At 39.5% G+C, this 122,128-nt stretch overlaps 3 protein-coding genes across 32 annotated transcripts; 2 read left to right on the top strand and 1 right to left on the bottom strand.

Moving 5' to 3' along the window:
• Positions 1 to 19,695: 19,695 nt before the first annotated feature.
• Positions 19,696 to 32,828, top strand: egfl7 (EGF-like-domain, multiple 7). Of its 3 annotated transcripts, none has more exons than XM_008423560.2 (9): positions 19,696 to 19,943; positions 24,577 to 24,755; positions 25,233 to 25,355; positions 26,167 to 26,279; positions 27,361 to 27,456; positions 27,566 to 27,760; positions 31,176 to 31,252; positions 31,515 to 31,677; positions 32,360 to 32,828. In XM_008423560.2, exons 2-9 carry the CDS (start codon positions 24,676 to 24,678, stop codon positions 32,377 to 32,379), a joined length of 867 nt encoding a protein of 288 aa, XP_008421782.1. In that variant the 5' UTR covers positions 19,696 to 19,943; positions 24,577 to 24,675; the 3' UTR covers positions 32,380 to 32,828. The 3 variants fall into 3 exon arrangements, with proteins under 3 accessions (XP_008421782.1, XP_008421783.1, XP_008421781.1); XM_008423561.2 differs by lacking the exon at positions 19,696 to 19,943 and adding an exon at positions 21,481 to 21,683; XM_008423559.2 differs by lacking the exons at positions 19,696 to 19,943; positions 24,577 to 24,755; positions 32,360 to 32,828 and having other exon boundaries at positions 25,075 to 25,355; positions 31,515 to 32,049.
• A 1,208-nt stretch (positions 32,829 to 34,036) lies between these two features.
• Positions 34,037 to 51,056, bottom strand: agpat2 (1-acylglycerol-3-phosphate O-acyltransferase 2 (lysophosphatidic acid acyltransferase, beta)). Its single transcript, XM_008423562.2, has 6 exons — positions 50,618 to 51,056; positions 43,553 to 43,686; positions 39,300 to 39,475; positions 39,078 to 39,173; positions 37,751 to 37,823; positions 34,037 to 37,383 (listed from the first exon to the last, which is right to left on the bottom strand). The coding sequence occupies exons 1-6, from the start codon at positions 50,794 to 50,796 to the stop codon at positions 37,226 to 37,228; spliced, it is 816 nt and encodes a 271-aa protein (XP_008421784.1). The 5' UTR covers positions 50,797 to 51,056; the 3' UTR covers positions 34,037 to 37,225.
• A 3,644-nt stretch (positions 51,057 to 54,700) lies between these two features.
• On the top strand, positions 54,701 to 120,717 carry fnbp1b (formin binding protein 1b). 28 transcript variants are annotated; one of them, XM_008423566.2, is made up of 21 exons: positions 66,857 to 67,218; positions 76,870 to 76,985; positions 83,188 to 83,244; positions 83,980 to 84,127; positions 90,543 to 90,605; positions 91,952 to 92,056; positions 94,432 to 94,446; positions 96,356 to 96,484; positions 96,563 to 96,709; positions 99,413 to 99,604; positions 102,175 to 102,363; positions 106,079 to 106,171; positions 108,620 to 108,634; positions 108,925 to 108,960; positions 112,359 to 112,468; positions 112,566 to 112,698; positions 113,123 to 113,244; positions 113,362 to 113,549; positions 115,221 to 115,379; positions 116,208 to 116,259; positions 117,404 to 120,717. In XM_008423566.2, exons 1-20 carry the CDS (start codon positions 67,066 to 67,068, stop codon positions 116,216 to 116,218), a joined length of 2,181 nt encoding a protein of 726 aa, XP_008421788.1. In that variant the 5' UTR covers positions 66,857 to 67,065; the 3' UTR covers positions 116,219 to 116,259; positions 117,404 to 120,717. The 28 variants fall into 28 exon arrangements, 27 of the variants coding, with proteins under 27 accessions (XP_008421801.1, XP_008421788.1, XP_008421787.1 ...); XM_008423565.2 differs by having other exon boundaries at positions 116,208 to 120,717; XR_535014.2 differs by having other exon boundaries at positions 66,858 to 67,218; positions 115,221 to 116,259.
• Positions 120,718 to 122,128: the final 1,411 nt, after the last annotated feature.

The raw sequence follows: 122,128 nt of genomic DNA on the forward strand, positions 1-122,128 counted from the left end.
TTGAAGTCATGTGACCATGTTTACAGAGCAAACAGGAAGTCAGGGAGACAGTTGAGATGCTAAACCAGCTTTTAGGAGCAGCAACAGTTAAAGGACAGGTCAATCAAACCAATCTGTGCTGACCTTCACTTGTTTGTTTTTTTTCTTTTTATTGTTGTTGGAGTATTTGAGTGTCCTTCTGGTCTGGAAGCCAAATAAACACAAACCGAATTGGGGTCACAAGTTCTTCACACAGGTGTCTCGGAGGAATCCCAGGAAGGTCCTGACAGCTTTTCTTCACGACAAAAACCACAATAAAACAAAATTTCACAGTCCATCCAGGCATCAGAAACCTCAAAATCTGTGGTTACAGTGTCACAAGTAACAGCTCCGAGTCGGATTTTGCAAGGCTGCGGCGAGGTCAGAAACAGTAGTACATCATCCAGCCATCAACTATTGTACCATGTGTGACTCCCTGCTGTGAGAGGGGGCTTGGGAACAACCTGCCACAGACGGAGCAGAGAGACGGAAAGGAGGAAACCCCGAATAAATGAAAGAGGCTAAACGGGGCAGCGGGGGGGAGGATGGGCAGGTTGGGGCGAGGACAAACAAACATGGGGCTAGTTTTACATCCACCTGCTCTGGCAGCTGTTTTATATTATCTACTGAGGGTTAACTGTCTGAGCGCACAAGAAATCTTCAAGTCCTGCGAGTGAAAGTGTGTAAATCAAGACTTTAGGCCAATTAAAGCAGCACAGCTTTGTAGGCGGTGGAGTCGATGGTGAGATCTTGGACAGGAAAAAGCAAGACTGTAAATACTGAGAGGAAAATGGGTGAATCAGTGAGTAAAGGAATCTAAGTCCCTTTAAAGTCATTTTTTATTATGTTAAAACAAAATAAGGGCATAATAGCTTTGTTGTTTGATGCCATGTTCTCTTTTATTTACCATTTTTAAGAGTGACAAAGAAAAACGGCTGATATTTAGACCTTTATGTTCAGACCTTTATTATATTTAATCTGTGCAATTCAGCAAAAAAAACAAAAACAAAAAAAAACTATTCTGGTATAATCTGTAAAATATGAAAAAGTTACAATAACGTAGCATAATTATGTACATTCCTGAGCCAATGTATTCAATCGTCAGATAGGAAGCTGATGGGAGATTTTATTTTTCAGCATCTTCAATAAGACTTTATTCAAATCAGTAAAATAATATCCTGAAGAAAACGTAAGTTTTTGAGTGGCCTAGTCAAAGTCCAGAATTAAATTAAACCAAAAAGACAGAACTTTCCTCATAGTATTATCAAGTCAAAATTATTGTCAACACTCAGTGTACGCAGACTGAATGTTGACAACGACTCAAAAGAAGCTTTAAGTTGAATTACAAGAAGACAAATAACATATTAGGCCTGGCATCTTTTAATGATCATGACATGTATGTTTTATTTTTACAAGTGGATCACAGTGTATTTTTAAAGGTTTTGTTGTCTCTAGTAGCCTTTATTTGAAAGTAGTTCAACAGGAAAGAGAGCCGTCTTTCCTTGCTCACGTTTGACGACCAAATTCATGTTCCTGGATTGCTGTCACCTTGACGACGGGCTTCTCCTGCTATTTTCAGGTCTAGACATCGACCCATCATGCCCTGGTTCTCGGCCACGCCTAATCCTCCTGTCAACCATTGCCTGTTTATTGACCAGGTTTCTGGATTTTAACTCTGGAGTCTTTTAGTCTTTGTTTTTAAACATAAATCAAGCTGGAGTGCTTCTCCTACCTTCACCAATGACAGCTGTCATTGCCGCTGTGTGTAAACTACTGGAATAGCACTCAACACAGACTGAAGAGTGGTGAGAAACACCCTCCGTTTTAACGCCTCCTTCCCACATGATCAGCCTGTCAAACCACCGTTGTCTCCCTGACGCTCTGTCTCACATTCACGCTCAATCTGTGACATTACAGTCACTCACCTGATTCTTATTTACTTCTTTATTTGTTACTTGACCAGAGCAATAACCCTGACTTCGTTTCAATAAACCTATTCTCATTTAGCGGTATCAACAATCCTGCTACTTGCTTTTGACCACATGCGTCAAAAAGTCCACCTTAACTATTTATGTGGTCCTGAAGACTCTATAGGGCCACATGAGTAGAGCTTCAAGATAACGGTTGTGTGTTTGAATATTACTTCATCAGTCAAATCAAGTCAGTTTTACATCATTGTGAAAATATGGTAAATATTATTTCATTTTAATGGAGCACAGAGAAAGCTATGATATTTTAACAGTTCGTTAACAGGTAGTTTTGTCGATAAATCCTGCCACAACCAGGCATTCGAAGACATTCGTGATCTTGATGTGGCTCAAAAACTTTAAAACTTAAATGTATATATTCAAAATTGGAGCTCATAAATTTGGTAGCATGCACGTTGTCACCAAGGTTTAACTTTAAGACTTTATTTATGTGTGTGAGTCTTGCACTTTGAGCAGGGAGGTCTGAGATGCCTGTTTTTTAAATTTATTTTTATTGTCAAACCTCAACCATTGTCCTCGTGCTCTTTGTATTTCCTTCCCAAAACTTAATCTCTGGTAGCTGCTCTGCACATCCTCAGAGTAAGAACTGCAAACTGGAACTAATGATTGTTCCCAACATTTCAACTCTCTCAAAAAGTTTTCCCCAAACGACATATAATTTTTTTTAATAGTAATCTCAAAACTATTTTTTTTTACATGAACAAAACTGACATAAATTTTTTAAATTATTGTTTTGCTATCCAGATACGGCATTTATCACTGCCTGGCTTACTTGCTTTGATGTTTATAGTAAAAGTAACAACGTATTGATTGGTATTGTAATTTATGTCTTGACAAATTTGCCGTAAAGATGAAAAGGTCCCACCTATGTGTTGTTTATGTGTACAAATTTAAAGACAAAGCTTTGTCTTCAACTGCTGTTTTTAGCTAGTGAGAACAGGTTTCCAACTAAAGCATGATGTAATCCTAAACTCTTTCTTCTGGAAAAAATATCCAGAAAAAAATCAAATACAGAAATAAAAGATTGTGATATTGATATTTACGTTAGGATATCAGTCAAAGACAGTTTTTCCGCAGACATTCTGACTTCCTCCTGTAAACTTTCTTTTCCCGTCTTTGATCTTTTTCATCTCTGTCCTTTTTAAAGGTATTAGGTATTTTCTTTAAGATTTATGGTATGTGAATTATTTACAGCAAATAAAATCAATAATCAGTAATTTGGTAAGTCTTCTAAGTTTAGAATGTAGATGATTTTCGAATTACCTTTATCTTTGAACATGTTGTTGAACCTCTCAGAAAACGCTTTGACTGGAGAAATGTAAATTTGTACAGACAGATTCGTTGGAAGAGAGACTGAAAAGCTCTCAGCCTGTTGTCGTTAAAGTTAATGCTAAAATAAAAGCAAAAAAAAAAAGCAAAATTGCATAATAGAAGCAGAATGTAGCAGAGTTAGAAAAAGATGGGTTTATGTGCAACTCTTAAGTATGAGTTTTATCAAAAAGGAAGGGCTTTAGTCTAGTTTTGGGTGTTTGTCTCATGGACTAATACATTTAAATGTATTTTTATTTTTTTTAAATCATTGAGGAAAATCCCAAAGTTGCTCTAACATAAGGAATGGAGAATAAATGTACATTTTCAGACAAAATTTAAAAGATAATCTGAAATATGAAAAGATTAATTAAGATAACAACAGAAACAAATGCATACACAAAGATAACACTGACACAAAAACCGCATCAGCTGTTTGACTTCGGGGGAACGGTGTCAGACTCCTGACGAAGATGGAGAGCCAGAGGTTGCTGAAGCCATCTGTAGCCTTTTCTACTTCGCTACTCATTTACTCCGCCGCTGTTGCCCTTTGACCTCCTCCTCTCCTGCGCTCGCCCACTCACACTCCGAGTTTGTAAACACAAGTTTGAGATAAACACTGTGAGCTGATTAGACTGCAAAAGTGAATCAGTGCGGACAGCCGATGGAACGGGACGCTGATAAGAGCCGCCGGTGACTCTGGTGATCAATGGTCACGCACCATCTGTGCAAGGAGGTGTGTATCTGTGTGCGGATGTTTGTCCTCCTAGCTAACCTCCCCCTTCCACCTCCAACAATTCCCATCTATTCCAGCCAGTTGTCAAATTCAAACAAGAACTTCTGCAAAGACGGGGATCGTGATTAACACATGGTAAAGCACAAATTTAGACACTGATGAAATCTAAGTCAATGGGACTCCACTGAACTACAATAAGGGGCCATTATCCACAACTGAAGACAAGTTACTACACTGACCTTTCCAGAAATAGCTTCCCTACCAAAATTACTCCAAGAGAGCACTGATGGCTCATCCAGGAAGCAAGAACAAACCTTGCGTCTTGGATGCAAGATTTGCATCCAGGGAAAAATGGGAGTGTTCCAAGATAAAACACAGTGTTGACTAAAAAGAGCACTAAGCCTGTCCCACATTAGCTGGAAAATATCAAGATGACCCCCACAGCAAGGATGGAGTGAAGAAACTAAATTAGAATGTTCTTAATGTTCCTGTTACATCTCATACAGCATTGCAGAGAAAATATCATTATATCTACAGTCAATCATTGTGGTGTAGCGTGATAGAGTGGGACCACTTTGCTGCTTCAAGCAATGAACAACTTGGTATAGTTGATCTTGGCTAGCTGTGTTTTCATTACACTTGAAAATCTCCATTGGCGTTCAGGCATGAATCAGTCGTCAGGCTTGTTTCATGTCTTTAAATGCAACCAAGTCCAGACGTAGAACACAGTGGAAACCCGACTGGGTTTATTTTCCTCGATTTATTTGAAAGACAATCAATCAGTGTCCAGTCCACATATATTCTGATGAAATACAAAGTGTCATGCTCATCACTTCTCCCCTCTTCTTGAGGCCTCTGCGCCGCAGGCTGCACACACAATACGACGTACAACAGCTTTACCCTGCAGAGATGCAAACAGAAAGTTATCTATTGGACACTTCTTCACTGTAAGCTGACCGTCAGATGGCGTTTCTTCCCAAAAGGACCACCCTGCTCTACCATATGATAGATTTCTAGCTCTACTTTTCCTTCACAGCTTTGCTTTTGTTAGACACCCTCCCCCCTCACACACACACACACGCAGTCCACCCTTTCCTCCTGTTCATCTCATCATCTATCAGGCTGTGACTCATGTATTATTGTAGTGTTAACACAGGGAAGCAACGGTGGACCGGAAGATCTGCTCCTGCAGATTGAACTACTGACTAAATGACGCTTCCTGTCTCCCGCTCCCTTTTTTTTCCTGTTCTAATGTTGCCTGCAGGACTATTACATCAACAGTAAAAGTCTCATGCTACTGTCCAGACCTGGTTAGTGGTTCGTTTTGTGCATCTGTGCTGTAAATACCAGTAAATACAAAGTATTTTGCAAAACAACCACAAACATAAATGTATCTTAGAGGGATTTTATAAGATGGATTAGACATTTATTTTCTTCCAGGCGACGCCCCATGTTTAGTTTCATGTATTTTTACATCAGCTCTGACCAGCTTCACTGTCTCTGCTGAAGAAAAGCACCCCCACAGCATGACGGTACCGTGTTTCAACATGAGGAGTCTATACCGGAGGTTCTGCAACACCTAGCATAACACCGGATGATGGCTTTGTCTGCAGTAACCCAGGCATTTCTGTTGTGGTCAAGAAAGAGTTGATCCAAAAAATAAAAAAGCTAAGTTCTTGATTTACTAGTTCATCGACGCTGTAGATGTTTTCAGACTTCGACTGGGGAGAAGTTCCACGTTTAGACGACGACGCCATGACATGACGGCTGTAGTTGTCATGCCAGGCCACCATATGGCGCTGTGATTTTCGCAGGTCATTGAACGCATTTGCACTTTTGACCCTTACCTTCCACCTCATTGTAAACAGTAGCCTATCTCCATCTTCAATAAACGAAGTCCTATTGTAATACATATGTTCCATTTCATAAATTGTGTTAAGTTAAACCTGTAGTATGCAACTTTTGTAAAAAACAATTTTACAAAGATTTTTACATATTTGTTAAAACTGTTATGGCGGTATAATTCTGTATGAGACAGATAATCTGTAAAAAGATTGAGCTGCTCCACCTCCTCTCTGAGCTGCTATTGCCATCTGAAAATCAACCAATAAGAACCAGGAGGAGGGTCTTAGCGCTGCCAATCAAGCTCTTGTATGCACTCCCTAATGTGCTAACAGTGGAGAAACAACTTACCGTTACAGAAAAATGACTTATTTGCCTCTTCCATCAGGAAGAAGCCGTATCACAGCAGAGAGTGAGGGGGTTAGGGTGATTGGCAACGCTAAGGCCCTCCTCCTCGCTCTGATTGGTTGTTTCTAGTTAGCAATGGGGGAAGGCAGATAAGCTTGATTTTTTTCTCAAATTATCTCTCGTGCCATACTGTTACCACATAGTGACACTTTAAACAAATGTTAAAAGTAATAATAAAAAAAAAAGTTACATACTGCAGCTTTAAGCTGCACAACACAGCACAATGCCATCTTGTGTTTGTTATTTTATGTCCGTGTTTACCTAAAAAAGTGGCTCACATTTGTCATCACTGAATGAATTATGATATACACACAAGTAAAACACACTCTACCAGCCCTCATGGATGTTTGCTCTCCCTCCAGCAGAATGCCATATTAATCAGAAGTCAAAGGTCACAGAAGGTTTGCATCGGAAAAAAAAAAATCCACCCTGAAACACGGTACAAATGTAACCTGCACTCTTCACCGCCAATACATCTACATTTACATCAAGGGGGGTCACATAGAGAAATGTAAAGTCCGGGTTGAGAATCAGCAACCCAAACTGGTTCTGACTGACGGAAAGAGCGAAGGCTCAGATCAAGAACATCAAAGACAAGGCAACAATCGCAAGGTTTTCGCTTTGCTTCGTGTCAAAAACGGTGAGGTCAACCAAGCGGATGCATTCGTATAAAAGGTTGAAGGTGCAGATGAGCGCTTCTTTCTTTTTTTCCTTTTCTCTCGCGTGGGGCCAAGCGGGAGGCGTGGGGCGAACGGGCCTGCAGCTCCGAGATAAATTCAGAAGGGAGTCGATGGGAAGTGCTCTCACATCACTTCCCGTCTTTGTTTGAGCCGCTATTTTCAAGGCTCGGAATGTAGTTCCTGTTGAAGAGGTGAAGGAATTCAAAACAACACCATTAACCTCTGCGTAGAGGAGCGACGGGGAGGGAAACCAGTTGGAATACGTCTGCGCGAATTATTAAAACGCACAAGATTCACTGGCTAAATGTATTCATATTAAGTGTGTAGTTTTATTTTTTTTTAAACTAGCAGAAGTACCCACTTCCAGAGCACCATTGAGCATCTTGTGTGTGTATATCAAAGGGTTTGTGGGAGACGGAGAAAACAGGGGTACCACGCCCGCTTCACATCCTGTGGCAGGTTTGTCCTTGTGGATGTGTCTCATGGCCGCCATCCAGAGACGCGCCAAAACCCCTCTCGTTCCAACATAAATCCTCGTCCTTAAAAAGGAAGTGTGTACTTGTGGGTATAAATTTGCCTGCTTGTACACACTCTTTCGCACCAACGACAAACCGCCTTCGGTTCAGCTGATCAGCTCATTTCCACAGCTTCCAGCACCTCCATCTGACTGTGTCATGGTGACGCTTGGCCATCAGTCATGCTGTCCTCACCTACAGCGGGTCCACAGGCTATTATTAGCTGACGGGCATCTGTCTCCCGGGAACTGTCAGCGATGCCCAGCTCTGCAAACACAGACAAGCGGAAATCCACCTCTTTTCTCCAGAACTTCCCCCACATCTCCACTCCGAAGTCCCTCTAATGACTCTCCAGGAAACTGCAGTCAGCAGCAGAGGGATTTCAACTGAAATACAGCAAATCCATTTATTTTCTCCCCCCCCCCCCCCCTCCCAAATCCAGTTTGGCAGTAATGGGTGCATGAGTTCCCACTATTTTTGGACATTAAAACCCCTCAATACGCACCAGTGTGTGCTTACCATCTTCAACCCCACTGTGTATGCCAGCTTGAAACGAAAGAGTGGGAGTCGAGGAGTTTTTGTTTTCTCTCTCTGGCTCTTTGAGAGGCAATCACAGTAGTCTAAAAGAGGGGGAATAGTGCAGAGATTCCCCAGAGTAATGTATTGTAATATTTTTATTCCCTGGGAAAGAGGGTCTGCTTACACACCTCCATCATCACGGGAATAGTTTGACATATTGGACATTTGTTCTCCCCGTAAAAGTCAGGTGAGACGACAGCTAACTCTGCGCTAAATTGTGAGTTCACATTTGGCAGCTGAGTTGCTAAAATTTGTTTCCACATGTTCCAGGTAACATGCAGTGCTACAATATCCTGGTCCAGTGGAAACATGTGGCTAAAAGCTTTAGCAGCCTTTCATTTGGTAAATTAAGATGACACCACTAAAAAAAAAACATTGTTGAGGGAAGTAGCAGCTTTGCTAGGCGGAGACACTAATTTATCTGGAAATCAGGAAGAGGGTAGATTTTAGGTTCAGCAGGTGTGCCAAGATGGTTTCAAATGTGTATATTATGGTGTGTTTGGTGTTTGAACTAACTATTAAAAAATGCAGCAGTATGCATTTTCAGAGGGGGTTTCAAATATTTAGATACTTTAACTTGAATTGTCCCTCGAAGTGAACTTTGGCGATTGTTTATAGGCTCTCAATCCACTCTTGCTTGTACGGTAACATCCATGAAGATAAATAGTTTTGTAAAAGGTAGGAAACAGCATGACAAATAGCACTGTGCCTTGGTATTTCAACTGTATTTTTAAAAAATAATATTTGAGTTAATCTCTAAGGAAAAATCCTTGAATATTTGCGCTTTCCAGAAATCCGTTTTGAGCTGTTTCACAACATTTCCCTTTACGTTTTTGGAAAATTTAGTTAAAAAAAATGTGTTTCTCCTTAAGCTGTCTGTTATAAATCAACATGTTATACCAGAAATGAAAAACAAGGAAAGGGTACAGAAAATGAGTAAAAAAAAAAAAGCATATGGAAGTAAATTGGGGCCATAAAGTTTGTTTCAAAGAAAAGAATCTGATCGGCTCATTCTGATCGGAATTAGCCGATCCTGGCAAAAAAAGACAAACAAAAAAAAAGGTTGAAACTGAAAAAGAACATTTGAAACTGAAGAAACATTTTGAAACTGAAAAAAAAAATTCAAATATTCTTAAAAATTGTCATTTTTTAAAAGATTTTTTCATAAAATGATGATTTTTCATCTTATGGAAGATGATGGAAGGTGATGGAAGACAATCTAGAGTATTAGCACTCTAGAATTTCTTCATGTAGCTAAACTCTACACAGTGCTTCATCAGCATTGGAAAGCCGTCTGTCTGCACCCACCATCACCTACAGACTGGCTTGTTTGTCCCAAAATCAATCAGGAAAATCGTCAGATGGATGCAAACCGCGCCTATTTGATGACCGTTTGTCTGTGTATCTGCACAGCTACATAACTAATAGGTTTTATAGGGTCAGACATGTATTTCAGTTGAAGGTTGTAAGATTATTTGTGACACTTAGAAGTGGTGCATTCTCTTGACAGAGACGGTTTTCATCAGTAGAGCACAGATAATAGAGGGGAGGAACAGAACTATGCTCAAAATAGGCGGCCAATCGGCACAGCTAGGTCACACTCAACATGTGGCAAGGAAGACATTTTATCTCCAGAAGCCGTCGTTGCCATCAGGACTGCTCAACTGGAGATTTTCACTCACACTTTGTGGGGGCTCCCTCTGCTCCTTCTGCCACTGTCTAAGGCGGGTTATGAGAGTGCAACGTCTCATAAAGAAGCCATAAGGGAAGCCCATTTGTCTTGATTTTGAAGGAATTTCTCTGCTGTGCATGCTGGGCTCCAGTGTTCAAGAGGCGATTCTACTTCTATACATTTTAATACGAGAAGGTTTAATATGAGACGGTAATGGATGCTCTAAAGCTCAACAGGCACAATGTAAAGAAGTGCCGAACGAACTGGTCCGGATTTGTCTCCACTGGCTCTCTACCGCTAGAGTGAATGATTGCACTCATGCTGAACCGGCGTTATGTACAGCAGCGCTCTGGACGGTATGTAAAAACCATAGATGAGCAGGCCCGAGATCAAATGGCTGTAATGTTGAGACTGCTGCAGAGGGTTCCCGGGGTTCAGCCGTGGTTCCACATAAATACCCTCCAGAGTCTCTATCTGATATAACGCACTGCCTCTGCGCCATCTGTGCTTAGTTACAGAGCACGATACCTTTTTAATGAACCCATCATCGGGAGGTAACGACACCAGGCTGGTATTCTCCCTGTGGTTTTCTGCCGGCTCCTGTAAATTCAAACAGGTCTGCGCTCATTATAAAGCCGTTCCCTGCACAAGCCGTGCCACTAACATCAACATCAGCGACGCTATGAACAGATGGAAAGAGCGGCGCTGTGCTTCAGACGAGCCAAACACAAGAAATCATAATGTTAGGAGGCTAAATGTCGTCCCGTGCTTTCTAAGTTAAAATGTTTTATGGATGACAGATCCCTTTAATTCAAAAGTAATGCCTCAAAAGTAATGCCTGATAACACAAAATGCCTTTACTTGACTGGAAAGTTCTGTCTTTGCTATAGATCATGAATCGAAGGTTTCTAAAATTGTGTGGGTTGCTTTGGGACCTCGTTGGACGACTCGTCGATGTGCTCAAGGCCACTCCTTGGAATGTCCTCCGACCGTCTCCAATTTGGATGATGACTCTCACTGTGGTTCCCCTGCAACAGAAAGACTGAAAAACGATTTTGAAACCCTTTCCAGAGAGACGGATGTGTTACTAACGTTATATGCAGCTCTAGAAAAAATGAAGAGAGACCACAAGTTAGGTTTTGTTACCTAACCCTAACCCTAGCCTGATTTGATTTGATTATTCTCATGTTATGCAAATAAATACTAAATTTTGGCTTGGAATTTTGGAAAAATAGTTCATTGAATAACAGAACAATGTTCATTTGACTCAAACAAACACTATAAAAACACTATAAAAAGTTAAATCAGAGAAACTGATCATTTTAAGTGGTCTCTTAATTTTTTCTAGATCTGTATGTCTGTTGTTAAAATATGTTTAATGATCTGAAATATTTCATTGTGATAAAATAACACTAAAAGCAGGAGAATTTTCCAAAGGGATACAAAGTTTAACAGCGATATTGCACAATAAAAAACAAACAAACAAACAAACAAACAAACAAACAAAAACACTCACAACCAATCAGCGTAATTAATTTCCTCCTGATAAATTAACTAAATATGTCAGATTTTGTCAAGAAGTCATAAATTCAACTCAGTTAAACTCTCTCCAATCGTCGCTATTGTTGGCGCAGGTCATGGAGTCGGCCCACCCTCGGTTTTCATCAGGGAACACCGAAAGTCAGACTTTCCTTTCTTCTTTAAACAAATCATTCTTGTGTACGGCCCTTCAGCTGAGATATGGACTGTCATCACCATTCATCTTGCAGGCCTTTCGCTCAGCTGACCGGATCTGGAGGCAACGTCTCGTCTATCTGTGCGTTTCTGTAAGGAGCACGCCTGGATGTGTGAGGTTGTGCAGCAACAGGTTTCCCACATGGCAGAATTATGATTCTATGTCACTCCCAGTTGCCCATCTCTAAGAGAAAAGCAATACATTTTGTTCTGAGTGGATGTTTCTGTCACTCAGACTCAACATAATGCAAACCAAGTCTATAAATATGTGTTTCTCCAGATGTTTTAGGTAATAAAAAATGAAGAAATAATGTGGCTGTATCTGTTCTTTCGTTAAATAGCATTATACTGTACAAGAAAGTACCAAAATGTACAAAGTGTTGCTGATAATAATTCTTTTAATTTATCATCCGTTGGTTGTATATCTTAGATGAGAAACGCTAGCTTCACTTTAATCAAAGAGCATTTTGCATTTTAACGGCATACTCGGTTAAAATAAAAATGGAAAAAAAATTCATTCAACCAACTTTAAAAAATTACTTTTGCTTAATCTATTATTCTGATTTGAATAATTATGAAGTAAAGTTGGTTCAAAGGAAATTTTTTTCATTGTAGTTGAATGGATGTGGATGAAAAAATAGAACTTTAGTTCATCCAGTAGCAGAGTTTAGTTCCTCATGCATAACTGCGCATCCTTGGTACAGTTCCTAGGCATCTGAAGGTATCATGGTCATCTTAAACACAGCGGGAAAGTTCATCCATCACTCTTACCAGGAAGTGGATTGCTTCGCTGATCCAGGCATACATGTGGTCTGGTGGAGAACGTGGAGATTAAATTCAACTGTTTGTGGCTGAAAGCAAGTCGAATTTTACCTCAGATGTTTTTGATACTATGCAACAGAAAAAAATTCTTAAATCTAGGTGCAAACACGCTCACAATGTCTTGAAAGCAAGGGGTGTGCAGAGGGTGGCCAGCGGACAGTTTGTGACACTTGGAATGATTTTGTGCGCCGGCTGTTAGTTCAAGAATGCAACAAATTTTCCCCTCCATTGAATGTAGCACACACACCTTTTGCACATTTTAAAGGATGTGATTACTAATAAGCAATCTGTGAACTTTTAAATGGAAGATAAAAGCCACAACACTAAGTATTTTAATTTACTGACCATAGTTTTATCATTTTATTTCAGTGTCATAGTGAGTAAGTCTACAAAGATTCACCAGCTTTTTATGTAAAATATGGACTTGAACACACTCATTAATTAAACGTGGCTAAGCTCTCTTTTTGTTGGTGGAGACAGACTAAAAACTATTTGTAGACTAACAAAATATAAGACTCGAAAGGTAAGGAGACAGTAGAGCTTTCTTTTATGAAGGCAAACACCTAACATCCCTTTTCAGACATGCACTGATTTATTCTTTTCTAATTGTTCTATTTAAACATCAAAGTAAAAAAAAACTATTTACGATAAAATTATGTCTCATTTATCAATAAAACCTTATGTCAGAGTACTTTCAGCTTAGCATTTTTGTCCCAGAGTGCTTTGAAGTTGGAGCACTGCTGCTTTTTGACCATATTGGACACAATATATTTGCATTAGCGTTATTTTGTGCTTATTGCGTCCATCTGCCTCATGGATTTCTTCTATTTTAAACGTGTCTCATTGGTATCTCCAGATAATCACTGAGGCAATCCCACTTGTCTGTCGTTCTCATTCTACTCACACTTGTTCAGTCCAGTTGGGTGTTTCTGTTCTAGTAGCTCCATTTATTAATTTTACACAATATGGCCGATTGTGCAACGTAGGAGATGGATTTTTTTAAAGTGATCTGTTGAACAGAGTGGCCGTTTGTTGCTAACAAATGATGCTTGACCTTTTCAGTGAGATCACTGCATTTGTTCATACCACATTTAACATTTTTGACATCAGTTAAGTATTTCACTGCCCGTGTTTACATATATGTTTGCAGTTTATTGCTGTAAATGCAGTTAATTTTGACAACTGAGGGTTTTTAAGTGATTTAATTCAATGCCATATTTATTGTCAAAACAACTAAGTTATATTTGGATATCATCATATAGTGCATATAGTACAAGTGCAATCCTATAAAGTGCAATAATAATGATAGAAATAGAAAATAAAATGTCTAATATACTTTTACGGACCAAAAGGGAGAAGTGGGGGCAATTGATGATGTATATATTAAAGCATGGTTTAGTTTTAAACTCCAATAAATCCAACATTTGTTCATATAAAATTAACATTTTTAATTCAGTCTGCCCATCATTTAACTGTCTGAAGTCAAATTAAGAAAATAAACACAGGATGAATTTTGCTGATTCGTATTTTCCCAGGTTTTAGCACAGAATGTATTATTTCAGATCACATAAAGCTGAAACACTATAATAAAATACCATTTAAGAATATATATTTAGCTATTTTCACAACAAAAACTTTATTGTACATACAACGTTTCATTGAGATTGGCTTATTTATGCTTTTTCCAAACACATAATATTTTAATAAACACTATTTAAAGCCACCAAATTTCTCAGTTTATGTGGTGATCTATTTCAACGCGCTTTAATTGCTCGGGAAAGAAAAACAAAGCTGTAAAAGTGTTTTTCAAACTGACAATCTTTTTTCAGTTTTCATGCCAAACCCTTGCCAGAATTTTTGTCAATAAAAACTCAATCTGAACCAAATCCTAAACCTTCCCAACACTATCAACAGTGATACTATTGTCAAACTGAACAAGGTCAAACTGTCTCTCTAACTTGTTAGCAAGTTTGTGAAAAAATCTCTTAAATATTCTGAAATAACTTTCTTGAGGAAAGACATGAAGTACCTAGCATTTTCTCTTCTTTTTTATTTTACATCATCACGGCACAGAATGTCAAGTCAAGTGAACTGGTGAATTTTTGTTTGTGCGCCGAAGTGACCGGTCAAAGCCTAAATTGAAGAGCTGTGACCTCTTTTTGAGGCGTCAGACAAAAGGAGATCATCAAGACGTTTTTTTCTAGCAGCACTTCCAAAAGACAGGCTCTACGGGGTTGTCTTAGAAATACAATGAGGAGTCATGTCCTCCCCCAGCCCCCTGCCAGTGGTGGCTCTTGTTTGAGTGGCACCCTGGACAACTCAGCAACAGATTGAGGCGTTCTGCTAAAGCATTAAAAATCCATCTTTGTGTGTTTTCACATCTAAAAAACACACAAAGATTTGTGTGATTTTTTAAAATTCACAAACTGTGATATTGATGAATAATCTCAATAAATTGTAGAATAATTCAGTTCAAGTTTGACCAGTCAGTCAGGTATTGAGGTAAAGGTGACTCCCTAAGAAAAACTGTGAGATAATAATTGTATTGAAGCTCCAAATGAGACGATAGACATCAGACAGCAGCTTTAACTAACCATGGAAAATGTTTATGCTTATACAGTGCCTAACACTTGGAGACAGTATTGGAAATCTACAGAAGGACAGAAAACTTTATTGGAGCAAGCTATGCGCTATGCCATATATATATATATATATTTTATTTCATTAAGAAAATGCGACAAAATGACACTCGGAGCTCTCCACGAGTTCGTATCTTTAATGCCGGACGGACTTTTGAGTGCTCTGAAAAGCACCGGTGAATGTTCAGATCGGTTCCAAGTCGACAAGGTTAAGCCTGTGTCTCTTCAGCCACATCCTGACTGCCGGAGCGCAGGAAGCGCCAGGATCGCTCTGGTTATGTCCAGGATAGATCTGCAGGAGTGGACGGCTCCAGCTTGAGGAAGACATGGTGGTGGTGGCAGGGCCTGGAGGGCAGGATGTCCTGTTTGGCTGCTCAGCTTCACAATCGGAGCAGAGACACAGGCTGGATCTCTGGTTCTCTCAAGGAGAGGGGAAAAAAACCCCTGTAGCTTATAGCTGAACACATTTATCTTCTAATTCAACAAACTCAAGATGTTCGTATAGAAATTCATATCAAATTCAGATAAGTATGTTCAACTTATTTGAACACATGGTCCTATGATCATGAGTTCTTCAGCAAAAAAATCACTTTTTAATGATAACAGGAAAAGTGTGAAGCAGAATATTTGAACATAGCTGATAGTGAGCTGTGCTTCCCAAATGAAATGCAGCCAATTGTGAGCAGCATCGAAATGTACCCCCATTAATGTAGCTAGTGGGAAGATATTACAGATGATGTATTTCTGCATCAGCTGCCATGCTGATTTACAGAACAGGTAAAGGAAAGAACGAAGATATTGGAGTAGAAAACTCAAAGCAAGTCCTGTTTGTAGTCTGCCATTAGCATGGGTTTGGCCTTCGCAATTCCACGAGATTCTAATCTCTGTTCACAGCTCTGTCTGGGATTTCTCCCACAGACTTCGATTTCTGCAACAGAACTTCAACTCAGCCAATCAGAGAACAGAAAGAGAAGTTGTGAAAGATGGTTATTCACGGCGCAGGCAACCTCCAGTGAGCTTCATAGCGTCAAAATGACACATTGCATACCTCACGACAACATTGGGTAAAATTGTAAAGTTTTAAAAAGCTCTAAATGTAAAACTTTCAACTGAATCCACACCTCCTCCATCACGCAGTGGTTTCTCAAAGCTGAGGTTCCAGACTCTGTACTAAGTGAAGCACAGAACAAGAGTAAAAATAAGAGTAATTCTTGAAAGAAAACTAACATATGGCAGCGGCAGCTCTATGCTCTGGGATGTTTTTCTAAAGAAACCAAAGGATTTTGAGACATGGACGTTCACCTTCCAGCAATATGACAACATGCAATCCAATGTAAATCTAAAGTAGCAAATGATGCCCAGAATTGCATTCTTTCTCTTAAGTGAGGTGAACTGGATTACTATGTTGCTTTTGTGCAGCACAATCAGACTAAAAAATAAAGATATCGCCAGTCAGCAAACACATATTTTCACCTCAAAGTGCAGCAGAGCCACACTGCAATCTGTCCGTCCCGCACATTTTGCATATTTTACCTTTTCCAGATTTATTGCGGGGTTACACTTACCCTCCTGTTCATGCCCCATCCAGGGTCACAGCTACTGCCCTTTAGTAAAATCTGTCAGGTCCTCTTTGACGCAGATCCTTTTCCTGTCAGGGTGAGATTTTTATTGTTCCAAGGGTGCCGCCTGCCAAATCTCGCTCCTCCAGTCTTTTCCTGTTTCCCCCAAAAGAGGAAGCGCCGCTCGGCTTCGGCTCGTTTCCATCCTGCGTCTTCTCTGGGACAAATCTGGAATGCTTGGAGCTGCAGAACGTAGCTTGTTGCGTGGCCAAGTCTTGATTTCAAAGAATGAAGAGTTCTTTAAAGAAATACACCCTTCCCACTTTTGGTCTTTGTTACACAAGCTTTTGCTTAAAAAATGGACGTAAAGAGGAGCATACTCTGAAAAATCCCCATGATGGTTCACATCCTCCAGTCTAACATGTCCCATCTGAGCCGTAACCCTGGAAGGTGTATGCTCACCTGCATCCCTGAAGTAGAAAGTTCCCATGGTGCCTCAGCACGTAGGCTCTTTGTTATCGCTCAGAAAATAGCTCTTTGTGCGCAGCGAGTGCCAGATCGAGCATTCAGTCATGGTAGGCCCACCAATAAAAGACCAAACACTGGCCAACCGTCAGCAGTAAAACTAAGTTTAGAACAAAAAGAAAATACATGAGTCAGTATTTTAGTCGTTTATAAACAACAATCCAGGTAAAAAGGCAGTTCAAGTTATCGAATAAACAATTTTATTTATCCCAAAAAGGGAAACTCAGTGTGCAGAGCAACGTAACAAAATAAGACAGAAGAGAAGAAGAAAATATATAGTAAAAAAAAAACTGAAGATCTGAAGAAAATGTAAAGGAAAAAAAGAAAAGAATAGAGAAATATAACAGAAAAAATGAAAAAATTACAAGAAAAGAAATACAAGAAATATGAGGAAAAAATGCAGAAACATTAAAAGGTAGGAGAAAAAGAAGAAAGAGAAAATACAAGTAAAAACTGAAAATATAAAGAAAAACAATATAAGAATAGAGAAATATAACCAAAAGAACCCTGAAAAAAATTAAAGGCAAAAATATCTAAGGAAAACAAAAAAATACAGGAAAACTAAACCAAAAAAGGAAAATACAAAAAAAAGAAAAGGTTGCCAGATTGCAGACGCTGCGAAGCGTCCCAGACGATGCCATTGATGCCATACGTATAAAAGTAGTTTCAGCACGCATACCGAGATCAGTTTGCCACACAGTCAGAATGACAAACGTGTCCTTGTTGTCTGACATCTCTCAGTCTGGGTGAAGGCAGAGGAGGAGCTGCATTTGTCTCTATTCACACACTTTGACAGCTGCACCCCAAAACAGGGCCAGTCTGAATGCAGCTCTGGGACCGCAAGAAAGGCCTGCATAAAACAAGCAGAACATCTCCAAAAACTAACCAGAAATCCTGTACTAATTGTCTTTCAGATTCCATTAAATCCTTTAAAGTCCATTCGTGTACCTCACTCTTCCCTAAACAAACTCTATCCAGGATTTCCACAAAGCATCTGAAAATAAATTACACACATCTGGATTCCAAACATCTAAATGTGTTTGGTTGCAATGTTTTTTTAGTTAGGGGTATTAGAGTACAGGGGTCGCCGTCTGCACACAATATTTTTCAGATCAAAACATTTTAGGCAGGAACCGCCTTTAGTTTTCTTTCAAGTTGACAACGTTTGTGCTGCTTTGCGTTGATTTTCTTTCATATCTAAACCAGACTAATTAAATTACATGGATGTTTGGTGTCATAAGGTGAAAAAATGTGAAAACACCGACTCTGACAGACTCTTCCAATGGCACGCGAAGCTTAATTAATGTGTTTGATTGTCTTCAGTTCAAGGAAACAGTTCACCTGGTGTCACAGCTGAATTGTGCATACTTTTTTGCACTTTTTGTTTGGTCTTTTTATTTGCATATTAACATATTGACTTGGTTTCATTTTAAGCCATTTTGCAGAAACTGTTGCAGCTCTGCTTTCTGAATTTGTGGATATGTTTTCATGCTCCAACCACGGTCAGTCCACCCTCATGCTGGAAGAAAGAAAAATGCTAATCTCTAATAGCGCTACACTTTCTTTTTTTTGTCATAGTGATTTCAATTAAAATCATCCATCTACAGCGGCTTGTTCCCATTATTCTTTGAGCACCAGATAATCAAAACCTCTGACTGGACTATTTAATTTGACTTTTTTCCCCCCTTTTTCTTTCATGAAATCCTGAAACAACAACTCTTGGTCTTCCTGATTTCACCCCAACCTTTACCGTTACTCAAGCTTCCATTCCTTAATTGCAACACAAACAGAGGAAACGGGCTCCTGAAAGTCTTTCGAAGCCTCCATATGGCTTCATCCTGCTGTGTTGGGGGCACCGGTTATTTTAATCTTCATATAGGGAGAGGCTGCTTCTTAGAGAAACAGAGGGCCGTTTTTTTCCCTTCTTTTTGTTCTGACAAGTCGGAGAACCAAATTAGAATTTTTTTTTCTTTAATTTTATTTTCTGGACCGTAACCTATGAAACACCGATAAATCCAAGTCACGTCAAGGCTTCTGGAAAAGTTATCAGAGGCCTAAAATCTGCACGAAAACGCTTCTGGAACTCTAAATTGTTACTTCAAATATTCAGCTTTTCTGACATGTGGGAAATCTTAAACATCTACCATAACGTTTCGGCTTGCGTTGCACCGATCTTTTAATGTTTTTGCTTTTCTTCAAACTTTAGGTGACTTTAAGGATTAAAGAAGTTTGCACTGAAGCACAGAATGGAAGGGAAGGGAAAAGAAACTCCTTATCGGACCGCTGTTTGGCTTCAAGCTGCAATTTCCCAGATTTGATCTCAAATGGTTGTAAACATGAGCCTATGAGCTACCCGGCCTTCGATGGGGTCGCACGGAGCGACCTGGTTCAATAAATCGCTACGAGCAACGGCTGCTTTCTGCTGAGCTGCTAAGGCAGCACAAGGGCAAGAGGTGAGGAGGCTGAGGGCACGTTGCCCCCTTCAAGATTGCGACGCTCCACAATGGGAGTCCAAAAAGTGCTTCAAAATCAGATTCCAGCAGGATGGAGAGTGTTTGTGCAGTAGAAGGCTTTTATCAGCGGCAAACACTCACAGGAAGTCCGGTTTGGGGATTGTCCGTCCAATTCCTGCGTTCCACAGGAAGCTCAGCATAAAAAGCAACTGAAACACGCCCAAAGACATTTCATTTGTCGCCAGCCGGCTCACAAGGAGCACCTCAAATTGGTCGCAGGGGTGGGTTTAAGAAAAAAAAAAAAGAAAAAGTAAAACAAATCTGCGTCTTCAAGAGCCCAACGAAAGTCAAGCCTTAAAAAGAAACTGGGAGCATGGAGAGGTCCTCTGAGCCAAGGGTCCGGCGGCTCGTGCCCGGGGCCGCCAGTCAGCCTGCGCGCACACCTGGTGAACGCATACTGCCTGGGTAAGATCAGCACACAGCTCACACATCTGCATTTTAACAACATTCTTTCTGCATCAGTTTGTCGTGGGACTTCATTTTCAAAAGTGTTACATGGGTTTTGTTTTCACAATGTTAAAAGTAACTGATTTACACTAAAACAAAGTCAGATTTAGGATAATCTGGCCATCTTTTCTTTTCCACCTCCAAGTAAATGCATCAGGCTGCAGTGCAACTATGCAAAAAAAAAATATTGCGTATTAAAATAATAAATGGATATGTAGGGATTATAATGTGACGATGCAACAAATAATTGGTCATAATTCAAGTCAAATACTAAAGAATCATATTTTCCCGTTCATTGAATGCATCAAAGCTAAAATAAATAAAGCATCTTAAAGCCTATAAAGGCATCTGCAAACATAATGTGTTTTCATGCACTTTTTTGAGTTCAATAAAAAGCAAATAAAGGCATTAATGGAAATAATCTTGCAGTTCCTTCGATAGAAACTATAACTTCTATTGAAGAACCAACAGGATAATTGTTTTCTTGTCTTTACGGGTCATTGTCAGTAGAAATAAAATTGCTTCCATTGCAAAGTTACGCATTTGCGTAACGAGGTCATAAAGTTAATATTGCATAAACATATATGGTCTTAGATGTAAATATATAATCCAACACCAAAAGTGTCTTAAGGTGTTGGATGATAAGATGATGATAAAAACATTTATTTGTAAATGCATAGTTAATAATAACTATTCAGACGTGTAATATTTTGAACAATTTTTTTTAAATTTACTTAATAAATAAACAAGCCTTCAAGCCGCCAAAGGCTTTATGAAATACCTAAATTAAATTAAACTTGAATGCATCAAACATAAAAAAAATAATAATAACTCAAAGTTTATTATTTCTGCAACTAGATCCTAAAAATGTTGGCCATGTCCACTGACTCCTGGGTGAGGCTGAGTTAAAATAACACAGGACACTGGGATATTTGGATAAAATAAATAATGAAATAACATAAACTTCTCTAATATATAAGGGAAACATTTGGGAGATTAAAACAAAACAAATTATGAATTGAAAAACTATAAGGACATATTTTGTATTAGGTGTGGCATTCCAATTATTAAACTAGCTAAAGGAAAGGGACAGTAAAAAGTATTTTAAGATGCACATATCAAAATATTGTCTTACCATTGCCTGTTTTTATTAATTTATTTAGCTTAACTCTTTTATTATTTATTTTAGGAGGTTAAAAAGACCAAACAATGAATAAAAATAACTTTATTTCGCAATTAACACAAACAAATGAATAGATCTTTGATCATTTGGTCAATATTACATCACTCAGTCAATTAAGTCTTAGCCTAAAAGAAATGGACTCAATCTTCTCTACTAACTGTGTTCGACCAGCTGCCGTCAGTTTGTTTAGTTTATCGGTGGGTTCTGAACGAAAAGAGTGAAAGGGGGGAAAAGTTAGCATAGCCTGTAGAGTGACGTCACCGCGGGTCCCCTCCAAATCGCAGCGGGACACCCAGCTGGAGGAGTGGGAGGAGGTCCTTCCATCACCCCCCATGCGCTCTGTCTGACAGTCTGAGCTCCAGGAGAAACCTGACTGCTGGCGGAGTGTTATCCCTGGACTCTTACCTGAACAAGTAGAGCGGTTTTACAGAAGCTAGTTGGTTTTCAGTCGTCGTCACTGGAGGACTGTGTTCTTACTGGACAGACTGTGGGAAGGCTGATTGTTTTGCTGAACGGTTTGTAGTTGATTTGTTTCCCTATCCGTGCACGCGCTCCGACGGTACCGACTCCTTAGTCTGTGTGTGTTCGTCCGCAGCATCTGTGTTTTGCCTAAAGGGACATACTCCCTTTCTCTGTCCGTTCCGTTTTATTTCTAAGAATCTTTAGCGTCACTTCAAGGTGTGGGTTAATGTTACGGAGAAGCGTAGAAGTGATGGACGTGGGTCTTAGAGCTCATATCTTAACATGGATGTTGTAAAACAGCACCACCCGGTGGCAGATGTGAACAATACAACCTAATCGCTTGGAGTTTCTTTGGGTTTTAATGCATACATTATTATTATTATTTTTTTTTTTTAAATAATCCAACAGTTTAGAATTACTAAGTCTGTTTTTGACCTTGATTTGCACGCTTGTCTGCTTCTAAGATTATTTTGATACAAAAACGTAGGGGGGAAAGCAGTTTTCTTGAACAGAATTATCCAATTTAAATTTGACCAAAAGAGATGAAAGATTGCAGAAAAAAAATAAAAATTCCTTTCGCTTGCTGCCAAACACCTTTGTTACAGTGCTTACACTGTGCACACCACAAGGGTTGTATTGACCTGTCCTGCAGATAAGCAAATAAAAATGTGGTCACAATGACTTTTACTTCCTTTTTCTTCCTTTGTCCTCTTGGGTTCTTTCGCCGCCCACTAGTAGAAGGGCGTCCCGGGCAGAGAGCCATATTTCCCAGTAATCAAAACCCACCAGTGAGAAACAACTCTGTTGACAAATTTGCTAAAAATAAATTAGCACTGTGGCATCTGTGTCTAATGTTTCCCAAATTAAATCTTCAGATCAGAGGCATTCACTATTGAATTTGACATTTTTGGAAAAACAAACAGATACAGATTTCACAAATTTATATCAAACCCAAGGTCTGCTTTATACATAAGTAATATGAAATGACTATGCGGTTGTCAAACAAAACCAAGCTGATGTATGGCTCATGTAAGACGTTTATATGCTCACTAGTTTGCCCCACAACAGGTTGTCCAGCATGACTGATGTAAATGAGTTGTGTTGCTTGTGGACTCTTTAACTGGAAGTGGATCCCCTCATCAAATTCTCCTTAGAGCCCCGTAAAACTTTGAGCTGGCTCCGATTCAGTGTTTGTCTCAAACGTGATCAAAAATGTTTATCATGAATCGTTTTAAATGAAATGCACGTGTAAAATGGTTTGCTATTCCACTCTTTTTTGCATTCCCCCTCCTGCTGTAAATTTCTCCCTTCTTGTGTGCAGACACACTCAAAACTCACTGTAGCAGTCATTTCAAAGTAGGCCCCCCTGCTGGCTCACTGTGGTTTATGAATGAACACAGGCTTTCCGATGTACCTCTGGGCCCGTGGCCAGCGGGGAGGGATCACACAGACATGCATGCTGTCATCCGAGTATTACCATCGTCTTCAGGATAACTCCGCTTCCCCGACAGGCTGCACCGTGTTATAACCTGCGATTGCACTCAGAGGGCTTTAATATGCTGGGAGAGATTTCCCAGCGGTTTAGTATCCATGTTAAAACTCGACCCACAGGCTGGCAGGGAAGCAGAAGCTGCTCTCAGGTCAGCTGGGTTTCACAGGTGGTCTTGGGTTTTTTTTTCTAATCCTGTGCAGTATGTAGTAATCTGTGTGAGAGGTGTTTGTCTCTCCTGTCTGGTCATCTCAGAGTCAGAGAAGGTGTGGGCAGGGCCGGTCCAAGCTTTTGGGAGGTCCTAAACAGGGTTGCAGTAGAGGGGCCACTTTTAGTTGAGAGCACTTCCTTTGTATCCATGTTGGATGGGGTTTATTGTGTGTGCATTCTTTATTCTACATTATAAAAATAAAAAAAATAAAATTGGTTTTAATTTAATACTTTGCATGTATAACTGTGAAACTATACAAGTTTTCCTTGCTATCTGTAAAATGATTATGAGCTATTACTAAATTTTAAAAAAAGTTTATAAAACAAAAAAAGAAAAATGATAAAGAACACAAATAACTACAAAAACAGAACATAGTAGTGTTTGAACATTTGATTAAAGAAAATGACCTGTAAAATGAAGTTCAAAACTAGATTTTGTCACTTTTTTCCCAAAACAAACTGAATTAAAAACATGAAGTTGCTGACAATTTTCAATTGAATAGCATAAAAAAAAAACAGAAAAGCAGCACAGATGGAAATTCACACACAAAAATGCAAAACAGGCATCGCAAAACGCTTAAGAAGAAAAAACTAGGTGTATCGCCATTCATTTTGTAAAATGTTCTAATTAATGTATATTTGTTTTCTAGTAGTAATTTATTACTATTATTTGTATCATTTTTGCTATTGTTTTTTTTTTCTTTAAAACAATTCCATCCTGAAATTGTTTTTTTTTTGGCACACTAAGCCTTCCGTACTTCCTATTTAACCTACCCCGAACTGCGACAGAGAAGCATCCTCAACTAAAACACGCTTTTCTTCTCCCACTGGTTCTCAACTCTTCTGCAGTTCGCTCTTCACTTGATCTCACTTGACGACTTCCTGCTCTTGAGTTTTAGCGTCTTAAAGCTGCTCTTCCTCACCTTTTTTCCCCCTCCCGTCCTCCTTATCCAATGCTAAATGACAAGCCTCCACAGATTCCCACTGCTGTCTGAGCTGATTTAAAGGCTAATGTTCTGCTCCGAAGCCGGTTCGGCTCTCTGAGACACGACGCAGCTGACGCTCGCTGAGCTTAGTCCCGTCCCTCCTCGAGTCTGCGGACAAAGATGACCTGTGGCTTCTCAGGAATTAAATCCTTTTTCTCTCCGCTGAACTTTTTCCAAATTTTCCCATCCAGATTGTGCAGAAGGAAATGCCATGTTTAACATGTCGTGATCTAAATTTCTTTTTTTTGTCTTTTTACACAGGTAGCTCGGGCTGTCGCAGACATCCTCCGTCATCCTCCTCTTCCCTGCGAGAAAGAGTGTGAGAGCTCTGGCGAGGGAAACGTGGGAAAGAGGAAGACGATGTACCAAGAGCTGCTCCTCTCCTCCGCCCTGCTCTTCCTCCATGTGATGAGCACTCCCCAGTTCTTCGGGCATCATGGGTAAAGGCACTCGTAACACTCTGTCTGCGTTTATCGTGGCCTGTCACTTCGGATGTTCATAAATGACAAACATTCAGGAGGTCAGTCTCCCAGGGGCCAAAGCTCAGGCGATTAGGAAGGGAATAGTTTTGCTGTCATTTTTAGAGCTGATTTGGGTGGGGTGGGGTGGACAAAAATAAACTAAACGAAGGGTTGAGCGCAGACAGGCAGGTCAAAGGTCAGCTTTTAACCAGGGCACAATCAGGAGTGATTGTACAAGTCAGGGGTTTTATATAGGCATTGGTACTAATATCGAGGTAAGAATACATGTCAAAAGTATCGATTTTAAGCCCTTATGAGATGCCTGAAGAAGTGTTTTTCCTACTGTCGTACAGCGCTCGCCTGTTGCTGCACACTGCCACTAAGCTGGCTGAAGAGAAAGGTAAAGCAGGCAAGAAAATTTGCTTTAACGTGTCATTTCCTTTTTCTGTTTTCCAGAAGGAGGGCATGCAGCGGCGACCTCCGACACAATGTCATCCTGGCAACAGAGTCCTACGCCCAGCCGGTGCACAAGCCCTACATCACCCTGTGTCAAGGCCATCGCCTCTGCAGCACATACAAGTAAGACGCTCACACTTTTTTTTTTAGTACTCACACTAAGTTTGAAACTGGCAGTGGGTTGGCCAACATTTTTCAAGAGGGGGCCATGGCCCCTCCTGGTCCAACTTTAGGGGCACCTCTGTAAAAATGTAAAAAAAAAAAAAAACTCTACCCGGTCACAGCGCATGCAATCAAGGCATCTGCGCACATAAATAACATCTGACGTGGCTAAGTATTGAGACAGAGCGACACATCTTCACGTTCTTTCACAAAAGGACTCCCATGCTCACAAACCGTAACTGCACACAGCATGTAGGTCACGATGGCACATAGTTTTGAATGGAATCTAAATATCGAGCACTTTGTGTAACGACAGGAAATGAGCTGCCTGCCCTCAGAGACCAGTGCTTTGTTTATCTTGGACTCCACGCTAGCACCCTCCCAGTTGCTCTCCTAGCCCTTTACCTTCTCCACATTTTTTTAATCCCTGTTAGCTTTTCTCTCACCAAAGCTCACTTTCGCTTTTGGTCTGTTTTCTTGGATCCTCATGCAAACATGTCTCCAGTCTCTAGTTTTAGCCTCAATTTATTGCTCTTAATTCCCCCCTTGCTCTGGCAAGCTAAACACACCGCATTCTCAGCAGGCTGAAGCCAAAATAGCTGATTATAGACCTGACTTCACATCACTGCTAGCCTTTTCTCTTCTGAACCCGTGGCTTGACTGTTCCACCAAGTTACTAACACTCATCTATGGTCACCCAGTCTCATCACAGAAAAAGCTCTGCTGCACTTCAAACGATCCGTAACCTCTGTGATTTCGCTTGTCTTCACAGAACAACATACTCGTTAGCTTACCGGCAGGTAAGCAGGATAGAGTCGGCCTCACATTTCTACCCAGACTGTTGCCCCGGTTGGCGGAGATTTCACTCACACAACTGCAACCAAGGTAAAAGATAGTTTTAAAATAATTTTAATGGTTGAACTCTGCTGCCATCTTTATTTGACCTAACTCCAGATTAGCTAGTTCTGAAGGAAAGCTGACAAGTAGTCTGAAACTGGCCAAGACAGCAGTAACTTTTAACAACTTTTATTTCAAAAACAAAATATTACCAGAACTATAGATATAGTTAGATTTGCATTGGAGGTTATTTACCAACTCCCTGATGAGTGTTTACACAGGAAATAGAGAATGGAGGCGGTGCGCCATCAAACAACTTCCTGTGTGAAACCACTTCTGATAATTGAACATTTAAATAGGTTCTGGTCAGTATATATCTGTATATCAGCTTGTGCGGAAGTGCTAAGACAGTTTCCACTCTGTGTATTAATGCATATTAAAGTATGTTTGTTGTGTGAACAGATATATCTGTTGTGCAGATGTTAGCTCTTTTCAGGCAGCTGTGGTCCCCAACGTCAGAACACACTGCTGGTTCACTGCAGTAAAATACTATTTTAGATTTAGATTTTTATATTATTATTATTATTATTATCGTTATTATTTTCTATTATGCAGTTGCTCTAATCAGAAACATGTTGTGTTTTCTAGACGTGTTTCACACAGGAAGTTAATTATTGTTGCACCGTCTCTAGTCTACAAAATGAAAACAGCCTTTTTTGTGTAAATACAGTGTACAATACAAACATGAGGATGGTTTAATGGATCACAAAATAGTATTCACAAAAAATATAGATTCCAATATTATAATAAATATAATTATAGGGTTTCATTTGCTATGCAGAACTCTGAGGTTTTTTTTGTTGTCTTGATTCACAGTTTGCTGAAAGAAAACAAAAACGTAAACAGGTCTGCATTAGATTTCTCTACTATAACCTGCCATTTTCATGTGATGCCACATTTTGTGTCCCTCTGGCTGATCCAGTTTTATGCCAACCAATTTGGCTCATATCAGAAAGAAAACACGTTCATTTCACCACAATGTTGTTTGCTGAGTTGATTTAAAGTAATAATTATAAATCAGTTGTGTGTTTTGTTTTTTTTTATGAATGTTTTCGGATGTGTTCCTCAGCTCTGTGTGCAGAACCCTGTGCTAATGGCGGCACCTGTTTGAAACCCAATAAGTGCGCGTGCACCCCCGGCTGGACGGCACACCGGTGCCAAACGGGTACGCAGAAATCACATTCAGATTCACCTGAGGAGCTGTACGTAAATCCATATGCATACTCACGACTTGCTTTTTTTCCTCTTTTTATCCCTTTTTTTTTGGCTGTCAGATGTGGACGAGTGCGGCGGGCGGCAGCCGTGCTCCCAGCTGTGCGTGAACACAGCTGGAAGCTACAGATGCTCCTGCAGAGATGGCTTCACGCTCGCCGGAGACGGACGGTCCTGTTCCCAGCTTCCACCTCCGCCGCCGTCTCCGACACCCACCCAGGGCAGCCGGGCAGCAGTGGGTGGCCACGCCGTTGCGGGTAAATGAGCGCCGCGAACTGCATATTTCCATGTTCTGCAGCGGGACAGAGGAAGAAAACATGACCAGCTTCGCGGTCCATTATTACTTTTGGTACGCGCTATGCCACTCTCAACTCGTACCGTGAGTAATAATGCACTGCGACTGGTGCCGACTCCAGACTGATGTTATGCGCGGCTGGCTCCATGCGGTGAGACTGGGATCGTTAGGACTTTAAAAATGACTGCACGTCCCGTCGCTGAAGTAAACATCTGCATTTAATCCGGCTCCCGAGCTAATGCACACACGTTTTCACCCCACACACTCCATTAGTTCCCTCAGAAATGTTAGATTTTTGTCTCAGTAGGAAAAAAGCTTTTTGAGTGTTTGTGCATTCTTCTCGTTTTCTTTCGGTTCCTTATGTTAATTTCACAAACTGAAGGGTGTTTTATTGGGGTTTTATGTGACATACCGACACAGAGTGGAGCATAATTATGTTGTGGAAAGAAAATTGTGTGTGGTTTTCAAAAATCTTTACCAAAAGACAAAAAAAAATCAAAAATCAAACATGCTGTCATTTTTTTTTTTGTCAATCAGAATCATCTTTAGCTTCAGTTACAGCTGCAAGCTTCTCCTGCTAAGATCAGTTTTAAAGTTTTTCCACAGATTCTCAAGAAGATTAAAATCTGGACTTTGACTGGACCAGTCTAACACATGAATATACTTCAGTCTTAACCAAGGTGACTTCTAAAGACAGCGGAAAGGCGCAGCAGTTTAATTAGAGGTATTTAGAAAGACTTTAGAAAGAACTTACAGGGGCCCCAAATATTTATTTATTTTTTTTAACTAATGCATGTTTTGAAAATGCGCTTTGCTTAAAACCCATTGGCCGGAATCAGGTAAGCTGTACTAATATTTTTGGATTTTTCTAAACATAAACACTAGTCAAGTATTTGAAAAATTATGAAATTATTGTACATCGTTTTAAAAACAAAGTGGAGCGTAAAGATCTACCTAAAAGTGTGCCATGATTTGCATCAGTAAAAAAAAAAAATGTTGATTTTGAATGGGGCACCAAAACTGGCTCAACCCAGAAGCCCTCATCCTTTTAAATCTGGCCCTGGGTATTTGAGTCAATGGGATTTAATGTCACACTTCAAAAGATAAACTATGTTTGGAAACAGAAATTGGGAAAAACTTCCACGTCACCACTGTGCTCCGGTTTGTGTTGGTGGCTCCCATTAAAATCTCAGTAAAACACATGTAAGTTTGTGTGTTTTTTATCGTGACAAAATGTGAAAAAGTGTTCTGCTAGGCAATGTGGCCTCAAAACAATACACAACCGCCTCCACCTCTGACTCTGCTTTATGTCTCCAAATGTTCTTGACCCCAAGATTTTCCTTTTAAGTCCCATTCCGAGTCCGCCTTATTGCTCTTTTGGGAAATTGTGCAACAACAAAAAAAAAAAAAAAAAAAAAAAATTGAAGTAGACATAGTTCTTCCTAATTTCTTCAACTCTTTCCAAACTGGGGGATTTTTTTCTTACTTTTTTTTTTTTTGGTGAGTCACCTAACTGAAATCAAAAGGGGGAGATTTGGATGGGGGGGGGGGGCTGAATGCTGTCTCCTGCACTCAGAGTAAAATAAATATCTGTGCATAAACGAGAGATTGCAAAATCTCCCAGGCCTTCCTCCTCCTCCTCTTCCTCTTCCTCCCTCCATCTATCAGAGTTTCTTCTGGAAACTGACCACAAGCTCCGAAGGTTCACCTCCACGGCGACGTGATGGATCGGCTGAGTCAGCGAGAAACGCTCAGAAGAGCAGAAAACACGACAGAGGATTTAGGGATTTTCCTTTTTTTTTTTTGCAAGAGCTTGCCTGCAGATGGGCTTCTTGCCCGTCTACAAACATACCCGTTTCATTCGAGAGACGTCTTTCTATTATCTGCTCATATACACATGTCGGAGGGATGTTGATGGAGATCACGAGTGTATACAGAGCCTCGGAGAGCCGACTCTCGCTCTGCCAAGATCCATTGGATCGCGTTTAGGCTTTTCAGCCTCCCGCCTTTTTAATTTTTTTTCCTTCCACTTTGTTCTTGGCCGGGGCTTGTGTTCTCATTCCAACTCCATCAACTCTGTCTGCTGGGGGTCACGCACCCCAGTTTATCCCCCCAGATCCCCCTCATCCACCATTCTTTTCCCTTTTGCGCCTCCTCCTTAGCTTATTCCACTCCAGTGTGGACCACATCTGGGAGAGATTGAACATCTTCCCGTCTGTCTGCAGAGGTGCAACCAGAGAAGTGGAAAGAGAGGCCGGGTGGGGGGGTATATTGGGGGGCGGTTGCTCCTAAATCTGCATCCTGGTCAGAGTCCCCGTCTATGGAAGGAACATGCCCCCTTTCGAGGGGCTCTGAGCCAGAAGCTCAGAGCCCCTCGAAGGAGGGTTTGCTCGTCTATTTCTGGTCGCATCGCAGCGTTTTGACAGCCCCCCCCCTCCCCAGCTGTTCCCATGGCTTCACTGCCTTACAAAAAAAAAAAAACATCTGAACTGCTTGAACTTTTTACTTTTTCACTTTTTGGTCCCAGAAAGTTGTGAATAATTGTGAAGTTGACGGGCAGAGAAAAAAAAGTGGTTTTAAATTATCATTTTAAATAAAAAAATAAAAACCTTTGAATTGAACCCAGTGCAGCCCAGTGCAACAAATGACCTTCAGAAGTCACTTTATTAGTGGAAAAAAGTTGGTAATTTAAGTTCAACATAAAGTTCTATGAAGGAGTCTGTAGTTTGTTAGAGATTAGTATATAAAAAAGTTTGTGTTTTTTTTTTAGTAATTTATTTTCTATTTGTGGCCCTTGGAAAGATTTAGTACAGATTTAATGATTTTCTTTTACTTTTGTTTTTTTAGGGGTTGATTCTCCCAAACAAGAGAAGTTCTTCTCAAACTGGAAAATATAACTCCTACGTCTTTTATTAACCACATGTTTGTGTTGCATAAGCAAGCAGCAAATTTATTGTTATCAATAAAAGATAAATAAAAGAAAACACTTTTGTGACCCAAAAGTGCTTTAAACCTGAAACTTTGGATGGAAGCCTGTAGGTGTCAGAATAGGCTAAATGACCCAAAACCAATGGAGAATATCTGGCAGCACCAAAACTGACAGCCAGAAAATTCAGTCGATAAATATCCAGGTGAAATATAATGTACAGACTTTATATTTTAATTTGACACATAAAATCCCAACAAAACACGCCGACAGTTTGCGTGCAGCTTCACAGTCCAGACGCTGTATTATTATTATTATTTTTTTACTATCATTTTTTATCTTTAAGTGTTTCAGTCACTCGTTCCCTCAGTTGCTGCTAATGCGCAGGCGTCTACAAATCGTGACGCGTGTCTCTGTCTGTCTGTCTGTCTGTCTGCGTGTCTCCTTCCAGGAGGAAGCTTGGGCCTGGTGGAGAACGTCACAGAGGAGGTCCAGAGCCTGAGGAACAGAGTGGAGCTGCTGGAGAAGGTAGATGAGTGAGCGAACTCCTGAACTCCTGTTGGTGTTAAACAGAAACCTCCTGCTCATGACGCCTCCCCTCCACACCCCGTCTGGCTCCACGGGAACCTTTCTGATCTTTCCTTGGCGTAAAAAACCAAAAAAAAAAAAAAAACAAAAAAAAAAACCCACCTGACTTATGTTCCTAACAGCCTACCCTGAAACAAAACATCATTATTTCGCTTTACAAGGTGGCTAAACTTTTGCACCCTTTCCCTCTCGCTTCTCGCAGAAGCTACAGCTGGTGTTGGCGCCCTTCAGCAGCTTCTTCCCGCTGCCGCTGGACGACAGCTTCCCGGAGAAGACCACCCTACTGTCCCACTCCTTCCGGCAGCTGGACCGCATCGACTCCCTCAGCGAGCAGATCGGCTTCCTGGAGGAGCGCCTCGGCACATGTGAGCAGCCGAATGCTCGGTGTTTGATTCCTTGTTGCTCTCAGAAGATTTTTTTTTTATTTTTATTTTTTAAATAGCTGGATTTAGTCCAAAGTTATAGGACAAGTTATTTTCCAGGAAAGAAGGGTTCCAGATAGCAGATAAAAGTGCAGATAAGACGACTGTCTATAATGTAATATTGTTAATAAATTTATTATTAATAAAATGAAATAACGTGATTAAATCTTGAGCGCGTAACATCATACTGTCCCTGAATGTGTAATGATAGCTTAAATATAAAACAAAAAACACAAAGTGAAATATTTGCTCTTAAATTATAATCTAATTAAGAAAGAGTCGAGTAAAGTGTCTCCAGACGAGTTTCCCGGCCAAGAAATCTGGAGTCATAAAAAAAAAAAAAAAAAAAAAATCAGCATTTAATTATAAATGCCGCAGATATTTTCAACAATCGGTCTGAGGTTATCCAAATAACAGTTTTCAATGTTTTTTTATTACATAAATCCAACCTTGAAGCTCCTCGTTCGTTAAAACGCCTCCAGAGGCGGGAAGGATCGTCATTCTGGAATGGCACCAGATTCTGTTTTAACTTGTACAGCACGTTAAAAATCTGACAGCTTTCCCCCCCTGCTCCTTTCTATTCATGTTCATGCTGTCGTAACTCTTTCCATATTCTCTCCTCCAGGCTCTTGTCAAGAGAATTAGCGGACAAGAAGAAAGTCGTCAGGAGCCATCTCAGAGCTTTTATTACGTCACCCGCACATTTGTGCGGGTGACGCCTGCACCCGCACAAATGTTTGAAGAGTTTTTTTCCCCACCACTCCAAAATGAAAAAAAAAAAAAAAAATCAATGAAATCTGTGTGTTTTTTTTTTTTTTTGTTAGTCTTGGTTTTCTATTTTTTACAACGGTACCTGCAGCAGCGGGTCGGCCTCGCCGCCGCCCTGCGTCGGTTGAAGCTAGACGTATCGCCACTCGCATCAGTGCAGCTGTGTTCTCCTGTGTCAGAGCTCCACCCTGGTCCCGGGGCAGCTTCACACACATCTGTATTTATCTATTTAACTTATGGTCACCTGTAGACATTCCTAAGTGCGCTTAGTTTTGTAACGTTTTTTTTTTTTTTTAATAAAAGTCTGAATAAAAAAACAAACGACTTGTGTATGCGTGTTCAATCAGTATCAAACACATAAATGCTTTTCAAAAAACATAATTTTTGTATGTTTTCAATGAAACGCTGTATAATGGAAGAAAATACATGACGAGCCAGGGATATAAAACCTGCTGAAGCAACACTTAAAGACTTTCTATAAAGATCAGAACTATGAAGTAGCAGATAGGGTGTAATAATTTTAAAACAAGGGGAAAAAAATAAAAAGTTATGGTTGGATTTTTTTTCTAATTAATCTCTTCAAGTCATATTACAGGGTGAAGATTCATGGCAGTGGGTACAGTTGCTCCAATGATAACAGTGTGGCTGGTTAAGGTAACCGTGACCCTTGCTAAAAAAAAAAAAAAAAAAGGTTGCATTTTAAGTCAGATAAGAGGATTAAAGCCTGAAGCAATCGGTGCCTGATCTGACGTCAGAAATATGTTGCGATTACAAAACACACACAAAAAATATCTGGTGTTTTTTTTTTCCATTAGAAACAAGCTGCCAAACCATCTGCTTCAAAATGAGTGCTGATGGACGTTAAAGTCAGTGAATCGTGAATTTAAGACGCTTTGACGTGGCTCCTACTTTTACTATTTATTTTCTTGGACGAGTGGAAACAGCTTCTGAATGAAGTAGGAGCCGTTTCTACACTCGGCCCGTAAACGCTCGTAGTAAAGTAGTGGAAAGAAGCAGGGAACTAGTACTGAAGAAAAAACATGTTCAAAAAGGCGTAGAAATCCAAGAAGTCATCCAATAGTTTTTTTCTGAATTTAGAAAGTATCAACGCTACTACAGACAAACAAATAATGTTTGTCTGGTGGAATATTAACCAGTGACCTATAAAAAAAAAAAATTCTGATTACCAAATTGTTTTTTTAAGAGTTGCAGGATAGTTATACCTGCCACAATGGCATCTGAAATGCACAATCACTACGCAAGACTTCACTTTTGAGAAAAAGAGTGTTTGATCTGAACAATCCAGGGAAGTAGGAGGACAGATACGGCCTGGTCGGATGAGGCAAAATGTCATTTTACAAACCACGTTTGGAGAAACACGAGAAAAGTGAAAATGACACGTGAGAACATCATGTTGTGTGCTTTCTTATAGCATGCGGTGCTAACAGTTTTTAACAGGTGCATGTAAATGTAATATTACCGTCTCGTTTAGAAAATTTAATACAAAGCAATAACTTCCATAGGGCCACTTAAGAATAATTAAAAAAAATGTTTATTTTCCTCCAATGCAAACCATTCACCTTTACCAAGAATAGGGCAACAGAATGTACATACATGCATACATCACTCACACAAGGCTGTGCTCCATTTCTCCTATGCATCTAAATTTCACTTTGGCTTAAAAAAAATTTAATAAAAAATGGGGGGAAAAAAAAACAGATCATCATCATGTCAAAATCCAAAATAAAAAACGCTTTATTGAAGTTGGGAATATCTTAAATTATTTCCTACATATTAAAGAAGCGCCCAAAACTCAACAGTAATGATTGCATCAATAGAAATAATAATACAAAAAGAAAAAAAAAGTAGTAGTAGTATAATAAAGCCAGGAAATTAACAGAATGTATATGATACACGTTGTATTTTTGGAACAGTTTGGTAGAGTGCTTTTAAACATTTGGAGAAGTTGCTGCAGAGTTCAAATATTTCCTAAAAAAAAAAAAAAAGCAACAATCTGATCTAAACTAGAAAAAAAACAGTTATTAGTAGTACTGAAGTATATTCCTTACTAAACTTAAGCAACAATTGCCATCCAGGCTTTCTCGTGTATTAGAAGCGAGAATCCCTAAAACTACTGAGCACAAACAGCAGCTTACCGACTGAATATGTACGTCTAGATGAATGAATCCTTTACTCTGAAGGACTGTGTTTACAACAAGTTGGAAGAAAAATTAGCAGTTCAAAGAAAGAGCTTCTAGGTGCTTAAACCTGCCGTCCAGAATAGAACAGGTACGGCAACCTCCGCAATTACTGGCTCCTTCACGAGAGACGTGCAAAAATACTTTAGAAAAACCCAACTTTTAATTTGAGTACATTTTCTTATTTTAACCCCTAGAGGCACATGATATAAATGCATTAGTTTTATGCTTTCTTTAAAACAACAAAAAAGGTTAATCTGCACTTTATGAAAATTAGCCAGTACTTACACGACAATGGTTGATTAGAAGTCAAAAGATGAGAGAGAAATACTTTTTTCTGACTTAAAGACTATTAGTTAAACTCTACAGGGAGTTTAAAGTGCTTTGGTCAAATTAAACCTAAATAAATTTTTTTTGGCACCAGTCACTCTTATTGTGAAGTATGGTGGAGGACCTGTGATGCTGTGGGCACGTTTTCCAGCCAGAGCGCCTTTAAAGGGTCCATGGGATCATTCACTTTTTGAAATACAAGGGCATTTAAAAAAAAAAAAAAAAAAGGTAATTAGGATATTTTGGTAGGATAATTTTGGTAGGATTTGGTCAAAGTCTTCAGACATAATATCAACCATCTTGCATTTCACCCTCTAGACCTAAATCCAGCAGAAAATCAGTGAAAGGACAGGATTCTGGTAAATCCAGAGACGATTCTCTGAGAAGTGTGCTTCCTTGCTATGAATGCTTCGACTTTTTAAAACATTAGAGAAGTTCCTATAAAGTATGAACAACTAAATTATTTTCATTAACTTGTTAAAGATGATCAGATTCCTGAGGAACTTTTCATTAGCAATCAACAATGTTCTGTTTCCCTGGTACATAAATCATATGCTACACATTTCTATTTTACTCTTCAAAATAGGGAAGATGAGAAAACATGCCTACAAAATATGCAAGTTCTCCTAATTTGCGTAGTTTGAATGCTTTGCAGACATTTCAGTGTGAAATCTGCTACTTAGGAAAAAAAAACATTTTTAATGATTTTCAACCAATTTAAGGGTTACCAATAAATGGAGGGTGCTGTAGCTAAAAATAATAATAAAATTAAAAAAAGTAAAGAACAAAAACAAGATCCTGAACACTGCAGTACATTCTTAAACGGTGTTTGATGGGCAAAACAGGTGACCGTGTAAAGGCAGTGAGCAAAACCTGGAGGCAAAAATAACARGAAGTCAGTCAGTCTGATGTGGTTAGAAGTTAATGCTACAACATAAAGAAAAACAAAATACCAAAATGTCAAAGTGCAACAACAACCAACCAAAAATAAGGCCAAAAATCTTCACTATTTATTTCCAATAATGCAGTAATTCCTCTAGAGAAGCCTTAACTTAATCAAAACTAAAAACTATTTTTTTTTTAAAGATGAACAACAACAAAAAACTTCAGTTCAGTCACCCAAAAATAGATTTTTAACTTACAGGTTTACTAATCAAATGAGACAAGAGTTAGTGACACGCCCATTAGGTTGGCTTCATATTATTGGTAAATCAGTCAGCATTCCTTAGACGTTTTTATAGGAAATGTCATGGCACAGCAGGTAGCTTGCACTTTGGAACTGTAATGCTAAAACGGCATCACTTCAAGACACAAAGTCAGTCGCCTCCTGACACATTTTAAATATGTCCTCAGAGTTGTTCCTAAGGAGCTAGAAGATGTGTTTCGCTTTTAAAAAGCAGGAAAGCAAATCTAATCCTATGTGGTAATAATAAATAGAGCAAAAAAAAAAAAAACACGCACAGAAGACCGCGAGAGGAAACTTGCTGCTGATCGCTGCACAACGGTTATTTCTGCTGCTTTGGAAAAAGAACACAAACACACAGGACACCGATCAGTTTGCTAAGCTCATTAAGCGATGTCACGCCACTGAGCCAATGTGAACGTAAAAGAGTTGAATTCGTAGCGTTTCCTCCAACCTCTGGTGGAGATCCCGCTCCGCTGGCCATTTGAGCAAAGAGTCTGGAATGCAGAAAAGTCAGAAGACACTAAAAAGCAAAGGAAGGACGAAGATGGGGTGCTGTGAGTATATCTGTACAGCCAAAAAATAAACTCAAGGCAATATGAGGAGCACATAAATATCTAGAGACAAAAAAACCCCGTCCAAGTTTATCCGATAAACAAAAGGTAGCAAAAAAAAAAAAAGGGGGGGGGGTGGAGAAAAAGGCGAAAGGAAAGCAGAAAATAGTTCAAGATCGGGGAAATAAAGCCAAAGTAGGACAGAGTCATCCAGAAGGCATGCATGAACGACACACATCCGTACTGTTTGGCTTGCCGTCCGTCACTCCGCTCGCGCCGCGCCGAGGGTCAGGACTGACTGAGCTCTTCCGATAGGGCCAGAGGACAGAGACGTCCTCGTCTCGTCTCCCGGTCAGGCCACAGGGCCTGACTGGACAAAGCAGAGAGGTCTGAAGGGCTGGAAGGTCTCCGACACGGGTTGGGAAAAGAAAAAACAAGAGGCTTTATTGGCTGAAAATTCAGTGCTTTAGGGGCCCATTGCTCTTGGCTACCAAGCCGGAGATTTCCAGGAAAGCTGTACGCATCAGGCTGTGCGATTGGTCGGACAGACATGACACTTCGTCTGAGGTCAGTCCCTTTGTCTCAATCTTTGGAAGGATCCTCAACCTGATGACCCCTGTGTTGAAAAAAAACAGACAATAAAAACCGTCAAACATCATCTTGCTCTTCAAAAACCTGTGCCTACGTACTGGGGACGTCCCAATACGATACGGATATCAGAAATCGGTCTGATAAATGGTTCAGTTGTTCTGATACCTAATCGTGTTGACTATTGTTCTCCAACATCACTTGATTAAGACTTTTCTAACAGTCACACTACAAAATAAGTAATAAAAGTATGTAAAATTCGTGTGGATGTCGCATCGGGTCAATATCGGTATCGGCCAGCGCTCAAAGCTGCGATATCGGTATCGTATCGGAAGTGAAAAAGTTGCTTTGAGACATTCCGAATAAGTACTGTGCAACATTTGGAGCAGAGTTACCTGATTTGAACTGCTTTTCTTTCCGAAGGTAGAAACTGCTGTAGGAAGAGAAGACTACGGGTATGATGGGAACCTAAAAAAAAAAAAAAAAGAGAGAGACACACAGAAGTCAAAATATCAGAATAGAAATATCCTGTATTGAAAAGACCATCCATGCCTTTATTACAACCATTTATTGTTTTCAAATGTAAATGTAAGGGACTGGAGACAGTGAAATGATTCAAAGCAAAGCAAAGTTGTGTTACAATGACCCAGTCAAAGTCCAGATCCAACAGAAAATATCTGCAGGACTCGAAAATACCGATTAAAAAGAGAGAATAAATGAGGTTCAGCTACTATGTAAGGTAAAATTCTCAGCCCCCAGGTGTTTAACTTATCAGACGTCTTCCAGCTGTAACTGCACTTTTCACTCAAGGCAGGATTATAAATGTGTGCCGCATTTCAGATTTTTATTAGTAAACAAACAAAACAAAAAATAAATAAAAATAAAACCATGCAGCTTTCTCCATTCACAGTCACATGTTACTTTGTGCTGACACATAATCCAATTAAATCTCAATAAAAGTTTGTGGTGTTGAGAAAATATAAAAATTTAAGGTAGCGTACTTGTATAGACATATATCCGCCTCAGTCCTGATGTACATGTGAAGTCAACTGATAGGAATCTTTAGCAGAAAGTTATGAACCCATTAGCTTAACATCGTTTTTCAAGGGTGAAGAAACCTGTGCTTTCAGACCACATGCTATTTATTCAGCAATGTGTTTTTTAATTCGTTCCACCTGCATGGGGGCCACGAAACGCCACCGACAGAATGGAGACCTCCCACCTGCAGGCATGTGGAGATTAAAGATCATAAGCACGCGCAGCCGAGCTGTGAATTACACGGCAGTCGATCTGTGCTGAAAGCTCCGTTCACCCTTGCTCTCAACATCTGAGGCAATAAAACAATAGCAAACAATATGCAGGAGGGTCAAAGCTAGGATTCCTCAACAAACATGCTACAAAATGTTTTTTTTTTTAAATCATGCAGGATGCAGATGCTGTAATCTATGTAGTCAGTAAGGCTGCATTATAACTTGGCTGTGCTCCATGTAAGACTTCTGGCTCCCCCGTGTGTCGGTGAGCCAAAGTTTGAGAGAAGTTTTCTGGAATAAGGCCAAGTCCGTCTCAAGCCCTTCAGTCAAAGTCGGCGAAACGAGCAGGATGAGGGTGTGAACAGCAGGACAAAAACAGACCGACTCCAGTCGGCGTGAGACAACACACACACACGGCTCAGCGCAAAAAAGGAAACGGGAAGCCAAACGACGACAAGTCAAGCACACTTACTTGTGCCTGCACAGCCAGGTGGAAAGCCCCTTTTTTAAAGGGCAGCAAGTCGCCGTTCTGGTTGCGTGTTCCCTCTGGGAAGACCCACAATCGAATCTATAGGGGAGTATGGGGGGAATAGAGGGTCGAACGAAAAAGGAGGGTGATTTAGAATCAAAATCTCTGCCAAAAACAACCTCAAGACGTAGACGTGCCCCCGTGTTTCCTAAACACTTTGATTACCTGCTCGTCGAGCATGGTTTTGGCAGCGTCGGCCATGACGCTCTTGGCGTCGCTTGTCTTTTTGCGGTTGATGAAAACAATGCCGGCGAGCCAGCAGATGAGGCCGACCGTGCCGGCGTAAACCAGCTCCTTCTTGGCTATTGTGGTGCAGCGGTCAGGAAGGATCTCCATCATCCCTGAGAGACATGCAAGTTGTTAAGGTGTTAAAAGGACAGAAACGCTAAATGTAACGATTTATTTACATTCGGCGCTGTGCAAAATGTAACTTAGTTAGGAGAAGAAATGATCTGATTGCTAACAAACATTTAGCTTCATGTGTGTGCATGAGCACAACCTGTAGAGTTAGGCCAACTGGGACAGGTTTCAAATCTGAACTCTTTAGTAGCCAGCAGGGGGCGACTGGTGTGACTTCAATTCAAAACTTAATTTATTTGGGTTTCTGCATGTCTCTCCAACTCCAAGTTAAGACCATTAGGAAAGAAATTTAAGATCTGCATTACAACAGAAATATACAAAAGAAAGTTCCATGTTTTATGTCGTAGTCCCATTCTTATTTTTGTACAAAATAAGATTGTATGAGTTGCAACAGAAGTGAACCAGTAGTGAAGCTGAACGTCGTCCAGCCAACAGGTAATAATTTACAGTCATCAACAACAGACAAAACAGCTAGCTAGGTAGAAAGGGTTTATTAGCAGCTAATTAGCAGTAGCCTCCACCGCCTCGAGTCACAGAACGTAGCAAAGATGTGCATGTGTGTGCAACTTAAACTTTCACCTGACAGAAATGTCTCACAAGAAAAATGAACTGCAAATTAACAAGATTGAATATTCCTGCCACAACTAAATTTACAACCTGTGATTATGATTTAAGGCCAACCAAATTTCATTTCTTCTAATGAATTTAAGACATTTTAAAGAATTTAACTTTAGATACATGAATGTAAGACTTTTTAAGGATGAGTGGACACTTTATTACCTCGGCAAGCATTTTCCTTCAAATCATATGGTTCACTAATTTTTACATTTACCGTTGTAGAATTTGACCTTTAGTGTCACATACGTCGTCATCAAAAGCATTCACTCCCTTTGAACTTTGATGCCCCCGGTCTATCCCATAAAACACTGGTTAAATACAAAAAAAATGTTTGGTTGTAAAGTGATAAAATTATAGGTGCACCATTCGCAGTTGTCAGGCTGATTTCTGATCTTTTAAAAGTCAAATCTGCCGATTCCGATATTGGCTGATACCGATTTTTTTCTTTGTCTGAAAAGTTGCCATATTGGCAACAGTTGGGTGTCTATTGTTTACCGCGCACCTGGTGGGCAGGTTTGTCATAGCAAAAGATGGTAGCGACGGATTTTTAGAGCTTTGCATTGGTTTATACGATTGACGCACAAACTTGGTTTCTCATGCAAGTATTGGATGGTCATCCAGTCTTAAGGAATTTGATCGGAATCCTAGACAAAATATTCAAACATTCAATAATAACTTACACAGTGCTTGCCTAATAAAAGATTACGTTCCATTCAAGTACAAAGTTCATATTAAGAAACAACATCTAGGAGTCTGGAACGAACTTTGACTTCTTCTGCTTGGAGTCGGATTTACTGAAATTTAAATCCCTGATATCAGGTATGCTAAATGTGAAAACACAGCACGTATCTTTATTGATGGGAGTTATCCTGCAAGCTTTAACAACCTCTCTGTAGTGAGAGATATGGCAGAGCCATAAAACTCAAAGAGAAAGGAAGACAACGTCAGGACAGAAAACTGAATGGTGAGTGAACTTCTACCAGCGTAGAGAAAAAACCCCCAGAAAACTGAACACCAAGAGAGAAAAATTACATCTGCTCTAGGAAGAGCTCTGGTATTAATGGCCAAGTGTAGCTGTTGGCATGGCAACTTGAACGCCGAGTCAGCCTCCCGCTGAGCTTTTTTCCTGCACTAATGAGATGCCTGGCTCTCCTCTTGCTGTCACCACGCTGGCCAGGAGCCTTCGCTCATCACTCACCGACACAGAGAAACACTCCTCCTGGGCCAATAATGGGAAGTAAACACACCTAACCCAAATTAGTGTCACTTCACACTCTAGATTTAGGACTAAGCTGAAAAGTAAAAAGATAAAAAACAAAGGCACTAAAACTGACAACAAACACGGCAGAGTGGCCAAGAACTCAACCAAAGATTGTGATGAAATTCATCGCCAGGCGCTCTAGTGAAATGCTGGGTTGTTATTCGTTCTAATTTTAGCAAAACCGACTCTACAAATCCATCTTCAGAGGAAGAATGAGGAAGGGGGAAATTGTTACTAAAAAAAAACCCCAGAGGTCTAAAGTTTGAAAGTAATATACTTGGCGCCGGGCTTCAACGGTGGACTCATGAAGTCATGGTCTGCTCAGCGTTTCCCTGAATGAACTGACAGACGCATTGAGTCTTGGATGGCGATAGGAACTGATGCCTCCAGCAGTCCTCCACCTTATAAAGTGCACTTTTATACCGTTTGGTCAGAGATTTAAAGCAGACTCTGACGGCTGGCTGGCGTCCACAAGATCAGGATGAGTTGAACTCCAGATCTACAGCAGACGGCCTCAGTGTCTCGGATCACAAATGTTTTCAACAGCAAGACAAACTACAGGGAAACTGTCGTTGATTGATCCGTTTTAGAGAACAGACAAACACTGAGGTCTGTCCTGGCAAGTAAAGCATTAATTGACACAAATGGTCATCTGTCAGCATGTGAATGAGTGAATGTAGTGTGAAGGGCTTTAACCAACTTTATATCTTAAGCAGCTTCGATAGTTAGATTTATAAGCCCCTTTGGAAGATTCCTGCAGAGAAATTGACATCTCTATCACACAGCAGAGTGAGACATACATTCGATATATAAAAAAACAAACAAATTCTATCTTTTATTCACTTATGTTTATGTTTTTTGGCTGGGGGCTGGATTCAGTGTTTTTACCACTAATCGTTACCTAACTTTGATGCCTTCCTATACAGTCTTTATAACGTTTCACAGCTTACTCTCGATAGCCAACTTCTGAAATACTAGTTTTTAAGCCAAATCTTGTTGGATGTAAATCCATTCATAGCAAAGGAGCTCATATTTAGATAATTAAAATATAAATTCTTCATTTCAATTACTTAAAGAATGCAAAATAAGCAGGATTTTCTTTTGAGGAAATAACTAAATAAAAAAAGGGCTTTGCGGTTTTGTCAAGCTATAACAATTTCCACATTCTCTGGAAAGAACTGTAATACAAATAAAGAATGTAACCACAATTATTTGCCAAAATTAAATTACATTAAGTAATGAATGAACCAAGGTACCAATTTAAGAACTGGTGTGGAAAACCTGGACATATTTAAGACATGCAAAAATTCAGAGCTGAAACGGGACAAATTTAGCAAGTATTCCCATTTGATGATTCAAAAATCAAGCAAATGTAATACTGATTTTTGCAAGAAAAATATCCATCTGCTGTTATTATATTTTTCCTTTTCTGACTTAAACAATAGACATTACATTACGATCCATATTTAAATACCATAAAACTGGGGCACCTTTACATAAAGTTATCATAATGTGTTAGATATGAACCCAAATATCTGTGTAGTGTTGGCTTGAAGGAATAAAATTAATCTACCAATGAGTAAGAGATGAGGTCCAGACATTGTAGTAATTCAGAAAGTTGTTCGTTTGAAAGCGTAATCATGGCCTCTACCTTCTATGAAACTCTGGATTGCTCATTTTTACTGCAGAGCAGAGGGTGACTAAAAAAAAATCTATATTGCTCCCATTAAGCAGGAGCAGTTCTTTCTGTACGTTTGCCAGAGAGATTGGATTCAGCACATTTATATTTAGAACCCCCCTTTACAAGCTCAGTGGCACAATTCTTCCATCTGGGATTAAGGGACTAATTGCTGCCCTTGTGTGTGTGTGTGTGTGTGTGTGGGGGGGGGTGCGTGTGTGTGTGCGTGTGTGGGTGTGTGCGCGCGCACACACGTGTTCAAATTGGGGTTCTGTTGCTAATGAAAAAAAAACAAAAAAACAAAAAAAAACAAGCATTGGCTTCTACCATAAAACGAATCTTATTTTTTGAAAAAAGTTAAGAAGAAGCGACCATCTGCTCAACCGTCTTGGATGACTCTTCGAATCTTTCAGTCGGTGCGGAAAAATAAATGATCATTTTGGTTGAAAATAAACTCGAAACCTGGATCAGAGGTAACATGACAGGAACCACGACGCCTACCCAGAACGTCCAGGGAGCTCTGGTGGTTGGAGATGATGACATAAGGCCCTTCTGTCTGCAGGTGCTCCCAGCCGCTCACTTCAATTCGAAGCCCAAACAAGTACTTGACATGACGGACCATGGAACGGATAATCCTGGACAGGAAAAAGGGCGGGGGGGGGGGGGCGGGGAGGGAAGAAATTTATGACAGTGCTGAAAAATTTAGGTTTTAGAATTAAGGTACCATCATGCTGTGCTCAGACAGATATGTTATCAAGTGCAATCACTTTATACAGCAGATATTCTCAGCACATTCATGTTAAGTTATGAAACAACTTGTACCGTAGCCAAAACAATACGAGTGATAACTCAGGTGGCTGCTCAGTCAGCTCACTCTTCTGCATTTTGTGGCTCACTATCACTCCTCTGCATCATCTCCCACTAGATACAAACACACAAATGACTAAAACATAGTCATATGTTCCAATTTTGTACCACCCTTGTCTTTTGCATGTCGCTTTTCTAGATTAGTTTCTAGAAGTTTCCTTCCCTTATTAACAACTTCCACAGTAGGCAATAAGAGTGTTATAATACGGTTTTCACTTTCAATACAATAACGATATCACAGCTTTGAGTGTTTGCCAATATCAATATTGACCCAATATCCCCATGAATCATACATACTTATTATTTTGTAGTGTTTAAAACAGAATCATTGCTCACACTGTCAAATCTCTGAAAATCATCATCTTCATTCTTTCATTGCTTGACTACACAACTTCCTTCCTCAAAAAGACTATTTATATCAAAGGTTTTAAATTTCCTTCAAACTAAAACAAGCTCCTGTGAAGTCTTTATGGAATAAGACTGAAAGGTTGATGTTGGAATTTTAAAAAAGTATCATATTTGAAGCCATCTGTGCGCACAAGAATTACAATTTTTGATCGTTTGTGGAGTTTCGTTTCACCGTCTCCAACTTTCACTGCTGAATTTGGTGGTTCTGCTTTCTCTGGAATCACTTTCTGTAGCCTCACGCTACATGAATGCCGGGTTTGAAAAGCACCAGCTACTCCATTGATTTTTTTTATTCCTTGGTGCTCGACCTCTGGTCTTTTTCCTTGTGAATGAACTCATCCTGGTTTCAGTGTAGACGTAGTGCAAAAAGGCACATTTTACTCCAATGCTGTGATTGCATTTTGTGGTTTTGTTATTACACAGATGCACTGACAGAAGCCCCAGCGCTGCAAATAAAGCAGAGGAAGTGTTTTCTAAAAGAAGACGCAGCATCATGTGCAGTTTCTATTTTTGCTCAATCTGGTCTCAGATGTCACTCATGTTTCCACCCTCAGGTCAAAATGTGTTTATTTTAGGACGTAAAAAGACCAGGAAGGGAAGCCCCATAAAAGGCTGTTTACAAACAAGCAATGGGGAATCTCATGGATAACTTATTGTTATCCATGACCGGTCTAACTTGGAAACTCAAGTTTGTCTTCAGAGAATAAGAGAATTACCTTAAAATAAAACTCATGCAAACCAAATGTAAACTTCCTTGTTCCCAATTTTAACCACACATCTCTTCAATTTACTTGTAGCTAGCATGTAAATCTTTCCTTTTACTTTTTATTATGTTTATAACTAATAGTGCATCGATTGCAGCTTTCAGGCTGTTCACAGATCTTCAAAAGGCTTGACTTGCCGATTTTGATTTTGGCCAATACTGATTTCTTTTTATATATAACCAACACTGTTAGATGTTACAAAGTCACTATAAACCTTTAATTTTCCTAGTTTATATATATATTGTACAATACCCATGAAACAATACAAACACATTCTGACTGTACATGAGGGAATTCCTTTGGTGATTTTCAGACCTTTGTGGCGTTCGATAAGATCGGTGGATAACATCGGTTTCACATATCCGCCAATCATGGATCACCCAAAATTAAGGAAATCTGGGCTGGACTGTGGAGGAGCTGCAGAAATCCACAGCTCTAATTGACATCTGAAATGTATTATTATTGCACTTGACAAATCAGATTTTTGTTTAAGCCCAGCCTGCAAAACAGAATATGTCAAGAAAAAAACAACACTGCACGTCGCCTCTATAGTGAACTGCAATTTGGTAATGGGCAACCTATAGCCACTCGACATTAAGTCTTTTGATCCAAATGTTTTCTTGTTTGAATGTAATCTCTATCATCCATCCACTCCAGCAGTCCTTTGGGTATGCATCAAAAATTTATTTCAGAAGTCAGATGTCGCCAACAACAACAACAAAAAAAAAAAGTAAATGAGCACAACAAACTCTACCAACAGAGCAAAGCAAAGCTCACGCTCAACAAGCCCATATGAAATTAAACTGCCTTTTGTTCTGGAATGTGGAATAGAAAGAATAATAGGTCTCAACTTGAGAATATAAACATTTATACTAGACTTTTTGACGGGGCATGAAAGTAATACTACACACATTCATCTGATAAACTTCAAACAGCCTGTACAGGGAGGATCAAACCTCGCTTTTTCCCTTTGGTAATTCACACTATGGCTTTAAAGGCAACCTTTCAACAAGACCTAGTGGTGATAAAGTGCTCAGTCCAGTGCAAAAGGCACTGACACGCAATCACTCGCTGTTGCAACGACTGCAACTCCAGTCCAGAGTTTTACAACCAACCCAACCAGATTTCATTAGGGCAAATTTCAATATCAGCCCAAGAGTCAGATCCTTTGAACTTATCAGGCGTGATCATGTTTAGGCAAGAACTAAAGTCCACAGCTAAGAGTAAATCTGGCCTGCAATCCACAAAACTACTGAATTGACAAACCTCATACCACAGCTCAACTTAGTCACCCTTTTTCCTCTTTTTTTTTACAAGTTAAAGGTCAAGCTTGTTTAGGGCAGGGCCATGATCATAAGGGAGGAGGGACTGAACAAACAATTACTTCATCAGAAAAGCATGAAATCACATGAATAAAGCAGTTTCACTGGGATTTGGGTAATAAATTAAATGTTTTTCTTTTTTTAAATCATGTGGTAACAGGTCAGATCTGACCCACTTTAGAAAAAAAAAAAAGTAGGCCTGGCAGCCAATTACCCTACCATTTAGCTTTATTGTTCTTTTCTTTCATAACAATGATAAACTCTACACTATAATGTTTGCAAACTAATAACTATAAGTATCATTAAGACTGTTCGTTTTCATCTTTTCCGCACTGGAGCAGCAATAAATATTTGTAATATTTGTAATTAATTAGTTAAACTGTACTAACAGATGTATCTGGTGTCTTGACGTAGCACACTGGTGCTACGTCAAGACACTACAAGTTGTTTCTTGTTTCATGCCATGTCAACAACACTACAAGTTGTTTCTTGAGGAGTATTTGCGTTGGTGAGGATTTGACATGCTCTCCCTGCCAAAACAATCGATTACCGAAAAATTGAAGACAAAGATACAGTAATGGGTTTTTAAATAGATTTCGCCATCCCCTTTAAAGTCATCGTAATAAATACAATGAAATATTGTCGTCAACCTTTAAGTATAAAAGCTAGTAGTTTGTTAGAGGATTGTTGGGACTTGAGACTGAGGTGAATGTTCTCCTTTAGCTGGGAAAATATCTACAGCAGAGTGATTCACACCGAAGCATATACATGTGTTATGATGGCTTAAGCAAAGTCCAGTCCTGAATTTAATTGAGAATCTGTAGACTTGAAAGTTGGTGTTCAAAGATGGTCTCCAGCTTAAAGTGTTTTTTTTTGAAGAGGAGAAGGCAAAGGTCCCAAACTGTACATGATCAAAGCTGGAGAAAACTGGGGATGCACCTATATAAAAATTTAGGCCTATATCTAATATTATTTTTGCTTTATGTCCGCTAACCGATAATATACATGATCTCTCTATCCTTTCTACAGTGACAAAATAGACCACATTGCTTCTATTCAACATCCTACAGTCTTTGCGTTGAATCACTATCACAGTCACATGACCAAACAAATACCGGATGACCAATCCCCTACTCTTTCAGAAACGCAAAGGGCAACAAGATTAAAATAAGACATCGGTTGTCAAAATCAGTCCAGTTTACTTAGCGGACACCAATATGTAAAAACATTACTAAAATTAGTTAATAATACAAATGTTAATGTGGGCACATCATGCATCCCAACTGAAAACATATCCCAAAATGTTTGCAGCGGCAACTGGTGTGGTAGCTCTAAAAAGTATTCACATGAGGAGATTGAATTAAATTTTTTTTTTTTTTTTTTAGATTTTATTCATAAACCTAAATGACATGTATGCATCATTTTCCTGCAGGTTTCTAATTATACACACACTACTTTATGTTGGTCTAAAACAAAATATCCCCCAAAACACACACAGCATGGCAAAGTATGGAAGTGTTGAAGAGACTGAATACTTCTACAAGGCAATGCATGTCTGATCGTGTCCGCCGACTTCCTCTGTAATCCTCCGGTTTGAGTGAAAATACAACAGCCATGAAGACAAAGACTCGTCTCCCACTGACTGTAGTACAATTGCACAATCTGTAACCGGAGCTCAAGCAGTGGCGAGTGAGGAGAAAAAGAACAAAAAAACAACAACAAATGTCCATCTTTAATTGTTGTCATGAGATCCAGGCGTGATAATGAAGACTGGACTTGAACCCAGAATGTAACAGCAATTCAAGGTAATTAGCTGGAGAACAGCACGCAAACAAAAACACACGCACTGAATTGAATGCAACTTTAAAGGGTGCACTGAACAGACTGAACAGATGTGAGTCTGTTTTGCCCAGTGAGTTGACTGAATGCATTCCAGGGCTCCAAGTCAGCTGCAGAGTCTCTAGTCAGGCCCAGAATTCAGGCGTTTGTGTGGAATGCAAAATGTCTGACAGTCCCCATTTATCCTGTCGAATCGCTCGGCCATTTCTGCGCACGAGTGCCAAACGTTCACCCACCAAACTCTGTTCACCCCTCCGTTCAAGGTATGACCCCAACTGAGTTGCTTTGTCACAGTCAACAAGTCCAGATAACCTTTGAGCGGGCAAGCACGGTACACTGGTGCTACATGACACCACCGGACTGCGAAACAGTTATTTCTACCGCATTGAGGCAACTCTTGGGGTCTGCAGTCAGCACGCGAGGATCCGGTGAGGTTAGCAGGACGATCTGCCTCATGACTATTCAGCAACCCAAGTCTAATCAGGGAAAATTCGCCATCTGGCATCTGTCTCTTCGAGGTAATTACTAGAATATGTGAAGCAGTCTATCAGAAAAACCCCTGGTCAGTAGATCCAAACACTTTGTTGGCCAAGAATGAAATAACCGATTCCTTCCTTCTGTCGTCGGGAATGAGGTTTACTTCTGAACGCATGAGATCTAGATGAAAACATGCAAAGTCAAGATTTGAAAAATTCTAATACAAAGCAGCATTAGAATATCAGCAGAAACAAGACGGACTATTGTTGGGTATTGCAATGACTCTTTTCAATCTTTACCCATCGTTCAGTCACCAGTAGGTTCCCAGAAGAGATTCACCAAGAAGGTAAACGAAATTTGTCAATTTTCAACTGACCAGTGATCGACTATCCATAAACTTTAAAAAAATCCAATATTTTTCTGACCAGTGAACACATCCCTTTTGCTCCCTACAAAATGTGTTGCTTTGGAAGCCGTTACTGCAGGACGAAGACTCAAAGTTAGGGATTTTTTTGTTTGAGCAAAGTGTTTTAAGTTAAAGTCTGGAAAAGCAAAACTATGCAAGACAACTATTTTATACACAAGGATGTCGACAACCATTCTGTTGGTTTGGCTGATGCTTGCCGATATATTCCCCACGACTTATAAACGTGAGCTTTCATGGAAGCACCGTCAGCGGTGTGGTCGTTGTTTTACTGTGTCAAAAGGGTAAGGAAATACGTCTAGTATAAATAACGGAATAACAAATGTGATATCAGTAAGGATCAGTTGTCAGCCATAACAGCAACATTAATATTGGCCCAAATTTTGATATCAGTGCATCCCTAGAAATGGTGTTTAAATTCTCTAGGAAAGTCTCTGCTATTCACAGTTGATACTAACCATTTTAGCTTGTTTTTGTGCGCGTTCTGTGCGACGTCACACACATCCCAATAATAAAGAGGAATGCTAGAAAAAATATATATCTGAAACACTTATTCAGAATTCTTAAAAAATAAGCCAGAATCGGATGGTCAGAGCTTTAAAATAAAACTGAGATCAAAAAGTTTGATCGGTGCCTAGCGTTCATCACTTTCACTGCTTTTTAGCTTCTCATTCACTGAAATCTATATCGGCTTTGGAAATTAAATACAAGGAAGGTAAATGCGGCTGTCAACATACATTATTAGCACATTATTAGCACTAAGATCATACATGCAAAATAGCCCGCAAGTATTGAATCCAATCAGTCACTTCATCATGCAGTGACACGACTGGATAGATTGTACAATTATGCAGCGGTTCTCTAGGAATTAAATCCCAATACTCTTATTTTGAAACTCAAAATTCAATGAAAAAGTATGCATATTAAGTAAAAAAGATTTTAATTAGGCTGGAGGATACCGAGTACATATAAACAAGAGTTGTATAATTTTCCTAATTGGTTTGGCTAGGCTAGGGGTTATTGTTTTGGGAAAACAAACTTTGCTTTCTTAACTAATGCTATAAATATCACACAACTGACTGAGATTGTTGTCGACAGCATAAACAGGATAATCATTCCTGCCTGATACTAAAACAAACATCAAACGGAGTTAGCAACGTTTGCTAACAGTAACATATTCCTGCTGCCAACGTGTGAACCGGGCTAATATAGCATACGATTAAAAATTAGTTTAGTTTTTTCTTCTTTTTTTTTTTTTTGGTTTTCTTCTCCGACAGAAAAATTGAACATTTTAATATATTAGACTCTCCACGTCCTACACGCTGGCTACTTTTTAAATTTTCACAAAAGTTGTGGCTATGCTAAGAGCGCAGCCAGCCTCATCTGAATGTTTCATATCAACAACTGCTGCTGCTAAACAGCTAGCAGGCTAACGGCTGCTAACTGTCAGACATTTCCAACTCACCTCATGTTTTCCACGTCTCTCCCTCCGCTTTTAAGTAAACATATGGGAATCCCCACTATGGCCAGGAACATCATCCAGGCCACGTAGAAGAACTTTTTGAAATAGAACACAAACGTGCTGCTGGTCCACATCAGGAGTGGAAACAGCAGCAGCAGCAGCAGCATCCACACCACATCCATAGCGATGCACTGGAGAGACTCGCGGCCAGCCGAAAGCGCTCGCAGGTCGGATGAGGAAGCCGCCAGCTACGGTCCAAGAAGGGAGAAGGGGCGCACCGCGACCCCGACGGACATTACACAACCGGGCAGTGTTCCCTTTAATGCGCAAGAGTGAAAGCGATGCTGAGACCGTGGACAACACGGAATGAACAGGCACCGCGGCTCATCTGTTGCTAAATGGCATCATGAGGTGGAGTCAAATCGTCATCGGTTTTGCTTGCTTTTCTGTTTCCGGTTGGTTCACGGCGGACGGGTCAGAAGTCACGAGCTACATAATTACTGTTTTACAGCGTCCGTCAGCAGATTCTTAACTTTCAGGTGGTTTATTCGAAATCACAAAAACTGCAGGCAGCAGAGCACCTGCTTAATGTTTATTATTATTATTATTATTATTATTATTATTATTATTATTATTATTATTATTATTATTATTATTATCATCCTGGGAAAAGGTCACTTAAGGGCCCCATTTCTACTAAAGTTCACCATTAATCTTCCCCTTTATATACTCATATGTTTCATTTGGATTTCACAAATGTAACATATTCGTGAAAGCCAAATAATGTTAGATTTACCTTTCACAAATGTAAGATTAGTGCTAACAAGAAGGGCCCTGGTGCTGCCCATCCTTCTGAAATGTATCCTTATGCAGCAATTTAATCTGCTTCTTAAACCCAAATGCCACAATGTGTAACTATTATTGCTTCCTCTTGTGTGCATCTCACATTACAATACAATAAGCTTACATAATAACTCTGCAAGCATAACTTCTCAGCAATGGAGGTTTTCCTGCAACTGGTGCACTGCATTCATCCAACTGTCTGTAAATTCAAGTTGTCATGGTGCCACCAGGGGCCCCTAAAAAGCCACATAGTAAATCCACAGCTTTGGCTGGCCTTGTTGGAGGATTCTTTATTACCCTTTGATGTGGTTCACCATCCAAAATTACCAGTGTAATGATCTCTAGGTGTTCGCTGTCACTCCTCAGCATCAGACTAGTTTGACTGCAGATTAAAGCAGATGTTCAATTGGATTAGTGGTAATAATCCAATCCCTGGCCATAATCTGATACCGTCCAGTCGCCCTGACAAAGACGTTTGGGCTACGTCGAGGAGCTCGACTTGACATGATTTGGAGGATTATGATGAAGTGGCAGATAATCCTAATCTAATGTGTGTAGAGATAGTGCTACTGTTACTGACCTCCATTTAAATACATCTTAAATACACATAAGAAAAAATAAAAATAACATCCTTTTGAATATTTTGAATCATACTTAGTAAACTTCTCCACACTTTACTGCATTAAAATCAAACACTTTAAGGTATTTATTTCTTTGCGATTTGGGATGATCAATCATCACAAAGTAGTCTATAATTATGAAGTGAAAAGAAAACACATGACTGATGGTTTTCAAAAATGTTTTTATCAACAAGACTGAATAATTTCCGACTTTCAGTTGTTTTTGGTGCACACCTTCTTTTGTCTGATTTGACTAAATAAAATCCAGTGTAATGACTTGAATTAGTAAAAACATCCCTGCATGTGTGTAACTTGCAGTGAAACTCAGGAACATATACTTGAGTTGGTGGTCAGAGTATGAGAAAATGGGAAAAGGTCAATGGGAATGAATACGTTTACCTGGCTTAGTATAAGGGTAACTCCGTTGTTAATGTTAAACTGTTCACATTTGACTAAATACACACTATCAACAAGAACTGTGGAGTTGACCTGGTGTGGTGTGTTAATGTTTGCGAAGGAAACATTAACACACCACATACTGCAGCCATGAGTTAAATGTTCTAGCACTTATTTCCATCAGTGTACTTCCACAAAAACGGCAGTATTAAAACAAACACAAAATAAAATACAATGCTGAAAAAACACCAAAATTAATACAAATGTTACTGCTTTCCTAAGGTATATTGTGTTCTGTGCTGTAAATGTATTTTGGTTTTACTGACTGACAAATAAACAAATCACAAACCACAAAACAACCAATTATTTTCCGGAACAAGTTTTAAKACAGTGACCACATAAATAAATAAACACACAACCTTTGGTTTGTGCATCTTTGAGTTGTTAAGCACAAATATACAGAGTACATACCACTTGTTTGAAATAAAAAAGCCATTGAGCTCCCCCTGAAGGTGTACAATAGTACTGCAGTCATGATAAGACAGTTCCTAAAAGCATCATTCTTTAAAGCCAAAACTCTTATTGTATCACAGTATATTCCACAAAGGCCTGCACATACTTAATAATAATGAAGCTGGACAAAACAATTAAATGAAAGAACACTTGCTCAACATGTATTTGAGGTAGAATATATGTTCATTGTTCGAATTATTTTTACACATGAAACAAGCAGTATCTTAGGCTTAAAGACATCCAGCTGTAAATATTTTTCCACATTGCAGTCAAATTCATATAATAAAACATTTGTGTATCATACAAGTATTGAACTACAGACGTTTCTTCATTACCCCCTGGTGAAACAAATTAATCTAGACTCTGTTTCCTGTATAATTTAATAAGCCACACGCAGTTCCAGTCACATGCGGGATAAGTTTATTAGTTACGCTGATAGCGTCTTGGGCAACGTGACAGAAACTGGTGTGTTTCTATTTTTCACCACTAGATGGCAGCGCTGTTGCAGATACAAGGACTACACCGCTGACACCGGATTACTAGCTGCTTAAAGAACAATCTACAGAGAAGTAAGATGATTCTTTATGATAAACAAGAGGATGTTTCAATGCCTTATCTCTTCAAGGGATACTAAGCTTCTTTGCTTGCATGTGAAGGGTTTTATGAAGGTATCAGTGAACCAGAACTCCCAGTGCCTGTGTCAGGTGTCAAAACGTACCAGGATGCCTTTCCTCTAGCCACTTTGTCATAATGGCCAAGATAGTGGACAATCATGTCTTGACAGATTTGTTTTGTACTATACTCTATGCTAGTTTTGGAATAACTAGACGAATACTCCTTTGTGAGACTTTTTAGTGAGTTTTATCCCTGTTTGGTCTAAACTCAAGTCACACCCTATTCCTAAACTATAGGCCCGAACACAAAACAGCACCTCTTCTTATGGGATCTGGGCTTTGAGTCCCATTAGAAGTAGTTGGCCTTCACAATGTAGTATTTGTTGGAAAAATGAGCCCTACAAGGAGTTGAATCATGAAACGCATACACACTATTTAAGTTTTATTTTTAAAAGTCTTTGAAAACTATGTAGAATTTATTTTCACTTCCCAGTTCAATTATGCACCCAACTATTTGTGTTGCTCTATCTCATGATATCCCAATAAAATGCACTGAGGTTTGTGGTTACAATGTGACAAAATGTGTGTAAAGAGAGAGCTGACTATATGCAAACAACCACAGACCATGAGGTCTGAAGTTTTGAATAAAGTCATGGCAATGGAGAGGGCAGATTATGATCACTGTTGACTCTGCGCCAGTCTGTCGTCGAAAATTGTGCAACTTGAATGCAACATCCTGTGTGCGCGCCGTTTGGGACTGTAAAGCTGCTTGCTGCAGGGTGAATGCCACGCAAATTTTCATGAGGTTATTGAGCAGCTATCTAGAGAAAGTCTAGAGAAAGTGGGGTTGCTCACCAGAGGTTAGCATGTAACCCACTGGGAGTATTCAATTAAACATCTGCCACGGATGGTGACCTCTCCCTGAGCCTCCCACTACCCCCCACCGTCTCTCCCGCATTCAGGCTCCTGCATTTCTAAACAGGGCCTCTCCCCCTGTTCGGTTGCGCAGGAGATAGTGAGTGAGCAAAGTGTTGGTGGTTGAGGCTTTATTGGACAGCCCCCGCAGTGACACCCCCCGCCATGCTTCCCTCTCTCTCTCTCTCTCTCTCTCTCTGCTGCTAGTGCACGCGCAGGAACAGCTGTCATTGAGTAGCGCGCTGCGTATAGCGAGCCTATCCACTTTGAAGATTATTATGCAGGAGCTTCTAACCTTCCGGCGTGATTCAGATACAATGAAGCACTGAAAAAAAAAAATCTTAGAGCGGTGATACGTTTACCACTGCTAAGAGCGGGTGACAGGCGAATATATCAGAGACAGAAAAAGCCCCGTCTGTCTGCCGCTGTTCTCTCTGTATGCGCGTGTGTTGAGGAAAAAAAAACACCTCCGTAGCAGTTGTGGATTATTCCGAGGACACCGCGCTGAAACCATGAGCTGGGGGACGGAGCTATGGGTGAGTCTCAGCCACACTTGTACTCTTTAGTTATTCAGCCTGGGAGGCTGTAACGGTTCGGAGATAAAAATAAGCATGCCCCCATTTTTTTTTTTCTTTTACTGCTATAGCCACGCTTTTATTAGCATGCGCCGCTCTGCGCACGTCCAGCCTCGGGGACATTAAGGCTAATTTGTCGCGTTGTTTACCAGAGCTAATGTGTTTTCTCCCTCCATGTGTCACAGTAACGGCAGGAAGGTACGGGCAGAAGTAAAACCCTAAAAAAGCCCGCAGCTAACGCTAGCCCCACCATCCATTTTAGTTCACATTTGTGCGTTTCAAATCACGCTTTGCACACACCCCCTCACAATTTCAATGTAACAGATCAGTGTAAGGATGCGAGGCGGTTGTTACAGGCTGTCTCCTCGCGCTGCTTGTATGTTGTTACAGTGTGAAGGATATGTACCAAAGCAGGTAAATATTAAATGCACATGTACGGTGCCTTTCACAGGAAGTATCTTCGCTGTAACTAGAGGAAGTACACATGGCTCTTCCTTTCATCAGTACTCAATGTTGCAGGCTGCTTCTGGGTTACCGCACGTAATACTGCTAAATTTTAGCCTCTTTAACAAAACAATGTTTACATTTTTTTGTCACTTCACAATCACCCACGTCCATGTATTTTAGGGGATTACATGTGATACACAAGTCACATTACTGCAAAGCGAAAGAAAAGATTAACGTGGCTTCCATTTCTTTTACAAATACAGATCTGAAAAGTGTGCGGTGTATTTGTATTCAGCCCTCTTGAGTTAAGGGAAACAACTTTCTCTGCTTTCCAGATGTGAATATGTAAATGTTTGGCTCAGCTTTGTAGGTCAAGCTCAGTGAGGTTGACTGGAGAACCTTTGTGAACAGTAAGGTTCCATTTTTACCACAGATTCTTAAGTAGGTGTAGGTCTAGACTTTGACTAGGCCATTGCAGCAAATGCACATGCTTTGCATTCTAAACCTGCTGTGATGCTGCCCTGGGTGTCATCAGGCCAGTATTTACCCTCCATCCATATTCCTGTTCCTCGAAGTCAAGAAAAATAAAAAGCATGATGTTGCCACCACCACAAGAACTAACAAACCTAACAAAAATAACAAAAGTCAGAACAAGTGTATTGATACACCTGTATAAATTACAGAGATTTGAACTTTGGTTACTGATTACCTATTCGATGACTTCTGGTTAAGCTGGATTTTATTTAGGTGTGTTAGAGTAAAAGGTGTTGGGGGGTCATGTACAAATTCAACTAAGTTGTGATTGGTCATGTAAAATCCTGATGAAATATATTGAAGTTTGGGGTGTGAATATGACAAAATGTGGAAAAGTTGAAGAGACACAAATACTTTGGCAAATTAGTTTGTTTAACATCAATCAGAAAAGATATCTAAAACTTTTTATTTTAGTCTCAGCTTTTTAGCACCATATCTGAAGCTCGGATTTAGGCCATATTTTGGCCTAAATGACCAAAATCCACCTCTGGAGTCTACAAACTCAAGGCTGACCTTGCGTGGCATCTAATATTCCTCGTGTTTATGTTGGTTCATCATTTTTCCAAAGCTTTGTGTGGCGCACAGCAGCAGGAGGAGACAAAGCAGCAGCCCCGGTGACCTCACTGCAATGCATTCCTCTGCTGTGATGTCACGTTTCGTCCCTCTCAAATCAACTTTCAAGGAGGCAGGTGGGCCTTTATCAGGCCCGCCTCTCTGTCGCTGTTACAGTATTTCGCCGTATTTAGATGTAAGGGGTGGGAAGAGACAAACAGAAAATGATGAAAACAGCCCTGTGTCCGACCGTCTTTACGAGGTGATAATAAGCAACTCTGGAGAGTGGAATTCCTTTTGTCTGGGATTTCTTTAAATATATTACGGCTCATGTAATTTTATTGGCCGAGAGTCTGCCGTTTGGCTCGATTCTTTACTCATTTTTGAATAAATGACGGTGAGGTTTTATGTGAAAGTTTTCTTTTAAGTGATAGACCTTCATAAGACTTGGTTTGATATGTGTCTTCTTGAAACACTTGATCTAAAAGCCTGAAGCACCTCTGAACTTTATGTTGTGACTTAAGCTCAAAATTTGGCAGTAATGTTCATTTTATCAACAATGATAGAGTGAAAAGGGTAAAATCTCCCAAAAAAAGACAAAGAGAAAAGTTGCCTTTGCCTTTTTCCAAATGTGTACTGTGGATTAAATTGAATCCTCTGTCAATATCTGATGATGTCCAAATGTGGTTGAATAGCTGTTAGAGTTGCTATCTGGGCTAATTAAGAAAACTGTCTTTTGCTGGCTTGGTTTTTGCAGAATGTTGTGAAAAATTGCTTAAAAAGGACAACTTAATAAAAGTTTTTCTAAATGGTAAACATATCGTGGTGATAATTAGCTTGTCCTTAAATTCATTTGTTCATTTAGAATAGAAAAAGTGGCCTCTCATCTAGATATAAATGGAGTTGTTGTGTCCTTGTTGTATCTTTCAGATAAATTACTCAAAAGGGGAAACGACTTTGGGTCCCTTTAACCAATTACTACTTCCATTTCAAACCTCTAAACAACCCATGTCTTACCAGTGTCTTAGTTAAGTATTTTTAATGTAATATGAAGACAAATATTATTCAAAATGCTCAAATCTAGATTATAATCTAACCACATGTATTCTAAAGATTTTATATTTCACCTTAGTTAGGTTGTGTTCAGTTTCCGAGCACCGTTTCAGCCTGATGGTCAGTATGACAGATTATAAGCCTTCAAACCAAAATAACTTTGAGCAACTTGCTGGTGGATTACATTTATTAGAGTCATATAATAAGAATTCCTCATTATTGATGATTAACATTACTACACTAACAGATTTCTGATACAGGTTCAGTGAAGAAGGGGCCAGACTCTAGAAATGACTTACAAGGGCAATAGCCCAAATACTTTTATTTTATTTATTGTTTTTTTGTTGTTGTTGTTGTTTTGCAAACATTGTACTTAATATAAAACTGATAGGCCCATACCAGGTGAGTTGTATTATTATTAGTTGTAGTATTTTTATTATTTTGGAGTTTTTATGAGGAAGAATAATACTCAAGATATTGAAATTTATAAAGTTATTGTACATTGTTTTTGGGAACAACAAGGAGCTCTTGAATTAACTCACATTTACAACGTGAGAGTCAATACTATTGCTTAGTCACACACAGAAAAGCCAGTATAGCCCAAAGGTGTTTCGCAGGCTTACACACGTACAAGTTGACTCTGAGAAAATGTTGGTGAGGTTTTTTTTTCCTCCTTCTTCTTTTTATTTTTTTCCAAATCTTTGTTTCCTCAGCACACTCAGTGGAGTCCAGACTGTTTTTCCTTTAATCTCAATATGTTCAGAAAGGAAACAGAGAGCTCTCGGCACATCTCCACAGGTGGCTCGTTGCATTGGAAGGTGTTCACAGCTTGACATGTTGTGTCAGAGTAGCAAAACATGCAACCTTCCTGTCTCTGGCAACAGCCATGCTTATATGCAAAGCAGAACTGGTCTGTAGTACCGAAGGCTAAAATTAAGCTTAGTCATTACACACAGGGGTGCGGCTAAGCACCTTGTCATGTAAACAGGTCACCTAATCTGTATATGTAATATATATGTGATACAAGACAAGAATATCACAATAAGACGATGAACTGCTTTGTTTATTTGGTCATTTAGCAACTCTAAATGTGCGGAATGAATCACACCTGGTGAAGTTTCCCATATTTTGTCATGCCCAAATCACAAACTTAGGATTATACAGACTAACAAAGCTCTGTAATTGGAAGGAGAAAGAAAAATGAGAACAGGTTTTCAAAATCTTTTACAAAAAAAAGCATCTGAAAGTGTGGCTTGCATTTATGTTCAGCCCAGTTGGAGTAGCACCATTGGTTCTTTGGGTGTATATTTCTACCAGCTTTGCACAATTAAAGACTATAATTTTGCAGATTTTTGGCAAATTAACTGAGTCAGAGTGGATGGAAAATCCTTATAAACAAACTGATGTAATGTCTGGACTTTGACTATGCCATTCTAAAAAGTAAAACTGTGTCCCCTATTTGGCTTTTGGGAAGTCTTAAGCTGGATTTTTAAAGGGGACTAAATTCAAATCCATGGTGTACTCTCCAGCTTTTTATCTGTTTTGTCTGTTCCTTTTAGTCTCTTAGATAAAATAGATGTTTGTAGTGAAGCGTGTAAATGTGATAACAAGCTTATCACATTAGAACAGCTTGGCCAAAAGTAAAAAGTTGCTCATTCAGCTAGCTGTGGCTCTTCGCATGAACTAATTCTCGCATTTATTAAAACAGCGATCAAGCGCTCTGTCTTCATCATATGCATGACACATTTCGATGCACTCATCCTGTTGTTCCTGTGCTGCGAACAGGAAAGCAAGTGATAGGAAGTGAAGTTAAACTAGGGCAGGGTTGCTTAACCTCTCACCATCACGACTGTGGTGAGGCTGCGTGCATGCACGTCGGACTGTGATATGCCGTCCGCTTGCCGTTTGATTAAAAACTTTCGCATCGAAGTGAAACGTTACTCACAGTAAGGCTGAAGAAGACTAAATCTTAGTTGAAGTGGTTTAAAAACTTTGTGACGATTGCATCAGCACTTATGATGCTGATGTAGTTGAGAGAATGGAAGCAGAGCTGATTGTGACAGTTGCCGTTTGTTTTCAGCTTTTGCGACTCGCCTCGGGTAAAACAGCTGTCACTCAGCTCCAAAACGTTAAATGCCTTTAGTGCAACATCACAGGAGTGATTATAGTATTCACCAGTTTTATAAACACAGGCTGGGAGTGTGTTGTCTTCACCATCCTGTCCTTGAAAATTTACCAACTAGATAAGCGCAGTAATTGTTGTAATCTAGCTTTTGGCTAGCAGGATGAAATTTCGACAGAATTCAGCTCTCTAACTGAGCTGTGCTGACACTCCTAGTTGAAATGCACAGGCAGTTGGCAGTTTAAAAAAAATGTTTTATGCAAGCAGAGAGTATTGAGAAATTGACATGAATCACGTGCATGCAACTTTTCCTTAATAGGGATAATGTACAAATCCAACCAAAGAAGAAGGAAGTAAAATCTGGTAGCGCATGTGACCAGTTTGCACTGAAACCATAGTGAAAACAAATGAACATGAAATAATGCAAGAGTATTCTGCAGCTAAATTAATTCAGTGACCATTCAACACCGTGCTAGATCTGCTTTGCAAAAAGACAAGCGACTTCTCATATCTAAAACTGGAACTGTGTCAAAGGGGCTTTGCAACCAAAGACGGCACAAAGTGTAAAGCGGAAAACCGTCCAGCTGTCACACGTCTGCACCTTTAATGACTCACTTCCCACATGTGATTCATTTGGGAAGTAGATGTACTTTACCTTTCATACCGATGCATGCAGTTGTCTTCCAACTGCATGGAATGAAAGCGGATTTCTCGGGAGATCACAACGTATTGATGCGGCAGCATGGACAAGATTGAAACTCTAATCAAAGAGCAGCAGCTAAAGGTGAGTCGAACACTGCAGGGACGCTCGGTTATGTTTAGGAATTTGCAGCATCGCAGACACATTTTCTTGCTTGCTTGTTGTTCTCTATTAAATTTTGTACAAAGAATTGTCTGAAAAGACAAGGGACATTCAATACACTTCGCCGAAGGGGCCTAGACTTGTTTTGGTTGTTCATTCCCAGCTCTGAGATGTCTCAGCTGATTTCCTTGAAGTGTTAGTTAGACTTTGAAGCAGCCTGTCTCAGAAGAGACTGCTCCCGTATATCATCATGAGTCACCCTGAACTCCCCTCTTTGGGTTCAGTTGCATCCCCCTGCTGCTCGCTCGACATCGCAGGACTTGAAATATGAGCTACCTTGTTTCCATCAAAGCCTGAGAGCTTGGCCAGACTACAGCGGGGCTCCTCGTTAAATCTTACACTCATCACCACACACCTGCTGACTCGGTGATACTACCTCAGGGCCCTTTGAAACAACGTGATGGTGAAATGATAATGAATGCGTCCACATTTGATCTGGGTGCAGTATTGAGAGAGGAGGGTAGAATGAAGAAGGATTTAATTAGAAAAATGGGATATGCAGATAAACAAGTGGCGATAATAGATTTAAACCAAGCTTTTATTAAAGGACATTTATTGAACATCGATTTTGGACTTCGTCTTTTAAGTTGTTCGTTTAAAGTCTTTTAGCTTTTAGCTATCAACTTGTAAGCTGTGTGTGTTGAATAAGAATAGACTGATGAGATTCTTACTTTATAATAACCTTGAGTAAATACACCACTGATTTACTGTTTTTCATAAAAATGTGTCATAATTAATCACTCAACTCCTACTGTTGTCATTCTTTGTTGTGCTGAAATCTATTTTTACTAGATTTGAGCAAAAATAAAGACTTAATATTTAGCTGTAGCTTTCAGTTGAATGCTGCACATTTTATTTGACCTTTTTGCTGCTCTGCTTTTTATAGCAGCACCAGCAAAACTAGAAAAACTACATTTCCTGCAAAACAGAAGTGTGTATGCTGTAAGCTAAAACATTGATTACATTTTGATGAAACACTTGACATGAAGCAGAGATCCTAACAATGGCTAAGTGTAAAAATAGGTACAATCATTAAAATAATTAGAATTTTCCTAAAAACTTCAAATCTTAACAGAAGCAGTGCTTCAAAGTGTCATGGTGTAGGTTCAAAGGGCAAAGTTAATGCCATTGCTGTTGATACATTCAAGCTTCTTAGGCATTCGTATGACATTATTTAAGCTGAACTCTTCAAGAGGACACATTTTCTCATGTTTTGAGTATAAATTGTTAATTAATTGTTGGAGGTGTTGCACCCAACCACTTCTACTAAAGGACACGACAGACTAACTTGCGCCTCACACCACCACACAGATTCTCAATGATTGACAGCAACCATACCTTGACCTCTCTGTTTTCACCAGCAAGCAGGTGGCATCAACTCCCTATTGAGTGCACATGTATAAAAGCAATAGAAAACTTTTCAGGGACAAACAAATGAGTTGTGTTTTTATATTATACTGTTTGTCCACACTTTCAAATGCCGCCTTGAGCTAATGCCCATGTCACCCATAATTACAACTACATCTGGATTGTTTCATTAAATTTTGATAGAACAAGTGAAATGACTAAAAAAGTTGTGAAAAGCAGATGTTATAGCAAAAACTGGTGAATGAATGTTATAATAGGGGAGGTTTATTCATAGAAAAACGATTAATCAGGTGCTCCTCTTGGTTTGCATAAGAATATCTTATGTAAGTGGAGCTGTTTTCTCACCTCGGAACTGAACGATAGCTGTTGCTGGAACCGATTGGTCATCTTGTCTTTAGAACAGTGACTCAGTCCCTTCCCAGCACCGTTTGTTGCAGCCTCTAATGTTTCATCACTGCCTTTTTTTTCCTTCAGACTGTTTGCACAGTCAGTCTTAAAGCACTGCTGTCATACTGTAAATCAGCCATTGTCCTGAAGCCACTGATTAAGCCTTGCAGTCGTCCGTGTTCTGCTAATTACTGCTGTATTGTTCTACATACTGTCAATGTGATTTGATCTTTAGGTGGGGACTGTGTCAAGTTTCCTCAGCAGTGGCAGCAGAGAGCATTGTTAGCTATTTATAGTAAGTCAAGGTGGATGATTGTGAACAACTTTCTCAGGTTGTTGACCTTCAGTCTAAAATTACCCACCATTTTATGCTATCTTCAGTGTAGTTTGAAACCACAGCTTATAAGTATAACAGACTCAATATCACTTATTTCTTTTTTCTATTGGTTCGTTACCATCCAGGAGAGATGGAGGAAAATACAGCAGAAAAGATGTCTGTTGAATTCATCTTAATACATTTTAAATTCCTAGTTTTGTGTGGGCAAACACGACAGCAAAGAGCTGTGGTCTCAGTTCTCCATCTGTGCACATTTGCGGTCTGAGGCCACGCATTGGTGAGTTTGTTGCTTCTGTAGCCAAATCGGAGTCACCGTGCTTCTTTAAAATCCCCCCGTTTCCAGGAGGTGCCACATGTGGTCAGTTCATGTGCAAACACTTTTACCACAGTTTTTTTTTGTGTTTTTTGGATTACATTTAATCCGAAATGACCTAAAGCCGTGAAGCATGTCACCGTGGTCTCTCGCTACCTCAAAGGAGTCAAACTGCTGAAAATGATTCCAGCACTCACTCTTGACCCCCTCTTGAATCTCTTCACATTGCCTCCTCTGCTTTCCTTTCCTCTCATTCGGCTGAGTCATTCTCCTAATGGACACAACTTTGGGAATTTTCCTAATTTCTTTCAAAACTCTACTTAATCTGTTATGTAGAGTTCAGATATTGTCCAGCGTCTTCTTGTGCATATGAATCATGAAAGATGGCTGCCTCTTATTCTTTTTTTAACTGAATTGTACAAAAGTGGTACATTGGGTGCATAAAATATTAGTTATGTTAAGCAACAGACATAATTAGATTATGATCTGATTCCACTGTTGTAATCACTTATTGTTTCATTCATAATCAAATTCTGTTTCTGAATCAGTGTTTTCCCCTCGGTACACTGCCTAGCATGAGATGCGTCTTGTACAACATCATGTGAAACGTTCTGCGAGGAAGAAAAAAAACGTCCTCCTTGTGTCAGGCAGTCTCATATTAAGTGCCATCTTTTCTCATATCCTGAAACGAGGCATGCATGGGTGGAGTGAAAGGGCTGCCACGTAATTTAGAGAAAGCCTGGGAAACTCCAACAGAGATTTTGCTAATTTAGTTGCAGGGAACCATGTATTATACATTTCTCAAGTTAATTGCCCCATCCCGAATGGAAAGTTAGATTTTGTTTACCTTATTGAAAAACTGAGGAAGAAATGGTGGTGTATGGTTCCATGTCATGTATTTCTAGAGCTACCATGCATCAATTAAAGTTTTTTTTTTTATGAGTACTTGTTTTTGTATCTGGTAACAGATACAAAAATACCACACATTTAATGTTAGTTCTTTATATGAACTTTACAGCAATATAATTTGTGCAACTGTCTAAATTTCGGCACTAATGCATTGCCGTAGTATCTTGCTTCATATGTTGACATATCTAAAAATGAATTCTATATGGGTCCACATGAAGAAATTAAGCACTTATGTGTGTATTGGGTGTAAAAGATACACAATTTACAGTGTGCTACAATGCAAGTACATTTTTGGCATGGTGTTATGCTTATCGATTACCTGACCTTGTTTAGTGGAAAGTTCAATTCTCTACATAGATGTAGTGAGTGCCCCTCAAGACGAGGCCAAATCCCACAATATGCCAGTCACTCCAAGCTTCCAGCATGCCGACGTGAGGAAATCTTCACCAGTGCAGACAAAGCATCTTTACAGTGTAACAAGATATTAAATTCAAGGTTCTTTATTTGCCATTAGTGCATGAAATCTCCAGTCCAGTCACACTGGAACTTTAGTGCAGAGTTTGATGAGTCAACAGTTTAAAAAAAAACAACAAAAAACAGACAGTGCAGAGCATATTAATAATTTTTAAATTCAGTAACCTTCTGTAATGTTCCCTTAAAAATGGGTCAAATTATCTTTTATTTTTTAAGGTAATATTTAGAAATAGTCTTCAGGCCTCTTGACTGGTGAGATGTTAAGACAATATGTGTGTTTGATTGTAGTCCCTTGTTTTTTTTATGAACGTTGTTTTAAAGTTTGTAAGGTTACCAACTTTTAAACAACAAAGCTATTAAGACTGAAAGGAAAAACTGAATATATTACTAAGAACTGGGTTGAGTAATTGTAAACTGTGAACTGTGACTACATTTTCTCATACTCAGTCCTGACTCGAGTAAGCAAGTCAGTAAACAGCCCCTGCATGAAAGCAGTGTCTGACCTGACAGAAAAAGTATTTGACTGATCTATTTATGAAGTGAAACTACACAAGCCCCGGAGTGAGGCCTTAGAGTAAAGTGCATAAGGAACATGTTTTATGAAGTCTCTCATTTACATCCACAGTGTTTGCCAGCTGACTTAATTATAATCTAGTATAACTATTTTTTTATGAGTTTTTTTTCTCCAAGTTGCAAAATCTCTGCTGCAGTCACAGCTTGATTTAAAAACAACTCTTAATCATAAACGGTATATTTTGGCCCTGCAGAGAACATGCCATTCTAAGTTTTTTTTAGTGCAGCTAGAAGTGAAACATGTCACAACAGCATGACTGCTTTGACAAGAAGTTTCACCTAAGACCTATGAAGCAACGGTACTGCACGTAGGAAGTTCAACCTGCTGAATTGTGTTTTAGCTCCTCCCTATGTGCCTCCAGCTTGTTTCATTTCATGTTCTGGGCTTTAACTACAGCGTTGCACATTAAGAGCAGGATGCAGAAAAATGACAGTAACATTCATCACTGTCAGTTGTGTTTTATTGGGATTTTATGTGGTAAAGTAGGACAAAATTGTGAAGGAAACAAAAAACACTTTTAAAATAAAACCCTGAAATGTTTGGTGTGCTGTATTCAGTTCCCTTTTCGTTATAATTTCTCCACATCTGAGTTTTAGCATTTTGTCCACTAAACAAACACATCTGCTGTGCAAATCAAGGGGACTAATAGACACTTCAAATGGCCAAATATAAGGATGGGATTCAGAGGACTAATGTATGGCACTTGAATTAGAAGGTCTGACCAAGTGTGCATTCAAGTTGCCCTTTGCGATTTTGCAAACTCTTGACATTGTGATGCCTGTTGCAGTGTGAAGTAGCATGTGGCACTTCTGTTCATCTAAGCTAGAGGTCTGCAACCTCTGACTCTGGAGTCGAAAGTGGCTCTTTAGACCTTCCACAATAAAATTTTGGCTAAAACAAACTACAGTGGACCCCAGGCTAGTCGTGGTTAAGTATTTTTCTGTGGAATGTGACTAAATAATTTGTGTAAGATTTACCATTTTTTTCTTGAGCATATTTAAAATATTCTAATACAAAAAAATCAGCTTTGGAAGTTAATCAAAAAAAGAAAATTATATTCCTTGATGCTGATTGGCTAGAATGGAAATAAGGAAGTAAATGTATCTGTCCTCTAGTTTAAAAAGTGTAATTGTGGTTCTTTAAAAATTGCATGCATTTATTTAAAAATAATCCAAGCCAAGAGACCCAGGGTAACACACCATACTTGTGATGAAATATGGTAGAGGTAGAATCATGCTGTAGGGAAGGTTTTCTTTAGCACAAAACGGTAAACTAGTCTGAGTTGATGGAAAAAGCCTACAAAAAACTTGAGATAGGAGCAAAAGTTAAACATCAAGCAGGATGTCAGCACTAAATATACAATAGATACAGCATATCAGTGTGTTAGAATAGCCCAGTGAAAGTATAGATCAAGATCCAAATGAGAATTTGGAAAATGGACACCAACACATACCCCAAAAGACTAGCAGCTCTAGCCACAGCAAGTATGTGGTTCTGCAAAGTGTTAACTTGGAAAGCCTACATACATTTTAAGTAGTTGGTTGTAGGTGTTGTTGCAGTTCATTGATTGGGTTAATGTTAAAGTTCAAAGTTTGCTTCATTCCTAGGAATATATTTTATAAGAATTAAAGAGCCTTATCCGCACCAAAAGGAACAAAAACAGCTCAGGGGGAACAATGGCTAATGTGTGTGCAGGCTGGCCTAGTAGGCTTAATCCACAGAGCAGCCTAATGGGTGTTAAAGGTACAAGGGAGGTTCAGTAATCAGATTAATAACAGGGTCATTTAATCAAGTTCTCTGCTGGTTCTTTCTCTCACTGTTCTTTTGCCTCGGCATAGTGAGATTCTGTTCAGCCTTGTGAGATAAAAATATTCTTATTTTAATACCTTACCTTGACTAACTTTAATAATACACTACAGTTTTATGGAGATCAAACCAATCAAGATTTTTAGATTGAACCAAAACCTGGTTTCGCTTGAGATGGATTAACTTTGTCCAGGACGTCCGATTTCTGCGCTCTCCTTTGCAAGAAAACCTCGCGCCATGTTGCGAAGAAGAAGCCACTTTTTTGTGCTCATCGACAACGCTCTTTCTGTGAAAGCAGAAAAAGAAGAGGAGCAAAAGGAAGAGGAGCCCACAGCGAGCCCCTTTGAGGAGTATCTGCAGACGCTCCTCCAGTTGAAGACGACCAGTGCTGTAAGTGAGCAGAGGAGTGAGGAAGTTCTCATTTCAGACACATAGACTGCACTCAAAGCCACTGTGGGTTTTCCAACTGAATCAATCTGACGTCTGCAGAGTTTTAATTCCGCTTAGCTGGAACACTTCAGGCTCTTTTAAGTAAACATGGTTACTAATCACAGGAAGGCGCCGACTCAGACGTCCCGCCTCTCAGTGCTGCCAACACGCATAGGTAGAAAGTTTGAAAGACATACAGGAAGTGTTACATGTACCAGTGGAAGCTGCTCTTATCGTTTTTGACAAGGCGAGGTGTTGCTTCTATAAATACCTTGATAGCGTTCCAACATGAGGTGTCCTCTCTGGACAAACCAGCTGCTCAGTTTTGTGTGATCATTTGCCTCCAAATGTGTGTCATCTTGTCCTATTTTTCACTAAACTTTGCAAAAGAAAGTGGATTGTAGCCTAAAAAAAATACATTTTTGCCATCTTACTTGTTTGTTGTTTTTTTTTGTCATAAGTTTAGGAACACATTTGGAGTTTTATTTGGACTCAAAGATTCAGAATTTAAGCATAACAAAGTACCACATGTGAATGTATGCAGCCACTCCAGATGGTTTAGATTAGTAAAACAGCTAAATGTATCTTTGCTAGATATAAGAGAGAGCTTTAAATAATGATTTTATTTATTATTATTAAGAAAAGCTGCCTTAAACAACTTGGCCTTGTGTTGTTGCCATCTGTTGCAACAATTATCAAGTGTTCATATCTGGCTAAAAGTCTTTTCTTTCACTTTTGGCTCAGTCTTCTTTGCAGAATTGTTTTAATTCAGTCAAATTGGAGAGTTTTTAAACAAGAATACTGATATTCTACAAATCTGGCAAATACATATATTTTATATACATGTATTATATATATAATATATTTATTTTAAAAAGTCAATGTTAATGACGCAAAACACATAAATAGAAGAAATCTTTAAGATGGAAAATCTTTTTCTGACTGTCAGTGATTGACCATAAATAATAACAGCAGATTATATGCATTAAAAGCCTCTAACTAGCTATATTAAAGTCATTCATACCCTTTATTATTAGAATTTTATAAATAAATTAATGACTATGATGAGAAAACATTACCCAAGACTGTGCCTGATGATATTTCTTATTAAAAAGGTCACAGGCAGCTCATGACCACTCTGATAACCAGAACTAAAATATCAGATGACATCTGCTGTGAACACGCATATGATCATCATCTGTTTTTATTTGTGCGAGTTTGCATGTTTTCCTGTGAATCCTCTCTGATACTGTAGCTGCACAGGGCTGCAGATGCTTTGTTTCAGACCCCGCTTTCTCGGACAAAGCGCGATGTGTGTTTGAGAGGGGGCTTGGCATCTCCTTTAAATATTTGTTCTTGCTGCGGGACGCCCACCATCATGAAGCCCTGTGACCGCCTGCAGCAGTCGGTTCATGTATGGCGAGTGGTTCTGGTTGACCAGATACAGCCTCGCTTTGAGTCTGTGAAGTGTGCGGTCGGGTCCGCTTTGTTGGTTCCTCTGTGTTCTTTGAGGTTATGAATAATTAGTGAAAGGACAAGTCCAAATTTTCCAACATTTTGTGTACTTTTTTTTTTCCCCCACCGAGGCCAGGAGGGCTTTTGCTGGAACAATTCAGTCGTTTGTTGGTTATTTTAATTGGTTGGACTCTCACAGCCCACTGAACAGATCTGGATGGCTGCTGTTTCTTTCTGTTCGTTCTCATTATCTCTGCAGGTTTGGATTTGTCAGCTGATGAGACTACCTGACAAATAAAGAATTAAACCTTTTGTATTTTTTTGTTTCGACATCAAACTCTATTTAAGCTCTATTTAAGTATGTTAGACTACACGGCCTTCCAAAAATCATTTACCACATTACAATTTCAAACTTGTATTGGTATTTTTTGTGATAGACCTAAAAATTTGTGAATGAAAATTATAGTTTTCATAGTTCTGTGTGAACAGGGTGTCTGCGCATCCTTAAAAGGTCTTAAATTAAATGTCTTAAATTCATTTAAAAATGGAAGATGGCCTTGAACATTGTAACCACAGGTCTTGTTAGGACTGTTTAATCTTGTATGTTGAGTGTATTTTCTTTCTTGCGGGTCTTTTCTGTCAGGAAAATGTTTGGGTCGCACTCAGACATTGTCACTGCGTTCTGTGACTTGAGACAGTTGAGGCTACCAGTAACTCACTGATAACATACCTCATCTAGCCAACTAGCTTGATAACTTTTTCGCGTCTATCGTGGGTAAGTGCAAATTTATTCACCATTTGACTGGATAAAGTTTGTACATTTCTGTGGAGATAAATGTCTTAAATTCCATTCATAGTGGTCTTAAAAAGTCTAAAATTTGAGTTAGTGAAGCCTGGGGAAACCCTGTAACGTACACTTGTATCCAGCCCTCCTGTACAATAGTTTGTAGAAAACCAAACCCTCCAGGATATTTCCCTTGCAAAATAGCTCCAGCTTAGTCAGATTGGTCAAACTTTGCATTTAAACATAACCTGTCAAACATTGCCACAGATTCTAGCTTAGATTTGAGCTATTCTAACTCAAAGAAAATTCTCTGTTGTAAACCAAGACATTATAATTCTGGCTGTAAGCGAAGGTCCTGCTGCAAGGTGAACCTTGGCTACCGTCTCAAGTCTTCTGCAGCCTCTAATAATTTTCTGCTGCACAAAACTCCATCCACTTTCCCATCAACTCTTCCCTTCTCACTCCTGATTCACTGAAAAGCATCCCCACAGCTTTAGATTGCTGCCACCATGTTTCACTGTGAGGATTGACTGCTTTCCAATGACATCTGAATGCAATTTCTAGCTCTAGATTTAGAGTTATCAAAATAAAACAGGCTAAAGTAAATGACTACTTATTGCTGGTCTGTAGCAGAAAATCTTATTGAAATTTGTGGTTGTGATGTGACAACACTGGAATAAACAGTCATTGTCTTAAAACAGAATTTGGCTCCTCTGCTGGAAAGGTTTAGGGGGTTAATGGTTGTTTTCAGCATGACTAACCCAAACCCACCTACCAGTCTTTACTCCACAGTCAATATGCTGAACAAATGAAAAAGAGAAAAAGGCTTCTTTTCTCATTGTTCTCCATCCAGCTGAACATCTGTCTTCTCAAACCCTGCTGATCCCCGCATGTTGTGTTTCTCTTCTCGCCCACTGACAGGCGGGGAAAAGTACTGAAGTCTCCACCATTCTCCTTGATAATATTCATCTAAAACATCCTCCATGTGGCCCTTCTAGGTTCAGATCTGTTTATTTGGACTTTTCTTTCCCTGTGTAATTTGTGCAGCTCAGGGTCAGAAAACTGCAACAGTGCATTTGTGACCAACTTGCTAAATAATGAAATACTACTTTGGTACATTTGCCTCTTCTCCAATTTGCTAGTTTGCAATTTCCTGTTTGCGTTGTCCGTTCTTTACATTTTGTTAGCCAACAAGCGGCTCTGTTTTTTCCCTCTTGTCTTTTTAATAGCGTATTGATTTCAGCTGTGACCGCCAGAGCAGCACGACTCCCTACGTGGAGGTGGCTATAACCCATTAAGCAAAGATGTCCCCAGAAATGTTTGCTCAGGGAGTTTAAAATCAGTACATGTCTTTTACCATTATGTTGTAAATTCACTCTATTCCCTTTTATGATGTGGCACAAGAGGGCCTTTACTGCCCCTCCTTTCTTCCCATTTTTTTTTATCAGCTTTGTTTTAGGATTTTAAAAAAAGGAATATCTTGAATATTAGATTAATTTTTTATATGGATTTTTTTAAATGCTCCATTTTCTGTGAGACTTAGAAATTCCTTTAATTGTTGTCAGTATCTTTTGAGGTCTTTATGTAAATATTTAAATTTGAGGGTTTTTGTTCGACAACTTTACTCTCTACTGCCATCTGTGTTAGATAAGGGAATTACAACCACTGTGGGATTATTTTATACATTACACATCCCTTTTTCCCTGTTAATAAATTAAGTAAGCATGAAGACTTCTATTTATATCCACCCTTAGATGAAGGGCACATAACAAACCATACACTGAGCAGACTCGCACACAGACACACTCCCCACTGTTTGTTGCCTTATGAGTTCTCTGTGCTGTACACTAATAAAGAATCTCCTTATGTCTTTGATTGAATAATTTGGACTGAACAGGTTGCTAAATAATGTGAATTAGTTTAGATTAACCACTAGTCCGATACGTTAACCTTCACCATAATCCCCGGCTCTCTACTTAAGAGGGATTTTGCAGGGTCAGAAGACCGTTCCTATGAAACAAACATGCACTTGTTTTCATTTCTTACCACCAATAGGGAACCTGTGTATTTAGGAAGTGCTAAAATATCTTCTATTTTTGACCCTTTTTTCTAATTTCCTGCATGTTGCTACGTGTTTGTTAGAATCAGAGTTCTATTTATTTTCAGTACGTGTTCTACTACAATAGTATGCGAAACACTGTGAGTTGGGGCTGTGGCCTGAAATAACAAGCTGAGTGGTTCTGGAGGGGATCTCCTACATCGTGTATTCCTTGATCTGGGAACAAGGTTAGGCGTGAGAGTCTGGCAGATGAAAGAACAGAAGCAGGTAAAGGTCAGGACAGGGATTTATTAGGAGAGAATGAAGAAAATTCACTTCTGCATGCAGGCTTGACCCTAATGCAGTCAACCTTGACAGAGTTGCTAACAATGCGTAATTTGCATGCATGCTCCATGAGTGAACTTTGAGTAAAAGAGAAGTGTGTTCATTTTTTTCATGTGTAGTCAAAATATTTTTAACCGTACACATCATTGGGACAGTGATGATTTACATTTCCAGCTCGGGGATGCAGGTTTAAAAATAATAAAACAGAAATGTTACTTATTATTTAGAGTAATAGTTGACGATGTTTGACATGAGGTCCTGTAGCAAGTTTATAAACAGTTAATATCTGACCTTTGAGAAAATTTGTGGATTGACGAATTAAACCTAAAATATTATGACATTATATATATATCAGTGACGCGCGGTCAGGGAAAAATCATGGAAAAATAATATATAATAATAAAATCATTTATAAAACTATTTTCACGTGTGGTTTGTACTATAAAGTACCCATTTTTCATTTAACCAAATCTGATGTTTTTTTTCTTCAAAATTGCTGAATTTTCGCGTTTTCCCATTCAAATGCTTAGAAGCAAAGCCGGTGAGGCAGCAGCGAGTTGAGCCTCACCTGCGATTGCGCAACCTCTTGCTAACTACCATTCCATGAGAGCATGCTCCTCCTGTCTGTGCGTCGCCAATAAATTGGTTAAAAATATTTAATGTATGAACTGATTTTCCATAATTCAGGTTATGCATTTAATGTACCGTGTTTTTATTGTCACCAACTGTGTGTATAACGTGCTTCGTGTGCTAAGGAGCGATCAGAAACGGCAGAACAGATTCGAGGTGAGGCAGGCAGTTCTCTTGACTCATCGCTGGGGGCGCTCATGAAATCAAGACATTGTGACTCCACAACTGCAGAGTAAGAGACGGTAACAGCGATCTAGTCATACAGTAGGTGCGCTGATACAGAGAGCGAGAAAGACATGGTTTTGAGTTGTACTTTAACAGTTTCTCCCTTTGCTGTTAAGCACAGCACGGAATTAATAATATCTACATGTCTAAGTTTGAGATAAAGTAATTATTCTGTGGCGGCGGCGCGGCTAAGCATCACATGTTAAAGAATAGTCTTTTTGCCCTCCAGCATTTCCTTATGTAAACAGTAACATGCAGGGGGTAACATGCACCGACAATTATAATTAAGTCGGTGCCTCACCACCTATGAACCTCACCCCACGTCACTGATATATATACGTATATATTTTTTTAAAAGTAAAAAGTAGATAAAAATTCCTAATCATTTTTGCCTTTAAATCACTTAACACAGTCAAACCCATATGAAAACAAAAGGCTGCTCTAAAAATAATACACACTGTCAAATAATGGGTCTTTTATAACATAAGTTTTACTAAGCAGTGCAGCTGTGTTACGAAGTATTGTTGAATAATTTAAGTCTGATCCAGATGATTAGTTCCGAGTAATTACCCAAAAATAAAATAAGTCCATGTAAAAAAGTATAGATCAACCTTCACTCAAAAGTGCATATGTAGTTTTAATTTTCATACCACTTTGTTTCTATATAATACCGTTACTCTGACTGGAACCGTTTTACGTGTTGCACAAGTATTTGTTTCGCTCAGGAAGATCACTGGTGATGCACCACCTCCAAACTCAGTTTCCTGTGTGATCAATCAGTGGATTCAATAAAAACAATTGTTTAATACAAACACGATGACAGCTTAAAGGCTCATAAAATTGCATTTGTTCTAACTGCTGTTGAGTTTTATGAGAAGGGGGTAGTTTGGTTTTAACCCTTCTCTGACTAGCCGTTAGCTTTAGCCTCGAGCTAATCTGGAGGCTCTATTAATTAAATCCATCAAAACTGAGAACTATGAGTCATTCACAGCTTAAAAAAACACACCATCCAGTTTTTTCCAATTTTTTTTAGTTTAATGAAAATCTTATCAAGTTTAAAGACATGTATTGTGGTTTACATAAGAATAATCACATTTTTTTCTTGCGCTACATAAATTGAAATAAAAAAATCAAATCTGGTGAAAATTAGAAAGAACAGGCTAGACAAAAATCACTACTTGCTGATTAAAGCGTGGTTGGTTATTTTAAACTTGGTTGGTTATTTTTTTAAACTTATGACCTAGAAATGTACTGACAAAAACAAAGCGTAAACATACATATAATGATGGAAAACTTCCTAATGCTCTTGTGCTGTCCTTTGCTCTTTTTTATTTTTTATAGATTTTTGTTATTAGATCTGCTCCATCTGGTCATGGAGAGGTGATAGTCTTTAGATGGGTTTAAATACTTTACTGGCTGGAATGGCAGCAGTTTGATGTGATAAGGAGGAAGGCTGTAACAGTATACAGCACAATCACTTCTCATAATGTGTGTGTTTTCTTAACAGTTCCCTGCCTGAGAATCATAAATTATTAATCCTATGTTTCTAGTGTAGCTCGGAAATTGCACCACTGATGGATTTTTCATTTTACTCCGGCAGTGACTCATCACCACCTGAACAAGAACCTTTGCATTTATTTATTTATTTTTATTGGTTTGCTGTATAGTTTATTTAATTTTCACACTTTGGAGAGGTTTGCAAATTTAAAGTGGCTCCCAACCCCCAACCATATGTAATCTCCTCATGAGTAATCCCGCCTCTTGTGTCATTCCTAGTCCTTTCAAGCCCCCTCCCTTTGTTTTGCAGCTCTCTCTCTCCCTCTCTGTCCTCTACTCTCATCCCACTTATTCCACCTTACGCCTGATGGAGCATTAAGCCTGAACGCTGCTGGCAGCCATGGACTCATATTCATTTGGTTGTTGAGTAAACCAGCCAGGCTTTGGACCTTTCCCTTCACTCACATTTTTTTTTCCTTTTACTCCTTCCAGAAAATCAGGAATTACTTGAACCAGCTAATTTTTTAGTGTGTGTGGAAGGTTTCGGGGTAGGGAAGGGGTCAGGAGACTTCGTTCTGAGCCTCGGCACGCTTCTGCTGATCTGCACTTGCTCCCACTTGGGATACCCAGACAAAGGTCTCGCGGATGACCTCTCCACACTAACTTTAGCTTTTCACCGCATTCACTCTGAGGGCGGTGAATTGAATGGGCATTTTCCAGAGTTTGGATGTTTCCATGCTGAGAGCCACCGGATAAGATGGTGCCCCTGCAGAAAAGGGTAATCCGAGAAATGTGTGTGGAGGAGGAGAGGAGGTTTTTATCGTGCATGATTTAGCTGCTCTGACGTGGGCTGTATGTTGTCTTTTATTTTGTCCTGAATACTCGCTTTGTGTTTGAGATGAAGTAAATTAAGTTTTGATACTTCACTTGGAGCAAACTTCAAAGAAAGCATTTGGGGATTTAGAAGAAGCATAAACAGGAATTCCAAAGGAAGATTCTTCACCCAAAGCAGAGAAAGTCTTATTGTTTGGTTTTTATCCATTGATTTCCCTGACTGTGTTGAGGGGTTTCTCATTGAAATTGGCTGACAATGCAGACTGGGAAGTCCCCCCCCCCCCCACTTCTCATTGTATTGTTTTCTTTGAGTACTTCAATTGAGAGTCGTTCAGTTCCTGAGTGTTTTCATTCAGGGGTGTTGAAGTGATTTTATCATGCCTCATGTGATGAGATTTTACTGCAGTAAAGCGATGAAGTTCTGCACAAATCTAGGCGATATTAAAAAGACATTTGGCTTTCCTCTATGACAACCTGACATTGCTTCACAGAGCTTCAGACTGAAGCACACCTCTTCATCTTTTTCATCACCACAACCACTTCCTGTGTCACTTGTGCTTTCAGTGCAGGATGCTTGAAGCACTGCTGTATCATTCTGCACTGTTCGCTTAAAAATCACATAAGTTTTTCTTTTTTTCTGGTGCTGACACCTTCTAAGATTCTCCCCTTATTAGTCGGATGTAGAGAAGACTAAAGACATGGTGGAGGAGAGGATGGGAGACTGTTGGAGCCACACCAAGGTCGCATTTTATGTTTTTTTTTCTTTGTGTGGTTAGATTAGGTAATATTGTCTGGATTTAGACGTGATGTATATGTGCTGATTTGTCAGATGAATTATTTGCTCTCTTTCCTGATCTGACAACTTTCCCGACGTGACCTTAGCCAAGTCGAGGCTCATACTTTCACCCACAAGTCACGAGCGAGTCTTGAATAATGACTTCAGTCTGAGCAGCTGCGTTTAGTTATCAGTGCTATAGACTGCTGGGGTCTGGATTTACCATAAGGCTCTGGAACATCCCACACTTTTTAAATCATATTTGGATCTGAAGGAGAAGCCTCTGGTGAAACTGGTAGCGCTGATTAACTGCTTATGGAGAGACGAGTGTCGTGTTTCTGGTGAGACGCCTTTCGCTGGGGAATGCATTGCGCAGATGTGAACAAAAAGGTCACCCCGTGCATATGGGGTTTTTACCTCAAAATCCATTCTAAAAGTAATACAGTATTTACATATACTCAATATGACCATCTAAAGGAGGTGTAGCTTTGCCCCTACATAACCTGTTAGATGATTAAAGCAGTTTGAACAGCTCCACAGGTCAAGATGGAAGGTTAGCTTTAGCTGTTTGTGATTTCTATCATTAGCTGCATATAATAGCTCTCTTCATCACCTTTCTTTTTTGAGTAGCTGCTATTTATTTTAAGGCAAGAGGGGATGTCACACTGTGTGTGGTGTACGTGACAGAGAAGTGCAGTGTTCACTGTAAAATAAGGTTATTCTATTTTAAATTAAAGGCAAAATGATTTTTGAAACTAGCATTAATTGTGGTCTCCATGCGTCTTGAGAATATCAATATATAACTCTGAAATTGACATAAGGCCCTCAGTCTATAAGAACAGCACACTGCTCACAACAAACAGCATTGTGAGTTCAGTGACCTGGCTGAAAAAGATTGTCATCACAATAATACCGGTGCAGCTGAAAATGATCAACAGCTGATTTTGTGGTGCATCTCTGTTCTTCGCTCAATAAAATGTTCTACGCTAATCATGCAACCTAATCATTTTCACCTCTTGTTCTCTACAGGATCAGTTTGATAACTTGGAGAAGCACACGCAGTGGGGGATTGAGTTTGTGGAGAAGTACAACAAATTTGTGAAGGAGCGATTGGAGATCGAAAACAACTATGCAAAGCAAATTAGGTGAGTTCTTTCTGACCAGTATTTGATGTTGCAGTTGGTGGAAAAAAACATGTTATGTGGGGAATCTGACTGTCACATTTTGAAAACACACTTCTGATCCAGTTTTGTTATTTCTATTGTGCTCAAATTGTCAAAGTTTAAAAAAGGCTTAATGGCATCAAGCAGGGTGTGTTTTTGTCTTTTTCACCGCAGTTTTATCTTTATATTACCACATGACATGTGATTACTTTAGAGGCAACAGCAGCATTTCCTTTCTGTCATATTCGTGTCAGACTTTGTCAACAGACTAAGTTTATCGCTGAATCAGGTCTAATGAGATGCCTCTGAATTTGTTGACCCGCAGCCGGCTTCCTCTTTTCCCCATTAATGAGAGGCAATGTGAGCGTCACAGGAAGTTTAAATTTCATTCGAAAAAGTTAATGGACATTTAAGTGGCTGCCTTGCTTGGCAGATAAAATCATTCAGGCATAGAATAGATCTGATGAGTCAATCTTCTTTTTAATAAAAACACTCGCTTTGCTAAGTAAGCTACTTGACTACTAAGTAAGCTAGTCAGCCTTTCAAATTAAAAGGTATTGTCTGTTTCCTCGATAGTAAACTAAAACTCAAAAGTGTTCCAATATGTAAAAAAAATAATAATGTAAGTACTTGAATGAATTTGTGTCTGAAGTGCATCTGTATGAGAACGTAGCACATTTTTATATTTCCATGCAACTCCAATGTCAGGTTTCAGCCAGTGAAATAAGTCAAAGTGGACGTCTGCTTAACTCCCCTCTCCATCCTTTCTTCCCCCCGTCTAGCTGTTTCTCTGTCTGCCTCTTTCCTCCTTGCATGTGAAGTTGTGCGTTTCTGTCACTGGTCTGAGCTTCAGGCAGAAAGGAAGTCAGGTTGTGAGGGGTTAGGGGGGTGGTTTCCATAGTGATGACAAAGTATCAGCATTATCAACCTTAGGTCTGACCCAGATTTTTTTATTCCACCAACCACATGTGTCGGCTCCTCCCCTTCCCCTTCCCCTTCCCCTCCCCCTCCTCCTCTTCCTCTTCCTCCTCTCTTCCCCTCCTCACACACACACTGTGTTGAGATACAGTCGCTGATTTTCAAAGGCAGTTTTTGGAGCAGAGAGGATTCATCTCCTCAGGCCTCCTGCCGCTCAGCAGTCAGCAACAGAAGAAGATATTCCCCCAAATCCGCATCTTCGTCCCCCCTCACCCTCCAAAGAGGATGGTCAATACGGCTAATGCCCTAATTATTCTGCAATCGTCCTGTTTCAGAATGAATAACTAATACCATTACAGGATTCATATAAAGATTGCTTTAGTAAACAATAGACGGTTATAGAAGACCAACTTTAGGTAATGAGGCTGTCAGTGTTTAGATGCATTGCTTAAGCTCATATATCCCTCTGTGACTTTCTGCAATTAGATTGCTTTTAACTGAATTTCAGTATTTGGTTGTCTTTAGGATTTAGTTTTTGCTGTAAATCTGTTAGAACATCTACATTTTAAGAAGCATTTATAGATTTCTAATACAGATTCAAAGTAAAAAGCGTTTCCCATGACATTTCTCATATGAATAGAGCTCCTTGCAAAAATAGTCACACTTCTTTTTCACATATTCTCACAACCTCAATAGATCTGATAGGCCAGTACAAAGTAGTATGTAACTGTGAAGTGACACAAGAAGTATACGTGATATGGGGTATGTGTCTAATAGCTTTCCACAACTAAAGAACACATTTTCTATTTATTAACCTTTGCAAAAGGATCACAGACTCTCCACTGGATTCTCTCTGACTGGGTCATTCTTAAATATGTTTTGATTGTGGTCCTTGTAGCTCTGCTGCACGTTTAGGGTCAGTGTGATCCAGAAAGGGAATCTCTTCCTCAGTCTGCAGCCTATGACAGGTTTCCTAGCAATATTGCAATTAATTTAGCTTCCTCCATTTTCCTATAAACTATGACAAACTTTCCCTAGCCATACTCATAAAAAGAATCCCCACAGCATGAGTCTTTCACCTCCATGTCTTGCTTGTCTTCAAGTGACACATGGCGGAAACAGTACAAATTTAGTCTCAGTTTACCTTCTTGCGGTGTCCCTCAAGTGGTTTGTTCTTCCTGTACACCAAGTCTGCTTAAGTAACATCTATAGGCTACTGCACTGGACTTCATTTAGTGTTATCACAGTAGAGGGGAAAAGGAAGCTTTATTTGTGTAATTTCCCTGACTCTGTTATGTACTACATAGAGATACCGAACCAATATCAATGTTTGTATTGGTCCTGATATCGAAAAAAGTCTACATTGAGTATCGGTGACAATGTGAGCATCAGAGCAGAGCTATTCAATTTAATTCTAAGCTATGTGCTCTGAGCAACATCATGCTTTATTATTTACTTTAGATTTAGAATTTCTAAAGACATTTTTTCAATCATTTGACTGTTGCAGTTTGTTTGTCAGTTTCAGTTTCTTTATAATTTATTTCACATTGGCTGTTATATGACTAATTGCACTGACTGAACAAATTAAAGTTGTTTTTACATGTTTGACCAAGTTTGTGAAGCTATTGGTGTATCCAAGTGTGCTGTACTGCTAGAGAGTAGTCAAATAAATTTGTAATTCAGTACACTTATGACTTTGTTTTTTTTTTTTAAAGAAACATTTTAAGCCAATTCAGCACTGTTTTTCTGTATCGCACTGAATTGGTTGATACTAAACTTCAGATATCTGCATCGGTATCGGAAGTGAAAAAGACAGAATCGGTGCATTCCTACTGCTTTGTGTTGGCCTATGAAATAAATTCTTCATAACAATAACAACTGTTTGGCTATAATGTGAAAAAGTGAACAAAAATTGAACATTACGTATCGCAACAAAACCACACATGTATGTGGTTCAGATAGCAGCTGCATGTTCGAGCAAACATAGATGTGACATAATTAAATCAGTCAGCATGTGCCTGCAGCATGTTGAGCTCATCTCCCCATTGTAGGTTTATTAAACTTGCTCCACAAATGGAGCGGATGTTTTCGCCCCTTCATGCTTACACAAAGAGGTCTGCTGCTTAACCGTGTCTGTTATTAGGCGCGTTCTCGCATAAACACACGCTATTGGACGAGGCTAACACCAGGAAGGTTTTGGACGGAGACAGAGGACAGCTTGAGACAGAGTTTCCAGGTGCGCTCATCACATTGTCTCTTGTCTTCTGGCGCCGCTTTGCCATACCTAAGAACTAATCATCCCTTGTAATCAACTTAGCTTGTGAGATCCTGTTTAATCTATCGGCCACACTTGCACCAAAAGAAACACAGGGCTCTTAGATCTAATAAACTAATGGAGCTGGGCCTTTGATGTTATTCTTTTGTCTGTGGGCTGTGTCGTCGGGCAGATTTTCCTTGACTCGTCAAAGGTGAACTTTGTTTCTACAGCTGACATTCTGGCATATCTCCATTTGAGCTAGATAATATTTGTATTATATGAATATTTAGACATACTTCTACAAAGTTCCAGTTGCTTTCACTCTCAAAGTCAACCAAATAGCTACAAACTGAATAATCGGTGTTGTTTGTTTGGTTGCAAAGGAAAAATAGGAAGAAAAATCATCTAAAAAAAAAAAATAAAGCAAAAGAAACACCAAAGAAACATTTGACTGATCAATAATGCAAAAGGCCAACAGAGCTGGGTCACTTATGATGTACTGAATATCGATCAGCAGTTCTATTAAGTGAGGTCTGTACTACTTTGCAAATATGTTTTGCAAATTAAAAACATGTTGAAAAATCCCATCAATGAAGGCTCTACTACTCTACTTTGCACCCTCCTTGCCATTTCCATACCAACTACATACTTCTCTAATCCATGATTAATCCTCTTCCATTGCATCGGTGTAAACAGGCACAATACTTCAGTCTAGTCAGTGCATTTATGCTTCCTCCTCCCCCAAATGCTAGTCTGGCATAATCCATAATAAAGCAGGAATAAAGTCCTGCCAACAAAGGAACTGCTGTGCAAGTGTGATAAAAAGAGTGATTGCTTACATTGTCAAACAATAAGCCAGTGTTTATACATACAGTGTATATATTTTTTTTTTCAAAGTAATATTGCGCCATCCTTGAAAAAACATGTAAAAATCAAGAATGTTACAGTTTTCATTTTCAGAGATTTGTTGAATGTGTAAAAGATGTCAGCAGAGAGCTACAGTTTAACCCACATATGAGTTCATGTGTTAATATGACGTACGCGGGCAAATAGGAACTGGCGCTATAATTAGATACAGGAGGTGAGAAGGACAGAGCATGCAAGACACAGAGATAAATCTGCCTAGCAACAGTCCAAACACCACCTGGGAGTCAAAGCGTGGGGGGATGCTGAACACAGCGCTCTACACAACATGCAGTGTTCCAAGCTCATGCATCTTTTATCAAAGTAGGAATTGTGAGTCCTGTTTGGGAACACCAAAGCAGAAGTGTTTATATTTCATCATTGATTAAGGTGCAATAATATTACTGTACAGAGATAGCAATGAATGTTATCAGGTCTTTGCATGCTGTGGATACGTATGTAGAGGTGCAAAGTTAGAAGGAGTGTGATTGAAAAACTTTGATTTGATCTGCACAAAGCCCTCTTAGATTTGAGTATATTCTGACACTGGGGAAAAAAAACATTAAGATATAGTTGTTTTTACAAAACTCCCCATGATCGTTTCCATAAAATCTAACTAAATGAAACATTTTTGCAAGCTACGCTTAATATTTTTTTGTAGATTAGACTGTCTATGATTTAATAATTTGTGACATTTTGTTTTTCTGTGGTATCACTATTAAGAGTGCACAGATTTCTTTAATTTTGGGTGATTGGCCGATACTGAGATGTGACACCAATCTTATCCACTGATCCCATCTACCTCTACAAAGGTTTGAAAAGCCACTGATACCTTTCGGTCTGCCGTGACAAGAGGGCTAATGATAAACCCACCCACCAGGTCCTGTCTACAAATCGCTGGTTAGCAATAATCACCCCAATGTTGCCAACTTAGCAAATTTGTCTCTATATTCAGTATTTTTTCAGACAAAAGAAAATTGGTATCAGCATGTCAAACTTTTAAAAATCAATGTTTGGCCTGTACCAATCAATTGGTGCATCCCTAGTTAACATAGCAAACAAGGAGGAACTGGTAAAAAAGAAAAGATAAAAGTATGGAAAAGCATTTTGCCTCCATGTAAGATAGAAAATCTCTGATCCTGTAGGCCTGCTTCTCATCTAAATCCCCTAGGAATCTTGTTAGCGCTCATTGGCTCATGTAGCCCTTGAAATACCAGGAAATTTGTCATAAAAACCTGATAGATGCCAGAGTTTTCTTTGAGATTTCCTGAAACTGAAATAAGATAAAACTGAAAACAAGTAATCTTTGGGTCTTTTAGAAGTAACATGTACAACAACTGGATACCTGTGATGAACTGGTGACCTGTGCCTTACCTAAGTACACTGACAAAATTAGAAGGCATAGGAAACTGATGAATGGAGTTTTTCTCCTCTGAATGAATGTTTTCCAAAGATAAATGTGGAGTTGTTTTTCTAGAGTCAATGAATGTAGAGGGTGCTACATTGTTTAGATCTGTCCATTTTGTATTTGATAGCAGCGTTCTAACTGAGGGGGTTATTTTGACTTTATATCCTCATCTGTCAGAGCACAGTATACAGTATTATGCTTTGCTGATAGATCAGGTGGGTGATAATATGATGTATTTCAACGTGGTGTGGAGGTTAAAAACAGGGTACTGAGAGACGTCACCGCAACGACAGACTAATCCAGATAGCTTTGTTTCACCAACGATGGCACAGTGCCATATTTCTTTAATCCGTACCCAAGCTGGCTTACTCTACATTTCATTTTGTGTGTCCTCCTTGCTCCCATCTCATTTTACAAACGTGCAGCCACACTCAAAACAGGGGCAGTGGCTGCTGAAGAGAAGCATGCCGCTAGTTTTCTGGTGACTTGCTCTCCATCCACCCTGTTGGCTGCGACGATTTATGACCCGAAGAGAGAAAACGAAATGAGGAGGAAGGAGTGGAGAGCACTCAGAAGGATTTAATGGTGAACCGCTGGGTGCTCTGGCAGGTCCATAAGGGCGGTGTCGGGGAAACACGTTGGGAATGGTGTCTGTAGACTGCAAACATCTGACAAGCCTGATCTGTTTGTCTTTGCAGGAATCTTTCAAAGAAATATCAACCCAAGAAGAACTCAAGGGAAGAAGAAGAGAGCAAGTGAGTCAAAGAATTGTGCAACAAAAAGCATTGTACCTCGGAGAAGTATTGACACCCTCGGTGCCGATTCAATGCATGTCGTGGATACTTTGGAAGAAGGTTCTCTGGTCAAATGAGGCCAAAATGTGAAGTCTTTGACCTAAATGTAAAGTGATATGCTTAGAGGGAAAATATGACTACACATCAACATAAATTTAGACTTAGGTTCACACGCAATCTGTGTGCAGGTATAGATAATTCAAAGAAAGAGCAAAATCAATATCTAGCTGTGGAAAGATGAGAGCGATCCAAAAGATATTACAAACCTCAGACTCTTAAAAACTCCCCACTACAAAATTATGTTCAACAACTTTGCCACAAACTATGAAAGAATTTAATACTTTTTCAAGGCACTGTGAATAACATGTCAACTCAAACCTTTGTGAGATATGAAAGCACTCGGCTGGTTAACACTGTTTAGTAAAATTAAGAGAAAAGATATGGATAATGTATCCGTTTCCTGAGCGCCATGTAGAATGGTGAAAGCGTGATTGTGACATGGAAACTCTTACTGTAGTCCTGATTTCACTACTCTATAGAGTTCTCATCTAGAAAGTTAAACTCATTTCCTTTAATATCAAACTGTTCCTTTTTTTCAAAGCAGAAATGTCTTTCTGATGAAATTCAAACTCCTACTCCACTTTCCTGTGTTCGACCACCATTTTGCCTCTGACATCCTTTCTCATTTCTCACCAGGTACACCTTCTGTCGAGCCTTCTTCACAACCCTTAATGAGCTGAACGACTACGCGGGTCAGCACGAGGTTATAGCGGAGAACTTGACCTCCCAAATCTTCATCGAGCTTACGCGCTACCTGCAGGAGGTCAAGGCTGAGAGAAAAACGGTGAGGATTTTTGCAGTTAGTTTCTCTTGACTTGAAGGTTGACATTGTAGGGATGAGAAATTAAACCGCCCTTCCCCCTCAATGCTTACTTCTCTGTGAGCAGAGGTCATTGCTGTGTAAATATAGATGCACCCAAAAGGCTTACCAGAAGCGTGGAATGTGACTGATACAGTCCTTCTTATAGAACCAGGCTTCTGTCTAACAATATAGCGTCATTTTGCTTTTTTAAATCAGCTTTTACAGATGTGTCTCTTCTTTTATTCTCCATTGGATACATGGGACACGTGGTGGTCAGTCAACACTAAAAACAGCAGGATTAATAGTGGAACTATCTAAGAGAGGGAGGCAGCCGTGTGGAAAAAGTCAGTTCTAAAAACAATCTGTCATAAGCTCTTTATCTTTGAGGACCAGGTCAGGGAATTGGAGTAGAAAACCTGAATGTTGCTCAAAGGCATGATGATGTGGATGTTTTTTTTTAGTATACACACCAATTTGCATCAAGGCTGATGCAGTTGCTCTTTCTTCATTTGAAAAATGACGAAGAACCCCCCCTTTTTTAGATTAATTTTAGATGCAGCTGGTGCAAAGGCAAAAGGGGATTTCCAGCCCATTTGTGGGGGAATCCTCCTGGCTTAGACTAGCCTGGCACATCTATGATCTGATACTGTGTTCACATTCATATCATGTCACAGACAATCCTTTGATAGAGCTTTGATGCTCTCATGCTGCAGGATGTCACTTTATTGGGCATTTTCCTCCTCATCTCTGCTGATGATTATCCTGCTCTTTTATCTTATTTTACTCTTTTTTGGGGTCTTCTCTTCTTACTAGCTAGCTAGGTAGGCATTGACCTGTATGATATTCTCTGAAAATTATAACTTTATTAATTATAGTTTCAGAGTCCCACATAAGAAAAGTACAGTTAAACATTATCGTATTGCTTTCATTTAAATAGGAAGACGGTGGTTGCTAAGTCAACAAAACATGTTATCATAATGTTATCCTATTTTGTTTCTTTTTTTTACTTTAATATGTCCACTTAAAAATTAATAAACATTAGCTATACCAAGGAGTTTCCAAGTTCTTGCAGATATATTTAAAAATTCTGTATAGTTGTGCCTGCTAGGATTAAAAACTTGTCTTAGCTGAATATTTTATGATTAAGTTGGCTATTTGCCCGGTACTGAGCCTGTGGTTAGCTTAAAGGGCTAATATCTTTCAGTCTCAGTAAGTGTTATTGTTAGCTATAATCACATAATAATGAAATCAGCAACATTTAAATATTATTTTGATACAAAGACCGAATTTAAAACTTAAATAAACTCTCAATAAACTTTTTAAGTACTTATCTCGCAAAATATTATGCCCTTTTGTTCTTTGGTAAGCTAAATGATAGCTAGACAAGCTATCATTAATTTGATACTGTAAGCTATAAGCTACCTTGCAATTGGTTGGTTAGCATACAGTTTAACATATTAAAAGTAATGGGTTTCCACCTTAAGAGCAGTTGTGTATACAATTTTTAATTTTTTTTATTAACTGACTGGCAGCGCTCAGCAACATGTGTAACGGGACGCAGAGTTAGAGTTACCGTATGCAGCATGTAGCCAGAAAAAACTTTGGTCACTCCAGTTCTTTCTCAAGAATCTATTTGAAAGGACTTTACAAAGGACAACAGTTGGAACGGCATGATAGAAGATTCTTGCGGTTTTGAAACTATAACATTTCAAAACCAGTCCTACTTCCTGTTTTTCTAAAATTCGAACACCATGTTTTCTCGCAGCTGATACTGTTGATAGAGTCATGTGTCTCGTCTCAGCTGTATCCATTCAGCTAGCCAGTGTTTTCCTGAATACAGAGTTGTTCCATCTGGAGACTTTAAGCACATAATTTCAGTCACGCTCAGAACAGTGTCCTTACAGAGAAAACATAGGCCCTGGCATTTTAAAGACCACCAATGAACGGTATCATGTAGAAACGTCTATAAGGATAGGAAGTTCCCATTATTAGAAAAAGGCCTTGCTTGATTAAAAGTCATAAAGAAAACATTGGCTTTTACAGTAAGTGCATTCATGGTACTGTAGAGAAAGTGGTAATGATACCCTGAATGGAGGCTGTAAAACAGTCATGCTTTGTATCGCCAGCTTCCCTTCATTTCACTGGTTTCCTTTTTCTCCTCTCACTGATGTACAAGTGTGATGAAGCACCTACTGGTATTTTCATCTGTGTACATGTCAGACGCAGCTGTGCAGCCCAGACCCCAGACCTCAGACCCCAGACAGTCAGGGGGTCTGGCCTGCCCACTGCTGCCTCTACAGGCTGCTTATTGGTCAGGTGGAATCTACACCTCAAGCATACAAGGAGAAAAAGTACCTACTTAATTTCCCATGCAGGGTTGTTGTGTAACTGTTCCCGCTTCCTTTTGATTGTTTCGCAAAGTTAACCTCTTGCTAATCTCAGGGTGGAGGGGAGACGGAGAAACATTTTTGTGAACTTTATAGCTTGGCCTGTTGCTTGCCAGATTTACAGAGCAAATTAAGAGCTTTAAATTATAACAACAGCATACCTTTGGAATGCATTGGCTAATCACTGAATGAATACTATTGCAGAGGATAATATGGGATGAAGAACATAAGTCCCACTGGACTGTGTTGTGCTGAGGAATCATAATAAGGTGTTCAGTCAGCATGTTGCTGTCCTGGCCGGGGCTTAGTTGTCTTCTCTAATAGGGACATATAAAGACCATTGAACAGTCAGACACGTCTCATTGGTTCTGATATTTTATGATGACCATTCAAGATTTTTGGCCCACCCAATACCGACCTGAATCATCTAAGACTAGGAATGTGCTGATTCACGGTTCTCCTCTCTATTTTTTCCCAACAGTTGCATTGATATTTTGCTCCAACTAGAGTTTTTCTAAGTCCTCCTTAATATTTTGTTCCAGCATTTGGTTAATTTGAAATGACTAGAACGTTCTGATAACGTTCTGAATCTTAACACAGAGTCTACTTTCACTCCTTAATTTAGACTGAGGTTGATAAAAACACAGTTGTTCCGTTTCCTCACATTACTGGAGGCAGCTCGATGTTCTCGACTTCTCATGAACCAAGTCAGATTAATGACTGACTAACATGGTCACCTCTCGACAGAAGCGAACCCAGAAATGGTGCAGCAGGAAAGCATTCCTTACGTTCAGATGTATAAGATTGCAGAACAAGTCACTGAATTCATCCATTTTTGTTTTGATCAAAGTGCATTCCACAGTTTATAGGTGCAGCGAGCACCTCCTTCTGGAGCCCCTCACACACCCAGATACACAATCAGAGTAAAAAAAAAAACAAAAAAAAAAACCTATAACTCTGTCACTTACGCACAACCTGGAATTATTCTGTAAAAGTTTTTGACAGAATAATATTTATATATTATGCTTTTATATGTCTATGGTAATCCAAATACATAAAATAAAATAAAAATTCATTGTGTAAAACCATTCAGTTCAGACCTACCCAGTGAAAACATTTCAAGATTTTGTACTACATTTAATCAAATGCAGTCCATACTCCTTAAAAATAACCAAAATATCCTGTTATTTTTTTAATAAAAATGAACACTATTAATCAGCGTCACAAACAATAATATTTTCAGTGTTTATGTCAAATCTGTATGAAAATATACATGCAGATCAGTAGAAAACTTCCAGCTGACAACTTTTTATGTTTTGTGTTGTACCTGGGTGGTACGGCACATATCACATATTAAAAAAAGCAAGTAATAATATTTCTCCTTTTTTTGTTTTTGCTCAACATGGTTATTTCCTCAGATACCTACAAGGACAGTGTTATTGAGAGTTTTGTGATGATCAAAGCTGCCGGTTCAAATTGTCGAATAGTTTCCAGCTACTGAGTTACTTAGCTACTTTGGTCAGCTCAAAGCAGCAGGGCTGATAGCAGTCCTGTGCTGTTTCAGACCAAGATGAGTGAAGACTCACCACAAGAGGTTAGGACAAATTTATCTCAAGAGTCTATAAATGTAAGAAGCCAACATCTGGAAGATAAGTGAGTGTTTCCGTCGCAAAAAAACACCTGCAGCCCAGATGGTTGATGGTCTATTTTATGGGATTGAAAGTAAGCTCAATCATCTACGGTTTGGTTTGCTCATTGTGTGGTGAACATTTTTAAATCTGTTGCTGCTGTTTGTCATCGTAGTTTGACCTTTTACATAGCTTTTTTTGTTTAGCAAAATAAGATGGTGGAAGGGTATAGATAAACATTGTTATGGAGACAAATATTTAGTCAAAAAAAATGCTCCACATTAACAGCAATGTCTTTGCGTCTTCTCTTTATCTAATCATCGGTTCATAAGACATCAATTCGAAGCACCGAGAGCACCGCCTTTATCTAACAGGTATTTCAAGGTGAAAGTCAGAGACTTCACGACTTCAACCAGGCCTAAAAGTCTCATTTCTGGTAGACCTTCACAAACTTCCTCTGAAACATAGGAGCACTTCCTATTTTTGTAAAACTTCCTTAAAATCTTTGGGAAATGAGAAGTATGACTAGTAGAGGTAAACCATAACTCACAAACCTGTCTCATGTCCAGAATTTATCAGGTGAGAACCCAAACTCCTACCGCCCCACCACCTCATTGTTGATTTCATGTTTCTTACCAACTTCCTTCTGAAGCCCAACCACAAGCCCGGAGTAAGTTATTGAATAGAGACATCGACATTCAGCTCAGCTACTGAGCTCAGCGACCGCAGCGTGTGTAACCAAGGGACACGCCATTGACAGCCTAGAGCCTGTGTAGGCTTTTGAATTCTTTGCCAAACTTAAGACAAGAAGGAAACATTTATATACTTCAGAAGTAATCACAAACTGATCCGAAAGCAAGTACTTTGAGATTTGGATCTGGATGGTCTGTGTTTCCATTTTTTTTTCTAAAGTTGTGTGGTCAACACAGAAAGCTGGAGATAGTTGTGGTTTGCCTTTGGGACAGGAGGGCTGAGATAAGCCAAGCGAGGCTTTGCAAAGAAACACAGCATATGTTCTGTGGGAGTTTAAGCCAGCAGCTGCTTCTGTGTGGCAACACTCAGCAGTGCCAAGATTCACCATGAGTCCACTGCCATTACTCCACCCGGTTCCTCCACTGTTGATTTCATTTATTCAGCATTCTGACATCTCATTAAGAAGCACTACTCTCCTATTGCTTAAACCACACCGTAAGTAAGTTAAACACAAAACTCAGACTACTGTAGTTGTTTGTAAATAAGCTGTACTAAATAATATACACTAACATATTTAAATTATTCTTTCTTATCTGCTTTCACCAAGGCAGAGGATTTTTTTTTGTTTAATGAGTGAAATTGTTATTTGTTCTGCTTGAATTTGGTCAGATAAACTCCCCACCAAAATTCTGGGGGAATCACCAGCGTTATTCAAATAAATTCAGACGGGGAAACTTAAATGTCTGTTGCTGGTTTCTCTTCCGATGTTCGACATTTGTGCTCTAGAAATTTCTAAACCACAAACGTCAACCTCGCTGTGATCTAAACAAATAAGTTAGGTGACTTTATCAAATTTCATGAGTCGAGAAGTGAAACTTAAAAAAGTTGCCTTTTTTAATGGCAACTCTGAATAACCTACCGTAGATTTATGATGTCATGTAATTAATAACAAAATGTCAGACAGGGAAAAAAATTATCTAGTTGATTTGAATTAAAACAACTTGCCAGACTCTTTTAGCTTCTCAGCTTTTATTTTTGAAGCAGCAATACCCTGGCAACAGGACTGCATTCAGTTAACTTTCACATCTTGAACTGTCATGCGTTTTGTGACCAGAAAGCATTTTTTAGCCAGCCTGTCTGACAGTGAGCAGCAACATTTGGGATAGGGACATTGCTGCAGGACTCCTTTAAAAGTATTCATGGGTACATTTTTTGATCATACAAAGAAAGGAAAAAGTGTGTTCATGTCTTTCACTGGGTTTATAATAATCGTTGTGAATTTGAAGTATGCATGGCCTCCCGACAGACAACAGTTCAGCAGCAAAATCCTTGCTTCAGGCATTGTACAAACATATGACTTTGAAGCTTTAAAAATTTAATTATCACTGGCTACTTTTCTCTTTCCTCCCAAAATTATTGGTTCCCTGCTGTCATTATTTCAGCTTCGAAATGGTTACCGTTTTCTAATCTAAAAGAACATTAATTGCTTTAAACTGACCTAAATTTGTTATATAGAGTCTGTAAAGGAATGTCAAACTTGTCTTGAATAATATTCAAAGCGGTGTTGTACGGTTTCCTATTTCTAGTCTTTAGTATGTCAAGGTCAGGCTCACCTGCTTTTTAAAAGTCCCTAAAGTGCCTGATTAGAATGATGTCATTAATCATTTCTTTAAATTCCTCCCCCCACAGCATTTCCATGATGGACGCAAAGCACAGCAGTACATTGAAAGCTCATGGAAGCAGCTGGAATCGGTAAGTAGCTCACAAAACACAGAAGTCAAGTCTCCAATAGGAAATGTAAAGCCTGCTTCAAAACATCTGGTTTAAATAACCCACTTGAACTCTTAAAGTTGTATTTCTTAATGTCTTGATGTGATAATAAAATGTTTCTTTTATTAACACCCCCCAGTAGGCTACACAGCACTCACATCAGCATATTTCAGTTTGGTTCCTGTTCATTTCATTCAGATATGACTTACAGAAAAGGTTGCTCTCCTGCTTTGAATGGCTCAAATTTTGCTAACAAGCGTTTTAGCTGCAGCTCTCCAGGGACAACTGAGGATACTTAGCACAGAGTGGAGCCCAAACACATCGTCCTGCTGGTTGCTGCACCAGTCATTACAGTCTCTTTTTCATTGTAAGCATCTTTATAAAGGGCGAAAAGACACAAAATCTATATATCAGCAAGATGGCTTGCTGTGGGAACAGCTGAAGAAAAACCACAAAAAACATGACTAGGGAGTTGAATTTTTTCAAGGACTCCAATACCCATCGTTTGAAGAGATGTTTTTTATATATCTGGGGTCAGATCAAGACATTCCTAATCAAAAACCATATGACACATGTCACCTCACACACTTAATCTAGACCTGTGTGACAAAAATAGTTAGGAAGAAGTGAGAAAACAATCTGATATGCAATTTGATGTCAGTATTTTTCCTATGATAGTGAGATCTCGATCTGATTTTACTTTAAAAATTTAATTTATTGTATTAAAATCAACAACATGTAGTAAGTGAGGAAAGAAAAGGACAAATCACCATAGAGGATTGTAGCAGTAACTCTCTTTCAGCTAGAGTTTTAGATTCTCCTTAAAACACGAATGTCTATTAAGAGAAAAAAAAAAATCTAGTTTTTTATTTTTATTTTTATTGCTTCTAGCCTAAGTAAAGGACTTGCAAGAGAAAAATTCCAGATCACCATTTCTTATCTCCGCCTGGCCCCTTTGACGAGGGAGAGGAACAGTGCGAGAGAAATGCATAACTTGCCTTGCCCTCCTCAAACTTGTCTCTGCGCTCAATGATACCATTGTGTGTTAGGCGGAGAGGCACAGTTCAGAGTGCACACTGGCCCTACAAACAGTGATTGTTCGGTCAGAGGGTTGGATGAATGCTTGTGTTTTTTTCTCTCTCCACAAATGACCACCATGAATATTTGTTTATTCTTCAGCCTGTGGACGTTAGCCTTCGCGGCGCACAATGCCGTACATAAAACATACATGACGTACGCGTAGAAGTTATGACGCCCGTTTTATGCCCATTTAAAGGTCAATATAGTGTATGTTAACGAGGATTCAATTGAACTTCTTCTCATTTCAGTGTAAAAGAAGGTTTGAGAGGGACTGCAAAGAGGCAGACAGAGCACAGCAATACTTTGAGAAGATGGACGCTGACATTAACGTGACTAAAGCTGATGTGGAAAAGGTATGTGTGATTAAGTCATGCTGGGTCCCTCTGATCCCTTCATTATTATTTTTTGGCCAATTTTAACCTCCCAACTCTAATTTGTCATACCACCGTGCCTGACAGACAAAAACGAAAAGATTGAGTGACTGTGGGTTTGATGCCAGGGATGCTGTGTCAAAGCTGGCATTGTCTTAGCGGCACAGAGATTTGCTGCCGAACAAAGCTGGTAGCACAACTCAGCGCTCATTATCATTGCAGAGAAGCAGCCAAACACTCTGCAGCGCTGCATGAGCCTTAGTCACAAAGGCAAGTGTGTTAACGCCACGCATGTGTGTGTGTGCGTGTGCGTGTGTGTGTGTTGGTTGCGAGATAAATTGTCGATTCCTCCTGTGCAGTTGCTTTTTCGTCGCATTGAATCGACTTGCAACTCGATGGCATCAGATATATTATGACTATCCAGTTCTCACAGATTCGTCCCTTCCCCTCGGCCCCCGTGGGTTCGTAGCTGATGTCATTTCCTGTTGTCATGACCAATTAAAAGAGCCCTCAAGAATCTCTGCTCGTAACTCACTCAGCTCCCACGCCCGCAAGGCATCATGGGTCAGTGGCGCGTGCTCCAGCTGCTTCCATCAGCTGCTGAGACAGGGCTCGGGCTCCGAGCCGACACGATTCGGACGTGATTATTATGCAAATATAGTTGGGAAGAAAGAGGCTTTCTGCACTCTGGACATGCAGGGGAAGTCTGAACTCTTCTGGAGAGATGCAGTGCAGCACATCGAGAAGCTGGTCTTCGCTGTCCCGGGTAGCTTTGGATTCCAAGAGAATTGTAGTTAAATGGTTTTCATTTTCATTTCATTTAATTGCCATTTACCACCCTAGCCTAACACCTTCATTATGCTCTACATTTCTCAGTGCTGTTCGGCCCAGCCCAAAAGAAATCCTGAAACAGTTTTGCATCCATGCAAAACAATATTGACGTCACTCCCAAGAACTGCAGAGTCTGAAAGCCAAGTAGCTTAACTGTTATTAACACTGATGAAGAACAGATCATGAGTATCTGTGTGTTGTTGTCTTCTGAAAGACATATTTTTCATTTTTTTTAGAGAGCTGACAGAGTACTAGTCATTGGAGGGAATACATGTCAAAATGTGCGACTAGTTTGGGTTTGAATGTTAGCCACAAAGTTTGTGTTTGAGCATATCTGTGGTTAAAAGAACAGCTATTTGTTTCGAGGAGACAAAGAGGGAAACAATATTATGCAGCAGAATATGTAAAAATTGCATCTTTTGCTTAATTTTGGGAAAATATTTGTAGCGCTTTTGAACTGTTTCCACAATTTTCTTCATGTTACAACCCCAACCCTCAATTCAATGTGCTAGGATTTCATAAGGTAGATCAACAAACAGGAAATAATTGTCAAACGGGAAGGAAGTAATAAAGAACAATAATAAACAACGCAGGCAAAGCGTCTAAAGTAAATCTGGCTGGCTGATTTTAGTCTTTGCCACCGACTCACTTCCATTGTCAACCCGTTAGATACTACATGCGTCAAAAGAGGCTGGCAATACAAATAAAAAATGTGATTTTCTTTAGCGTATTTATGCTGGTTTTACATTTAATTCACCTCTTAGGTCTTTAATAGCCTTAATTTGAGCTGGTAAAACCTGCAAAACCATGTCAAGGGGCATGAATATTTTGTGTCGTACTGCAAGTACAATTTAAATCCAATATGGAATTTATAAACTTTAGGTTTCTTGCGAAATCTTTTGTCATTAAAAAATGTGTATAATTTTGCACACATATATAGTTCCCGTGATAAATGACAGGATATAGCAGGTTCAGGAAACAGATGGATGGTTAATGTTCCAGAAGAAGTAGCTTTTTTTTTTTTTTTTCTGAAATCTGATGTGGTTCTTCTGTGCAAAAGAGCTGCTGTTTGTTGAGTTGAGGCTTTGAGGTTTTGTTCAGAGCTGGAGAAAGAGGCTCTTGCTGTTTTCTTCCAACCTCTGGGAAGCAAATGTCTCAATTTGGGGTTTGCTTTTCCAGCGCAGACAATTTAAAAGGTTGTTTCATGTCCGTTAGGAACACACCCCCACGCCCACCTCTGGGCCTCTCACACTGACATAATACCCCAAATTATTAACTAAAAAAAAGAAGCATGTTATTCTCCTTATTACATATGAGTAAGAGCCCCCAAAAGCCCATATCTGTGTTTAATAAAGCCAGTATTTACTGTGAGCGGTTGCTATGACTGCACATCAACTTCCTCTTTAAAGTGATGGCAAGCTCTGTGGTTCAGGACGCGCATCTATGGCAACATCTTGTTTTAGCTGGAGATGGCTAACAATCCTTCTGTTTGTGTTTGTGTATTTATTCTATGCCACGCCTTGAAGCGAGGCTTGAACAAGGTAGGTCCGGCGTGCGGAGAGCTTCTGTTTGTGGCGGACACGCAAACACACTGTCTCGACTTTGTGGCCCACACAGCTTGAGCCAGGTCTGTCCTGTCCTGTCAGTGGCTTTGAACGCTGTCCTCTGCTGAACGTGTTTCCGTGCAAGCCTTTTTGTATGTGCAAAACAGAAATGAAGACACGGCGAATCAGTAGCGCAAGGTAACACTGTTGGGATGGATGGAGGCTTCAACCATTACTTGCACACAGATGAGATCAAAGCGAGCCATTTCCGGAACATGACAACAGGATGTGATGCGGCTGCAGCGCAGCAGCCGGTTTCAGAGTTATGCTACCTGCCTTGTTACCGGGATGACAACATCGTTGCTAAGCACAATCTGCACTGTTTGCATGCACCTACATCAGCTCAGCTTCACATGCAGATGCAGTTAGCAACCTTACCCAGTTTTTTTTAAAATCACATATCCTATTCTGTAGATTTCACTTATCTGTGATTCTACTTTCCCCCTTAAGTGTTATATGTTTCCCTCCTGTTTTTAATACTTTAATGCGCAACGAAAATTGAAGCATACACAGCACAACGTGGTAGAAGGATGGGCCAAGAAATGAAATTAGGTATTCATATCCCTCTGAAGTGAATGTAACTGTAACTTTCACGTCCTGCTGTCTGAAAAATGACCCTCCTTATCGACAAAGTTGAGATGTTAAATGTTTAAATGAATTAACTTTTAGGTTTTCTCTTGAGTGCCTTGAATTGTATTTCACAAAGTGTCTGAAGTTAAGCTTATGCTTCAATCTAAATAAGTAAAACTAATTATTTAATAATTACTAAAAAAAACTTTCCTTTCAGTTTTTTATGTCTAGTTTTCCTCATAGATATCTGAAAAAGATTATTCTCTGATATCAGTATCCTCAGCTGTCCTACGCATTTTTCTTCCCTTTTTTTCTTTTTTCATAAATATATGTTTGTATTTCACCATAACAAATTGTCCCAGTATTTATTTTGACAAATGATAATATTGTCAGTTTGAGACCATTTTCAAGTCATGTATTGGATTGTATAGTAAAGCAAGTTTGCCCTCTGAGAGACAAACTTTAATTTTGTGAAGATCACTTCACACTGGAATTGGAGTATATTTTAGCTATCCAAAAATACGACACAACAACCAAACATTATAAATAAAATGGAGATAAAGACCACTTGAAATTGAATCCATAACAAAATATTAATCATCATATGTAAATTATCAAACTAACTTCAATTAATCATGTGATTAATTGCTTATTGTGAGAGGTTTAGTCATAATCACAGACTGCTAAGGTAACTCTTCTTGTGGACTACCAGCTACTATTTATTTGTGTATGGGCTCCAGAGCTGACGGAAAGAGGAAACAGATATGAGTACTTAGCAGCATGTACACACACGCGCACACACACACACACACACACACCCACGCACGCACACAGACACACACCACACAGTCTAGCAGATTATCTCATCTCCATCTGCTCCCTATTGGTCAGTAATAGCCTGTTCCTGCTCAGTTTCTGACTGCCTGCTTCCCTTACTCTAAACTAGCCTAAAATAATCAACATCATGGCCAGATAGGGCAGGCAGTCAAATCCAAATCCTCCAATTCTGCCATCTATAAATATATATATTTGTTCTGGCCTACATACGATTAAGGCCGTAGCAGCTTCCTGACATGGATTTCCACCTGTCTCTGTGGGTCCATGTGCTTCCTGTTTATGTGTTTGTCAGTGACCCAGCCTCACAAATAGAAATGTGTGTTTTTTAAAAAATGTTGTTTGTGTTTAACCGATACATCCATGTTAACACACAGGTTTAGCAAAGAGATATTCACACTATTCAGGTATGTGTGTAATGTTTTTTTTCTCCATCCTGCAGGCACGACAGCAAGCTCAGATGAGGCACCAGATGGCTTCTGACAGCAAGAGCGATTACTCGTCCTACCTGCAAAAGTTCAACCAGGAGCAGAACGATCATTACCACACAATAATTCCCAACATATTTCAGGTAAATACGACATGATGGCTGCATAAACGCGCATCCGCGTGCGAGCGCAAGTCACCTCACACCTGCGTTGAATTGCAGAAACTTCAAGACATGGAGGAGAAAAGGATCGAGAGAATAGGAGCGTGCATGAAGACGTTCGCAGAGGTGGACCGCCAAGTGCTGCCCATCGTGGGGAAGTGTTTAGATGGCATGACTACAGCTGCCGAGTCCATCGAGCCCAAGACTGTGAGTGTACGGCGTCATCTGTCTGTGCACACAGACGCCCCCATGTGGGGCATATTACTCGCTCAACCAGGCTGCCGGTTACAACCCACACACTGTCTGTTAGGGTGGCACTAAAACAAGAAGTGTGCAAGTGGAATGGGACTCTGGGTGGTGCTTTAGAATGAAATAAAATGTTAATTACAAGGTGATTTGGGACTTTTTAAGGCGTTACTGTGGGTGAGCAAACACAAACACTCTTCTTTTTATTAAAAGAAAACTAACAACATTAATAGATTGTGCACAAATCTTACAAAGTATTTTTGGTCCAGTTTCTAGTGAAAATATCTTGGTACACTTGAAATAAGGCAAAACTAACTTACAAGTAACTTTTAATCAATATTAAGGAATTATTGACTTAAAACAAACTCCTATTTTTTGCTGAAAAGTTACTTGTAAGTTAGTTTTGTTTTATGTTGTGTTCTAAGACATTTGCATTAGAAACTAGGCTAAAACTACTTGGTAAGATTTTGTGTTTTTGCAGTGCACATGGAAAACTCGCCTGATTATCTATGTTAAAAATTACACTCAGTGGTCTCAGCTAAAGGGTCACTTATTATTATGCAGAGAAAGTTCACTGAACTTGTGATTAAGAGGCATCCACATCGTAGCAGAAGGCGTGTGGGAACATCCTCTGAGCCTTTAGGGGGAGAGCTTTCCAAGAACTGAAAAAAAAAGGACTTTATGATGTCAGAAGGATTATCTTGGGTTTGGCTTTTAGATTTGGAATTTTTAACAGCCCTAAATTCACATTAGTTGTTTAGTGGAGGGATTGATGTCTTATGAAACTACATGCTACAAAGCTAAGACTAAGAAACCTTCATATAATTTTTGATCGGCTTTTGAAATAATTCTAGTTATGGAACAGATCTGCTCCAAAATATCTGGATTATTTTGGAAGCCGAATCAGATGCGGCGGTTACTGTTTTTGCCAAAGTATTTAATTAGAATTAAATTCAAAGAGATGTGGTGATAGATGTGCAAAATGCAACTTTATTTCTAGAAGTCCATCTCATTGGATCTTTTGAAAATTGGATTCTATGAACAGAGTAGTCAGAATCGAGCAGCACTAGAGGGCACTTTTAAAGGGACATTTTTTTAAATTTTGTTTTAGATTTATGAACTTTTTAACAAAGCCTGTAGTTGATGGATGTTATGTTACAGCCGAGTTTGTAAAATCTGCTTTGTGTCAAATTCAAGGCCATCGTTGTCTTCTGGTCATCATATATTGTTGAAAAGTGTCTCAGCTCTAATATCTCTTTGAAGCCAAAACGCATTTGTTGGTTGAAGTTCTGTCACTAATTCATGATCTGGAACTTTGATATTGAAAAAAAAAAAAAACTGTCATAAATTAGGACGTCATATACTAATTGCTTGGTGTATGACGGGGAAAAAAAGGTAGCTGTTCCCATAGATCCCATCATGAGTGCGCTCCAGGGAGACGACTCCAGCCTGAAACTGTTCTGCTGAAGTAAACAATGGCTGAGGATGACATATCACATGCTTCCTCCTCTGTCTCTCCTCCACTCTGGTCTTATTCTTCTGTCATACTGTATAAGGAGATAGCAGATTTTCAAACCTTGATTATGTTGAACTCCAAATAGACTGTCTTATCAGCTCCAATAGTTCATTGTCTGTTGCAACTGATTCACAAGCTTCTTCCTGTGTTTGTGGTTCGCAGTGATGGTGTTCCTGGAGATTTTTCGTCTTTGTTTTTTTTTTCACCAACAAACTGAATTTTCAGGATGCCTGTGTGTTTTTTAAGCAAGAAAAATACAGTTTAATTCAGATATTTTTGAGTTGTAATCTTTAAGAGATATATTTACTTCCTTTAAATTTAGAGGTTTAAATCTACTGTGGTTACTATGCCATAAAAATGTGGGAAAGCCCAGATGGTGATGCTATGACTTTGCAAGTTTAATTCACAACATTTTACACAAACATGCCTGTTTGTGTAGTGTAAAGCAACACTTCAAACACACCGCTTCATCTGACATCCTAGAAAAAGCATCAAAACAAATCTGACAAGACAGAAAGAAAACTGTGGATCTCCACAAGTCCACCACTGAGAACAAGTTCTAGATGGCTTCATGAGGAAAGAACAATATATGGAAATATTGAAGCAGCCTCCATAGACATCAGCTTAGAAAGTGGAAACTTCGGCACAAATGGGTCTTCCAAGTGGACAACGACACTAAAAAATAGTGCCAAATTAGCTACCAAGTGGCTTAAAACCAACAATATTATCAAAAAATAAGAGTTTAACTAATGAAAATGTGTGTCAAAGTCGCCTACAAACCTGACTCAGTTATGCTAGTTCTATCAGGAGGAATGGGCCAGAATTCAAGCAAACTACTGTGAGACGTTTGAGGAAGGAAACCACAAACATTTGACCCAAACCCTACAATTTATATAATTCTACCAAATAGACAGGACATGTATCCAAACATCTGATTTCCAAGGAAACATGGCAAATATCCAAAAATAGTCTTTCATTAAAGTTTAGCTTGACTTAAAAAAAGACAGTGAGAGAAAATGCAATGCGTATGCTCATATTTGATTTAAAATGTAGTTATTATGGCAACGTCTGAAATTTCTGAAGAAAAAAATAAAAATAAAATAAAAACACAGCTTCCACTGACCAGTGCGGCCGCTGTCTCTCTCCAGGACTCCCAGCAAGTGGTGGAGTCCTACAAGTCTGGCTTTGAGCCACCGAGCGACGTGGAGTTTGAGGACTACGGTCAGGCCATGAAGAGGACGGTGTCTGAGAACAGCCTGTCCAACGCCAAAGAGGGCAAAGAGAAGCCCGCTGGCAAGAGCAAGCCCAAACTGTGGCCTTTCATTAAGAACAAGAACAAGGTAATGCACGGAGCTACACTCAAAAGCCTCACTCGTTTCGATGCATTGTTCTCTCTGGGAGGTCAGCCTGCTCTTTTTGGAGCGTACAGTGGAACAAAAAGCTGGAGGCATCTCAGATTTTTTTTGTTGTCATTACCTGAAAGTTAATTAGTATAAGTTAGACTTTCTACATTAATTGCGGTGTATCATTTTCTTGCATTTTTTCCTTTAGTGCTTTTCGATATTTGTTCACTGTGTAAAGCTTGTGAATTTTCTTTTCTAGTTCTTTGTTACTATTGCCATTTTTGGTTGTTATTATTTGCCACCCGTCTCCTCCTCCCACGCAATCACCCTCACCGATGTTGGGGCCACCCTTTTTTTTTATTTTTTATATATAACACACACTAATGGATTTCTATCTTTGCTCAATGGGCGGACTCAACTGGCAGATGATAACCCGCTGTCCAATCTGAAGTAACACTCTACTTTTTACCCTTTTCGTTTCCACTGGTCCTCAGTTTCATGAAGTTTTCCTCTGGTTCTGGCTTATGAACTCTAAATCTGACCTTTGGCTGTCTAATGGGCTGGTAGCACTGTTAATAATTAAAGTAGTCAAGAAGGTAATTGAGTAATCGTGTGTATGCGTGTGAGTGTGTTTGGCTAAAAAAAAAAAAATCATAGACACTAGTGTGATCTACTCTATGTAACCTTATGGAAAAGTATTTAAACTAGAGATGCACCAGTCTGAGTTTTTGTGGCCAATGTCTGGTTTTTGTAAAGATTTGACCTGCTTATGTTGATTTTAGGTGATTTTGACTTGGGAGACATGATTCTTATATAGCTATAAGTAAGTGGTCATTAACTATTCAGTCCCTCCAGTTTTTCAAGACCACAATCGTGGAAATTCATGTAAAAGCAACAGATACTTGAGTTTTTTCATGCCAGTACATAACTGAGAGTCTATTTGGAAATTTTGTGCAAAAATGATCAAAATGTTCCTGAGGGAACATTGCACTAAAACATTAATTAACATTTCTGTAAATGTGGCACAATTAGCCAAAATGCAATTATTCATCTGTTTTCCCTGGACAATGAATAATTTATCTTGCTAAAAACAAAGGTTGTACAAAAACAAGGTTAAAATGGCCTAACAACAACAAACTTATCAATAAACACAAAAAGTACAAACAGTAAATACAAAACAAAGGAAACCTGCAAACTCCCTCCTGCAGGTGACAGCATTTCTTACTTCTACCACCCTGCTTCCTCAGCCTTCCTTGATCTCAAGTTAGTTCTTTATAAACAAAAAGTGACATTTGCTCTTCTGGTAGCACTGACTGTTTATAGAAACAGGCGATTTCTCACCATTGGCCTGAAAAAGTAATGAACAGTTCATTTGCATTTACCAGAATATTTGTGGTCAGGATCAATATCTCTTAACTTTGTATATTCCTTAGACAATGTTCATTGTTACCTTAATTACAAAATTTCTCAGAAGACACCATAATGTCTAAATCTAGTAGTAAGTATCATAGATGGAGAGATCGAAAGCTAAAAAGACTGAACATAAATATTTATGGAACAAGCTCAGTCTTCCTGTTATTTGCTGGCAGTCCTGCTTTCTTGCGAATAAATGCTCAGCACAACCTTAATTAAAAAAAATATTTTTCATTACATAGCTTGTTACAATCTTCACAATGCTGAAAATGCGCCGATTGTTCTTCACTCAGTAACAGGATTGTTTTTAGCCTATTAGCTCTTAGCGATGGTGCGTTCACCGACTGAAAAAATATAGACTTTTGGAGTTTGATAAGTTGAGTGAAGCTCGAAATCAGTCTTTTCTGATGACAAACCTATTTCTCTGTGCATCTCTAATTTAAACACCACAAATATCTGCATGCAGGCATAATAGACACACAAATAGAGCTGCAAGTAATTTCTTCTAATTGAAAAGAAACAAAAGCAGTCTGTCTACGTAATGTGTCTCTGCATGTGCATTATTGTGTCTAGAAACTTGTCACTGCTTCATCGTCTCACATCTGAACCAGTTGTTCTGAGGTTTGAGGAAAGAAAGACACAATTAGCTCTGTCTCCTGATGACCTGAGATTCAGTGATGAATTTCCTGTGGGATGTAGTAATTTACTCCGTTTTGATTGAAGAGAAAGAAGAAAAAAAAACGCAGAGAAAGGATCTCTAAAATGGAATCCGGCATGCGCTTCGATTCAAACTCTTTGCTTTGTCGCAGCTGCTTGCTTTGCACCCTGAACTCACGCTGTTCGTTTTGTTCCTTTTAACAGTTTATCTTTTGCTTGGTTTTATGTTTTAACTGTTACTTTGTTCCCACAACATAAACACTCATACACTGGGTTTGGCATTCCTTTGGTTGTCTTTTACGTTCTGTTTGGCTTTTTTTTGTTGTGTATTTATTTTTTAATATTTGTAGGAGGCTTATTTATTTCGTTTTGTGTTCCCTCCTTTTCCTCCTTTGTCTTTTTTTCGTTGGATTCTCGCCCCTTTCTTCTTCTTCTTCTTCTTCTTCCATGTTTTTCTTCCTTCTCCTTTTCGAAACGGCTCCCTCTCACACTGGTAGCTTATGTCCCTGTTAACGTCCCCCCGTCAGCCCCCACCTGCCCCCCCAGCCTCATCCCTGCCCTCACCCTCTGCTGTTCCCAACGACTCCCAGTCTCCCAAGCAGCACAAGGAGCCCCTCTCCCACCGCCTCAACGACTTCATGGCCTCCAAACCCAAAATGCACTGCCTCCGGAGCCTGAGGCGAGGGGTAAGTGTGTGTCCAGCGAGCTTTGTGCATGTGTTTATATGAGTGCGTGTGTGTCCAAACCTGTACCTGAGCTCTGCACCTGCTGCACTGTATGAGCGAAGCGATGCAAACCTTTTTCAAACCCGATGAACTTTCCCCCATATTGTTGCGTTACAGCTTTTTTTTTTTTTTTTGTAATAGACTTTTTAAAAAAAAGTTATGGACACTTCTGTAAATGCTCCAAAGATTTCTCAATTTTTTTCTCTTGTGAAATTAAATCTGCTTTTAATTTGTATTCAGCCTCCTTTATACTTTTACCAATAAAATTAAATTAAGTGCAATCAGAAATCACCTACTTAGTAAACTGCAAAAACACAAATTCTTACCAAGTATTTTTGGTCTAGTTTCTATTGTAATTATCTTAGCACAAAACAAACTTACATGCATTTTTTCAGCAAAATATAGGCGCTTGTTTCAAGTAATTCCTTAATATTTATTTTAAAAAGTACTAGTTCCACTGGATTATTTCACTTGTAACAAAACATTTTCCCATGTTCCCACCGTTTCACAGTTAAATCCTACCTTGTTACAACATGATTTTTTTTTCATGTGTGAAAAGTTACAAGGGCTTGAATATGTTTGCAAAGCTTTATTATGCCAATTTGAAAACAATGCAAGCTGAATACGTATTATTTGAAAACAACTTTTGAAACTATCTGACAAGAACTTAAATCGTGTAATTAGCTTCTCTCATGCAGTGCTCAGCTTTTCCGCTTCACTTGCGTGCTTCTGTGGTGCATCGTTAGAGTCCCCGTTACTCATCTGACTCACCGACAGTCTCTTCATCTTGTCCCCTTCACATTTCATATTAACTGCGCTCACAGCGACAGACCCTCTCACCTTCCCTCTCCCGCTCCCCTTACTCCTCCTCCTCCGACAGAAATATGCAAAACGCCTGAGCCGATCCTGGCGGTAGCATGGAGACTGCAGTGGTTCCCCCCCCACTTCCTCTGTGCTACTCACTCTGCAGTCTACGTTGGAGACGGATTGTTTTAGTTTTGCTTTGATGCATGCGATATGAAAGACAGAACACAAAGAACGTGAGTTTATGATAAGAGTGGAGTGATGGAAAAGGGCCAGGAGAGGGGGTTTAGAAAGGCTGTTAGGTGGGTGGTTTTTATCAGCACCAACCCGGTGTCCTGGTTTATGTCACCACCAGTTCCTGTTCTACAGTCCTAGCTGGAGTTGCAGTAGAGATACTGGGTGCCGGTCACTGGGGAAGGTCACCGCTACTTTCCTGTCATGCGACCACTCCCTCCCATAGCCAGCTCTCCCTGACCTCAGGAACAAGGCGGTCGTTTTTAATGTTCCTTCCGGGCAAACAATTGTCATGTTTTTTTTTTTTCTTTGCATGTATTCGTGACTTAAAAGGACAGCGTGTACCCACAGTAAAAACCTAAATGCAAACATGGCCTGGAAAAGAACAAACGTGGGGCAACAGGCCGGGTTGTGAATATCATTGAGGAGGAAATGACGGTAGGGAGTGCAGAGAAGAGGGAAGTGTGTAGTTTTTCTGACTCTGGGCGCATGTAGCAGGAAGTGCACGTTCTTCCGAAAGCGGAAGTGCCGCAACAAGTTTCAAGAAGAGAGACTTTAAAAGAAAATAGATCAGAGATAAATTGCAGGCCTTGTTTTCGGACCTTCAAGCGATCGAATTAGAAAGCTGAAGGTTCCTGGGGAGGCTTGGAGTGGTGTTAAAGGAAATAAGTTTTTCAGACTTTCTCATCTAGTGGCGAGGTTCAATATGTAGCTACGTGTTGAATTTAGGCCTTTTTTTTTTTCATAATTTAAAGACCTTCTGTTTGGGAGAAAATTAGCTATTAAGGAAATTTGTAAACTAACCCTGGAGGACACCTTACAAATTTCAGTGGCAGAATCTGTTCTAACATTTCTTTATAGCTACAGGTGCGAGCACACTTCTTGTTACAAGCTTAACTTAGAATCAGCTGCGGCATTCTGCAAAAGTGTTCATACTCCAACTTCTTCAAATGTCATCACCTTACAACCAAAATTTACTGCTTATTTCAGTGAGATCTGTGATCTACAAAAACAAGTTAGTGTGTTGTTATGACATGGTAGTAAATGGGGACTTGCTTTCGTTTTTTTATTTCTTTTTATATAAATATATGTTCAGTATGCTAAATTTACAGACGCCTGTATCTATGAGCTTTGTACATATAAAGAGTGAAGGTTTTGCCAAGCTCGCCACAAAAAAGCTAAATCAGAAGGAATAAAGAGCATCCATGACCCCCAGTTTGTCAAGTCTTCAATCTTAAATTGAGAATCTAATTATAGACTATTACTGGACCATTCTTACATATTCTTCTACTTTGATCTGAACCACTTTTATTTTACAACTAGGCTATATGTTGAAAGAGGGTTCCACGATATTAGAAAATCACAATATTGAAAACCTTTTATTGAACATTTATTGAACATTCAGTATGTATAATTATTATATCCATGTAGTTAAAGTAATGACAAGTTCGATATATCGTGAAACCATAATTTAACCTTTAAGTATGCTCTGGATGGGAAGCCATTGGAGCAGGATAAATAGTGGAGTGTCGTGAGAAAACTAGCAGTGCTCCGTACTAGATGCTTTGTTTATGCAGGTGAATAAGGAGTTAGTTTTCAAATTTGAAGAAACAAATGCAAGAATAACAAATTTCAATTGAGTCCATGATATGCTACTACTTAGCTTAGCAATAAAATAAGCCAGTAAAAATCTAAGCTAGCTGTATGCAGCACACATATAGCTAGCTTATATGTGTGCTAAATCGAAGCTTGTTTTTTCCGTTTTGAAAATCACTATTTATTAATTTTTTTAACAAACCACAAAAACTTTAGAATTTTTGGAACTTTCCCATATAATTGAATGTAAAACAAAATCAGGTATGTGGTATAAGGTGACTAAATGGAGGCATAAAGTTAAAGGAGTATAAATACTTTTATAAGGTGCTGGATGTTTCTCTTGATGTGTCTCAATAGAGGGATAGTTCAGCAAGCTCTTTGTTAATTATTTCATTTAGGAATAACAAAACATAGCCCTGTGAAGCACAATTTGTTTCTAATACAATTTTATGAATATAATAGCTTTTCATATGTGATGGGACGGTGTAGATCCATGCAAAAACTTAGTGAAACACTGACGCCAGTTGTCATTTGTCAATCCATTCATCACTTTGTGGGCTGCTACGTTGTATATGTCGCATTTATTTAAATGTTTATATAAAATAAGAGATATTATTTTACTTGCCTTCAATGCCATTAGAAACATCTTTATAATAAAGAAACCTTTGTGGAGAAATTGATCAAAGACAGATCTAGCTTCAACATCCAATTCTAGTATTATTCAGTGTTTATATGAAAGTTAATAGGAACTATTTTGTTTCTCTGCCCACTTCCTGCAAGGAGCACACAGTGTTACACTGGAGATTAAAGCACCTGTGGAGGTGGGCTAGTTGTGCACAGTGGAAAGATGTGCACCCCCTGCAGGAGAGCCCTCTGTGTGCTGCATATTAAGCTATCTAATCCATCCATTGTCACTGCATGTTTGTTGTTACGGAAGTAGAAAGAGCAGGTTTGTGCTTTAGGAGCCATCTCATAAGGCAAGCAGTCATTAAGGTCTTGTTTTCCTGACTTTAAGCTCTACTCTCTCTGACTGCCACTACAGCAGCAGTCCCCGTGCTCGCTCATTTATCACAAAGAGCTCATGAAGAGGACTCTGGGTCAACCTACATATGCTTTCGAAGCAAGGCAATATGTTGTAAGTGTGCTGGTTTTGAGTTTTACGTTAGGAGACAGTGAGTATCCCACCACGTTTATACATGTCTGCGGAGAGAGCGAATGAGTATCGAGAGCGAGCGTGTCTGTGATTAGTAAGGCCACACGAAAAGCAGGCAGTAGCCTCTTTTTTTTTCTTTCTTCTTAAGTGATGTGAGGAGACCGTTGGTCCCGATTAATGAGGCAAAACAACCTCACAAAGGAGGCTAGTGTCTGCGTCTGGCTCCTTGTTCATCACATGGCTGTGTCACGTGTCGGGATCGAGATGAATGATCGGAGAAGATGGTGATCTCATCCCTCATCACATGTTATCAGCTTGGGGTGTTCTGCAGCTGTCTCGGGAGGTGGGGGGCTTCCCCCCTGCTCTGTATCTGTAAAAAGGGGTCAATTCACAAAGTGTCGCAAGCACCTGAGGATGTGCGGAGATTGTGGATGTGGGGATGTGTGGCTATCGCCATCCCGCTCAGGATTCACCAACTGTGTGCTAAATAAACGTCCTGTGGAGGTGCATGTTTGGACAAGGTGTTAGTCACACTTTGGATCAGGCTTCAGCCCTCAGTGCCAAGAATTCACCCCTCCAGGGCTTTCTGTGTGCCGATGTCCCATACTACAGCGATGCTGTCTGTCTGCAAAAGCCATGATATACTTGTATATGTGTGTCTGTCTGGAGTTTAAAGTAAACATTAAAATGTATGCTAGGTTGCACATTGATTGCTAATATTTGCAGCACTTATTACATAATCAGTTACCGTAAAGCTTCAGGATGTAGTAGGTTGTCATTGGAACACGTGAAGCAGGGCAGATGCACTCTTAAAGCTAAATGTCTTAACTTTTTGTCCATGTCATCCATCCAACTTTTAAATTGCCCATCAACAACTTCCCTTTTACATTTCCACTGAGGCCATAATTTACCTAGTTGCTCATACTGTTGCAACAATTGCCGTTGAAAAGTTTCATGTGCATCATGGGCATAAATTGCAGATTAAATCAGAAATTTAAATGTAATGTGTGTACATTTGAACGACATTAACAGTTAATTAATATAGTTTGGCCATCATGCGTAATGTTTCTGATGTATTGTGAAGGTTCCCTGATTATAATATTAATCACCCATTTCCCCAGTCAGCCCACCGCCATGATTGAAAAAAATCCCTGAGGAAACCCTGTCGTGTGCAATTTTGACTTAACAAATTTGAATCTGAGCATGCAAATGTTTTAAATGTAGTTTGTGTCTGAATCTTTTCATTTGCAATTCAAATGCGCCTTTAAAGGCCTTATCGTAATGTATTCATGCCAATGGCGCCACATTGAAACATTTCACCAGTACCGCAGGAGTTTTTTAAACTCTAAATATGACATACACGACGTAGTTTTACTGACATCCGTAAATCTCTTGGAGTATGTGAGAGCAATTAATGCACGTGAAGGTGAGGTGAGTCTTCCAGGGCTTTGCAGTGAGGATCATAACCAGCCATTCCAGCTGGATGACTTGATTAGAGGACTAATGAGAGCTTGTCAGTACGCGAGCCTGTAACAGGATTACAAGTCATCTGCTCCAGCTCTACCAGCGGGGTAGAGCTGGAGCAGATGACTCCATCTGCTCCAGCTCCAGGTTTTGTGGGGTTTTCCCTTACAAAACCCCCAGTACCTGCTCCAAAAATCACTCAGCCAATCATACATACATATAAAAGCAAAACAACTTTGAGTCAAACCCTTTTTTTTCCAGTTCATAATTGTTCTCATGTGTAATTTAATTTTTCTTCCCAACAACTGTGAATTTGACCAAGACTCTCCAGCCTGTGTATATTCATTTTCTGCCTCCATGTCAACACGCAGATCTGCTAAATGTGAACACTGGCTTTTTGGCGCCCTCTGCTGTCCGCTCTGTGTCACTACATCAACAGTTGGTCGTGACAGACAAGTAAAAAGGGAGTGGGGAGGGGGGGGCGGAAACCAAACGATTCCCTTCACCTCTGTTTACTTCTCGTCTCTGCGTTTGCATTCATCTGTCATCACTTTAAATTGATCTCACTGTGCATGCTTCATGCTGTAGGTGGGCTTTTTTTTTTCTTTTCCCTCCCGCTGTTGTAGCTCTCATGCTCCATTAATACATCAATGTTAAACTTCACCACTCTGGAAAAGAGAGGACAGGCTTTATAAGTCAAATAATTTCTGAAAGTGCTTATTTATGTCACAACTGTGTTTTCAGTAAAGTCAAATCGTTCAGTGCTCTCTTTCCCTCATGTGGTGCAGTCTGACACAATACAGCATTATTATGAAATGAAGGTAAAGTGTTTTTTTTTTCTTCTTTGTTTGTTTTGGGAGAACAAATGGCTGTGATGTTTCACTTGGTGCTGACGTTTATCTGTTGTGTCTTTCTCCCTTCCTGCTCCTCGACATTTTTTTCTCTCCCCTGTCCCTTCCCATGAAGCTTTCTCTCAAGCTGGTAAGCATGACCGTATAACTGCACGTCCCGTTAGAGGCATGACCGAAGCACGCATGTCACCTCCCCCGCCCTGTAACAATTTAATCATTTACGTTTTGTTGTGCTCCGTTTGTTTTTGCTTTGAATATGAGTTAATTATGAAATTAATTTGCAGCGACATAACAGTGAACTTGAAATGTATGTCATCTGTGTGCTATTTTATTTTTTTGGCGTTTTTGTGCTTTTTTTGTTTTGTTTACGTTGTGGTTGTGTTCTCGTCCTGTCTCTCCCGAAACGTGTCTGTGGTGCAGATCACACTCAATTCCCACGTCCGGAGTCTCATTGAGGTGATCACATTTACTCTGTGTTTTTACCCATTAGTCTGCCCCTGTAATCCTCACTGTCTGGAGCAAATTGTTAGATCTCCGTAACAAGTACTAATCCGACTGAAATTAGAAGGTGTCGTCTCATGTTCTCACACTGCATGCCGGTACTTTTGTAGTATTTAGTTTCTAACACAAGAAACCTCATCTGGTGGGCATGCTTACGAAGAAAATCAACTTGATTATAATATTTCTGTGAATGAGATGCTATTTTCTTGGCTTAATAAGACAGTTTTGGGAAATACTTTTTCATTTCTAAATAAAAAAGGAAAGAAATCAGTTCTATCCATATATTTAGCATACAGAAAATTGAGTCTCTTGCCATCTTCTTATTCCCAGCTTACGTTCATCATGACGCTTTGTCTACTGTCCTTAGCGTCACTTTTAACGTCTTCGGGACAATGCTTCCCATTTGAAAATGGGACGAATATAACACAATGGCACACTTGCAAAGACAAGTCACTCCAGACAAGAAGCACAGATACAGGGAAGCTAGTCGGAATTGATGGAACTAATTCATTTGCAAACCCGAAAGAAAAACCCTTTTCAAGGCCGCAAAAGACCTTAAACTGAGATTGAGGGTTACCTACTTGCTACAATAGCATTTTTATATTAAAATGACCTAGTTGAAGGCCAGACGTAAATCTGATCGGGAATATTTCACAAAACAGTAAGTTGCTACTTTCTAGATAGACTAAAGTGGTTGAGTTATGCCCACAAAAGCTAACAAAATAGTAAAACCAAAGAGTGATTCTGCAAACTTTTGACTAAGGGGTAACAGACAAATCACACATTTTTATTAAATATAAATATTTGAGTATCGCTCCTCAGTGATGAAATACTTTGTGTGGGTCTATGCAGTTGTAACATGACAAAAAGTGGAAGCAATCAATGGTTATGCAAACTTGAACTATACCCAATGTCACAGCTATCATTTTAATGTAATGACTTCCTTTCAAATTCAGGACACCTGTATGCTAAAATTTGACCTTGGGAGTTGTGAGTATTTTGTACAACAAGACTATTGAAAAGAAAATGTATTTCCCAAAAAATATGACCTCTTCCTTTAGGCTGACTTCAAAAGGGACTAGTTTCTGTGAATGCTTTGGGTTGTTTGATTCCATGCAGCACAATCTAACCAACAGATTCAGTCCAAAGGAAATGTAAAATGACCAAATATCTCTCTTTAGAATTAGCACATAGAGTTAAACCTCATCTTAGCATTTTCATCCTGAAGATTTGTGAGCTCTAATTCATGAAGACGCATGGTGTCCCTGCATGACGACTGACGGATGTTTGTTATGTTGCATGCCGGGTTAAGTGTTGCATGGTGATACAGGGAGGAAGGGTAAAGTTTCTGTATTGATCTAGCTGCTGTAATCGACCTCCAGTGTGTAGCACCAGCTGCCTGAGAGAGACCCACCACAAGCCTTCACCTCTTCAGTCCACACTGAATCAACAGTGACAGAATTATTTAGCACTTGTGCAACCCACCTTTGCTAATAGCCTGAGTCTTGTTTCATAACATTTTACAGAGAAACAGAACTTTAGTTATTCCTCTGTAGAAGACGTTAAATTGTTCGGTCCACCTGGATCTTTGTCTTCTCTTCCCCTTAGTCTTCCTGGTCTAAGCCACTAGTCTACAAACTATGGCTCCGTAGGCCCCAAGTGGCTCATTGGGTCTTCCACAATGGCTATTAACTTTAGCTTGAATTTATACAGAATCAATTCATGAAATTAATGTTGCAAAATATAGATTTAATAACAAATGCTGGTTTTATTTGTTTATGTAATAAATAGATTTTTCATGACAGAATGACACTACAAATACTGTTGATATTTATTTTAAATCTAGTTTTTTTGTCATCAAGTTGGAAACTGTGCTTTCTTTCATTTTTCATAAATTTCAACATCCGATATAAGTATTCTTTTCTGCAAGTTTGTTTTTATTTTTTTTGAAAACAGAAAATTAGGTACTTTTAAAAATGACAAATTTTCTGAAATTGATAGTTATCAAAAAATAGAAGTTGTCTTAAAAAAAGAGGTCTTTTAATTTATGAAAGCTTAAAGCAGAGAGCATGCTATTATATAAAAAAATTCCCCAGCATTTATATAGTTTTTTTTATGTTTTATTAGCATTTTTTAATGTTTTATTAGCTTCATATATATATATATATATATATATTCTAATATATTAGAGGTGTGCCGATTGATCGGCCACCGATCATGATCGGCCGATTTCCGTGAAAAAGTGTATGATCGGTGATCGCCAATCACGGTCTCTTGTTGCCGATACCGATCACCTGCATCTCATTTCGCAGMCTGCCTGTGCAGCTGGTCTCCTCTTTCCTTCACACTGCACAAACGCGCAGCAACAAATCCTAAGCAATGTGGAACTATAACGCACTGAGTGAATGGGGAAGTTTGCGTGTTGCGGCGGAAAAATTGAAGCACGTGGGGTGAAGCATGTCAAAATGCATCAACACGACCAATCTAATATGACATAAAACAATGCCATACTTGATGGAGTTTGGTTACATCGAGGCTCACTGCAGTAAAAAAGACATATGGAGGATCAAATAGCAGGTAGCTATTTGATCCTATTTGTGGTAGCTATCACCTAGCAGCGCACAGCTACAAACACTCACCCGGATTAGCATGACGGTCAGAAAGCTAAACAAATAACCCGCAAAATTATTTAAGTCTTTTGAGCTGCGATGTAAGACGCAGGTTCTGCTCTCGCAGTTGAACCGCTGCTACGCGCTACAGGTAGTAATATTTGACAGACGGAGCACCGCTTCTGCTCCACCTGGTAGTGACTCTCACACCGAACCTCTGCTTAAAGCTGCAGCATCTAACCTAAAAAAATACATTTTACATACGTATTAAAACAAACAAAATTTAATAAAATAATAATACAGACTGGAAACGATCATAAAACCTTCTACACTCCCCTAACCTCCACATCAGGAGCATTCGGTCCCAGCAGAGAGCAATCACGCAGTTTGAAACCCATTAGCCAACTCACACTTCCGGCAGAGTGCTAGATTAGAAGTGGCGACTGAACAGGTGAACGGCGTCAAAAGCCTTTACACAGGCAAACATCTAATCTTTAGTTCTCACTGTGTTAAAGAGCGGCTGCAGTGTCTCCTTTTACCGAGCCATGTAACTGGACCAGAACTTAAAAGTGTTGCCTTTTCTGGCATTTGGTAAATGGAGACACTGCATCTGCCTAGACAAGGTTACTCTGGAAACAGCAGCTCACAAATGGTAGACTGCCAATTTTTTGTATTCTTACACGAGATTTTATGTCCCCTTATCTTTCTGTCTCCCTTTTTTTCCTGCTTTTTCTTGTCTTTTAGGGATCTGGACCAGAGGACTTCAGTCATCTGCCACCAGAGCAAAGGAGGAAGAAGCTACAGGGCAAGATTGACGACCTCAATAAAGATATTCACAAAGAGATGGACCAGAGGTTTTTGTTTTTAATAGTAATAATAAAAGAAAAACACATTGAATTTTGAGTCTTTTACCCGTGTCACAATGACTTCGATTTGCTTCCTCCTTTCCAGGGATGCACTGACCAAGATGAAAGACGTGTACATAAAGAACCCCCAGATGGGCGACCCGACCAGCGTGGACCCCCGGCTGACAGAAATAGCCCAGAACATTGAGAAGCTCCAGGCTGAAGCACAGAAGTTTGAGGTTAGTCCAGAGCCAGATGCAGCTCTCAGCTCTCTTCAGTGTTAATGTTGGTGGAGCGAGAATGTTTGTACATTCAGAGCAGTAAAAAATGAGGTGCTAAAGCTGGGTTCGGTCCAAATGCTAATCCTGTCCATATTAGGACAAGATGTGGATGCAGACTGAGCGGTCTGCAACAGCCTCATTTAAAAAGGGAGCTCGTCATTTTAAATCACCATACTGCCTTGCAGGAGAATGCCTAACTGTTTCAACTTCTTGTCAGTGCGCAAACAGAAACTTTTATACATTTGCTTGAATAACTTGTACTTTTAGAAGTAGTTTTACTCTGCTGTACTTCCTGCTTTTACCTACATAACTTTTTTATGAAGTATCGCTCTTGTGCAAAATTTCTGGATAGCGCCTTTGAGTCAATATGTCTGTTTTTCAGGGCTGGTTAGCGGAAGTAGAGGAGAGGATGCCTTCGAAGAGCGACTCACACCGTAGAAGCGGACTTTACGAGATTCAGAGCAACATAGCAGTGAGCAACAACTGTGCGCAAGACAGAGAGAGGTATGGCATACTCAGACAAACATGAGTCCTGTGCCTAACAAAAATCAGATGAAGCTCTTTTTTTGTGTGTGGAAGGAAACTGCAAATGTTTTCACTGTATGTTTAATGTGTGTGTTGGCCCCTGAGCAGCCCGGACGGCAGCTACACAGAAGAGCAGAATACAGAAACTCAGGTCAAAGCCAACATTAACCCCACCCCCAACACCAACCCCATCCCTACCACCATGCCGGACGACGAGGAATTCGACGACGACGACGAGCCGCTGGCCACCATTGGCACCTGCAAAGCGTTGTACCCTTTCGAAGGTAACACACTGCCGTGAAGTGTGAGATATAGTTTGGAGACGCACATACATAACCATTATTGGTTGGATGCCGGGAAAGGCCTGCCATTTGTGGAAATGATCTAAATGTGAAGGATGTGGACAAGCACGATTCCGTCGACCGAGGAGGCGGAGGGTGTGATGTTTCTGTGGAAATGTGTGGAGGAGGGATGTGAATAAAAAGTACATTTTTCTCTTCCTCTTTTTCAAACTATCCTGAGCTGTTTGGTACAAAAATCCCACTTGGTAAAGGTGAAATTTTATTGGCTTCTTTTCACAAAAAAATTTAAATTCTTCCTAAGAGTGAAAAAGAAGCTTTAGTCATCTGAAAATAAAGATGCATATACTTGTAGTTGGTCTGTATTATAGACTGCTGACATAACATCAAAAATAAACTTTTTGCTGTTCATATTAGTGGTTACCTTTATTTTACGTTTCAAATGTTTTGCGTTCCAACCAATTCTAACCCTTCATGCCTTGGTGCAAAGTCTCATTGTGCTCTTTTATTCAAGTCCAGCCTTTTTAGCAGTAAATTGCCTTTTTTTACGTTTTTAGGGGTATAACATAAACTCTCCAGAACTTAACTTTCTCCATTAAATGTCTATTTTCAGACATCAAAGTCAATTTGGAACAATTCTCTCTGTTTTAGTTCCATAAAAGCCTAAAATGCACAGCTGTTAACTAAGCTGTTCTTACTAGCTTTCAAACCTCTCCGCAATGCAATGGATTTATAGGACTTTTGTGTGGTAGACCACAAGTTACGAGGAAAATTAGACATAAACATAAAAGTGCATTATAAATAAATCTTAAAAAGTGAGGCTTTCATCTGTTTTCAACCTCCTTTGATTGTGATAACGCTAAATAAAATCAAGTGCGACATTTCCTTTAGAACTCACGTGATTAGAAAATACAGTTTGAGACGTGAGTTTTCAATGGATTAATTATTAATTGGAGAGGTAACCAAGAAGGTTTTAGGAATTGCTTTTCCTATTAAAGGCTGCAGAAAACTTGAAGAGGGGTTGGAGATTTAAAATGGCAAAATGGTCCAGTCAAAATCCAGACCTAAATCCAGTATGTTCCCACACTTTTCAGATTTTCATTAATGAGAAATGTCATTGGGAGGTGAACCTTCAGCCCAGTCTGAGGTCCTCAGCACTCTGGACGAGGTTTTCTACCAGGATATCTCTGTTCTTGACCGCATTCATCTTTCCTTCAATCAATCACTCGTCCTATCCCTGCAGCTGAAAAACACCCCTATAGCATGATGCTGCCACCACCATGTCTCACTGTTGGGATTGTACTGGGCAGGTGACGAGCAGTGCCTGGTTTTCTCCACATATACTGTACTGCTTAGAATTAACGCCAAAAAGTTCAATCTTCGTCTCATCACTAGAAGTTTTATTTAAACACTCTTAAGGAACACGTTATTGCTAAATAAACTAGAAGCTCTTGCATAACTGAACGGGTGGATGGTAGGCCATTGCAAACTGCTGCCAGTTTTGTTTTCCTCTATCTCATGCACAGAGAGCCGTTTCGTGTTGATTAGTTTATTAATGTTTTCTGCCGCCTTTTCAACTAAACGCAGTTTGCCGTTTTCCTGCAAGTCCTCAAGCTTAAAGAAACTGACGTCCACTTTGTTTCTCTCCTTGCCCAGGTCATAACGAAGGCACCATCGCCGTGGCCGAGGGTGAGCTTCTGTACGTCATAGAAGAAGACAAAGGAGACGGCTGGACACGGGTTCGGAGGAACCAGGACGAAGAAGGATACGTCCCAACATCCTACATTGAGGTCAATCTGGAACCGAATGCCAAAGGTGCTATGACGTACATCTAACTTGGCAAGCTCATCCTGTGACAGATTTTTTTGTTTGTTACTTTAATCAATATCTTTCCATTGACTGGGTCAAAGATTATAGATTGTTAATAGCCACTTGGAAAGATGCACTTCCCGTCTCCGTAGAGGGAAGGACCAATCATATTTGTCTTTTGTGCCTCATGACAGTTGATGCAGGGAGCGTGCCTTTTAATTCTGAGGTCCATTGTGTGAAGACTCAGAGGACAAGGCACACATTTTCACTGCAGTGCCACCTAGTGGTCGTACAACACGAGTCATGACACCTCCAGTCAAAGCTGTGGGACAAATCAGCTGCTGACAATGAGCACCGATACATTTCAAACACAAACCTCTTGATTACACTTGTTAGAATCTTAAATGTTAGAATATGGACTTGAACTATTATAATATTAATCAAGGGGTCTGATCCACCACCATGAAAGACCATCTGAATCGTGTGTTTTTGTAACTCGTTGCACCCAAACGACAAACATGCTCAACGTGCGATCATACAAAACGCTGCCGAGATCTGCTGTATTAATTTTATGTCTTCAGTTACTTTTTGTAGGCCGATCAGAAATAGAAACACAATAAAATCCATGACCTCAACTCTAAAAATGTTGCATGCCTTTAATATTATAAATGCTGGCGCATTAGGAAATGTAAAACCAATTATTGTTCCCAATGAGGGATGATTTTATAAGACTAGTAATCAAGTTTACGGCATTTTTTTATTGCTCTGTTTCCACATTCTCGATTCACTTTTTGATAACTGTATTGTTGGCCTGCTCTGGATCTTTCTCTCCAGGCCAGTGGTAAAGGAATAAAGGAAAAAGAAATCAGCTGCTCTCAGCTCTATGGTGAGACTGAGCTGAGGTTGCGACCTTTTTAAAGCTCCATGGTGTCTTGCATGGGTCTTCTAGCAACACCGTCTGTCATTCCACTTCACTGCCACATAATATTTCGCGCAACGAAACAGACTGACTACTTCTCAGATTAGTGCAAAGGCCTCAGTTTGGCTTTCACAGGGTTTGTTATGGCACTTTTTTTTTCTTTACCAGAGTTTTTGAGAAGTGTTGCATGCTGCAGCATCTGTGAGTGTTTTGTCATGACTTGGAGTTAGCATGTTGTGACAAAGTGCGGTGGCTGCTTGCTAGCATAACCTCACGACCGACAACAGCTAAATAAGGTGATGATTGTAGCTTTACGGACATATCTTTGGTCGATCTACAGACATTCAGTGCCTTGTTCAAAATCAAGTCATACTTTTTCATCCTGTTTCGCATTTTATCACAGTACCGCCAGAGAATTTAAACTTTAAAGTGGAAGGAAAATGATGGTTTACAAAATTGCTTTTGCATTTATATTCAGCCTCCCTTGACAACACTTGAGGCATGTATTTCTGCAGTCAGACTGAAGCATTTTGGGGGCTAGTCTAGTAATATTTTTATGTAGTCTCCTCTATAAAATAGCTCAGTTTCAAGCAGATCATGGGTCACTGCCATTTTTAGATCGTAGAGAGTTAAAAGTGGAATTTGTTTCAGCCGAGTTAAAACGGTATAACTTTACTTTTAGTTTTTACTCCATCCAGTGCTGGTTCCTGGTTCCTTTTCTTTATTAATGTTGTCCAAGCCTTTTATTTAAGGTAACAGATTGAAGGGGGATGAATGTAAATCGTTGCCACTCACGATTTTTTATGTTCACATTTTTTTCATCCAGTTCACAAAATCTGTAAATTAATAAAATACATTAAAGTTTGTGGTGGTAAAATGGTAAAATGTGGAAAAGCTGAATGGGTATGAATAATTTTGCAAAGCACCATACATTATAACACATTATTATTACTTCTAACAGTTTCACATATACCACAACCCCTCTTCTATTCATATTTAAATATTTGGGATCTTCGAGTTTCTCTTTTAACACTAACTTTCTTCTTTTTTTGTCGTCTTTCTTGTTTTTGTTTCTTTGTTCGTTTGTGTGTATTCTCCTTTCAAATTGCAGATTCCTAAAAGCGAGAGGCTGGCAGAGGAATGGCAGGGCAAGCAGCCGCGGCGAAAACCACGGTGTGAAAAAGTGAAAGATGGGCTCAGTATTTAGAGAAAGAAATATCTGAGAAAGAGAGAGCGATGGATGATAAGAATGCCGCTGAAATTCACAAACATTTTGACAAAAAAAAAAAAAATTTATCAGCAGCGTCGAGCTTCCTCCGCTGAACAAGAGATCGGTTTTAGCTCTCATAACATTCTCCATTTTAACTCCTCCCTACCACCACTCAGATGATAGTACACAATTTGATCCTTATTGTTTTACAGCAGAGCTTTGCTTCTTAATGTCACTAACTCTGCTTGCGGCCATGAAGAGGTTTTTTTTTGGCATCCTCGCTCCTAACGCCCCTCGCTGCCCCTTGCTCGGCTTTTTTTTCTCTCTCTCTCTCCTGCCTAATTCCTTGTGTCACTCACAATTACGGGAAAGCGTGTGGTCAGAAACAGGACGGAAGAGCAGCAGGAGCCCGAAGGGGGATGTTAAAACACAGCCGCACGAAGCCGTAAACTTCCTAAAACAAGTCATCCCAGTCTCATCGCCTTCACCCTTCACTCCTTAAAAAAAGTATTTAAAAAAAAAGTCAACCACTCATTTTGCAGGTTTCATCCAAGCAGAAACAGAAGGAGATGCTGATCTTTTTTTTTCTTTTTTTTTTCGTGTTTCTGCTTTCTTTCTTTGTTTTTGTGTCGCACCACGTTCAGGTTCCTGGGACCGGCTGGAGGCCCGTCACTCTCATCCACACAGTACTCATATCTTGTCACTGGTGTCTGTTCCTCTCTCTGACCACACCCTTTCGTTCCCACTCTCCTTCCTGGCCCCCACAAACCCCACTCAGGCAGCTCAGGCTACCTGTCTCACAGCTGCTTCGAGCCTCCCCCGTCTTGCTTCTTTTTGTTATTTTATTTTTTAATTTGCTAAGGCTCGGGGCGTGTGGTGTGGTGCATGCTTGCCCTGTCTTCCTCCTCGCCCCCCTCTGCTGGCGGCTCGGAGAGGCGGCTTACGCCACCCCCCACCCACCCACTCCGTCCTGCTGCCGCTGCCTCGAGCCTTTCTGTTCAGTTTAACCCTCATTGCCTGGTCACACTGTTTAAATTAACCTGGATGCTACTGTTTGGGTTCAGTGCCTGTGGTTTTTTTAATAAACTTTTTTTTAAATATATTTATGTACATTTCCTTTCTGTTTGTTCTAAAAGCATGTTTTCCTTGTTTTTAACTGCAAATATGTGATCTTTCCCTCCTCCTTCTCCCAGTGCTCCAAAGTGTAATCACAGATGAGGACGTTAGGGAGCCATAATGTTGTTTTCTGACTGATCTTACACATAGATAGGTCACGTCTTGTGAATTTCTGTCTTTTTCTATTTGTTTGTAAAACCGTAATGCGACTTGTGGCTAGTTTACAGTCCAACACCCTGTGGGAAATGTCTCTGCTTGGTTTAGGCAACTCCTAAAAATAAATAAATATCCCCGTTTCTACTGTATACGAAAATGTACTGTGATGAACATTTTCTTGAGACTGAAGTGTGACAACATACACAGATCATCACCTGAATTGAGCCTTAACCAGGTGGGACGAAAAAGATGTAGTCGGATTTGTTTAATACGATGAAAGTGTCTGTAGGCATGGGCCGGATTACTGGTGTTAAGGAATGCCGTGGTTTTTCAAATCTGCAAACATTTAGCAACATTTCTACGGTTTAAACTCCTTTTAAATGTGGAGGTGACTGAAGTTCTCTCCAGATAATAATGAGCATCTCTTAAACCATATCCTCCAGGCTGTCGCTCAGCCAACTGAGAGAATGCTACTGCTGTCTTTCTTATACTTGTCAGGTAGATTCGGTATAAATGGGGACAAAAATTGGAACATTTGTTAAATTTTCTGCTGGTGCAGTTCGCCTTCACGCTGCACTGTCGAAAGAACTAAACCTGTTTACCTCCTCGCCTTTAGTGGTGCTGGACCACGAGTCACCGAAGGAAATTACACGAAAACTTCTGAAGACGGCGCAACTTCCTCCTTCACAAAATGTGAATAAAAATGTTATGGTGTCAGATTTTAGTGGTTGAAGTTCATTTCTGTTTTTGCTAAAAGACCAAAAGCCATTTCTCCTGCCATCGCTAGACTTTTTTGTTTTGGTTGTATTTAGTACATGTGCATTGGGGTCAAGAACGTGGTATTCTCAGTGTTCTGCTGGTTTAGGACCGGGTACGTTACTTTTGCTGCTAGATCAGAATCGTTTATTCATATTTACAGATTAGCTGACCCCCAAAATTTCTGAGAGCCTAACCAAGGGGTCATATAAGTATTTTCTGAATTCATTTCACTTTGAAATTTAAGCACCCAGCATGGCGAGGTGATTCTTTAGCTGCGTCACACGTGGGATATGCAAAGCACACAAGAGCTATGTTGTGTTCTCAGTGTCAAATTCACAGTAAGGTATATTTTACTCCACTGAAATAAAAGCTCAATAGTAACAAGAGCACAAAAGAGTTTTTGATAGAAGAAGTTGGATCACGCTGTACATTTTGGTTACATCCTGTCTGAAACTCAGACCGACCCATGCCTATCTCTGACTGGAAGACTACAACTTTTTCCCCATATTCAATGGCACATAGTGTACAAGATTTCAACTTTTTTTTATTATTTGTTTGTACTCTTTGAGATTCTTCCTCTTTGTGTCTTTTTTTTGTTGGAATATTCTGTTTCTCATCCCACCTAAATGAGACTCCTCTTAACAGCAAAGATAAACAATCCTGCTGTTTTGTGTTCTGTTCAGTATCCACGTACAGCAGGTTTTCATAAACACTTCCCATGCGGAGGAGTGATTAAGCAGACCTATTAATAGGCTCCCGCCCTCCCCTATCTCATCATGTCAAGATTTTTTTTTCCAAGTTTATTTTGTGTCTGTAATAAACGTCGAGAGCGAAGTGGCAGATGCCTCACCACAAATCTTCCAGCCCTCAGAATCACCTGCCTGTACAGAGGATGTGACATGATGGAATTAGAGAGAGTATATATGAATTTATTAAAAAGGAAAAAAAAAAAAGTTTTAAAAGGAAAAACATCTATTTTAACTATATGGACAGTCTTACCGCGGATTTATTTGCTTCGACTAGTAAGACTTCTCTTCCTTTATGAGACCTACCAAATGGTGTGTTTTTTGCACTTTTTCATTTGTGTTCCATTTGGTGGCCCCATGCTTGTTGTTTTGGAGCACTGAATACTTTGTATTGTGTTTAATTTTATGTGCCAATTAAATATGCCTGAAAAGAAAGAATGATGTGCGTGTTTTTTCCTTTCTCATGGCGATTCGAACATGATTGCCAGTCATTACTGTGCTGATGTGCATCCACAAATGTGTTTGAGAAGTCGCATTTTTTATACACAGATAAAGTCTGATTATTAGGCTTTATGATGTAAAAAAAACAAAAACAAGGAATATTCCAAGGAGCCTGTTCCTTCTTTTAAAACGTCATTTATGGAATGATATCTCAGAAATAGAGTTTAAGATGAAACACAGAAACAGCAAATAATCATTATATTGATAAGCTGCTCTGAGAAGATAAAGGCAATTTATGTGAATGAATGTCATTTAATTAATAAATTAGTCCAGGAGGTGGCTTTACGCTTTTATTTACAGGCAATTTTCAATATTTGAAGTGTCAGTGCAGATTTGCTAGTTGCTTACAAAAAGTTAATTTTCTTAACTTTTACTTTAATGAATAGATCTCCATATTATGTAACGGAATATAGAAACTACATAGACTGCCTGGGTCTACTGCAGACAATAGTGTGCTTCACTTTAATACATAAAAACGTCTTACTGTATCAAAGAAAATACTTGTAGTGGCAAATCTCGGCTGCAGTTCATGGGGCGACCAGCAGGGGGGAGACTTGTTCCACCTGAAACTCCTCTCAACTTTTAACAACTTGAGAACAAGTTCTGAAAAAGTACACGCTGTTCCCCAAAACTGTTTGAAAAAAAAATGAAGTTGTATGTTTAGAAACGTCAGTTTGCCACATGGTTGTGTTTTGTAGAAAGAAAAAAAAAAGGCATTTTAATGGTATATCATGGCATGAGAGATTCATTTCCCCCAAACTGCATACAAATAGTGTTTTCTGTTTACCAAGCTAAAGCTTCGGCGTCCAAATGAAGACATATTCTCCACAACATACGACAACCCCCACCACGTTCTCGGTTGGCCTCATCCAGGCCTTTGAAACCTGACAACAGTGGCTCAAAATGGCTGAAATAAAAAAAATAAAACTGGCCCAGTAAATCCTCTGGAGCAAAACAGAGCTTCCCGTCTCCCAACATGATTCAGAGCTACTTCCACTCTGCACTCCTAATTGGTTTATTTGGCAGCGAAAGCCCCGCTCATCAATTAACATTACTTGCAAGACGTTGCCTTAGAATAAATAGCTTTTCATCAACGCTCCTCAGGCCAGCTTGATTAAAAGACCCTGTTTAAACTTTATCGATACGGCACAAAACTTTACGAGATTGTTTTCCTTTAGAGCGTCGCTTTAGTTTAAAAGTGCTGAAAGAAACCCAGATCAGATAAAACACACAAAAGACGGATAATTTCACAATACATCACTGCAACGGGCCAATCGGTGCCGCTTAGATTCGGATCGCATCCATCTTGTTCAAGTTTCCGTTGTTCAATTTTGCATGATTTTATATA

Source organism: Poecilia reticulata, linkage group LG12 (assembly GCF_000633615.1).
Source record: "Poecilia reticulata strain Guanapo linkage group LG12, Guppy_female_1.0+MT, whole genome shotgun sequence".
In the NCBI taxonomy this organism is placed as follows: domain Eukaryota; kingdom Metazoa; phylum Chordata; class Actinopteri; order Cyprinodontiformes; family Poeciliidae; genus Poecilia; species Poecilia reticulata.

Coding starts and splice junctions, on each gene's coding strand:
- agpat2 (XM_008423562.2), bottom strand. CDS start 50,796: ATGGATGTGGTGTGGATGCTGCTGCTGCTGCTGCTGTTTCCACTCCTG. Junction 43,687..50,617: donor AGAGACGTGGAAAACATGAG/GTGAGTTGGAAA, acceptor TTTCCTGTCCAG/GATTATCCGTTCCATGGTCC. Junction 39,476..43,552: donor GAGCTCCCTGGACGTTCTGG/GTAGGCGTCGTG, acceptor CATGTCTCTCAG/GGATGATGGAGATCCTTCCT.
- egfl7 (XM_008423559.2), top strand. CDS start 25,090: ATGAGATGCCTGAAGAAGTGTTTTTCCTACTGTCGTACAGCGCTCGCC. Junction 26,280..27,360: donor CTCACACAACTGCAACCAAG/GTAAAAGATAGT, acceptor TGTGTTCCTCAG/CTCTGTGTGCAGAACCCTGT. Junction 31,253..31,514: donor GAGTGGAGCTGCTGGAGAAG/GTAGATGAGTGA, acceptor CGCTTCTCGCAG/AAGCTACAGCTGGTGTTGGC.
- fnbp1b (XM_008423564.2), top strand. CDS start 67,066: ATGTTGCGAAGAAGAAGCCACTTTTTTGTGCTCATCGACAACGCTCTT. Junction 84,128..90,542: donor TCAAGGCTGAGAGAAAAACG/GTGAGGATTTTT, acceptor CTCCCCCCACAG/CATTTCCATGATGGACGCAA. Junction 108,961..112,358: donor ACGTCCGGAGTCTCATTGAG/GTGATCACATTT, acceptor CTTGTCTTTTAG/GGATCTGGACCAGAGGACTT.